This window comes from Hylobates moloch, unplaced genomic scaffold, assembly GCF_009828535.3.
Source record: "Hylobates moloch isolate HMO894 unplaced genomic scaffold, HMol_V3 SCAFFOLD_16, whole genome shotgun sequence".
Lineage (NCBI taxonomy): Eukaryota > Metazoa > Chordata > Mammalia > Primates > Hylobatidae > Hylobates > Hylobates moloch.
In genome coordinates, this window is record NW_026652291.1 from 57,239,228 (window position 1) to 57,383,406 (window position 144,179).

Here is a 144,179-nt window from a genome sequence, read left to right on the forward strand (position 1 = left end):
AGCTCATTGCAGCCACAACCTCCTGTACTCAAGTGATCTTCCTGCCTCAGCCTCCCAAGTAGGTGGAACTACAGGTGTGTGCCACCGTGCCTGGGTAATTTATTATTTATTTGTTGTAGAGATGGGGCTCACTATGTTACCCAAGCTGGTCTCAAACTCTTGGGCTCAGGAAATCCTCCCTCCTTGACCTCCCAAAGTGCTGGGATTATATGTGTGAGCCACCGTGCTTGGCCTTTTCTCTAGTTTTCTAAGGTGGAAGCTTAAAGCATTGATTCTAGATCTTTCTTCTTTTCTGATATATAAACTCAATGCTATAAATTTCTCTCTAAGCACTGCTTTTACTGCACCCCACAAATTTTGGTAAGTTGTATTTTTATTTATATTTAGTCCAAATGTTGAGGCTTCTTTTTTGACTGATGTGTTACTTGGAAGTGTGTTGTTTAATCTAAAAATATTTGGATTTTCTGTTACTGATTTCTTCTGTTACTGTTTCTACTTTAATTTCATTGCAGTCTGAGAACACATCTTGTTATGATTTCTATTCACTTAAGATATTTAATGTGTGTTTGATGACCCAGAATGTGGTCTACTTTGGTGAATGTCCCATGTGAGCTTGAGAGTAATGTATAGTCTGCTGTGGTTGTATAAAGTTATCTATAAATGTCCATATAAATCCAGTCGATTGACGGTGCTATTGAGTTCAATTATGCCCTTACTAATTTTATGCCTGCTAGATTTATTAGATTTGTTAATTACTGATAGAGGGATGCTGAAATCTCCAACTATAATGGTGGATTTGTTGATTTCTCCTAGGAGTTCTATCAATTTTCGCCTCGTATATTTTGAGGCTCTATTCAGCATAAACACATTAAGGATTGTTATGTCTTCTTGCATAATTGACCCTATTATTATTATGTAATTTCCTCTTAATCCTGATAATTTTCTTACTCTGAAGACATCTTTGTCTCAAATTAACATAGCTACTCTATCTTTCTTTAGATTAGTACTAGCATGGAGTATCTTTCTGTCTTTATATTTAAAGTAGGTTTCTTGTAGATAACATATAGTCGGGTCTTCTTTTTAATGCACCCTGAAAGTCTTTGTATTGGTGTATTTTGACCATTCACAATAAAAATAATGATTTATATAGTTGGATTAATATCTACCATATTTTGTATTTTAACTGCTTTGTATTTGTTGCCCTTGTTCATTTTTTTTTCTGTCTTCTACTATTTTTCTGCCTTTTGTGGCTTTAATTGAGCATTTAATATTACTCCATTGCAGTGTTGTGATCATAGCTCACTGTACCCTTGAATTCCTGGGCTCAAGTGATCCTCCTACCTCAGCAACCAAATTAGCTGGGACCATAGGCACACACCACCATGTTTGATTAATTTTTTAATTTTTAGTAGAGATAGGTCTGTCTATGTTGCCCAGACTGGTTACAAACTCCTGGGCTCAAGCAATCGTCCCTCCTCAGACTCCCAAGCTGGAATTACAGGCATGAGCCACCACACCCGGCCATGTCTTCTTGATTAACTGATCACTTTACAATGTTGAAATGCCATTCTTTGTGTCCAGTAAAAGTATTTAGCCTGAAACTACATTCTGTAATATTAACACACACACACACACACACACACACACACACACACACGTATTAAATTAGGGTTCCCAAGAAAATGAAAAAAATGGAAAGGGGGACAAAAACTTAAAAACTACTTACTGAAAAATTTCAAAATATGATGAAAATTATAAACTCACAGATCCAAGTAGCTTAATGAATCTCAAGTATGTGCATAGGCATGCACACACCCCTAGAAGAAAATTAATCAAAGGTACATCGTAATCAATTTGCTTAAGACCAGTAATAAGAGAAAAATCTTACATAACAGTCAGAGGAAAAATCACATTATGGGCAGGTACAGAGCAGCTTTTATTCCAGCACCGGTATATTCTCACCATTTTCTTTGGTGTTTACCCAAAGTTGTGGATATTGCAAGGTCTTTATACTCTGGCTGTGGGAGCATAAACCATTCTTACCCCCATGTGGGATCTGGGAATTGTTGAGTCTCCTGTTTTCCAGTGATTCTTTCCCTGGCCTTGGTAGTTGCCTTTCACACATAGGTCATTACTCAGTGAAAGACTCAAAGTGTCTCTCATCTGCAGATGTCAGAAGTTTTTTATTTGTGAAGCGCCCTTTTCTCCAGTATTCTGCTTCTTGACCTCCTCAAGCTCTAATCTTTGTCTTCTCAACTTAGCAAGAATGATGTGTCTGTTTGGGTTGCCTCTATATAGTTCAGGTTGGAAACTGCCTTTCAATTGAAAGCTGGGGAAATACTTCATAGGATTCACTCTTATTTTTTATCTCCTAGGGATCACAGTGCTTCGCTGCCTGTTGTCTAATTTCTAGAAGTCATTGTTTCACATATTTTGTTCATTTTACAGTTAACTAGGGTTAAGATAAATCCAGTTCCTGTTACTCCATCATGGCCAAAAGTGGAAGTTCTCCTTACATTTTTAACATACATATAAATTAACAGTTTCTATCAATGGCTATGGTTAATGTAACTCAGAATGAGATGAGAAAGAATCTCAGCTTTCAAGTCATTACTTTCTCTACTATCTTCAAATTTTTTATATAATCTGGGATTTTTATCTCCAAGTCATTGATTTTTATGGCCATCAGGTGACACTATAACTGTTATTCTTATGAAACTAGATGAAATATTTGAATAAAATGTTAGAAAATTGAATTCATCTATATTAAAACAATGTCTTAACAATTATTTACATTTACATATAAGTTCTATTTCTTTCTTTGCTCATAACTTTTTTGCATCTCACTGTTTTATGATTTTATTTTTTATTTTCAGGAGTTCAACCTTGAGTAATTCCTTTAGAATGCATCCATGGATCTTAATGAAGATATAAGTTCTAGAATATCCCCACACTGAGTGCCCTCAATGTAGACTCTCTTTTGACTGCTATTTATGCTGAAAATAGAATTGTAGGTACTATGGGCTGAACTGTGTCTTTACAAAATTTAATATGCTAAAGCCCCAATCACCGTACACCAGAATATGACTATAGGATAGCACCTTTAACATGGTGATTCAGTTAGAGGCTGTTAGGGTGTGCCATAATCCAATCTGACTAATACCCTTATAAGAAGAAAAAATCTGGACACAGAGAGACACCAGAGATGTATGCAAATAAAGGATGAACGTGTAAGGACAGAGAGAAGGTAGCCATCTGCAAGCCAAAGAGAGGTCTCAAAAGAAACCAGTAGCTTGATCTTGGACTTCTAACCTCTGGAATTGTAAGAAAATGAATTCCTGTTGTTAAAGCTACCCTGTTGTGGTATTTTATGATGGTAGCCCTAGAAAACCAATATACTAGACTCAAAATCATTTTCCCTCTTACTCCTGAAGATAACTGACATTGTTCTTGTTACATAGAGTTTTCATTGATGATGAAACTGATTTTTCTTATTTTATAGATAATTTTTTTCTTTTACATTTCAGGAAGTGTTTAAGCTTTTGTCTTTATTCTTGGACTTTGGAGACATCACCAAGGTGTATATAGTTGTGGGTATTTTTATGTTTAATACTGTTCACTGCATGGTCTCCCAAATTTCAGAAGTGTCTTTCTTTCGTTCAGACAACTTATTTATTCTTTCTTTATTTTATCTCCTCCATTTTTGTTATTTTCTGAAGTTCCTATTAGATGTATGTTGAGCATCCCAGATTTAACTTCCATGTCTCTTAATATTTCTCTCATATATTTCATCTCTTAGTTCTATATTCTAGAAGATTGTCTTCAGCCTAGCCTCTTATATACGGTCATGTGTCACTTAACAACAAGGATATGGTTTAAGAAATGCATCATCAGGTGATTTCATTATTGTGCAAACATAATGGAGTATACTTACACAAACTAAGGTGGTATAGTCTACTACACAGCTAGTCTATATGGTGTAGCCTATTACTTCTAGGCTATAAACCCATACAGCATGTTACTGTACTGAGTATTATAGGCAATTGTAACACAATGTTAAGTATTTGTGTGTATCTAAACATAGAAAAGCTACAGATAAAAAGTGGGGCCAGGCACAGTGGCTTACACCTGTAATCCCAGCACTTTGGGAGGCCAAGACAGGCGGATCAGCTGAGGTCAGGAGTTGGAGACCAGCCTGACCAACATGGAGAAATCCTGTCTCTACTAAAAATACAAAAATTAGCCAGGCGTGGTGGTGCATGCCTGTAATCCCAGCTACTAGAGGGGCGGAGGCAGGAGAATCGCTTGAACCCAGAGGCAGAGGTTGTGGCGAGCCGAGATCATGCCATTGCACTCCAGCCTAGGCAACAAGAGCAAAACTCCATCTCAAAAAAAAGCTTATTTAATTTTTTTCTTCAGTAATAAATTAGCCTTAGTTTATTATAACTTTTTCTTTATAAACTTTTTAATTTTTAAAACTTTTTTACTCTTGTAATAGCACTTAGCTTAAAACACACACTGTATATTTATACAAAAATGTTTTCTCTATGTCCTTATTCTATAAGCTTTTTTATTTAAAAATTTTTAATTTTATTTTACTTTTTAAGCTTGTTTGTTAAAAAACTAAGACACACACATTAGCCTAGACCCTCACAGGGTCAAGATTGTCGATATCACTATATCACTGTCTTTCACCTCCATATCTTGTCCCACTGGTAGGTTTTTTGTTTGTTTGTTTGTTTTGGGGTTTTTTTTTTTTTTTTTTTCGAGACGGAGTCTCGCTCTGTCACCCAGGCTGGAGTGCAGTGACGCGATCTCGGCTCACTGCAAGCTCCGCCTCCCGGGCACACCACTCTCCTGCCTCAGCCTCTCCGAGTAGCTGGGACTACAGGCGCCCGCCACCACGCCCGGCTAATTTTTTGTATTTTTAGTAGAGACGGGGTTTCACCGTGGTCTCGATCTCTTGACCTCGTGATCCGCCCGCCTCGGCCTCCCAAAGTGCTGGGATTACAAGCGTGAGCCACCGCGCCCGGCCTTGTTTTTGGGTTTTTTTTTTGAGATCGGGTTTTGCTCTTGTTGCCCAGGCTGGAGTGCAATGGCATGATCTCAGCTCACTGCAATCTCAGCCTCCCGAGTTCAAGCGATTCTCCTGCCTCAGCCTCCCGAGTAGCTGGGATTACAGGCATGCGCCATCAAGCCAGGCTAATTTTGTATTTTTAGTAGAGATGGGGTTTCTCCATGTTGCTCAGGCTGGTCTCGAATTCCTGACCTCAGGTGATCTGCCCGCCTTGGCCACCCAAAGTTCTGGGATTACAGGCGTTGAGCCACCATGCCCGGCCACCACTGGTAGGTCTTTGGGGGCAATAAGACGCATGGAACTGTTATCTCCTATGAGAACAATGATTTCTGAAATACCTCCTGAAGGACCTGACTGAGACTATTTTACAGTTAACATTTTAAAAATATATAAGTAGAAAAAGTACACTCTAAAATAAACAAAAAATATGGTATAGTAAATACTAGGCAATAGGAATTTTTCAACTCCATTATAATCTTATGGGACCACTGTTGTATATGCAGTTTGTCATTGATGGAAACATTGTTATGCAGGGCATGACTATGATTGATATGTGTGTATATGTTAATTTTGATGATATCATTATTAATTTAAATAACTCTTTGGTTCTTAGAAGTTCCTTTTTCATAACATCTATTCCTGGGTTGTTAATGTTTACATTATTTTATTAATATAAATTTGGAAATGTAAAGATTGTTTCCATCATTTAAGTATCTGTTTCCTCTAAGGTCACTCATTCTATTTATTCATTTTTATCCTTCTCATTAACACTATGGTTTACTCAAGGCCTGGTAATATTTACATGTCAATTCAAATAGATGAATTAAGGACTATGGAGCAGATTTCTCCTGTTTGTATTTTAGACTTGTGTTTGTTTCTCTCTTTTTACAACTCAATTCCCGCCAGGCACGGTGGCTCACGCTTGTAATCCCAGCACTTTGGGAGGCCAAGGCGAGCGGATCACGAGGTCAGCAGATTGAGACCATCCTGGCTAACACGGTGAAACCCCGTCTGTAGTAAAAACACAAAAAATTAGCTGGGCGTGTTAGCGGGCGCCTGTAGTCCCAGCTACTCGGGAGGCTGAGGCAGGAGAATGGCGTGAACCCCGGAGGCGGAGCTTGCAGTGAGCTGAGATCGCGCCACTGCACTCCAGTCTGGGCGACAGAGGGAGACTCAACCTCAAAACAAACAAACAAACAAACAAAAAAACCTTATTCTACACTGTGAATCTGTGTGTATGTGTGTTTCTATATTGCCTCCACTCCTTTTGAACCAGAAGGCAGGTTGTTGCTGAGAAAGTTACGTTCCTCTTGGAGTTGGTAGTTCATTATAGTTTTACATTTTCTGGCTCTGAGTAGCCCACATGGTATTTGACATTCTCCAGTGGCTGGCTGGTTAATTTTGTGGAACTAGAGTTTCCATATTCGGGGAAGTATTTCACACCTTTATTAATTTTTAGCTGGGAAAATCATATTCTAAAAATTTAGAGTTTTCTTGAAATAGATGCTTGATTTTCACTACATATTTCTGAGGCTTTTTATTATGAAACATTTCAAACATATTAAAAATAGAATAGTATAATGAATCACAGTTATAGCTGACATATAGCTCCATGAATTACCAGTTCATGGCCAAGAAAGTTTTATCTATAGTCCTCACTTTATTTTGAAGAAAACTCCAGATATCATTTCATTTTACTTTAGCTCATTTTTATTTACAAAGTGTCAATTAGATTTTTTGATACAATTTCCATTACAATAGGATTTTTACTAGTAAGGAAAATTGAAGCGAAAGAGATATCAAACAATGATTAAAGCAGACATGTAATTCAAGAATGTTGCAACTCATTCATTCAACAGATGTGTCATTCTAGTATTCTTCTTGGTTTATACATTTTTCTTTTGTTCTCTATTTTCTGACAGGGAAAGTTTTCCAGGGAAAAACAAGAAACAAGGTGCAGAACTGTGTGAGAAAGTCTGAAGTAAATAAATGAACATTTTGTTATTTCCTTGTTTATACACAAAAAACACTGGAAGGAGGCCAATGAACTAATTAAAATGGGTAATTGGGGAGGGGGATGGGGTGAATAGGAATGTGGGGGACTAGAACTTTTAAATTTATACATTTTTATTTTTGCACCATGTGAGTATGCTTTAACAATGAATATAATTTTTTCTTCTAACATGGTTTACTTTCATTAAAAAAAACTAGGAAATTCCTATGATCAAGTTAGTTTGAAAGTATTATAAGTGGCCGTTTGTGGTGGCTGATGCCTGTAATCCCAGCACTTTGGGAGGCCGAGGCGGGCGGATCACTTGAGGCCAGGAGTTGAGACCAGCCTGGTCAACATGGTGAAACCCTGTCTCTACTAAAACTCCAAAAACTAGCTGGGTGTGGTGGCAGACACCTATAATCCCAGCAACTCAGGAGGTTGAGGCAGGAGAATCACTTAAACCCGGAAGGCGGAGGTAGCAGTGAGCCAAAATCGTTCCATTGCCCTCTAGCCTGGGCGACAACAGAGCAAAAATGCTGTATCAAAAAAAAAAAAAAAGAAAAAGTATTATAAGCTAAATACCAAAGCCAATGTCAACTGGGCAAAAAGCGTTTTTTGTTTTCTTTTGTTTTGCTTTTGATACGGAATCTTACTCTGGAGTGTAGTGGCGCTATCTTGGCTCACTGCAACCTCCACCTTCCAGGCTCAAGCCATCCTCCCACCTCAGTCTCCCTAGTACTTGGGAACACAGATGGGCACCACCAGGCCCAGCTAATTTTTGTATTTTTAGTAGAGATGAGGTTTCGCCATATTGGCCAGGCTGGTCTCGAACTCCTGGCCTCTGGTGATCCACCTGCCTTGGCTTCCCAAAGTGCTGAGATTACAGGCCTGAGCCACTGCGCCCAGCCTATGTGTTTGTTTGTTTTAAACAAATTATCTGTCTTTGATCTCATCTATTTCTGCATTTTCCTTAGTCCTTAAGATTTGATTAAGGTTTAAAAACATGTGTGGCTTGGCTGGGCATGGTGGCTCATGCCTGTAATCCCAGCACTTTGGGAGGCTGAGGCGGGTGGATCACCTGAGATCAGGAGTTCAAGACCAGCCTGGCCAACATGGTGAAACCCCATCTCTACTAAAAATACAAAAATTAGCTGGGTGTGGTGGCTGGCGCCTGTAGTCCCAGCTACTCAGGAGGCTGAGGCAGGAGAATTGCTTGAACCCGGGAGGTGAAGGTTGCAGTGAACTGAGATCTCATCACTGCACTCCAGCCTGGGTGACAGAGCAAGACTCTGTCTCCGCCTCCTGAATAACTGGGAATAAAAGAAAGCGAGGCTTAAATGTGCTTTACTAGTTCTTAGACTTCATGGGTCTCTTTTTCAGACCCCTCCTTCCCTCAGCTTAACAAACAGGAGTTGCAGTTTCTAGTTTAGTTTTTTGTTGTTGTTTGGCTTAGCTCAACCAGTTTCTCCCAGTCTTTGCTCTCACTGCTTTAGAATCTAGTGATGGCACTTCTCATGCTTCATTCCCTTTAAATATTTTCTTTTTTCTAGAAAGGAGTATGTCTAGAGTAATTCAGCTAAACTACTTGCCAGGAGCCCTGTGCACTCCTCTCAGTTCAAAGCTTAATTGGTGCTCATCTGACAAGGGCAGCTGCTCCTCAAATCTGGGGTTCAGAGCAGCCTAGTTCACAAGCCATTTGTCAAGCACCTAGTATGTGCCAGGCACTGTGATTGGTGCTAGAAATACAGAGATGAAAATATTCCTGCCATAGAAATTGAGAGTCTAGCAGGGGATACAGACAGAAAAGCAACGTTATAATACAATGGATTAAATATTAAGATTGAGATAAACAGAACCTGCCATACCTCAGGTGGGAGAGTGAGTAGGGTGGTAGGACTAAGGATGGAGGGTAGGGGAAGCTGTCTCAGAAGACCAGATGTGCACTAGACTCAACTGAGTCTTAGGACATGAGTAGGAACAGTCAAGATTTTGGTCAGGGCCATAGAATGGACACAAATGGAAAAAATGTGATCAATGGCCCAGAATTCTGAATAATGCTTTGGGCATGTGGAACATATATATTACCACTAGGAGATAAGCAGCAAGACTGGGAGAAGCAGTAGAATTAGCTAGAGATGAAACTGGGAAATTTCCCGCACTTTGGGAGGCCAAGGCGGGCGGATCACAAGGTCAGGAGATCGAGACCACGGTGAAACCGCGTCTCTACTAAAAATACAAAAAATTAGCCGGGCTTGGTGGCGGGCGCCTGTAGTCCCAGCTACTCGGAGAGGCTGAGGCAGGAGAATGGCGTGAACCCGGGAGGCGGAGCTTGCAGTGAGCCAAGATTGCGCCACTGCACTCCAGCCTGGGCGACAGAGCGAGACTCCATCTCAAAAAAAAAAAAAAAAAAAAAGAAACTGAGAAATTTCCCTTATCTTATCAAGCCCATGGGGCTCCCATCATTTCCTAACCCCAAAGTCAGGGGAGGGATTCCCAATATCATTTTAAGTCATCAGGGAGAAAACACAGTGTCTGTGTTACTTGGGATATAGACATCTCCCCTGGGCGTCATGCAGGAGAAAGATGGATGATGGTCATAGCCTTCCATGGTTGATCAAGCTCCATCCTCTTCTTCATTCTCATCGTTAACGCTCCTAAATTTTTGCAGTGGCCTGATTTGATGTAGTTGACAGACAAATGCAGAAATATTCCCATTCACCCTTTCTTGAACAAAGGGTCAGCACTTTTTTTTTTTTTTTTTTTTTTTTTTTTACGGAGTCTAGGAAATTTCCATTGAATGGCAAATCTCCCCTGGGTCTTTTAGGAATTTTTTTTTTTTCTTTCTCTATGGTCTTACTTTCTCACCACCTGGTTAACCTCTCTCCAAAAAGCACTGCTGCTAGCTGGGCTCCTGATGTCCAGATTAATTCTGACGCCCAGATTAGTTCTCATCTGAAGATATCTCCACTAGAAACTAAAATGCACGAAGGATCCCACCCTTCAGTAGAGAGATTAGTTAGAAACCAGTGACTACAGCCTTCTCCCTCCCTGCCCTCAGGCTAATACCAGGAGTCAGGGAAGGTAGGGAACTAAAAGAAGAAAACTGAGGCTTTGTACAAAAGTTCTATTATCAAAAAAAAAGTGAAGACATGGCTTTAAGTGGAACATTTTTCCACAACTGGAGATGAAACAAACTACGTAAGTGGGCTAAGTCTTTTCAAAACTAGGAGGTAAATGGTGTAACCCCTCCATATGTACCTCTTGTTTTCTAGCCCCATGTTGTTTTTGTAGCAACATTTCTTGTGAGATAATTGTCTTTCACTTGTGAGATAATCGAGATAATTGTCTTTCACTTGAATTATGCCTGTGGAAATCTAAGACAGTGGTCACATTGCGGAAGGCATTCTTTCTACAGGGAGTGAAGGGTGGGTCCTGGTGGCTTACTCATGGCCATAAGAAAGGCAGCATGACACATCCTCCTTCGGATTAGAAAGCCCCCTTGTTCACAAGGCAGAATGACAACATGTGAGGAAATATATGACAACATGAGAGGAAACCCAGGAGAAGGAGATTATCAAATTTCTCCTTGTTGTCCCACGTGCTTCGCCCATCCTCCCCAACTCCAAGGATGCGAACCTATTGTCAGCCTTACAGTACAGGGTGTGGGAAGGACTCCCAGATAGAACAGGACCTTAAATCATAAAAAGGGGAAAAAATTTTTTTCAGGGTGACCCCCACCCTCATGGAGACAACAAGGACATTCAGGAGGAGGTAGGAGGAATCCCTTAAGATATAGCTTAGGTTCAGCTCAATGGTGGATTTTCACAGGGAGCAACAGAGTGCCAGACGGAGTCCCCTTTGGGGTGACCAGTCTCATCTGTTTATATTCCACCCCTTATGTTCTGTGCTGTAGCCCAAAGGTACTGTGTTCACACACTGCTCTTTTCCACTGAAGATGCCTCCTTCTGTCTATCAAATGCATACTCGTTTTCTAGTACTTATCTCAGGCATTGCCTTTCTCCAGAATACTGCCTGTCTCTCTGAGTTTCAGTCTGGTTCCTTTTCTGTTTCCCTTTGGTACGCTATACTTCCCTGCAACATTCCCCCTGTCACACATCTTAATTTTTCTGTCATTCTTAGTGGGCAGTGAGCTACATGAGGGTAGTGACAATGTCTTCTATCTCTGAATCTCCAAGTACAGCAGCATCTGGTACATAATAAATATGAAGCAAAAGTTGAATGACTTTACTGACAACAGGCAATTTCTATAGAAGCTGGAGGGAGGGGAGACTGAATGAATCCTCAGGGAGAAAGACCACAGAACTGCTTTATCCTAGAAAAAAAGCTCCAGATATTTTCCTGTCTGCACCTGCGGGACCCACAGGAGAGAAATTGTAAGTAAAGAGTCTAATGCTTGCTGAGAATAAAGACTGTTGGGGTGTGCTAGAGAACAATAGGGTTGGCCAGGGATGGTGGCTAACACCAGTAATCCTAGCACTTTGGGAGGCCGAGGAGAGGGAGATCACTTGAGGCCAGGAGTTCAAGACCAGCCAGGCCACCATGGCAAAAACCTGTCTCTACTAAAAATACAAAAATTACCCGGGTGTGGTGGCTTGTGCCCATAGTCCCAGCTGCTTAGGAGGCTGAGGCAGGAAAATCGCTTGAACTCAGGAGGTGGGGGTTGCAGTGAGCCAAGATCGTGCCACTGCATTCCAGCCTGGGCAACAGAGTGAGACTCCATCTCAACAACAACAATAAACGAGACCAATAGGGCTGACAGAGAACCAAGGGTCTTAAGATCAGTTCTTATGTTTTGCATGGCTAAAGGTGTAAGAATTAAAGAAAGAGGAAAGAAACATGAAAGGTGGCTTGCCAGTCAAGACAAGTTTATTTTAGAGAGAAAACAAACCCGAGAGGAACTTCTGGCCAAGTTAGGTCAGAGGCACACTCTCTTACAGACTAGGAGTTTTTAAGGATTCAGGGTGGGAGAGTTTATCAGAGGCTTGGACTGCTTGTGTGTCTCTTTGTTGTGCTTATCTGGGAGGGAGAGTTTTGTGTCTGTTCCCATAATCTTTCTGTAGTGGCAGGCATACTCCCGAGTCTGCTTTTAGCTTCCCTGTCTTAGTACACCTGAAGGGAAAGAAAGGTGCTTATTAAGGCCCACTGTTTTACTGGGGCCCATTGTACGAGGGTGAAGTTTGCCAGTTACCCAAAAGAATTTCCTCTCACCTCCCTCTGTGCCTGAGCTGTCTTATCTGTGTTTTACTGTCTGCTCTTTCTGGCTGCCTGTAGTTAGAAGAGAAGTGATTTCTTTGAAATGCATGAGGCTAGAAAGGGAGCTGGAACTTTTTTTTTTTTTTTTTTTTTGAGACAGAGTCTCGCTCTGTGGCCCAGGCTGGAGTGCAGTGGCGCAATCTCGGCTCACTGCAAGCTCCGCCTCCCGGGTTCACGCCATTCTCCTGCCTCAGCCTCTCCGAGTAGCTGGGACTACAGGCGCCCGCCACCACGCCCGGCTAAGTTTTTTGTATTTTTAGTAGAGACGGGGTTTCACCTTGGTCTCGATCTCCTGACCTCGTGATCCGCCCGCCTCGGCCTCCCAAAGTGCTGGGATTACAAGCGTGAGCCACCGCGCCCGGCCGGAGCTGGAACTTAAAGTGGCAGTGTTTGTCCAAGACGATGGTGCTCCTGCTCTGTGAAAAGGGAGTAAGGATTCTCCTGATACCTGAGGCATTTTTAAACAAGCTTTCTGGATATAATTGACTTGATTTTTCTAACTGGTGGCGGTCCTCAGAACTGGGAGGACTTGAATCAAAGAACAAGAACATAATTTTTTATTAATAGTTGTGGTCAGAAATTCATAATTTTGGCTCTGACAAACCTCTGACAGGGTTCCACCATGTTGGCCGGGCTTGTCTCAAACTCCTGGCCTCAAGTGATCCGCCCGCCTCGGTCTCCCAAAGAGCTGGGATTATAGGCATGAGCCACTGTGTCCTGCCAGAAAGAGTAATTTTATATAATTTCATTAGGTATACTAATGGCCTAGATTCCTGTGCCTCATTGTACAGTTGGACAGTTAAATACAAATTGATAATCTTCCAAGAGTAATGGCAAGCCACGCCTAGATTCTGGTGTCCTAACTTATAGCCAGGGGCTTTCTCTGCCATATAATTTTTAAGTTCAGTACTAGAAACTCTGAAATTCTTCGCACTGTTATATCATTTGCTCCTTACAACATTTCACAACTGAGGAGCACAGAGAGGGTAAGTAACCTTGCCAAGCTACTCAGCCAGTAAGTGGAGATGCGGGAATTTAAAACTAGGTAGTCTGACTCAAGTTCTGATCCCAGTTGAATGGTAATCATATTCTTCACAAAATCCTTTTTCAGATATTTTTGCCCAACTCAGATGCTCAGTGATATGGTTATTACAATAATGAGGTGTCATTATTTAAGATCTGAGAACAGGAGATGTGAAGATGGAGGAGATGGAGGCTCCTGGCACTTTCATACCTAAGTTTTGTTACCCTTTAGAGAAAATTCTCCAGTGCTAAAATCAATCAGATGATGACCTTAAGTGCTTCAGATCTTAACGGGACCTGTAATTGGATAAACTGGGGATGTGAGTCCCATACCATGATGAAGTAAGTTTCAGGACTGTAAGCAGAGGAGCTGCTCTTACCAGGATCATGTTTTTGTTGCTGGACAGGTGGAGAAGACAATGAGTGCTGGTGGGAACCACAGTAGGGATCCAACAGAGTTCGTCCTGGCAGCGTTCCCAAATCTCAACGGCGCAAGAGTGGAATTATTTTCTGTGTTTCTTCTTGTCTGTCTCCTGATTCTGACAGGCAATGTGTTGACTGTGGTGGTGGTAAGGGCTGATACTCGACTACAGACCCCCATGTACTTCTTTCTGGGTAACCTGTCCTGCCTAGAGATTCTGCTCACTTCTGTCATCATTCCAAAGATGCTGGGCAATTTCCTCTCAAGGCAGCACACTATTTCCTTTGCTGCATGTATCACCTAATTCTATTTCTACTTCTTTCTCGGGGCCTCCGAGTTCTTACCATTGGCTGTCATGTCTGTGGATCGCTACCTGGCCATCTGTCATCCTCTGCCCTACCCCTTGCTCATGAGTGGGGCTGTGTGCTTTCGTGTGGCCTTGGCCTGCTGGGTGGGAGACTCGTCCCTGTGCTTGGTCCCACAGTGGCTGTGGCCTTGCTTCCTTTCTGTAAGCAGGGCGCTGTGGTGCAGCACTTCTTCTGTGACAGTGGCCCACTGCTCCGCCTGGCACGCACCAACACCAAGAAGCTGGAGGAGACTGACTTTGTCCTGGCCTCCCTTGTCATTGCATCGTCCTTGCTGATCACTGCGGTGTCCTATGGCCTCATTATGCTGGCTGTCCTGAGCATCCCCTCTGCTTCAGGCCGTCAGAAGGACTTCTCTACCTGTACCTCCCACTTGATAGCGGTGACCCTCTTCTATGGAAGTGCCATTTTTCTCCATGTGCGGCCATAGCAGAGTGGTTCTGTGGACGCTAACTGGGCAGTGACAGTAATAACGACATTTGTGACACCACTGCTGAATCCATTCATCTATGCCTTACATAATGAGCAAGTCAAGGAAGCTTTGAAGGACATGTTTAGGAAGGTAGTGGCAGGCTTTTTAGGGAATCTTTTACTTGATAAATGTCTCAATGAGAAAGCAGTGAGGTGAAAGTGAAGAGACCAGTAACTAGTCTTTTTTTTTGAGAGAGAGAGAGAAAGTCTCACTCTGTCACCCAGGCTGGAGTGCAGTGGCGCAATCTCGACTCACTACAACCTCCACCTCCTGGGTTCAAGCAATTCTCCTGCCTCAGCCTCCTGAGTAGCTGGGATTACACGTGCCCACCACCACACCTGGCTAATTTTTGTATTTCTAGTAGAGATGGGCTTTCACTTGATGGCCAGGCTAGTCTCAAACTCCTGGCCTCAAGTGATCCACCCACCTCAGCCTCCCAAAGTGCTGGGATTACAGGTGTGAGCCACCACGCCTAGTCTTGTTATAATTTTTAAAAATCATATTTTAAAATCCAAACATTCTCATTATCATGCTCCTTTCCATCATCATTATGGATATCACCAAAAGACTGAATTCTGCGGCCGGGCGCGGTGGCTCACGCTTGTAATCCCAGCACTTTGGGAGGCCGAGGTGGGCGGATCACAAGGTCAGGAGATCGAGACCACGGTGAAACCCCGTCTCTACTAAAAATACAAAAAAATTGGCCGGGCCTGGTGGCGGGCGCCTGTAGTCCCAGCTACTCGGAGAGGCTGAGGCAGGAGAATGGCGTGAACCCGGGAGGCGGAGCTTGCAGTGAGCCGAGATCGCGCCACTGCACTCCAGCCTGGGTGACAGAGCGAGACTCCGTCTCAAAAAAAAAAAAAGAATTCTGGAATTACTAATGAATTCCCAGGTCATCAATCACCCTTCTTCTCTTTCAGGCAAAACTTCTTGATCCTAGATCATACCTAATAATAATAATAATAATACTTATTATTATTATTGATATATCGTGATCAATATCATTGCCACTTCCTAAGACCTTCCAACCTGTGAGTCTTAACCTATGGGTCCGTGGTCATGTAGGGAATCTAAGGATGGGTTTCGGAAAATGTATATGCCCAGTAGGTATCTAAATTTTATGTGCTTGAATATATATGCATTTGTCTGAGAAGAGGGACTGTAGCTTTAATTCAACATTTGAATCCATTTGTGCACTCTCCTCAAAAGCTAAAAACTGATTGAGAGTCTAAGTAGAGCCTTCCAACTGTTTATGCAAGTCAAGAATTTTAAGAAAAACTTCCTTATAGATATAAAATGAAATAAAAATAGATTATCTGTATATTTTTGTACACACTTGTTAGAAAAATTTACATTTACTGCTAGAAGAAAAAGAGGTGAAGCAAATTTAATAAAGGGACTTAATTCTCTGTGGTAATTCCAGGTGCCTTTGGTAAAGCAGATCAACGAGGGATTTCATGAGTAATAGCATTTACTGTATTCTTCTAGTGTGCACTTTATTACAATGATAAAAACATCTCCACTCGTTTTGTCATTGGATTATGTTTCATTCATTTGTTCATCTTTTTACGTTCTTGTACCTGTCGTGTTAAATCTTCTTTTGTTTTTAGTAAAATAAGGAGCTTTAATATTAAAGAGTTAAGAATGCCACATAGGCTGGACGTGGTGGCTCACGCCTGTAATCCTAGCACTTTGGAAGGCTGAGACAGGTGGATCACCTGAGTTCAGGAGTTCGTAGACCAGTCTGGCCAGCATGGTGAAACCCCGCCTCTACAAAAACACAAAAATTAGCCTGGTGTGGTGGCGGGTGCCTATAATCCCAGCTACCGAAAAGGGTAAGTTTATATAATTTCATTATATAAGGAGGCATTACATAAGGAGGCAAGAGAATCACTGAACCCAGGGGGCAGAGGTTGCAGTGAGCCAAGATCATGCCACTCCACTCCAGCCTGGGCAAAACTCCATCTAAAAAAACAAAAACAAAAACAAAAAAATGCCAAATATTTTTGTATCTACCAAGAACCAAACTTTGTAGTAAATTTTATCTAGTTTATTGGATGTTTGAAAAGGGATTCCTATTCATGGAAATCCCTTTGGAAACAAGTATTTATTTATTCATTCATTCATTCAGCAAAGGTCTGTGAAGAATCTTTGTTGAACACTGTGATATACGAATATATACTAAGGTGAACAAGAATAAATTGTTTCTAACCTCAAGCAGCTTGAACTTTAGAGGGGAGAGCTGAGGGACAGATAATAATTTACGGGAAAGTGGATGATAAGGAGATTTACAAAAGGACATTGGAGATCTTATAAAAACTGGTTTACTCTTCCTAGGGTATTTTCTTGTTAGAGAAATTTTCACAGAGGTCATCATTCATTAAACAGGATTTGTCACATTAGAGTGTGTTTGTGTACATAGGAACAATGTACCAAACACATAAATATCAAGGTATAGACAGCATACTAAACTCAAAATAGTGCCGCAAAACTGGCAAACTGAGTATTAGCATCAAAAGAGTTAGCCATAAGCTTCAGTGGGCATGGAAAATAGAAATGTTTTTATCTAGTTCTATTCATAAAGCATGCAAACACACTAGATAATTTTATTCTAAAATATTTCTGAGTACTAAAGGAATGGAAAGAATGATTCGAAGGTAAAAATAACTCTTCTGGAGTGATCTAGAGGTGTTGCCCAGAGAGGAGATGAAATATTGCTTTAAAAATTACCTAGTTTCATGAAACATAAAAATCTGATGTCTGTTCCAGCCACTGGCCAAGGAAAGGAATTCATGCAACAATTTACAGCATTTCTTGAAATAATTGCCCCATATTATGGCAATAAAGCACGTTAAACCATCCATTTTCAACATGTGTTTCATTGTGAAAAATACCTTTGGGCTCAATTTAATTCAATAAAATTTGTTGAATACTGTGTTCTAGGAAGTAAGTTGGTATGTTAGAGGTACAAATATTGGCCCCTGCCATCAGGGAATTCATAAACTTTTGGGGTAGATGTAATACATATGAATATATACATATATAATTTTTTTTCTGTTTTTGAGATGGAGTCTTGCTCTGTTGTCCAGGCTGGAAACCAATGGCGTGATCTCAGCTCACTGCAACCTCCGCCTCCCGGGTTCAAGTGATTCTCTTGCCTCAGCCTCCCGAGTAGCTGGGATTACAGGCAAGTCCCACCACACCCGGCTAATTTTGTATTTTTAGCAGAGACGGGGTTTCTCCTTGTTGGTCAGGCTGGTCTGGAACTCCCCACCTCAGGTGATCCGCTAGCCTCACCCTCCCCAAAGTGCTGGGATTACAAGCGTGAGCCACAGCGCCCGGCTTCGAATTTCTATAAAGGTACCATGACAAGCGTCTTTATTCAAACTATTATATGAAATAAATTTGCCTAAATTTTGGTGTGATGATATGTGTAGATTGAGTGCGCATGTGAGTGTGTGCATGAGTATAACAGTGATACAAACTTGCGTGTCCATGAAAGTTTGCGATTAAATAAAAGAATAAATAAAAATCTGTTTATTGATGTTTATTTCTAAGCTTTCCTTTCTAAGATCTTACCTTCATTGACATGAAATTTGTATTTTGTTTTTAAATATACAGTTAAGACAGAATATACTTAATTTAGAAGAAGTAGAAAATGCTTCTGTTTGCATCATCTCACATACAAAACTCTTAATAAGGCCAGGTGCAGTGGCTCATGCCTATAATCCCAGCACGTTGGGAAGCCAACAAGGGGGATTGCTTGAGCCTGGGAGTTCGAGGCTGCAGTCAGCCAAGATCGCATCACTGCACTCCAGTCTGGGCCAAAGGGTGAGACCTTGTCTCAAAAATTAAATAAATAAATAAAGCTCTTAATGACATCATTGATAATGACAAAGATGCTAAACTCAGCAAGCATATGTTACTCTTTATACTTATCTCAGCAGAGTTTGGCACAACTGATCTTGTCCTCTTATTTGAAGTAGTCAGTGTGTTCTTTGTTATTTATTTATTTTATTTCAATTGTTTTGGGGGAACAGTTGGTTTTTGGTTACATGAAGTTCTTTAGCGGTGATTTCTGAGATTTTGGTGCACCCATCACCCGAGCAGTGTATACTGTAGGCAATATGGAGTATTTTATCTTTTAGTGCCCTCCCACCATTTCCCCAAGTTCCCAAAGTCCATTATTTCCTCCTTACGCCTTTGCATCCTCATAGCTTAGCTCTCACTTGTAAGTGAGAACATACAATATTTGGTTTTTCATTCCTGAGTTACTTCACTTACAATAATGGTCTCCAACTCCAGCCAATGCCATTATTTTGTTCCTTTTTATGGCTGAGTAGTATTCCACGGTGTATATGTACCACTTTATTTTTGTTTTTTTGAGCTGGAGTCTCACTCTGACACCCAGGCAGGAGTGCAGTGGCATGTTCCTGGCTCACTGTAACCTCTGCCTTCTGGATTCAAGTGATTCTCCTGCCTCAGCCTCCCGAGTAGCTGGGATTACAGGCGTGCACCACCGTAGCCAGTTAGTAGAGACAGGGTTTCACCACGTTGGCCAGGCTCGTCTCGAACTCCTGGCCTCAAGTGATCCACCCACCTCCATCTCCCAAAGTGCTGGAATTACAGGCTTGAGCCACCACGCCCGGCCAATATAGCACATTTTCTTTATCCACTCATTAGCTGATGGACATTTATGTTGCTTCCATATTTTTGCAATTGCGAATTGTGCTGCTATAAATAAACGTGTATGCAAGTGTCTTTTTCATATAATGCCTTCTATTCCTTTAGGTAGATACTCTGTCGTGGGTTTGGTGGATTGAATGGTAGTTCTACTTTCAGTTCTTTAAGGAATCTCCATATTGTTTTCCATAGTGGTTGTACTAGTTTACATTCCCACCAGCAGTGTACAAAATGTTCCCTTTTTACCATATCCACCCCAACATCTATTATTTTTTTATTTTTTAATTATGGCCATTCTTGCAAGAGCAAGGTGGTATCTTATTGTGGTTTTAATTTGCATTTCCCTGATAATTAGTGATGTTGAGTATTTTTTCATGTTTATTGGCCAGTTGTATATCTCCTTTTGAGAAATGTCTATTCATGTCCTTTGCCCACTTTTTCATGGGATTATTTGCTTTTTTCTTGCTGATTTGTTTTATTTCCTTGTAGATTCTGGATATTTGAATCCTGCGTTGGATGCATAGTTCGTGAATATCTTCTCTCACTCTGTGGGTTATCTTTCACTCTGCCCATTATTTCTTTTGCTATGCAGAAGCTTTTTAGTTTAATTAGGTCTCACTTATTTATTTTTGTTTTTGCTTCATTTGCTTTTGGGTTCTTGGTAATGAATTATTTGCCTAAGTCAATGTTTAGAAGAGTTTTTCTGATGCTATCTCCTAGTATTTTGATGATTTCAAGTCTTTGATCTAAGTCTTTGATCCATCTTGAGTTGATTTTTGTATAAGGTGAGAGATGAGGATCCAATTTCATTCCTTTACATATGGCTTGCCAATTATCCCAGCACCATTTGTTGAATAGGGCGTCCTTTCCCCACTTTATGTTTTTGTATACTTTGTCAAAGATTAGTTGACTGTAAGCAGTTGGTTTTTTTCTGGGTTCTCTATTCTGTTACATTGGTCTACGTGTTTTGTTTTGTTTTGTTTTGTTTTACTGGTACCATGCTGTTTTGGTAACTGTAGCCTTGCAGTATAGTTTGAAGACAGGTAATGTGATGCCTCCAGATTTGTTCTTTACACTTAACCTTGCTTGGGGGCTATGCAGGCTCTTTTTTTTGGATTCATGTGAATTTTAGGATTTTTTTTCTAATTCTGTGAAGAATGACGATGGTATTTTTATGGGAATTGTATTGAATCTGTAGATTGCTTTTGGCAGTATGGTCATTTTCACAATATTGATTCTATCCATCCATGAGCATGGGATGTGTTTTCATTTGTTTTTGTCATCTATGATTTCTTTCAGCAGTGTTTTGTAATTTTCCTTGTAGAGATCTTTCACCTCCTTGGTTAAGTATATTGCTAACTATTTTATTTTTTATTTTTGAAGCTGTTATAAAAGGGATTGAGTTCTTGATTTGATTCTCGGCTCTGTCATTGTTGGTGTATAGCAGTGCTACTGACTGTGTACATTGTATTGTATCCTGAAACTTTCCTGAATTCAATTGATGACATCCAGTAACTTTTTGGATGAGTCTTAAGGGTTTTCTAGGTATTCGATCATATCATCAGCAAACAGTGACAGTTTGACTTCTTCTTTTCCAGTTTGGATGCCCTTTATTTTTTTCTCTTGTCTGATTGCTCTGGCTAGAACTTCCAGTACTATGTTGGATAGAAATGGTGAAAGTGGGCATGGCATCCTTGCCTTGTTCCAGGAGGAATGCCTTTAACTTTTCCCTGTTCAGTATGATGTTGGCTGTGGGTTTGTCATAGATGGCTTTTGTTACCTTGAGATATGTCCCTTCTATGCTGATTTTGCTGATGATTTTGATCATAAAGGGATACTGGATTTTGTCAAATGCTTTCTTCTGCATCTATTGAGATAATCATATGATTTTTATTTTCAATTCTGTTTATGTGATGTATCACAGACACTATATCCAACTTTCTGTTGGGCATATCCACTGGTAGTCATTCAGCAAAGACAAAGTACCAGGCTAGACATCTCACCTTTCCTACCTGCCAACCAACCTGGAAGTCAGGGCATGTTGACAGATTCTTCCTTTTCTCCTCCCTTCCTGTAATCATCACAAAACCCTTTATTTTCCTCTGGACACATAACTCTTCCAAGGGAAACCTCAGAAAGGACAAATATAATTGGGCTAGACAGAAATCCTGTTAAAGATTCCTTTCTTTTTCGAGATGGAGTTTTGCTCTTGTTGCCCAGGCTGGAGCGCAATAGCACAATCTTGGCTCACTGCAATCTTTGCCTCCTGGGTTCAAACAATTCTCCTGTCTCAGCCTCCCGAGTAACTGGGATTACAGGCGTGCGCCACCACGTATGGCTATTTTGTATTTTTAGTAGAGAGGGGGGTTTCACCATATTGGTCAGGCTGGTCTCGAACTCCTGACCTCGGGTGATCCACCCACCTGGGCCTCCCCAAAGTGCTGGGATTACAAGCATGAGCCACTGCGCCCGGCCTAAAGATTCCTTTCTAAACAAGCAGTTTAGAAAGACAAGCAACTTTGAAGCGCCCGTCATCCCAGCAGTTCATTTCGAGGACAACTTCTTCACTCCAGAATTGAACCACACTCAAGGATTATTGGTAGACGCCCAACAGTAGACCTGTTGATTTTTCAGGTGAGCCATCAAAGAGCACTAATGGGTCTGGTGGATTCTTGCCAGAAGTGAAAAAAACAACCATTCCTATGTTATACTGTGTTTTCGAAAATAACACCTGGAAATAATCCAATTGCGCTTCCTTGAACAAAATGAATGTCTGTGTCCTGAAAGCCCTCAAGTTTCCAGGGCTGCGACTTCGCATTCGAACGATGCAACAGCGCTTGCAACTGTGGGAAAGGCAGTCTCACTAGAACAACCAAGAGTGCAACTGTGCGCTGCGGAGCAGGCGCCAAGGCCAGGGCAGGGGCTAGACTCCATCCCGCGGCTGGATCACCGCGCAGTCAGGGTCTCAGAAAGCGGGTTCTATTGGGACATTGTGACCCTAACATGCCTTCAGGTAGCAATCTTTTCCATACGAAGTGACCTAGTGAAAAGTACACTAGTTTGTTCCACACAAAATACTGGGTAAGAACTGCCCGAACACTCTTCTCCTGACAAAAGATCCTGTCAGAGCCGCTCAGGTAGCCCGGATCTGTGATGAAGACTTTGGTCCTTCGTAGCGTCTTCGTTGTCTTTGATTCTTTCAGCAAAAGCAGCCGCAATTTGCTCAACAATCTCATCCCCCACAGGTCGAGGTTGAAGAGGGCTCGGTGACCAATCCGTAGCGGCGATTGCAGTATTTGTTAACTACTGACTTTAAAGAGAGAAAGATGAAACAGAAAGGGGCTCGTCCGGGATTTGAACCCGGGACCTCTCGCACCCAAAGCGAGAATCATACCACTAGACCAACGAGCCAGAACTGGATCGCTATTGTTCTCTAAGAGTGTTCATTCCTTTTTTTTTAGTTGTAGCACAACACTTGAACAGTTTTGATTCCTTTAGAATCCAGTGATTTTCTCCAGACCCCAGGAAAGTCAACCTGCGGACCGAGCCACAGCGTTCCGAAGGTAGAAACGTTCATTTCAGGATCCGGGCCGAGCTGTGTCGGTCAATGCACAGGAAGGGTCTGAGTACCCAAAGGGACTAGAGCCATCTAAGGTGGCCTGTGGTTGGAGGACCCAGGAAAAACAAGAGCGACCGATTTCACTCACCGAAAGATAAAGGTCACCGCAGGACTGGCAGGGGAAAAGGTCGAACCAACATTAACAAAGATGTTGAGCTCTAAAACCTTTCAGAGCTCAGACCTCTCGCCTACAGCACCCAGCACTCCACGTGGGTGCTTTGGCCATTCCTTTTCAGCTTTAGTTGATTACCTATGTATTATAGGTTTAGATTTAAGGCGTCTTTCAAGGGCGCGAAGGAGGTGCCGTCGGGGAAAAGTTGCTCTCTGCCCACACTCTCTTCTGTAGAGGCCCATTTCTCTACCACTCAAAAGGTGGTGGGTGGGTGGTGGGGGGGACGGTTGTGCTTACTCTGTAGCCTCTTCTGCTTGGGAACCGAAGCTCCCGGGCTCTTGCTCTAACCTCCCCAGGGCGCATCAGTGTCTGCCTTGGTCACATTGCTTGCCCCGCGCCAAGCTGGCTCCTGGCCAGTGGGAGCTGTCCAGTGAATGACTGAGCCTCCTGGTCAGGCTGACACCAAAGGAGAGAAAAGAAGAGAAACTCTTCCTCCGCAACCTTCCCATGCGACGACGCCACTTTTATTCTTTCTGGACTTCAAGTTGGCGCTTAGAAAAGCCTGGAGGCCCAAAGAGAAGGAGCTGGCGCCCGGACTCCGAGATGCTAGGAACAGGAGTGTTAAAAGACCAAGGAAAGGGCTCGACCCCTTCTAGCCACCTCCGCTTCAGGTAACTTAGAGGAATCTGTGACCGAGCCTGACTCCGCTGAAAGGCTGCGGGAGATCTGGAAGCCTTCGCGCCCTCACTGTGTCCACCCCCAAACTCTGAAGGCCCGAGGGGTACGTCCTGTGCTTGAAGACAGCCTCCTCCCTTTTAAAAACAACCCAATCTCAGACTAAGAGAGTTGGACTAAGGATCCAAGCGGGTTGGGGAGAATGTCTCTGATCACTATTGCATTCTCTTCTGTAATGAAACGCACCCTGACCCTGATGTTGCTCGACACTTGGGACTCGTCAAGCCTGAAGCTGGGAGCACGTACCGTGGAGCATGCGTTGTTAAGATAACAATATATATTAAATGTCTTTTATGGTTTGTTTGTTCGTTTTTGATGAGCGAGCAAGCTGAAAACTCATCTCTTTTAAAGAACGTCAGTCAATTGTCTATCGAAACACATACTTTTAATTTTTGTAATAAAAACAGAGCCACTTTCAAACGATAATAATTCAACTATCTCCAAAGAAGCAAATAATCCAGAATTTAAAAGTTGGAATAAATAATCACTACTTTTTATTAAATAATTTTGTTATTCCCCATTTTACCCTTACAGTGACTTGAATTGCAGTCCGGGCCTGGTCAAGAAAATGTTTATTTCTTATACGTAAGAGGCACGTCCTTCAAAAATTCCTTTTAATTTATTTCTTAAACTTTATTTAGACTTAAATACTATTTACCTAGGATTTTAGCTGCATAATAGATTGATTGTTAAACATGAGCCTTTCGCGGAGGCTCCATAGCTCAGGGGTTAGAGCACTGGTCTTGTAAACCAGGGGTCGCGAGTTCAAATCTCGCTGGGGCCTTGGCAGGAAAAATGCGTTTTTCCCCAAGCAAAAGAGGAGGAGCTTTTTAGCATTTTTCAATGCTGAAACAAACTAGTGAAGAAGGAAGCATTTTATGATCTTTCCGTGAAAGCCAGATCCTGGATTTGAGACGAAAAAGTACAGCGTCGGGATCCTATGAACGATACTGGGAAAATAGGTGTTGGTACGCTGTAGTAAGCGAGGAAGAAACTAGACTGTTCACGTCTCTGGGAGAAAAATGCTGGACTTGGTCCATACCTCTGTGTTTGTGGGGAAGAGATCTAATCTAATCTGCTGATAGCCATGACCCCCGGAGTCCTGCGCACTTCTCCACTTGTAGCCTGCTTGGTGGTCCCTTCCTGAGCTCCTGGGGCGAAAACTGGCTCGCAGATTACTCTGAGGGCAGCCTAGTTCAGAAGCTATGCAGATTCACCCCAAGCCAGTGGCTTCTGCTGTTTCCATTCTCACTACCTGCGACTCAGATCTCACTTCTTACTGCCTCAAGGCTGCTCCCGGGACTCAGTTAACTATAGACCTGGCTCTCTGGAAACTTCTTGAACAGTAATCTGAGCCCAAATACAAAGAAATCAGGAGTCTCACCAGCCGCTACTCAATGCACAAAAATCTACACTAACAGCCGTCATCGACAGTTTCCGATAGCTCACCTGGTAAAGCGGAAGGCTGCAAGAATTTGCAACTATGGCCCTCCTTAAGGTCGCCGGTTCGATTCTGCCTGTGTTTTCATGCTTCAGTCTACTCAGCCAACAGAAGGTTTTATTAATGTATCCTCCTAACCCAAAGACTGTGAAGCACTAATTTGAATTCTATTTTCAGGCAACAAAAGAACATTTTGCTGACCATGAACCTTAATTTTATGCGTCCTCTGTGATTCTGCAGTAGATGTGATTCTGTTTACTCACAAGGTGTGAATTAATGACGTTCTTTTTAGATTTGAATCCATTTCCTAATCTGTAAGACTAGTTAACATTGAGTGGATAATGGGTAACATCCCTCAACCTCACCCCCAAACCCTACACGTTTTCATTTCCGTGAATAATTCATACTAGACAATTCAGGGTTTAAGGAGAAATACTTTAGAAAGGCCTGCCCCTCCAAAGGATCTAAACAAACGATACTGAGAATAAGCAAAATGTCAAGTATGCATATGGAAAATGTTCCTTCCTTAATAAGAAATCAAACTGGAAACTATTTATTAATATGTAATACTGATAAGAACATTCTTGTAGAATGTCATGGCTTTCTGGAGGACAGTTGGGCATTATAAATCAAGAACTCTAAAAAGACGTTGTATTTTATCAAGCATTCTATTTCTACTTTTAGAAATTTATTATTCAAAAATGAAAAATGATATATGCCAAAACCTGTTTATCTGTGGGTGACTGATATTCTTTATACTTTTATGTATTTTTCAAAATGTGCCACTTGTATACATTACATAAAAAAACAGTTTTTTACTTTATAAAATAAAGTTTAAAAATACCCAGTGTCATTACGGTAGACAATTTTTGCAGTTTCTTACAAAACCGAATACATGTTTCTCATACAATAAGCAATCACACTCTTAGGTACTTACCCAAATGAGTTGAACATATGTCCACACAGTACCCTTCACATTAATGTTTATAGCAGATTTATGTATAATTTTTTTTTTTTTTTTTTTTTTTTGAGACGGAGTCTCGCTCTGTCGCCCTGGCTGGAGTGCAGTGGCGCAATCTCGGCTCACTGCAAGCTCCGCCTCCAGGGTTCACGCCATTCTCCTGCCTCAGCCTCTCCGAGTAGCTGGGACTACAGGCGCCCACCACCACGCCCGGCTAATTTTTTGTATTTTTAGTAGAGACGGGGTTTCACCGTGGTCTCGATCTCCTGACCTCGTGATCCGCCAGCCTCGGCCTCCCAAAGTGCTGGGATTACAAGCGTGAGCCACCGCGCCCGGCAGATTTATGTATAATTGCCAAAACTTGGAAGCAACAAAGATATTCTTTAACAGGGGAATAGAGAAACTCTGCTATATCCAGACAATGGAGAATATTAATCAGCCCTTAGAAGATACATCATCAAGACATAAAAAGACATGGAAGTAAATTTAAAGGCATATTACTAAGTAAAAGAAGCCAATCTGAAATGCCCATATACTGTATGATTTCAACTATATGACATTCTGGAAAAGGCAAAACAATGTAGACAGTAAAAGCATCAGTGGTTTCCAGGAGTTAGGTGAGAGGGATGAACATGTGGACCACAGAAGACTTTTAGGGCAGTGGAACTACTTTGTGTGGTGTTACAATAGTGTATATATGTCATGATTATGATGCATTTGTTCAAACTCATAGAACGTACAGCACCAAGAGTGAATCTGGATTTAAACTACAGACTTTGTTTAATAATGGTGTATTAATGTTAGTTGTAACAAATGTACCATACTGGTGCAGGATGTCCTTGATGAGGGAGGCTGTGGGGACAGAGAGCAGAAAGTTAGAACTCTCAGTACTTTCCACCCAATTTTGCTGTAAACTTAAAACTGCTCTTGGATGTAACATCTATTAACTTTTTAAAAACTTGGTAGCTTAAGTAATTCACAGTTTAGTTGAAGTAACAGAATAGATAATGCTGTGTTGATATATTGATACTGCCATAAACGTTTACAAAACGATATAGGACCACATTTAAGACAATGAAAAGGAGTGATCAGAATGGTGAGGAGAAACTAACTGAAGAGAGCTTCCTGAAGTTGAATTTTGAGCTAGAATTTGACAGAAATATTGACGCATGCTTAAGTGAGTTAAGGGAGCTTTCCAATACGTGTGTGGAGACAGAAGTGTTGGGGGAAATGCCAGTCAGGGTGCTGGAGAGGAGTAGGGGTAGGCGATGTGGCAGGGGTGGTAGAGTAGAGCTGGAGGAGCGGTTGGTACTGAGGAACAAGAGGAGGGGACAGAAGGAAGGATAGGGGTTCAGGATCATTTTGGTGGTGCAGAGGTGATGCAGGCAGAAAAAAGGCAGGGATAGTGAGTGGCATGAGTGAGGGGAGATAGAAACAAGTCGGCATCCTTCCATCAACAGGAGAGGGAATTAACTGAAACTAAGGGACAGTGAAAAAGAGTAAAACAATATAAACAAAAACGTTCCGAGGTGGTGCTCTTGAGAGTCTGGGGAATGCTAGTGTCCTTGGTGGGTGTAGAGAATGCTGGAATGTGGAAAATGCTGGCCTGACTGGGCAGGAGGAGTGGGAGAAGAAATGGAGGAAGTTTCAGTTCACTTTGTTTCAATGGAAATGATGGCCTGTATGCAGCTGAAAACACCGAGCTAGGTTGATCAGGTTTCTGGGAGTCACTAGAGGGAGATGAACAGAAAAACAAAAATTAACCCAGTCTCAAGATAATGCACAGAATTACATTTCAGGAAGAAGGGAAAACAAACCGTCAGCCTGAAATAATCAAAAGGGTAAGACTCTAATTTAAAGAGAGTTTACTCAAGCCAAAACTGTGAGGATGGGCCACCTGGAAAAACCAACTCTAAAGGAATAGGGTCAGCATTCCGAAGTAGGAAAGTTGAGGTTTCATTTGTATAGGCAGAGACGGAGGAGTTTTTAGCAGGATTACAACATCATTCATTATTCATACACTATTCATACAAGGTTGGCACATAGTTACAGCCATTTGATTGGTTATAGGCAGTGTTTCTTTTTGGCAAGGGCGCATTTAACATTTTTTGCAGGGGGCGTAATAATCATGGGTTTTCTGTTATCTGGTCTAAGCAAACAAAGCAGGACAAGGGAAATTCATCTATAACGAGGGTCATTAATTAAGAAGACTGTAGGTTTTTGTTCTTGATGTCGTTTAATTCTCTCTGGTACACACAGAACAAGAAAAATAAGAAAGTGAGTTAATCTATAATCTGAGAACAGAAGTTGTAACCACATGTGACTCACTCAGATCGCAGTCACATCTCTCTGAAGGCTTAGAGCATTGTGGCGGTGGGTGGGGGAGTTCCAACAACTTTTAAATTTGATTTATTTTAATAAAACAGAATTGGAAGACAGAACAATTGCCTTGTGGAAAAAGGAAGAACAATGATATGGAAATTATGCAAACAGGGAATTTTATAAAAGTGCCAGGAAGGTCCAATTTATCCACAGATATGGAGATATTTTCCCCCCACTAGGCACGGGGAGTAAAACATGCCGTCTCTCTCGATTTCTGAGAGAAACAACAAAAGGCTTCTTTTGTGAAGATCTTGGGGGCCCAAGATATTTCTTGGTGATAGGTGGGTGAAAAGGAAGGGAACTGGTCTGGAGGAGTCATCAAAGTGAAATGGATGTTATGGGAGTGCCCGAAAGAGGATTTTGAATGAGGAGGGAGGAAGATATGAAAAGGAGGGCAGAGTCAAAAGGTGGCATGAGGCTGGGCGCCCAGGAGTTCGAGATCAGCCTGGGCAACATAGAGAGACCATTATCAGCTCCCCCGACCCTCCCCACTCCCGCCCAGCCCCTCGGCTCTACCAAAACAAACAAACAAGCAAACAAAGAGCCGGGCGTGGGCGTGATAGTGCAGAAGTGTGATCCTAGCTCCTTGGGAGACAGGCGGGAGGATTGCTTGAGCCCGGGAGATGGAGGCTGCAATGAGTAGTGATCGCACCACTGCACTCCAGCCTGGGTGGCATGACACTTGGTTCTTGCACAGAGAAGCAGTTCTCTGCTCAGTTTCTTTCATTCATTCCTCATGTCATGGCAGTGAAATCTCTCCCCGAGGAAGCTGTCCGGCCAAATCCATGAGCACTTCTGTAGGTGACGGGCTGTAGTGGCTGAAAAACGCAGTAAGACAACCATTCTGAGAAGATACCACTAAAGAGGCCCTGAGTGTATCCCCTCTAATTTTCCACAGTGGGTCAGTTTCTACGCGAGTATTGTAGCTGGGTAGTTCAGAAACCTGAACAGTCGCCACCACCGTAACCTGATTCACTGGGAAGGGGCAGGAGGGTGACTAAATCCACAACATTTACAGACGCCCCCTGGGCCCAATGAATGGAGTTAGTCAAGAATCGGCTTAGAACTGTTTTTGAATCACAAACTCAAAATAACTGTTTACTTGTCTTCTCCCCATTCCCCATGAGGTAACGATGCCTGAATGAGAGCATGAACCTCGCTGAGTTTATTTTTTAGACGGAGTCTTACTGTGTCGCCAGGGCTAGGGTGCAGTGGCGCGATCTGGGTTCACTGCAACCTCCGCCTGCCGGGTTCAAGCGATTCCCCTGCCTCAGCCTTCCGAGTAGCTGGGACTACAGGTCCGTCCGCACCACCACGCCCGGCTTTGGTATTTTTTTTTTTTTTTTTTACTAGGGAACGGGGTTTCACCATTTTGGTCAGGATGGTCTCGATCTCATGACCTCTTGATCCACCCGCATGGGTCTCCCAAAGTGCTGGGATTACAGGCGTGAGCCACTGCTCCCGGCCGCTGAGTTTTTGCTTTCTGCATCCATCCGTCCGTCCGTCCGTCCGTCCGTCCATCCGTCCATCCATCCATCCATCATGTTCAATTACAAAAGTAACGTGATTAGAACCAAAACAGGGTCTGGGCAGGATATTTCGCGAGCACAGAGCTGCAACTCCTAAAGCAGTGCCGGCCACGGGCTGATGGGACCAATGGGAAAGTTTCTGCAAAAACTTCCTGACCACCTTATGCTTAAACTAGGTAATGACAATGATTCAATGTGAGCGTGTATTTCAGAAGAGAACTGAGCTTTCCTGATTGCGGGAACCCAAATGGTGCAGCGCAAAAACTGGGATCCAGAGAGTCAGTACAAGTAAGGTAGGAAACCGCGGGCGAGGAGGCCTCCCTGCCTAACTGAAAGATTCCCTCATTGGAAATTAGGCTTTTAATTAAGAACGCAGGATTCAGAAGAACTGATGCTGTGTAATCCGGGAGAGTCCCGGGGAAGGAAGATTTAATTATCTTACTAGTTAGAATGTGTTAGTACTTCAGAATCCTTCCTGTACTAAAACGTACCACTGGCAGTGGTGGGATTCGAACCCACGTCCCCGAAGAGACTGGAGCCTAAATCCAGCGCCTTAGACCGCTCGGCCACACTACCACACACGCCTTAAGGCTTTGTAATTACTTTCTTCATTCTCTCAGCATTTTGCCCCAGCGTACAAGCGCAAAATTCTGAATTTTCTTCGAGGAAGCAGGGCTCCGGCTAGCATTTTCATTCATCCTTAGGGATCTAAGCAAACCCAAGGAGAGGAGGAATTACTGAATTCTCACTCGCCCTGGGAAGTGGGCTAGCAGGTAATCGAAGATTATTAGCGTCAATGTCTTTGGAAGACCTTTATCTTTTCTTTAACCTAGGCAATAAAACACGGAAATTTAAAAAATCCTACTGCTGATTTGCAAGTTATTTGAGAAGACTAAAGAATAAGAACTCCTTGCTGTTGGATCGTGGTTCTGTGGGTACAAATATTGCTTAGAGTGCCATGGGGTCGAAGTTCAGGTCACTTATTAGGCGCCCTTTCGTTTACAGACCTGTAAGCCTGTCACCACGTTCAAAGGAAACTCGATGGTCGCTCCCTCCTGCAGTTTGAGCATGGCGAGGTTGGGTGTAATTGCCGGGTTTCTTGTTGAGGAAAAAGGCCGCTCTGCACGCTCGGGTAGACCGACGCCCACGCCCACGGTGGTAGCACGGCTCCCCAGAGGGAGGTCACATTCCAAGGGCATCCCCAGCGCAGAAAGCGTGGTTCCCTGGAGCACTGGTGCTGCTCATTCTTTTTTTTTTCCTTTCCTTTTCTTTCTTTCTTTCTCTTCTTTCTTTCTTTCTTTCTTTCTTTCTGTCTTTCTTTCTTTCTTTTTCTTTCTTTCTCTCCTTCCTTCCTTCCCTCTTTCCTTTCTCTCTCTCTCTCTCTCTGTCTGTCTCTCTCTCCCTCCCTTTCGGCAGTATGGCTATTTTCATGATATTGATTCTTCCTATCCATGAACATGGACTGTTTTCTCGTTTGTTTGTGTCCTTTCTGATTTCCTTGAACAGTGGTTTGTAGTTCTCTTTGAAGAGGTCCTTCACTTCCCTTGTTAGTTATATTGCTAGGTATTTTATTCCCTTTGAAGCAATTGTGAATGGGAGTTCATTCCTAATTTGGCTCTCTACTTGCCTGCTGTTTTTTTGTTTTGTTTTGTTTTGTTTTTTTGACGGTGTCTCTGTCGCCCAGGCTGGATAGGCGACACCCGTGGCAGTGGTACCATCTCGACTCACTGCAACCTCCACCTCCAGGGTTCAAGCGATTCTCCTGCCTCAGCCTCCTGAATAGCTGGGAATACAGGCGTCCGCCACCACGCCCGCCCGGCTAATTTTTTTGTATTTTTAGTAGATATGGGTTTTCACCATATTGGCCAGGCTGGTCTCGAACTGCTGACCTCAGGTGATCCACCCGGCTCAGCCCCACAAAGTGCTGGGATTACAGGCGTGAGCCGCCCCACCCGGCAGCTTGTCAGCTTTCTTAAGCTTTTGAGCTGAGATGAGGCGGTTTTCTAGATACAGGATCATGTCATCTACAAACAGGAAGAGTTTGACTTCCTCTCTTCCTATTTGAATGCCCTGTATTTCTTTCTCTTGCTTTATTGCCCTGGCCAGAATTTCCAATACTATGTTAATAGGTGTGGTGAGAGAGGGCATCCGTGTTTCGTGCCGGTTTTCAAGGGGAATGCTTCCAGCTTTTGCCCATTCAGTATGATTTTGGTTGTGGGTTTGTCACACATGGCTTTTATTATTTTGAGGTATGTTCCTTTAAAACTTAGATTATTGAGGGTTTTTAACATGAAGGGATGTTGAATTTTACAGAAAGCCTTTTCTGCATCTATTGAGACAGTCATGTGTTGTACCATTTCTTTCTAACGGAGCAGAGGGAAAGCTAGAAAACAGTTTCAGAGGTGATACTTGGGGTCTCCCGCACCCAAAGCGGGAACCACTGACCTGCGAACAACCCCACTCGACGCAAAGCCCTAGATTATGTATTATTTATATTCTTTGTTGCTGTTCCCATTTGGCTGTTTTCTTGGTGTGTGGATCCAGAAATTCTCCTGGGAGTCTAATTAAAGTTGCCTAATTTTAAGTGCTCCCTCTGTCCTCCACCTCAATCACTCAAAAAACCACAACCCTTTCTCGCCTCTCCTGGCCCTAGGCCTCTGAGGTCTCTCCCCAAGCCCTGGTGGCCCAACGGGTCAGGTTGAGGGCGAATAGAGAGGAAAAAAGCGTTCTTCCCTGGGCCTTCGCGGAGGCAAAGGTCCTTCGAGTTCACGGTCACCGCTGCCAGGAGTTGGGGGAGGCGAGCAGAAAGCAAGTTCTTAAAAAGCAGCTTTAAAATAGGGCTCAGGGAGCACCGGATAAACATAGAACCCAGGCAGGGAAGCGGGGGCGGCATAGGAAAGGGCAGGGACGTTCGGAGGTCGGAGGCAGGCTCTCCTCCCGCGCCCCCACCCACTCTAGTCCGGGCTCCCCGCAGTGCCTCCCAAACTCACCCCGTGTTACATCCCCCTCTTCACGCCTCGTCGCCCTCTGGCGCCAGCACCCTCCTCCGCAACCTCCAGCTCACGGGCAATCTAAGCTCACTGGGTACCCACTGTTCGCCCTGACCAGGTCTCTTTCTTCCTAGAAGGAGGAGGTCAGCACCCAAGGCCAGCAGGCAGCATCTCGTAGGTTTTGAATCCAGCAGGATGGTCAAAGATATGGCCTCCTACGCATCACTTAAGACGGAGAGATTAAAATACCCCTCGCCAGCCCCTTTGGCTGAATGTATGACTACTAAGAAATTTCACATTGTGTTTTCAAGCTTTGGAGGAAGCCTTAGGAAAAAAAGGAGTGCGAGCTTACTGCCTCCATCAGTACACGCAAGTCTTTGCCAGGGTCAGAAGTGGAAAGACTAATGTTTTTTTAAGCTAGAGAGAATCCTAGGAATCCTGTGCCACCATCTCAGTGTGCAGGCTGGGGAAGCATCAGCTTGAAAGAAAAAAAAAAAAGATCCTGGGGCTCTTTACGACTTGAAAGAGCTGTGCAGGGTGAATGGGAGGGGAGAGAACAAATATTTAAAATATCTGTTGAACTATTATGCCTAGTGTTGAGCCAACAAGAGACTTAGGGCCCAGGAATGGGTCTCATATTGAAACTTTTGATGAGATCTCCAGATGAGATTTTACAGTCACATTTATGTCTCTTCGTGTTTCAGTGCTAGCCTGATAAACATACCTGTTACAGTTTGAATATGGTTAATTTGTCCCCACTAGAACTCATGTCGAAATTTGATTTCCAATGTGTCAGTGTTGGGAGATGGGCCCTAGTGGGAGGTGTTTGGATCACAGCAGTAAATTCGTTATGAATGTCTTGGTGCCCTTCTCTCTGTAGTGTGTGAGTTCTGGCTCTGGTGAGATTGGATTACTTCATTTGGGAATGGATTAGTTCCCTGGGAGAGTGGGTTGTTACACAGCCAAGATGCCCCTTCTTTTTTTTCTCTCTTTGTATGTGTCTGCTTCCCCTTTGACCTTCTCTGCCTTGTTTTGACCTAGTATAGTGGCCCTCACCAGAAGCCTGGCTGATGCTGGTAACATGCTTCTCCTACTTCCCAGGCTGCAGAACTGTGAGCTAAATAAACCTTTTTCTTTCTAAATTACTCAGCCTCAGGTGTTCTATTATAGCAACACAGAACAAACAAAGACAATACTCATTTGGCCAGGTGTGGTGGCTCACACCTGTAATCCCAGCGTTTTGGGAGACTGAGGCAGGCAGATTACTTGAGGTCAGGAGTTCGAGACCAGCCTGGACAACATGGCGAAACCCTGTCTCTACTAAAAATACAAAAATTAGCCGGGCATGGTGGCACGTGCCTGTAATCCCAGCTACTCAGGAGGCTGAGGCAGGAGAATCTCTTGAACCCAGGAGTCAGAGGTTGCAGTGAGCCGAGATCACACCACTGCACTCCAGCCTGGGCAACAGAGATTCCGTCTCAAAAAAAAAAACAAAAACAAACAAACAAACAAACAAAAAAAACCGCATAATACTCATTTAAATAACCCATAGTTTCTCTACGTGTTGACTTTTTTTTTTTTAAATATGAAGATTCTCATATGATGGAAGTGACCTGAGCCCATTTTGATCTGTTTTAGTGCCAGATCAGGCAATAAAAGGAAGCAGTCAACAGGAAAGAACCTAGTCATCACAGCAGAGCCCTCTTTGATCCTGGAACGCTGCAGGTTCAAATTCCTCAAACTGACAGGCGTCAGAGCACTTTCTTATTAAGAAAGTACCACACTCTCCTGTTCCTGGCTGAAGTTCCTTTGCTAACAAGTGGGCATGGCTTCTCCTATTCAATTTCCTATTCAGTGTTGCTGGAGTACCTATTTCCTGCCTTGTGCTCACAGGATCCTTCAGTAGGGAGGGAGGAAACTTGGCCTGTTCCTTTCAAGGAGTGGATCACATGTTGGATTGCACAGCTCAAACAGTAAGTGCCCTGAGACCCATAAGCCAGGTGTCTTGGCTTTCCTAGTAGAATGCCAAATTTGCTGCATACTTGATTGCCCAGTATCTAAAGCAAATGGATAACCACCCTTTTGGAAAGATGCCTGATACAAATACATGCAATGTGTTCGTCTGGCTGGCACATGTCTATTCCTTCAGTCTTCAGCACAGAATGCTGATATTCTAGGCTCTGGCATTCTGTAATATTGTCGGAGAGTTTAACCTTGAATTTCTTGCTATCCATACCTTGTTAATCGTCCAGATGATGAAAATTTATAGATGAGCAAGAGATTTACTTTAAGGCCTTAATATGCAAAGTGTGATTGGGGGCCAGCAGCATCAGCATCTTCTGGTAGCAGATTAGAAATGCAGAATCTCAGGCCTACTGAATCAGAATCTTAACAAACTCCCCAAAAGTTAGAGTATGCATTAAATTTTGAGAAATACTCTATGTACCAACTTCTGTATCAAATGTTCTATGCTCATTTAGAGTATCTGAAAGTTCCCACTAGAATCTTTCTGGATCAGTCTGCAGCAGAAGACATGCACTACATTGCAGTGTAAAGCTCTGTTCCTAGCTCCAATAGAGAGCCATGCCCCTGGCTGGGGGCGGTGGCTCATGCCGTAATCCCAGCACTTTGGGAGGCCGAGGCGGGCAGATCACGAGGTCAGGAGTTCGAGATCAGCCTAACCAAAGTGGTGAAACCCCGTCTGTACTAAAAATACAAAAATTAGCCGGGTGTGGTGGTGTGCACCTGTAATCTCAGCTACTTGGGAGGCTGAGGCGGGAGCATTGCTTGAACTCGGGAGGCGGAGGTTGTGGTGAGCTGAGATCGTGCCATTGCACTCCAGCCTGGGCAATAAGAGCGAAACTATGTCGCAAAAAAAAAAAAAAAAAAAAAAAACTGAGATCGTGCCATTGCACTCCAGCCTGGGCAGTAAAAACGAAACTATGTCGCAAAAAAAAAAAAAAAAAAAAAAAAAAGCCATCCCCCTATCGGCCTGAGGACCCCTCTATGTGCTAAAAAATCTTGCTCAAAATTAAATGCTATATTTAAATTAAATAATATTTTTGATGACTGCATCAGATAGTCAATGCTTTCAGCATTTATTGAGCGCCACTTACTCTGATGTGGTTTCATATGGTTATCACATTGACCATCACAGTAAAGCAAAGTACTGTGATGTACTTAGTTTTCTAGGCCGGGTGCAGTGGCTCATGCCTGTAATCCCAGCGCTTTGGGAGGCTGAGGAGGGTGAATCATGAGGTCAGGAGTTCGAGACCAGCCTGACCAACATGGTGAAACCCATCTCTATTAAAAAAACAAAAAAAATTAGCCAGGTGTGGTGGCACACACCTGTAATCCCAGCTACTCAGGAGGCTGAGGCAGGAGAATAGCTTGAACCCGGGAGGTGGAGCTTGCAGTGAGCTGAGATCATGCCACTGCACTTCAGCCTGGGCAACAGAGCAAGACTGTCTCAAAAAAAAAAAAAAAAGTTTTCTAAAGTAAATGCTCAAAGTAAAAAGAGGGAAGGGAAATTTCCTTGTATTCAGCAGGGAGATTTAAGCCCCTTATTTCTAGTTTGTATTTGTCTTTACACTTTTCACTGAACTTCATTGGAGAGATGGGACAAAAAGGATTTCATGGAGTAATCCAGTGAACTCAATCACCTCTGCAAGCTTCAGGTGAAAAGAAATGCAATCTTTGAACTATGGTATGATCAACAGGAATGGAAAGGGGAAGGATATGAGGCATTTTTTATTCTTTGCTTGTGTTCATCCTTCTGGTATCATTGTCCTCCTTCACCTGCTCAGTCCCCACAAATATTGTAATAGTCTTGGTGCTTTGGGTTTAAAAAGATCACGTCTGATGTACAATTTAATTTCTTCTTTGATTTCCCTCTACTGCTTTGCCTAGTCCCTGTCTTTAATTCCATAGTGTACCGAGTGCTCAAAACACGATCAGCTTGTCGGTGAACACACAGGAGTGTTTATAATGGGTTTAAACATTTGAGGCAAGCTGGTGGGGTGCATCTGCCAGGAAGCCTTTGGGACTTGGAAATAGAATCTTGCCCACTTCACATCCACCAAATAAATCTGTGCTCATCATTTGATCAGGTTTGGGGAGGAGCAGAAGACAAACAAGATTATTATCCTTGCTCATTGGGAACTTGAATTTGAATAAAAGAAAATATCTTCTCCACCTTTTACAATATATACAATACAAACCTAGAAGAATGAACAAACACACAGAGACATACACACTACAGTTAGATGGCAATACAAGTGGTAACTGATAATCACCAGAGTGAGTGTAGCCTCAGTTTCCAGAAGGTAAGATGTCTTTGGAAATCTGAAGAAAACTTTGAGAAAGTACAAATCGAGGCAAGTACATGTGTGTATGTGTGCGTGTGTGTGTGTGTGTGTGTGTGGCTAAAGCTTTGCAAAGTCACGTTCCTTGATGTCTGAGATAAACAATCTATGTATCTTGGAAACCAGTATGCCTGTCCATAGGTGTTCGTGGATGTTGTTACAGTGAATAACTGGTTGAGTCCTGGTAATTGTTCCTGACCTTTAAAAATATTCTATAGCCAATGAAGCTGAAAATTACAAAGTCTTCCCCAAAGGATGACATAATAGTTTCCTTTTCTGCACAGAAGCTCCTTGAAATAGTGCACTGTCATGTAAATAAGTATCACTCATTAGACTTCATTCTTCCTGCTTGGTTTACTAGAAATTCAGTCCTACCTAGACCCTAGACAATCTATCCTGGAAAATTAGTAGTAGGGTTAGTAGTAGGGTTCTTGACAAAAATATTTAAGCTGAATCTAATCATGAGGAAATAAGTAAATATTGAACTGCATCTTATCTGAGGAAATAATCACATTCAGAACATGAGACTTCCTATAAGACAACTGCCATGAGAAAAGAAAGTCTAAGAGGAGAGGAATTTTCTAGATTAAAGGAGACCAAAGAGATGTTACAACTAAATGCAGTGAGAAATATTGTTAGAATTTACATTATTTTAATAGGGAGTGGGTAAGTGGGGAAATCTGAATATGGACTGTATATCTATTAGCATATAAGGAATTATAAATTTTCTTGGGTGTGATATGGTGCTAATATTCTGCTCTTGGATAGTATATGTAAACAGGGGGATGCGGAGGTAAGAAGGATGCAAATGTTCCTAATAATGGGTGTTCTAGTTAAAGCGTATACAGTTTTTTTGTTTTTGTTTTTGTTTTTTTTTTTTGAGACGGAGTCTCTCTCTTTCACCCAGGCTGGAGTGCAGTGGCGCGATCTCAGCTCACTGCAGGCTCCGCCGCCCGGGGTTCCGCCATTCTCCTGCCTCAGCCTCCCGCGTAGCTGGGACTACAGGCGCCTGCCACCTCGCCCGGCTGATTTTTTGTATTTTTAGTAGAGACGGGGTTTCACCGTGTTAGCCAGGATGGTCTCGATCTCCTGACCTCGTGATCCGCCCGCCTTGGCCTCCCAAAGTGCTGGGATTACAGGCGTGAGCCACCGCGCCCGGCCAGCGTATACAGTTTTTATGGTACCTTTTTTTTAACTTTTCCCTAGGGTATTACTATACAAACAGACAGTGGCCAGAACATATATAAAAATAGACCTCTGACCAGTAGTAACCTACAACAGCCAGTGCAGGAAGTCAACCCACAGTGACCAGCACAGGAAGCCAGCCCATTATCTCTCTTTTTTTTTGAGACAGATTTTCACTCTTGTTGCCCAGGCTGGAGTGCAATGGCGCTATCTTGGCTCACCGCCTATCACTGGCTATCTCTGCCTCCCGGGTTGAAGCGATTCTCTTGCCTCAGCCTCCCGAGTAGCTGGGATTCCAGGCATGCACCACCACGCCGAGCCAATTTTGTATTTTTAGTAGAGACGGGGTTTCTCCATTTTGGTCACGCTGGTCTCGAACTCCCGACCCTCAGGTGATCCACCTGCCTCGGCCTCCCAGAGTGCTGGGATTACAGGTGTGAACCACAGCGCCCGGCCAGTCCATTGTCTTTAAGCCGGACTTTTAGGAAGTCAGACCACTATCTCTACTCTAAGCAACGAGCCCAGGAAGCCAGACAATAACCTCTGTAAAAACCAGACCCAATGGCTAGGAATTTATGAATAGTTAACACCTTTCCTATTATTTGTTTCTGTTTCCAAGTTAGCATCAACCAGAGAAAGCCAAATACGTATCCCTAACATAGGATGCCCCGCTTCTAGTTAGCCTGCCCACTGCGTCCCCATGCCACAGTCTCCAGTCAGGGCACACTTGAAGGCTTCCCTTTGTCCACTATGAAGTTTTCCCACTCCTCTGCTTGCCTTTGAGCCTCTGCCAAATCACAAGTGACGCTCTTTTGGGTCCCCACTTCCAAGATGGCAAAGAAAAGAAATAACAATGGTCATGCCAAAAAGGGCCACAGCCACGTGCAGCCTATTTGCTACATGGACTATGCCCTATGCCACCCAAAGCCAAGACTGTTAAGAAGTTCATCATTCAAAACGTAGTAGACACTGCACCTGTCAGGACATTTCTGAAGCTAGGATCTTTGAGGCCTGTGGGCTTCCCAAGTTGCTCGTGAAATTCTGTTACTGTGGGAGTTGTGTCATTCACAGCAAGGTAGACAGGAATTAATCTTGTGAAGCTTGCAAGGACCGAATACCCTCACCCTGACCTATGGGTGCTGCCACATGACCCCTACCAAAGCCCATATAAGAAGGTGAGTCCTTAAGGACTAAAGAAAAACTCTCTCTAGAGAAAAATAATATGAGAATTATATTTTTTAAAAATCACAAGTAAAGGCTGCTAACTCCTTTGCTATAGAAAGCTCTGAATAGCCTTTGCTTGTTCTCATTAACTGGTGTTCATTTATTTCCACATTAGGATTAAAGTTTTTCCGAATGAAAAGTTGAGGGGAAATGGAAAAAATACAGACAAACAACAAAAAAAGCAATTAAAAATATTGCCAAGATTACAACTAGGGGTCAAGTTGCTCAGCAGAGGAAGTGCTCAGGATGGGCCAGAACACACTGGAGCACAACCAGGTTTGCGGATGCTAAGTCTAATAAACTAGTAGAAGGGGGTCTTGGAGTTTCCTAGAGTCAGACTGGCCAACTCGAGTGAATCGTGGAGTAAGGGGCTGGAAGAATGAGAATATAACATAAGGTCCTGGGACAACCTTTGATGGTAGGAGGTAGGCTGAATGTGGATAGGGTCAATTGGTCAAAGGTTTATTTGCACTGATAGAGGAGTGAGAACTCTCTCCGCAAAGCCAGGCTCTGTCTAGGAGAAACCAGAAACATCAGATCCATGGTTGTTGCCCTGGCTTCTCTCCTTGGAATACTTCTTTGAATATTTTAAATTATTATTATTATTATTATTATTATTATTATTATTTGACTGAGTCTGGCTCTGTCGCCCAGGCTGGAGTGCAGTGGCGCGATCTTGGCTCACTGCAACCTCCGCCTCCAGGGTTCAAGCAATTCTCCCTCCTCAACCTCCCCAGTAGCTGGGACTACAGGCGCGTGCCACCATGCGCTAATTTTTTGTATTTTTAGTACAGATGGGTTTTCACCGTGTTAGTCAGGATAGTCTCAATCTCCTGACCTCGTGATCCGCCCGTCTCAGCCTCCCAAATTTAAGTTATTCTTAAATGTATAACAGTCTATGGTTAGAAGAGAAGAGATCAATTCATGTAGGGAATAGAAGAGAGCTTGCCAAATTGTGACAGGGTGAGAATGAGGGGACAGATTCTAAGAGAAGGTGAGGAGCCATGAATACCATCGGAGAAAGATAAGCAAAGAGAGGAGGAGAAACAGCAAAGAGGAAGAAGGCCGTTTGAGAGACAGTTTGCACTGCTTAGTAATTTTGCCTATGGCCAGGCCAGTCTCTCTGAAAATAATAATGATGAAGATAATAATGATGAAGATAATACTAACAATGATGATAATAATAAACACCTATTTCCAAAACAGGGACGTTGAGACCTGGCAAAGTTAAATAACCGATTTAGGTTTTTTTCTTTTTTTTTTTTTTTAAGACGGAGTCTCGCTCTGTCACCCAGGCTGGAGTGCAGTGGCGCGATCTCGGCTCACTGCAAGCTCCGCCTCCCGGGTTCACGCCATTCTTCTGCCTCAGCCGCCCGAGTAGCTGGGACTACAGGCACCCGCCACCACGCCCGGCTAATTTTTTGTATTTTTTAGTAGAGACGGGGGTTTCACCATGTTAGCCAGGATGGCCTGGATCTCCTGACCTCGTGATCCGCCCGCCTCGGCCTCCCGAAGTGCTGGGATTACAGGCGTGAGCCACCGCGCCCGGCCCCAATTTAGGTTTTTTCTAACCACTGCACTACATACTCTATGTCTATACATGCCAACAATCACACATCAACTATGACCAAAAGTTTATTTTAATTTGACTTTTCTGCTCTAGAAAAAAGGTAGGCCTACTTGTGTTCCCCGATGTTAAAAAAAAAAAAAAAAAAGGTAGGCAACCTGCCATTTCCTTAAGCTATGAGTTGTGTCTTTAGGCCCAAAGAGAACATGTTAGAGGTTTTCTCCAGTGAAGTGTCTTGTGTAGGCACATAGAGTATAGAGACTCAATTTTTAATTCAATCAGTTAAAAGGAAGCCTTGTAGTTCTCTTGGGAGCAGGAGACTGAGGGTTAAACACCCAGGAGTAGTAGAAGGAACAGCCCTTGTCAGGCTACAAAAGATATGTATTCATCTCACCTTAGGACAACATTGTGAGGCCTCTTCCTGACTCATCCCTAATCCAAGAAAATCTGCCACATATGCCTTACTTTGCCTATCTAAATAGAGCACTTTTCTTCCTTGAAAATGTGTAAGGTCAACAGCATCATGTTTTACGTTTAAATAATGAAAACTAAAGGAGACGATGAATCATAATAACCTTACAGATTTCTTACAAATTTTGTGATCTTGGACATGAAAGCACTAAAAAATTGTGAGTATAAGAGCAGAGCTGTGGTCAGAGGGTCTAAATCTTACTAAGCAGAGTCGCGTCACTTCTTGGGGTTCCATGAATCAGTGCTTATTTTCCAGTGTTCTCATCTACGGCTTATTTGTCGTAAGAAAGGGGTACGAGATCTTTCTTAGTTAAATAATTGTTTAGTTTCTGTTCACCAGCTTATATAAACAAGGTTTCTAAAAATTAAAAACAATCTTTTCTAAAAAGTCGTATTATTTTCGTACCAACTGTGTAAATCTGTGTATGTCTTCAGGGAAGGATTAAACTCTTCTTCCTCAACACCCCTTTTCCCTGTTTGCTTCTACCTCTGGACCTTGGAAGAGTGAGGGATTAACTCCAGAAAGGCAAGTTTAGAGGTTTAGGGATCTGGATTGAGAAAGGAAAAAGCCGTGGAAAATCTCTTCTCACCTCCGTCCCTGGATTTTACCACCATATTAAGGGGAAGGCGTGCACTACAATTTCCTTGTCCATCAGACGCCCTCCATAGACGCCTCATATTTCGGGAGGTGTGTGTGTAGGGGGTCGCCCTTGTACCCAAAGATCTGAAATTCTTACATCAACACCATTTCCATGCACCACAGAGGCACAGTAGGCAACGTCTCAAGAGAGTATCAGGGTGAGGAACGGGAAGACAGCCTGGTAGTTGCTCTGCTCAAAGCAGAATCTTTTCGAGGGATTTACAGAGCACGAAAATGTTTTCATTTTGTAGGAGAATATCCTGGAATTTTACTCAAGCTAACATCCTATTCAGTAGCTGGAATGCTAGAAGCATAATACCAATCTATAAGATTAAAGGTAGAGAAACACGGTCCCAACGAGGGCTCCATAGCTCAGGGGTTAGAGCACTGGTCTTGTAAACCAGGGGTCGCGAGTTCAATTCTCGCTGGGGCCTGCGTTCTCTTTTTTCTTTCCTGCCCAAGGGATTTCCACATCAGAAGGTAAGCGGGGTCGGACAACGCGGCAGCAGCGTGGCTGTCGCTTGGCACATCTGCATGTCTTCGGCAGTCATTTAGGCTAGGCGGGTTCACGCCTGCTACAGAAGCTGCCAGTCTCAATGACTCTTGGGGCGTGTGGTTTACCGCTGCTGTGCAAATAAGTACGCATTCTTGCCGATAGAAGGCACCCAAGAACCTAGTTCATCAGAAAATGCCTAATGATGTGAATGAGCCTTAGGGCAAACCTTAAGCAATTTCGCGCCGCGGCTCGTTGGTCTAGGGGTATGATTCTCGCTTAGGGTGCGAGAGGTCCCGGGTTCAAATCCCGGACGAGCCCTTGCCCTTTTCAACTCAGCAAGGTATGTCTTGTTGAAAACTTCACCACTGCACTGTGATATCCCTATATACTGTTCTTTGAAAAACTGCAGCCATTAACTCCCCAGGGATGTGAAGAAGCAAAGCAGAGAAAACTCCAGGTTATGCTTTTTATTCTCTCTGACAAACTGTAACACATCTTTCTCTCCCTGCCTACCTCTAGCAATCCTGTCAAGTCAAATAAAACAGTCTATGCAAAGTTGCTCGGAAATTTTAGCCCTCGGTAAACAAAAGGAGCTGCTTTCTTTCCTGGGTGTGAATTGGGAGCTGACACATACTAACATTGTCACCACGTGTAACTGTATGATGTGTTATCTTTTAAAAAGGGGTTTACATGTTATTACATAATATTGCCTTTTCTTCTCCTTTTCCTTTCTTTCCTTTTTCCCCACCCTTTCTGGTGTTTGTTTGTTTTGTACTGTGAGGTAGGCAACGAATTCTGTTAACTCCAGCGGAGCAATAGAGTGATGAGGGAAAGTGTATCTCTAAAGGCAAATTTTGAAATGTTAACTTTAAAAATAATGTTTTGTGGATCCTTAGCAACTTTCTTTATTGTGTGAATAACTATTACAGAATAAAACGATTCCATTAGAAGTGAACTATATCCCTTCCTGGCAACAGATGGACTAACTTACCCACATCAACACTCATCATCTCTGTCTTCTGTCTTGTTTCAAGGCCCATCTTTCACTTCTCATATTTAAGGGCAGCTCCTTCAGTTTCACATCAGATGAATTTCCCATTTCCTCTCCTTTAGGTAAGGACTTGGTTTCTGAAATCAACATTACCTCCGCACCTCCACCCCCAAGCCCCTAACACCACACACACCAGCTATTTCCCCCAGTGTGACAATCATTTCCATTAGCATACAAACACCAAACAGCTGCAGTATCACCAATCCTTAAAAAAAATTCCTTCTTAACCACTCTTTCCAATTCTCTTTCTTCTGCATAGATAAAAAAACTTCTTAAAAGTTATGCATTGTGTATCTCAACTTCCTCCCCTCATGCTCTGTCCTCAACCAATTATGATCAAGCCTTTTTTCTCCACCACGCCACTTGAAATGGCTTTTGTCAAGGTTACCAATGACTTTGATGTTTCCAGATCTAAAAGTGACTTTTCAGTCTTCGTCCTACTTCATTTCTCATCTCAGGAGGCTACTTTTCAGTCTCTTTTGATGGCTCCTCCTTTCCTGACCTCTCAATATTTGAGTGTTATCTTGCTCTCCCCTTGCCCGTTTTTTTATCTCTCTATACTTATCAAGTCATGAGGCTTAACATAGCATCGTATACTGATGATTCCCATTCATAAGCCTTGACCTAGGTTTGTAGATATACTCATATGCTTGCCCCAGCATGTGAACGAGTTAGAGGCATCTCAGAATTAATTTGTCTCAAATGATACCCTTGATTTCCTGCCACTCTTCTTCCGATTGCTCTCCAACCACCACCCATATCCCAGGAAATAGATCCATCATTTATCCACTTTCTCCAACATCACATCCAATCCACTGTTCTATCTTCGTCTATTTCCCAACACACTCATTATCACCCTAGTCTAAACTCTCCTTCATCTCTTACAAATCCCATGAAAGCCTTCTAACTCATTTTCCTACTTTTTCTCTGCTCCCTATTCTAGAGAACAGCCAGAGTTACCCTATTACAATGTAGCCCAAACAATGCTCTCCTCCACTTAAAAGCAGCTAATAACTTCTCACATTTAGAACAGAATCTGTGATCGAGCCCTTCTGTGTTCTGGTGGTGTCTGTCCCTCTGATCGCAGCTGCTTACCCCCTCCTCCTCCTTCTCACTCACTTTCTTCTAGCTATACTGGCCCTCCCACTGTTCCTCAAATCCATGTGCCTTGTTTCTTGTTCCGGACTTTTCATGTACTGTTTCCTTTGCCTAGAACATCTCACTTCCTCAAATATTTGTATCCCTCTCTCTCACTCCTTCTGTGCTCAAATGTTACCTCTTTAGAGAAAACTTCCTTGACCACTCTTTCCAAAATAGCCTCCAATTGCCATTACACCCTACACTAATTTATGGCTGTTCACAGCATTTATCACTACTTAATATTATTATATGCAGTTCTTTCCTTCTTTTTTTCTGTTTCTCCTACTAGGATATAAGCTCCAGGGAGGCAGATCTTTCGTTGTGCTCGATTTTGTACCCTCAGCACTTAGCAATGTGTACTATATGTAGTTGGCAATTAATAATGAATAGATGAATGGGTGGACGAATATTACCACACTTTCAGGCACACCTGCTGGTCTCCAGAGGCCACAATTAAATGGCAATTTATTTCCAGTTTCTGTAGAGTCAGATTGGAATCTTCCCAGGGATAATAGCCATGGCTATGGAATTATGTTACAAATGGATACCTAAATTGATCTTTCTTGTCTCTGCAGACTATATGCTAAGCACCTTACACGTATTCACTAATTTTCATAAAGAGGTATATATTATCTCCATTGTACAAATGAGGAAATAGAGGCACACAAAAGGTAAGCAGCTTGCCCAAGTCACACAGTAATGTGAGAATTGCGACCCCTTGCATTCTAACAGCCCAGCCCACGGTCCCTTCACCATCCTTCCCACATCACTGCACTACCTTCCTTATGCCGCATTTGTTTTTTACTCGATGATGTTTTACAATGTTTCAAGACCGTTTTTATTGTAATTGTAGGATTTATTTTTCCAGTGTAGACTGTGAGTTTCCCTTGTGGGCAGGCATTATTTTATTCATCTTTCTGTACTCCTCAACAACTAGAACAGTGCAAATTACGCTCGTCTACTTAAAGGCAAAGAGCTCAAAATACGCTCGTCCACTTAAAGGCAAAGCAAAGGCTACACATGAATTATATTAATGTCCTAGCGCTTTCCCTTCTTTGGGAAACCATGGATTCAAAAGCATCTTTATGATCTTGAGAGGATTTTACTGGCTTTATGAAGTACTTCACATTATGAAAGACTCACAAATACGAGACGTTCCAAAATAGCGCACAGCTACATTCTTCACCAACTGGAGATACGAGATGGGGTGCTAGAGAAAGGTAAAGAGACTGTGTTAACGTGGTAGCACCAGCACAGTAATTGGAATACACGGATGGTTTCCCCAAGAAAAGCAAAGCACGTGGCAGCGGTGGGATTCGAACCCACGCCCCCGAAGAGACTGGAGCCTTAATCCAGCGCCTTAGACCGCTCGGCCACGCTACCTGCTGGCTGGTTGTCGGGAACATATTCTCTACCCTTTCCTCTTTTACCCTCCCCCACCTGCCAACTTCATGATCCTGTATTTGTAGCTTTACCGGATTTTTTCTTTCTGGTTTGTTTAGCTCTCCTTCATCTTTTAAGCCGCACTATTTGAAATTGGTGGAAAGAGTTATAATACATGTTTTGAAAAACGTCCCGAGAGAGGGAGGGCAACCTTGTCAGGTCTAACGGTTTGGAGCGCCAGCCCCGTGCCAGGCAAGGCGGGTCACCGGACAGCGTCGGGGCCCTCTTCTGCCTCGGGGTCTCTTCACAGAGGGCGCCCTGCGGCGACAGTTTTCGCCGGCCGCCGGCACGGCGGTCGGTACCTGTTAAGGACGAGATGCCTTCCGACCACCGGATAACTCGGGAGGGTCCCTGATTTGCCTGCTCCCTGTCCTACAGCATCTTTGGCTCACTCGGAAGTGAAAACATGCAGCTAAATTATTCCCACTGACGCCTGAACATTTTTCCTAAAAGGGATCTGCAGTCACAAGGCGCCGCCTTCCGGAATTTAGGTGAGAAAACCTGCAGTGGTTTACTTTATCCACTAGGTGTCACCCATGCCCATAGTTATAAAAGAAGACAGTGACCAACTGTAGACGTGGCTGAAACTTTCCTTACTAAAGTTCAGTAACCCAACCAGAGTCCATAGCTGGCTCGTTGGTCTAGGGGTATGATTCTCGCTTAGGGTGCGAGAGGTCCCGGGTTCAAATCCCGGACGAGCCCTGTTTTTCCTTTCTCTCCTTGTCAGCTGGCCCCCATAAAGTCACAGATTTTTCTGTCAGTGGACATCCCAATAAAACCACAGGTTTATTCACGTTAAACACCATCGCACAAAGTAAGCACCATGTGAAGTTAGTATGTGAGTACCATCTAATGCTCCATTATTTCAAATATATGTATTTCATCTTTAGGCAAAAATGCTCTTTGTCATGGTATTACATTATGAGGATAAATACCAGGTGCTACCACATATCATGTACATTTCTTTTACATAATCATTATTTTAAATCAACCAGCTTTTCACTTTTGCAGTTCTTTGTTATTATCCAGGAATTGTTCATTCAGGACAGGCATATTTTAATAGTTTCACATAACCCTCACTTTGTAAGCACAGAGGCCAGCAGATGTGGTGAAGTTCTTGTCACAAATAAAGCCTAGGCTCCGTCATTCAAGCCTGAGCTCACTGAACCCTTCTGTGTGTGCGTGGGGGTGGGGAACTCGGTGGTGTAGCCCCTTGGGAATGAACTTCTCAACAGGGATTTGCAATCGTATCTGCATATTAGAGTCACCTGTGAAGCTTTTTAACCATCCACTGCTGGGTCCAACCCCAGAACAATCACACTGCAATCTCTGATGGGACCCTAGGAATGATTTTCTTTCTTTCTTTCTCTTTTTTTTTCTTTTCTTTTCTTTTCTTTCTTTTTCTTCATTTCTTTCTCTCTCTCTTTCTCTTTCTCTCTTTCTCTTTTTTTGATGGAGTTTCGCTCTTGTTGCCCAGGCTGGAGTGCAGTGGTGCAATCTGGGCTCACTGCAACCTCCACCTCCTGGGTTCAAGAGATTCTCCTGCCTCAGCCTCCCAAGTAGCAGGGATTATAGGCCTGCACCACCACACCTGGCTAATATTTTGTATTTTTAGTAAAGACAGGATTTCACCATTCTGGCCAGGCTGGTCTCGAACTCCTGACCTCAGGTGATCCACCCGCCTTGGTCTCCCAAAGTGCTGGGATTACAGTCATGAGTCACCGTGCCCAGCCTGGGAGTGGTTATTTTTCAGAAAAAAAGCTCCCAAGATGTAACTGGAATTGCCCTGGGAGCTACATATGCTACCAACTTCCTCTACAAGACACAGCGGGAGACCATGCAGGGCGGGGTAACTCTATAAGAACCCTGTGTCTTACTCTGCGTTCCTCAGAATCACCCCCTACTGGCCAGTACTTGATCTTCCCTAGTTAAGTGTTCTTTTGGGTACAACCGTGTGCCACATTATTTTGCCTCTGCAATCCTCCTTACTTTCCCAAGCCACAGAAATGGACTGTGCTATGGGATGGTTGCCTACTGAGGTTTGTGCAAACATAACATGTGTTTCCCTCATCGAGGGAAAAGACAGCCTAGTCGTTCACCCTGCTTATCTGAGAAGAGTATGTGGCTGCGTGTGTTGGGGGGAGGGAGGCTTTCACTTTCTACGCAATGGCTAGACCCTCAGAACACCCTCTTCATCTCTGTTCTCCCGCTACCAGTGGGGTATTCAGTGTTTACATCCTATAGTTCAGCCAGATGTGTCCTGACTCATCTGATGAACAAGAACTAGAAATCACAGATATTTTTCACTTCATTCCTAGCTACACTGTTGAGTATTTAACTTCTGATACTTCTTCAGATATTTAGAAGAACTATGAAACAAATAATCTTGGAATTATCCTTTATTCCTCTCTCTTACAACTCATGTTCAATCCCTTAACAAATGATGTTGGCTCTATCATCAGAATATTTCCAGAATTCAAACATTTCTCACCACCTCCACCACCATTGCTGTAGTCGAAGCCATCACCATTTCTCATCTGCCCTATTGCAGCAGCCCTTTAGCATGTCTCTCTGTTTCGTCCTTGTGCCCTTAAATCTATTTTCCACAAAGTGGTCAGAATGATCCTGTCAAATCCTAGGAGCTTGTCGTTTCTCTGCTTACAACCCTCTGTGCATCTCTGTCATGCTCAGGGTTAGGTTCCAGCCCCAGCTGAGGGCTGAGGGGAGTGGGTGGACGTGGGGCAGGGAGCTGGAAGAACACTCAAGAGACAGCAGGTAAATGAGACATGGCTTTATTCAGCAGCCCCTTCACAGGGTCAGTGTTACATTTATACACTACACAAATGATAGTGACTGAGAGCCAGGTGGGGAGCTTCTTTATGTTGTGCCTACATGGCTATGATTATATAAGATATGGGACTGTGCACTTGCGCCCCAATCCCACTGAGTCATCTAGGCTGTTTACCTTGGCCTATGCCTGCTTGGCTGCACACAGCCATGTTCCTTACACTCCACCCGCTAGGCGGAGGGAATCCTCTTGGTGGGGACCCATGCACATATGGCAGCACCCTGGACCCACAGGCCACAGCAACAACACAGAGAGCAACAACATACCACTAATATTCCTGCTATGCTACCTATGATTATGAGAGCCCAATGTAGGCCAGAGCCCAAAGACGCCCACCATCTCTGCAGGGGGTCATCAGTAAGGTGCTCAATCACCTTAACCTCCTATGACACCCCTTGTAAAGCTGCCATTATATTCCAGTGGTTGTCAGGGATAAATGTGCAACACTGTGTCCCCACAAGGGCACAGGTGCCACCTTGGGCAGCTGCGACTATGTCTAAGGCCATCCGGTTTTGCAGCACCAGCTTCCTGATCTGATCAACGTCATCAGTTAACAAAAGGAGGGCAACTCGGGCCCGAGCTGTGTGGTCTGCAAAGGCTGCAACCTGCTTTTCTACAGTAATGATGCCTGCTCCAGGGATAGTCATTGCTAAGGGATAGAACCACTAGGGGGCCTGCTGCACTGGCAAAAAGCAGGAACACAGTGGCTCCCAGTTATGCGGTGACTGGGCAATGTGGGAAGCACAGTGGCAGGCACATAGAGCCAACCCCAGGTACAATGTCCAGTCCAGTTGGCTGGGAGATATGGCCATCCTGTGTCCCCACAGACCCATAAACTCCCAGGGGGCACAAAGTCCATGGGGGCCTGGCCTTGGTAAGGCCGCTGTTCCACCACACCCTTGGTGTGGTGACACATGTTATGTTTGCACAAACCTCAGTAGGCAACCATCGCACAGTGACTTTACCCCAGTGCTGCCCTATACATTGTGATACCTGCAGTGGGGGCACCACGTGTCCTCCCATTAGCCAGTCCCATCCATCATGGACACTATGAGTCAGCCAAGGGGCAGGTTTGCCATGGGTTTTGTGATGCCTCCTATCCAAAGCCTGCCCTGTGGCATCCAACCCATTGTCCATGGGACCCCAAACTTCTAGCCATTCCCAGTTCTTCACAGAAGCAAGATACACGTTCCAGGGCAAACTGTCCGCAGCTGCTGCTGGAAGGTGGAGCAGATCCAACAGTTGGAGACATTGGTCACCTCAGCATAGGTGTGGGCCCAGTCCACAATGCTGTTGGAGCATGTCAACTTACAGCCAGAACAACAAAGCAGGCGCAGGTATTAACGGGTAAATCACGTCCCTCAGGCAAAATACAGGCTAACTTTTCTTTTCTTTTTTTGTTTTTTTGAGACAGAGTCTCACTCTGTTGCTGAGCCTGGAGTGCGGTGGCACGAGCTTGGCTCAGTGCAACCTCTGACTCCTGGGTTCAAGCAATTCTCCTGCCTCAGCCTCCCGAGTAGCTAGGATTACAGACATGTGCCACCACACCTGGCTAATTTTTTGTATTTTTAGTAGAGATGGAGTTTCAGCATGTTGGTCAAGCTGGTCTCGAACTCCTAACCTCAGCTGATCCACACGCCTCAGCCTCCCAAAGTGCTGGGATTACAGGCATGAGCTACCGCGCCCAGCCAATACAGGCTAACTTTTCATCTCTGGATAACAATGCAGCGGCCAAGGCTCCTGCCCTGGGTGATGATAGCACACCTTCTCAGCTCCCCATGGTTCTATTGGGTCTTGTACCCAAGCCAAAGTCACAGGGGAGCTCAAAATAGGCCACACAGACAGTACATATATAGGAGGGTCCCTTCCGTGGCCATTCCGCTACGAATGGTCAATCGTGGAGGCCACACATTAAATACCCAAGGAGTCACATGTAAGTCATACTGCAGATGCTCCCTCCAGGGGGCTACAATAGCTAACCATCTGCAATGGGGGGCTTGGTGGGTCCATGGCCAACACCAGGTTTTCTGTTCCCCTGCCTTCGGGGCGTTGGGGCAGGCAACAATAGATTACCATCTGTCCCCATACCTGGTCAGAGGAGGTCATCCTTGGTGTGTATCTGTAGCTGGATGGGGATGGTGGCCCAGGATAACAGTGTCTCCACCAGGGCTGGGCCACCTTTCCGTGGTCGCTCATTCAAAATTTTAACACAAAATTTTAACTGATGGTAGGGCAGATGCCCTTAGCCAGATGGCAAATTGCACTGGCCCCTGATCAATTACTTGTAAGTAATTGGTCCAACCTGGACGTGGATGTCTGTGCTGCCCTAGTCCAGGGAGTTGTTACCCATGAATGTACCCACCCTGCTATTGGGTAAGTCGTTCCCCACAGCGACTGCAGCCCATCCCGTCAAGCTCTCACAGGCCTGAAGAGCAGCATATACAGCAGCTAAATTCTTCTCTATCAATGAATACCGGAGCTCAGCTCCCTTCCACAGCTGGGACCAAAAACCTATTGGCGTTCTAAAGGGCTCCATGCGCTGCCATAGGCCCCAGCTGAAACCATCTGTGGTCATGTGTACACCAGGTTCAAATGGGCGCCCCTGATCAATTACTTGTAAGTAATTGGTCCAGCCTGGAACTCCAGCCCCGCAAAGATGCGGGAGCAACATGCAACTGTAACCCGTTCTTCGGGAGTCTGTTATATTGCTCAATCATGCCAGTGGCTTGTGGGTTATAAGAAACATGAAACCCCCATTGTATGTCCATCTGCTGTGCCCACTGTTGTCCCTGCTGTCCAGTGAAATGTGTTCTATCATTTTTAACAGCCAGCGGATGGCCGTATAAGGCACATAAGTGTTGCAGGGCTCGAATGGTGTGTTGCTGGTCGGCCGCCCTGCAAGGGTAGGCAAACAACAAGCCAGTGGCTGTGTCTATAGCCATATGTGTAGCCCTGTGATTTTGGCAGTGGCCCAGTGGAATCTATTTCCCATCTGGTTAAGGGCATCTGCCCTACTGTCACTTGCTGTGTTACACTGGGCAGCTGCCTCCGTTTGGGGTATGCCTGAGCACACGCTGGGCACTTCCAGCAGGACTCCAAAATGTCCTGTGAAGGCAAAGACAGACTCCAGTGCCTACTGACCTGTTTCATCAGTTTACCCCCTGCATGTCCCAGTTTCCTATGTAGCCACAAGGCTACATCTTGTGTAGGTGCTGACTCTCACCATCAGACCCTGGCTAAGGCATCTGCCTCATCATTACCGGAGGTGGCCAAAGACACATGACCTGACACATGATAGACAGTTACATCTTTCTGATGACCTATTTCCCAGAGGTCTTGCCACGTCGTTTGGCCCCAAATTGGCCGATGGCCTACAGGCCAATTCTGTAACTTCCAGGTAGTCAGCCACAAAGTTAAACCTCGATAGACTGCTCAGCTATTGGTGCAAAGTACTATAGGTGACTCCTTCTTAGTTATCACCGTCCACACCACTCTAAGTTCAGCCCATTGGCTGCTTTGTCCGCACCCGTTATCAAACCATATGGTGTCGGTGCTAGGCTGGACTGCTACAGCAGCCCAGGCAGCAGTAGCACCCCGGCTGGACCCATCTGCATACCATGCCCCATCAGGAATGGGAGGGCGCTCTTCTTTAAATGGTGATGGCTCAAGGTCTGGGGTGCCTCAGGTCCCATAGCCTTATCTTGCGTTAGGACTTCAGGCCCTAAGACCTCTTGTAACTCTGCTGCTAATAGACTTGTACTCAGCATACTCTGCTGTTCTAAGTAGGCACCCCACTTTGCTAATGTGGATGTCTGTGCTGCCCCAGTCTGGGGGGTTGTTACCCATGAATGCACCCACCCTGCTATTGGGTAAGTCATCTGCACAGCGACTGCAACCCTTCCTGTCAAGTTCTCATAGGCCTGAACAGCAGCATATACAGCAGCTAAATCCTTCTCTATCGGCGAACACCGGAGCTCAGCTCCCTTCCACAGCTGGGACCAAAAACCTATTGGCGTTCTAAAGGGCTCCGTGCGCTGCTGTAGGCCCCAGCCGAAACCATCTGTGGTTACAAGTACATCAAGTTCAAATGGGTGCCCCTGATCAATTACTTGTAAGTCCAGTGCTTGCTGAATGGCCTGCTTGGCAGCCAGAAAGCCTGTTTCAGCTTCACCATCCCAATCCCAGGTAGCCTCCTTTTCTGTTAACTGGTACAACAGTTTTATCATTTGAGTCAAACGGGGCACGAATACCCGCCAGTACCCCAAGAGGCCCACAACAGTCTGCAGTTGTCTCACCGTGGTGGGTCAGGGGCATGCCTGGATTTCATCAATGATGGCCTCCGGTATGGCATTTGTCTTACCTGATCAAGAAACTCCCAAGCATTTGGCAGACAATCCAGGCCCCTGGACCTTGGATTCGTTGACATACCAACCGCATGCTGCCAACTCTTGCCACGAGAGGGGCATTGCTGCTTCTTAATCTGCAAGAGAATCAGAGGTTAACATGATACCATAATGAAACAGGCAAACCCCTTTTGGACATTTCCAGGCATCTAAGTCCATGGCAACAAGACCGTGACAAATGGTGGGGCTATGCGCATAGCCCTGTGGCAGCACAGTAGAAGTCCATTGTCACCCTTCCCATGTGAAGACAAACTATTTTTGACTCTCTGGAGCAATGTCGATGGAGAAGAATCCATTAGCCAAGTCCACTACAAAGTGGTACTGTCCCAGTTCCGCTGTCAGGTGGTCCCTCAAATCCATGGTACAGCTGCATGCAGAGGGGGTGTCACCTTATTCAGCTCCTGGTAATCCACTCTCATCCTCCAAGTCCCATCAGGCTTTCTGACTGGACATACCAGAGAACTGTAGGGGATATGTATGTCACACACTATTTGCACCTCCTCTAACTTCTTAATCGTCTCAGTTATCTCTGTATGCCCCTCTGACAAATGGTATTGACGAATGGAGGTAACCTGTCCAGGTTGTGGCAGAACTTGGGGCTGGTGACATGTATATGCCCAAGCGGTACCAGCTTTACTACACGAACCTGGAGTCTGAATTCTCTGGCTGTGGTGTGTAAGTCCAGACCATGCAAAATGTTCACCCCCAGAATATATTCAGGTTTAGGAGAAACATACACAGCGTACAGGCTGGAAGCCAAGCGGCCAATGCCAAGATGCAGAGACACAGGTTTCACTTTCACTGACTGGCCCCCATAACCATCAATGAATGCAGCTTTTCCCGGAAACTTATCTGCGTTCCCATAAACAAGACTGCAGTCTGCACCAGTATCTACCAGTGCTAGGACCTGCTGTACATTGGTGGGGGACTAGTGGATTGCCAGTTCCACGAGGCCTCCAGTCTTCCGGCCACCCCACCAAGCCAAGCACCTCGGCCAGTTCCCTAATCAAACAGGAAGGGCCGGTCTCTTCACCCGTCTGCAAATAGTCCTTGAGCTGTCGTGTCCCCGCGGGCTGGGTTGAGCAACAGTATTTTGCCCCCTCGGGTATTTTCCGGAATTGCTGCTGGGGGGACAATTCCTCCACAGAGCCAACAGCATTCCACTGGGCTTCCTGTCAGTTTCCTCCCGAGCAACCCCGGCTGCAAGTAAATCATCCACATCTGCATGTGGGTCGCAACCCTTTTTATTTCGTGGGGTGGTTACCTGTGAAGGGGGCACCTTCCCCTTCTTTATGGCGCGGATTCCCCAATCCCACTGATGGCCTTCTGCCTCCTCAAGGGCTGCCATAGCAGTAGTCACTTCATGTATGCGGCGCCCCAGGTATGGGGTACGAACAGCAGCTAGAGAGCCAAAAGCACTCGGAGGCTGCCAGCCGGCACAAGATCCCTCACGTGGGAGATAAAATGTTCATCATCTGGCCTCTAGGGATTCAGATCCAACATAGCCTGCCGCATGCCCATCTCCAGGAGCACCTGTACCAAATCAGCATATGATTGCCATTGACTCACAATTTCTGGTATCTCTCCAGCATCATTCCTACCAGTCCATACGGCTGCCATCAGCCACTCGATTAACATGTGGTCACCTTGCCCTTGTGCCAACCGTCGGCACAGCTGCAGCCACTGATGAAGGGAGGGGTGAGTTATGATAGAAGCCAGCTTCTCCATCTCGGAGGCAGAGCAAGAAACGCTGTCAGCCCCCGCATCCCCACAATGGGGTAGCCAGGCAGGGAGGGGCTCCCCTGGGTGCTCCCTGCATTGCTTACCTAACCCACAACTCAGTGGGAGGAGAAGCACTATAAGAGGTGTATTCCACCACTGTGGGGGGCCTCTGGGCTCTCCCCTAGAGTCCCATCAGCTGCTCACGTTCTACCTTCTGATGGATCACAGGACGAGCCCGCAGCAGACGAGCCTCCTCCTCAGGATCAGACCAAGCGGGAGTGTCCGGCCTGGAGGACGGGCTCAAGGTCATGCCAACAGCTGTTTCCACCTCCTGCTCCAGGCTGTTTATCTGAGCCTCTAAGCGCCCTGCTTGCACCTGGAGGTCCTTTACCCCAGGTTTTGCTCCAAGCTGTGCATTTGGGCCCACCAGGAACCCAACTTATGCCTGAAGGTCCTTTAGCTGTGCCATGTCCCACAGGGACTGAGCGTATACTTCACATAGTGCAGTCCGAAATGCCCATCCAACTCTGCTGGTGAAGGTGCACCCCTTCTTGGTGCTGTGAGCTTCCAGTTGCTTCAGTGCCTTCTTCACACTCGCAGGAGACCTGTCCACTGCCTCCCATGTTTCCGCGGGGGCCCATCCAAGCAGCGCCTCTGCCACCGGGTACCACAGCTCATGCTGCAGCCACATAGTCCGGTTCTCTCACTATGGAGTGTTCCTTACTCCACTCACCTTCCCCATTCTACCTGGTGAACCTATGCATCCTTCCTTTCCTTAGACACGCCTTCCCAGAAAACCCAGGATAAGTGAAGTAGTCTGTTTCGCTTGCATAAAACCCCATAATTTCCCTTGTGGTCCTTATCACTAACATAATAAATTTATTATATTTCTTAGCTTTAAAAAATTGTCTGACTGTTTCATGAGGACAGAGACAACATCTGTCTGCTTTCCTGTAGAAATCTCTGTTCTAAGCACAGTGCCTGGAATACAATAAATGTTCAACAACTATTTGCTCAATAAATATTGAGTAAATGAAATAATGTATTTTCATGGCCTAAAAGAGCTATATTTTGCTCTTTATAATATCAGAGAGCTTTTCTTTATAAAGCTCATTCATCTTTTAGTGGAACCAACAACAACAACAACAACAACAACAAACCTGAAGTTGGGCTGGGCCTGGTGGCTCACGCCTGTAATCCCAGCACTTTTGGGAGGCTGAGACAGGCGGATCACTTGAGGTCAGGAGTCTGAGACTAGCCTGGCCAACATGGTGAAACCTTGTCTCTACTGAAAATACAAAAATTAGCCAGGCAGGTGGTGCAAGCTTGAAATCCCAACTACTTGGGAGGCTGAGGAGGGAAGATCGCTTGATCTGAGGAGACAGAGGTTGCAGTGAGCTGAGATCGCACCACTGCACTCCAGCCTGGGCAATAAAGAAAGACTCCATCTCCAAAAAACAACAAACAAACAAAAACCTTGAGTTGGAGGAAAGGCCAAAGGGTTGAGGGAGCTAAAAAGAGGAGTGTATGGCAGGAATATGAAGATGGAGAGAGAGTGGCTTGAGGAGAGGCCATCTATGCAAGGCCTGGTAGGCAGAGGTGAGGACTGTGGTCACTATCTTAAGACTAATGAAAAGCCATTGACACATTTTAGACGGAGAAAGTGGATATCACAGGCACATAACTGGATTTGTGTTTAAAAAAGATTACTGTCAGGCCGGGCACGGTGGCTCACGCTTGTAATCCCAGCACTTTGGTAGGCCGAGGCGGGCGGATCACGAGGTCAGGAGATCGAGACCACGGTGAAACCCCGTCTCTACCAAAAATACAAAAAAATTAGCCGGGCGTGGTGGCGGGTGCCTGTAGTCCCAGCTACTCAGAGAGGCTGAGGCAGGAGAATGGCGTGAACCCGGGAGGCGGAGCTTGCAGTGAGCCGAGATTGCGCCACTGCACTCCAGCCCGGGCAACAGAGCGAGACTCTGTCTCAAAAAAAAAATAATAATAAAAATAAAAAAGATTACTGTGGTGCAGTAGGGTTGACAAGGTGTGAAATGAAGGATTTGTGCGGTACCCTCGTAAGCCCCTAGGCACTGTTCCAAACCCCCTCCTACCACCTCACTTGTCCCCTCATCCAGGTGGAGTAGACAGACTGGGGCCTGTACGTGTCCAGAACAAGCTGCCGGAAGCGTGGCTGAGCCCCTGGGAGCCACGTTTCAACTTTCTAATACACAAGCATAGAGCCCTGCTTCAGAAAATGGTATAGTCTGAGGTGCTTTTTCACCTCTAAAACTGTGAGTTGTTTTCACCTCCTCCATCCCACCAATGCTGCCAACTCCCGGCCACTTTCAAAGGAGGCCAGTGAGACCCATGGAATGAAGCTCAGGGTCACAGAGCTAGTTAGTGGCAGGGCCAGTGTCAAGCCAGGAATCCAACTTTCACAACTCTCGGCTCACTGCTCATTCTGCTCTAGTTAGGTGGTTATGAAAAGGGAGTTTCTGGGTGTTTTTTGTTTTGTTTTGTTCCAGCCTGTTGCCCACGCTGGAGTGCAATAGTACAATCTTGGCTCACTGCAACCTCCATCTCCCAGGTACAAGTGATTCTCCTGCCTCAGCCTCCTGAGTAGCTGGGACTACAGGCGTGCGGCACCACACCCGGCTGATTTTTTGTATTTTTAGTAGAGGTGGGGTTTCGCCGTGGGAGTTTCTGTTTTTACCACATCTGGGTTCTTTAGGGCCTTCGTGATTATTTGGGGTCAGGGACAATTATGTTATTTCAAGCCTGGGAGTGCTATGAAAGATATGAATGTCCGGGAGGTGCCATAGGGGAAGGCTGGCTAATGGTCCTTCCTCAAGGAGAATTCAAAGGGAACTGTTGAGGGCCGAGCCTGGACACACACAGGAGAAGCCAGATAAGCTATGATCAAAGCATTCTCAGAAGTGGAAAACTAAAGGCACCGGCCTACCCAGAAGCTGTTAGAAAGGCACACTTAGGTAACTTTCCCATAGCCTGGTCTTCCTTGGGCTATTGCCTGGTGGCGATCATTTCAGAGACGCGAGGAAAGTTATAAAGCAAGAAATGACTTGTTTTTCCGCAAAGGGAGAACAGGACCTCCCATGTGCATAGCACAGGGCTTAACTGCAGGGCTGAGATTGATGGCTTTGTCAGAACACGTCCTGCCCACGATCAGGAGCAGCTTGTTCTGGACACTTACAGGCCCCAGTCTGTCTACGCCACCTGGACGAGGGGACAGGTGAGGTGGTAGGAGGGGGTTTGGAACAGTGCCCAGGGGCTTATGAGGGTACCGCACAAATCCTTCATTTCACACCTCGTCAAGAAAACAGCTCTGCAATTGCCAAAAGTAGACAACGAACCCTCCAGAGCAGGGGTGTCTCGTGCCTTTTTTCCCCAGTAGTAAGTGTTCTCGATTTAGGAAGGTGTCCCTTCGACCGAATGCCAATTCCTAGGCAAGTTCACAGAACTGCTCCACCACACTCCTGAGTCAGAGCTCCCACTTCAGGGTCTGGTACCCAGGCTCCAGCTCCCCGGCTGCTACTGCTCCCCTGTGCTCCAGGCTTGGGGGCAGAGACCACCTCCTATTCCCTCAGGGTGGGGGAAAATAAAACTTGTAGCCAGGGCATTGTCATCTTAAGAGAACAGCCTGGAGTTCATTTTAATTTTGCTCAGAACTTTAGTTTGTAAAAGCAGGGCGAGATCTTATAAATAATCAAATGCTTCCTTTATTCTTATTTATTACCCCCATTTCAGAGAGGAAGCAACGCAGACCCTGCGCAGCGACATGACTTTCCCCTGATTACACAGCTACTTACTGGCAGAAGAGGGGAAAGATCTGACATCTTTCACCCATTCATCCACTCCACAAACATTTTTTGATCTCTTCAGAAATACCAGGCACTGTGCTGGAGAGAACGAGAACATTCCTCTTGCCCTCCAGAGGCTTGCACCATGTCAGGAGAAGGCCAGATAAATCGCCCGTAGCACCACATAGGAAGTTATGTGCTGGAACCACACAGAAAAGCTTCTTGTAGACACTCAAGGAAGAGAGGGGGGTGGTTAGTTTAAGAAAGGGTTTCTGGAGGGGTTGGTGAAGTCCCATGGCTTTGCATTGCTCTTAGAAATATTTATTTATTTATTTATTTATTTTATTTATTTATTTTTATTATTATACTTTAGGTTTTAGGGTACATGTGCACAATGTGCAGGTTTGTTACATATGTATCCATGTGCCATGTTGATTTCCTGCACCCATTAACTCGTCATTTAGCATTAGGTATATCTCCTAATGCTGTCCCTCCCCCCTCCCCCAACCCCGCTCTTAGAAATATTTCTCGACACATGAACTTGCATTGGGTGACTAAGAGTGTGTGTGAACCAGCCTTGATTTCCTCATGAGCAAGGCCTACTTCCACTGTTGGAAAGAAACTCAGGATATCATCTGACTCTTTTCATCACCAGAGTAGGAGGTGAAAATGGTTCGGGGGCCTCCTTAATGAAAATAAACAGAAAAGGAAAGAAGTTGGGTCCCAGTTCAGAGGCACTTTCAACCTTTTCATCTTAAGAGCGGTGCTCAAAGGTAGCTTCTGGGTGATAGAGAAGTAGGAAAAGGCCAGAAAATTGTGGAGTTAGGGGAGCACGTTTTGCTTTAAATGACCTTCCTGCATCCAAGGTCTTCCCACCTCCTTCACTGCCAGTCACACTCCTGGGCCATGCTGCCATTTTGTAGATTTCAAAATTATTCAAAGAGTAGGTTTTAAATGTTCTCACTATTAAAAAAGGATCTGCACTATTAAAAAAGTAATGGATATGTTAATTTGCTTGATATAATCATCCCACAATGTACTATATATATCAAAACTTCACATTGAACCTCATAAATATATACAATTATTATTTGTCAATTAAAAATAAAAATCTAAATTTAAAAAAAGTCTGACTAGATAACCTGGTAGGTATCCACTCCATAATATAGTTGAATTAGTTCTTAATATTTTCTTAAAGTGTTTTATGGTTTTAGAAAAGTATATATGAATAATTCTGAGTTTCTGAATGATAATGTGAACAGAATCTGAAGTGCTCACCTTGAACTGTTGCCAAGAAGAAATCACCTTCTAACTTCTTTTTTTTTTTTTTTTTTTTTTTGAGGCGGAGTCTCGCTCGGTCGCCCAGGCTAGAGTGCAGTGGCGCAATCTCGGCTCACTGCAAGCTCCGCCTCCCGGGTTCACGCCATTCTCCTGCCTCAGCCTCTCCGAGTAGCTGGGACTACAGGCGCCCGCCACCACGCCCGGCTAATTTTTTGTATTTTTAGTAGAGACGGGGTTTCACCCTGGTCTCGATCTCCTGACCTCGTGATCCGCCCGCCTCGGCCTCCCAAAGTGCTGGGATTACAAGCGTGAGCCACCGCGCCTGGCCCACCTCCTAACTTCTTTAAGTCACTGGATTACTGAAGATGTCTTTGTTTTTTTGTTTTCTTTTTGTTCTAGCTTTTTTGAGATGGAGCCTCACTCTGCTGCCCAGGCTGCAGTGCAATGGCATGATCTTGGCTCACTGCAACCTCAGCCTCCTGGGTTCAAGCGATTCTCCTGCCTTGGCCTCCGGAGTAGCTGGGATTACAGGCACACACCCCATGCCTGGCTAATTTTTGTATTTTTAATAGAGACAGGGTTTCACTGTGTTGGCCAGGCTGGTCTCCAACTCCTGACCTCAAGTGATCCGCCCGCCTCCACCTCCCAAAGTGCTGTGATTACAGGCGTGAGCCACCGCGCCTGGCCTGATGATGTCTTTGTTACAGCAGCTTATCCTTACCCTGTGCACGCTTCCCAAAAGCTTCCAGCTGTGCATCCTTTCCTTCTCACTGGCCCCACATTAATGGGATTACCTTGATTGACTCAGGGCCCAGCAGATTCACACCCAGATCCCCAGCAGGTTCCCTTGAAGCTCATGGTTATGTGGAGAACTGGTAGATTCTCAAACAATATTAGCACTTGGTTAGAAAGGCAGAAAGAGAAAACCTATAATGGCTAGGACTACTCTGATCATCCTATTTAAATTTGCACAACACCAGCTGGGTGCAGTGGCTCACGCCTGAAATCCCAGCACTTTGGGAGGCCAAGATGGGTGACTTGCTTGAGTCCGAGAGTTCCAGACCAGCCTGGGCAACATAGCTAAACCCCATCTCTATAAAAATACAAAAATTAGCCAGGCGTAGTTGTGCATACCTGTGATCCCGGCTACTTGGGAGGCTGAGGCATGAGAATCGCTTGAGCCTGGGAGGCTGAGGTTGCAGTGAGCCGAGATTGTGCCACTGCACTCCAGCCTGGGCAACAGAGCGAGACTCTGTCTCAAAAAAAAAAAAAAAAAAGTGCACAGCACTTATTATCCTCTAAAACACCGAAGTATTGATTATGTTTATTTTTCATTGTCTATCTCCTTCCACCAGATGTAAATTCCATGAGAGTAGGAATTTAATTATTTAAAAATACTTATTTGCAAATATACACAAAAGTAGAAAGAATAGAATAATAGGTCCTATTATACTTACCCTCCTAAAAGCAACAATTATAAAAAATTCCCCACATTGATTTTTTCTCTCTCTTCCCGTTTTCCTCCTTCCTTTTTCTTTCTTCCTTTCTTTTTTCTTTATTTCTTGGAAGAAAATACTTGACATCATGATATTTCACACTTAGACCTATTGAATATTATCTCCAAAAAATAAAGACATTTTCTACATAATTATAATTATTATATCTTACAAAAGTAAAATTATGTTCTTAACATAATCTAATGCCCAGTCCATATGCACATTCAAGTAAGATTCAAAATTTGAATATTCTTTTAATCTGTAACAGTTTATCCCTCTTTGTTTTTGTGTGATAGACTTTGTGAAGAAACTGGTAGAATGTCACATAATCTGGATCTGTCTTATTGCTTCCTTGTAGTATTATATAACTTACACCTCTTTTCCCTAAATTTCCTATAATCTGGAAGTTAAATCTAAGGCTTAATAAACGAATCTGCTCAATTCTTTGGCAATATTACTGGGTAAACAGTGCCGTGCACATGCTACAGTACTTTATTAGGAGGCACATCATAACTCACCTTCTACTTCTGTTTGGGTGATGGCAGCCAGATCTTCTATTGCAAAGTTCCCCATAGCCTCTCTTTTTGTAGTTAGTTTGGTTTTTTGTTTTTGTTTGTTTTTTGTTTTGTTTTGTTTTTGAGACGGAGTCTCACTCTGTCGCCCAGGCTGGAGTGCAGTGGCGCGATCTCCGCTCACTGCAAGCTCCGCCTCCCGGGTTCACGCCATTCTCCTGCCTCAGCCTCTCTGAGTAGCTGGGACTACAGGCGCCCGCCACCACGCCTGGCTAATTTTTTGTGTTTTTAATAAAGATGGGGTTTCACCGTGTTAGCCAGGATGGTCTCGATCTCCTGACCTCATGATCCTCCCGCCTTGGCCTCCCAAAGTGCTGGGATTACAGGCGTGAGCCACTGCACCACGGCCTTATATAGCCTCTCTTTTAATAATTTTACCATCCAACAAATGCTTTTTGCCTGTCTTAGTAATTTCATTAATGATTATAAAATGGGAATTTCCTAATTTTATTCTTTTCATATTTATTAGTTGTCATTGTTCTCTAAAGAAGAGCTTTACCACAGCACATGGAAGCGATTTGGTTGCCCAGGAATATACTTCCTGAAGGAATGGCAGAATAAATGTACAATTCTTATATTTTAATTACCAATTTTCATACTGAGGTACTGATTCAGAGTCAGTAGTGGGGAGAGGGACATTTGTCTTTTCACTGGTGTGTCCCAAGGGCCTAGAAGACTGCCTGGCACAGGTAGTGTTTAATAAATATATGTTGAATTAAATAATATGTGAATGATAAAAGGCCCTTACAATAGGTGACAAAAATCCTTTATATAGTAGGTGTTTGAAAAAAGTCACGTCTTACTACAACAAAGGGTCGAGATTCTGGATCTGAACTCTGTATTCTAGGTGTTTTTACCAGAGAAGTGAATGAGAATGTTTGTCCCTTAGTTAATGCTGTTGGCCAGTACAGGTGCCACAGAATAAAGAAGGAATAAGAACAATATGCGGTCCAGATTCCCCTGGAAATCTGGGGAGGAAGAGGGAACTTTATAATGGCATGAGTTGAAATTCTCCCCAAGGAAAATTAATTCTAAGCCAAAAGACTCAGAATTAGTTTTATCTATTTATTTATTTTTATTTTTTTTATTTTTGGTGGGGAATGGAATCTCACTCTGTCACCCAGGCTGGAGTGCAGTGGCACAATCTAGCCTCACTGCAGCCTCTACCTCCTGGGTTCACATGATCCTCCCACCTCAGCCTCCCAAGTAGCTGGGACTACAGGCGTGCACCACCACACCCCACTAATTTTTGTGTTTTTATAGAGACGGGGTTTCACCATGTTGCCCAGGCTGGTCTCAAAGTCCTGCCTTCAATTGATCTGCCTGCCTCGGCCTCCCAAAGTACTGGGATTACAGGCATTAGCTACTGCGCCCATTCTGAGTTAGTTTTAATTTGATATAGAAGCAATACTGTGGCATTTTGTTAGATTCTACGCCCAGGAGTGGGATTAAAAGGCCTCAGGTCAAACCCTTAATCTTACCAAACATTTCCAGAGTACTTTCTAGCATTGCCACATCAATTTTTATGCCCAACAATGTTTTTACCAGCACTTGATATTATCTGTTTTTCTAATTCTTGATAATCATTTTTGATAATCTGATGGTTATAAACTATTTCTTTGTTATTTTAGCTTTCATTTCTTTGATTACTATTGAAGTGGAGCATTGCTCATTACCCATTGGCTTTATCTTCTGAAATTGGCTTTTCTCTGACAAGTTTTTTCCCCCTGGGGTTTCCTGTCTTTTTAGGGCTGACATGAAGGAGTTTCTTATATGTAGATGCTAATCTACATATAAATGTAAAACCACAAAGGTGGTTTTAGGCATTACAAATATTTTCTTCCAGGCTGCCACACTAGTTAACATTTGGGCTCGGTCTCAACTCCTTTTGCAGTGTAATACTCTAGGGATAGGTTTAGTTGCCTCCTTTGGGGAAAATCTTTGTAACAGGGATTACTTCTCTGCCTGTACACTTAGTAAAGTATCTGTCCTTCAGCTACTTGGAAGTTCTGGCAGGAAATAATGAACATGTTACAGTACATAGATACAATTCTCTGTATACATTGGAAATGTCTCTGCAAGATGTACCAAATCAAATTTTGTTAATTGAAAATCGTGTCAAAAATTAAGCATGCACTTATATCTTTGTGGCATTGGGTAACACATATCCAAAACCGGATAGCTTGAATTCTGAAAGGACACCCAGAATGGACATTTTTGGAAAGTAAATATATTCTCCTGGTTGCTCATTTTCACAATCTGAAATTTTGCTTTCGTTTTTGTATAGAAAGAGAAGCATTCTTTGAAGGCTTCTCCAGGATTCTGTTTTTCCTAGATAATTTTTTACCCTGCGATCATTTTCTTCCTGCCAATTAGAAAGACACAGAGGAGATTTTGTACCTGTCGCTCCAAAAGACAAATGACTTCAGGGCATGAAATAGTAAAACTAAGTCCATTTGCCCATTCCTATATCAACTAACTGGGAAATGATAGCAACAAAAAGAATTCTCTGGTCTCAATACTTTGAACCACTGTGTTTTTACTAAGCCCTTATTCACTAATCTCCCATGTAGGTTTCCCACATATACCATTGTTCAGTGGTTCCCCTTATAAGTTTTGCTATATATTAGAATCACTTGGGGATCTTTTAGGAATCCCCAACCCAGATCACACACAATATCAATAAAAGCAGAATGTATCAAGGTGGAAGCCAATATTTTTTTAAATCTCCCATTGATTCCAACGTTCAGCAGTTTGGGAACTGTCTCCGTACTCCTCAGAAGCCCAGGGCTTTATCAAGATGAACGTTACTACCAGGGAATTGTTTTTGTCCTGTGCTGGACACCACGTGGAAATGAAACTTGCTAAAACTGGAATTCGAGTGTTTGGCACTGACAGGATGGGACTCTTGCTTTCCTTCTCACTTCCCATCTCCACCTTAACCTTTCTGCAACTCATTTATTTGTCAATGAAATGAAAAATTTCATATATTTGTCATAAGGACTGATTGAAAATTTAGAAAGGAGACAGTACTGTGGCTGGTACACATTGGCCTTCACTAAATGATCTGAAAAGTCCTCACTTGTTTAATGAGGACACATTCAGGACCTGCCTTACTCGACTCTCCTGCTGAAGGTAACTTCTCTTCCTCCCCAGCGGTGCCCAAGCACACCCTGTGCAGGTCCCGCCCTTCTGCTCTTTCTACTTTGACCCTCCCCACATTCAACAGGCTCTCTATCAGTTATCATCAGGGAACAGCAAGACACAAGCGATTTTCTCAAATTCATGATCAAAAGTCTATGTTACCTGTGACAGCAACCAGAAAAATGACAGGTGAGAGAAGCTAGCACAGAGCCAAGCAGGATTGACAGAGGGAGGGACTTAGAAGGAATTGGGAAGAATAGACGAGTAGATGGTACTAAAATCATGTGCAATTGGGTGGAGTTAAGGTTGAGAAAATTACGGGAAAGAAGGTTATTCAGCAATATGAATAACCTTGACCACCTTCTATATGTCTAGCTCTGGGTTGAGCACTTTGAAGGATTTGAGAAATAGGAGATGTGGTCAAAGATGCTGTCAAAGAACTTGTAGAAACAAAACAAACACAACAGGAATAATTTAGAGAGCAGCTCAATACCAAACTCTGAGTGCTGACATGGTCAGAAACGACTTTCTTGGGGAACTATGCCTCCAGCTGGATCTTGCAAGGTCAGTGTGATCTTAATTAGTGGAGAGAAGGAAATAAAATATTCCAAGGATGGGGGAGCAGCCAGGGGTTGGAGCAGGAGGAATCGGACTGTCCTTTGCTACTTTCTATCTTCCCTTACTCAACAGCAGTTAAAGCCAAAGATGTGAAGTTACTCTTACCTCTGATGATAATAATGGTGATAATTTTCTTGGTGCTTCTGTTCTGGGAAAATGAGGTGAATGATGAAGTAGTGATGTCAACCTTAGAACACTTGCATGTGGACTACCCTCAGAATGACGTTCCCGTTCCTGCAAGGTACTGCAACCACATGATCATACAAAGAGTTATCAGGGAACCTGACCACACTTGTAAAAAGGAGCATGTCTTCATCCATGAGAGGCCTCGAAAAATCAATGGTATTTGCATTTCTCCCAAGAAGGTTGCTTGCCAAAACCTTTCAGCCATTTTCTGCTTTCAGAGTGAGACAAAGTTCAAAATGACAGTCTGTCAGCTCATCGAAGGCACAAGATACCCTGCCTGCAGGTACCACTATTTCCCCACAGAGGGGTTTGTTCTTGTCACTTGTGATGACTTGAGGCCAGATAGTTTCCTTGGCTATATTAAGTAACTCAAGATCAGCTCCAGAGTCTGAGATTTCTTCTCTCAATGGCATTGGAGCTGGCTGTGCCTGAGGCAGACCTGAACCGTGGACATGGGGCAATGCCTTGAGTGGAAGGGGAAGCCACTGGTAATTAATTTATCCTTCCTGTATTGCTGAGTTGGGATTGTTTTATTCTGCTTCAATAAAATAATCTTTACTGAATTAAACCATAAATTCTACATGTGTTTCAATTTTTTGTCCCTTATCTCTGGGTCCTTTGATGAGAAACAGGACTGAGATTAAGATGAAGTGAATGAGCCACCCACTTGAGGTGCAAAACTTAAGAGGGCACCAAAAGACCAAAAACCTAGTAACCTAGATGAATATATTTGATTTCAGTGTTTCCTTTTTCTTTTTTTGAGGCGGAGTTTTGCTCTTGTTACCCAGGCTGGGGTGCAATGGCGTGATCTCGGCTCACTGCAATCTCTGCTTCCCAGGTTCAAGTGATTCTCCTGCCTCAGCCTCCCAAGTAGCTGGGATTACAGATATGTGCCACTGTGCCTGGCTGATTTTTGTATTTTTAGTAGAGATGAGGTTTCTCCATGTTGGTCAGGCTGGTCTCAAACTCCTGACCTCAGGTGATCCGCCCACCTCAGCCTCTCTAAGTGCTGGGATTACAGGCATGAGCCACTGTGCCCGGTCTTGATTTCAGTATTTTTAAAAAATCAAAATTAATGCAAAAATCTTGGATGCTCACCGGGTGCAGTGGCTCACGCCTGTAATCCCAGCACTTTGGGAGGCCAAAGCAGGTGGATCACGAGGTCAGGAGATCAAGACCATCCTGGCTAACACGGTGAAACCCTGTCTCTACTAAAAATACAAAAAAATAGCCGGGTGTGGTGGCGGGTGCCTGTAGTCCCAGCTACTCGGAGAGGCTGAGGCAGGAGAATGGTGTGAACCCGGGAGGCGGAGCTTGCAGTGAGCCGATATCGCGCCACTGCACTCCAGCCTGGGCGACAGAGCGAGACTCCGTCTCAAAAAAAAAAAAAAAAAATCTTGGATGCTCAAAATATCTATCACAAAATTTTGAAGATCCAATCTGACAGGCTAGGATTAGAGTAAGATGAGTTATATGAGTAACATGTAGTGCAGGGCCAGATCCTGGTATTTAAAATTTTAACATTTGTTCATCAGGGATTATTTTGCATTAAATTTATTTTCTGGCCAGGCCTGGTGGCTCACGCCTGTAATCCCAGCACTTTGGGAGGCTGAGGCAGGTGGATCACTTGAGGTCAGGAGTTTGAGATCAGCCTGGCCAACATGGTGAAACCTCGTGTCCATTAAAAATACAAAAGTTAGTTGGGTGTGGTGGTGCATACCTGTAATCCCAGCTACTTGGGAAGCTGACACAGGAGGAGCGCTTGAACCTGGGAGGTGGAGGTTGCAGTGAGCCGAGATCATGCCATTGCACTCCAGCCTGGGCAACAGAGCAAGATTCTGTCTCAAAAATAAATAAATAAATAAATATTTTCTAAAATTGTTGCATTAAAATATTATTTATCTTGATTATTGAGTTTTGTGGCACTCTCTTAAATTTTAGTCTTAGAGTGAGTGTCTCATTAACCTCAGCCTAATCCTAGCCCTGCTTCTAGCTGTAGAAGCAACAGAGGTCACCTCTTAGGGTCTTTTTTAAAGGTAGCATATACAACTCAAGCAGCATCTGTTCCTGTTCAGCAGCTCCCTTTGTGTCTTGAAATAAAGAAAGGAGCCTGACTGGTCTGAAACCGTTTCCTTTAAAGACTTTAGAGAGACACAGATAAGGATTTCCCAGGGAGGGATTGAGACTCTCAGAGCTCAGTGACTTCCTCTTCGTGTCTCCAGAAGGAACAGAGAGGACTTTGAGCCGGACTACTAACTCTTTTCTCTTTTTAATTCTTACAATTGGACTTACTGCTTAGTTTCCCCACATTCAGCTATGGGCGTAGTATCCTTACAGCTAGAAGGAGAAGGAAGAGAAAGAGAGGCTTCTAATTCTGGGGATTTCATGAAGTCATCTTCTTCTCTATTCATTAGTTTCCTTGTCTGTAAAGTGAGGATCTTGAATTAGATAATCTTTCAAGTTCTTTCCAAGTCTATTAGTCTATAATTCTATCTCTTAAGTAGTACAGAAAATGGCTCTATTATAGCCATTGTTGGAGGGGAGAATTTGTATTGTGAGGTAGTAGGAAATAGGGGCAATCGGCAAATAAAGGCCAGATTATGTTGTCACTAATTCTGAGCTATGGCATTTCAATCCTGTATGTGAGAGCTAGAGACTCATACAGTGACCTAGAGCAGGCATGGGTGGGTCACAGGCTTTGGAGAGCACTCTCTGTCCTGATCTTTTCAGTTGAGAGACTTCAGCTGTTCATTGCTCATTTGGACTTAGTTCAAGGTCATGTCAAAGAAGAAGGTGCACTTATGCTAGTTGTTAGCTCTGTCTTTTGTAACCATCAAGTTCCATGTGATTGATTAGATTTAGGAGGGGGAGTTGGGGGATAATCGTAAGTGAAGGACAGTTTGCAACCTTGTGAGTAGGCAACGCTTACTCATCTTATGGCTTCTTCCATCTTAGGTGGCCATTTTTCAGCTGAGTTTTATTTTCTAGTTCTCTGTGGTAATTCTGTTGTCATTGTTGTCTCCATAGAATTTTGGGTGTCACCAGGTAAACAGAGCCCTCAGCATCTGAATAGAAACTGAACAGGAACAGGTAGGTGGCCCTTAGCATATGATTTGTTGGGCCTTGGTAGCATCATTTTCTGGGCAAAACTTTGAAGTGAATGAAATGCATCCTTTAGGTTCCTACATCTGTTTTCTGAATTCTGATTCCTTTTCCTATCCCTCTCCCTAGGTTTTGTTGACTTTTCTTTCCTTTTCAGTGCTTTTTCTCCCCTTCCTCACCCAACCTCCTCTTTTCTAATTAAAAATATCTTGCAGATAAAAGTATAACTGAGATGAACCAATAGGATCTATCCTCAGAGTGATTTCATTCAATAGGGATCAACATCAAATTCAAATGAATTGTGACATTTTAGACATTTGTAGTTTGGGTGTGTGTGTATCTATATCTATCTATCTGTGTCTAAATATGTATATACATATATATTGCACAGATATATAGAATCAGAGTCTCACTCTGTTGCCCAGGATGGAGTGCAGCAGTGTGATCATAGCTCACTGCAGTCTCAGACTTTTGGGCTCAAGAAATCCTCTCCCCTCAGCCTCCCGAGTGGCTGGGACTATAGGCATGTGCCACCACAACTGACTTTTTGTTGTTGTTGTTGTTGTAGAGATGGATTCTCACTATGTTGCCTGGGCTGGTCTTGAACTTCTGGCCTCAAGTGATCCTCCTGCATTGGCCTCCCAAAGCAATGAGACCACAGGCATGAGTGACTGTGCCCGGCCAGGTATATTTTTTTAATGGGCACCTCTTAGCAGTTTCAAATAAAACCTAGGCAGCTCTGAATGCTGCTCACTTGAAATACATGTCTCAGTAAGACTGGAAATTTCTAGGCTGGGCGCGGTGGCTCACGCTTGTAATCCCAGCACTTTGGGAGGCCGAGGCGGGTGGATTACGAGGTCAGGAGATCGAGACCACGGTGAAACCCCGTCTCTACTAAAAATACAAAAAATTACCCGGGCGTGGTGGCGGGCGCCTGTAGTCCCAGCTACTCGGAGAGGCTGAGGCAGGAGAATGGCGTGAACCCGGGAGGCGGAGCTTGCAGTGAGCCGAGATTGCGCCACTGCACTCTAGCCTGGGCGACACAGCGAGACTCTGTCTCAAAAAAAAAAAAAAAAAAAAAAAGACTGGAAATTTCTGCCCTGCTCTTCTTCTGTTTATCTTTCTCCTCCTCGTCTTTCTGTTTCTCTATTATCACCTCACTACTGATGTCAATGGTATAGGATATAGAAGTTTAGGAAACAAAATGAATTCCCTATAAATCCCTCATCCTTTCTCCCTTCAAAATGCATCAGGTCTTTGGTCAAGACATCCTTGGGCACACACCTGGACACATATACTTAATTCTTTAATAATCTATCAATAATCCATCAACTCAATTAAGGCTTATGTATTCTTGGTGCTAAGATTTTTTCCTCTAGTTTCTCACACAGACATTTTAAATTCAAATATAATTTTTTAAAAGTTCATACATAATAACATCAAATGAGTGGTATAAGAAGGGAATGATAAGAAGTTCAGAAAAGTTGGAAATGGATTTAGTGGACTTAAGCGGTGATGAAATGTGTAAAATAAAGAATGAGATCTGAACTGGGCTTTGAAGGATTTCAAGAGGTGGGAAAGTATAGCCATTCAAGAAAGAAGCTAAGTGGGAGAGATGGCATAGGGTATATTTAAAAAAAAAGAGAGTCACACTGATTGACTAGGGCAGGTTTGTGTAGCAAAATAATGGGAGATAAATCTTGATAGGCAGATTGAGATTAGAGCAAGTGGAGCATTGGCTCCTGGGCTCAGGGGATCAGACTGTGAGCAAACAGGAATGTTTCAAAAATTCTGAGTGTCATTGCAAGTTATGTTTTTAGAAAAGTAGTGTATAGAAGAAATTGGAGGGTCAAGAAGGGCTGATTAGGAGGGAAGTAAGGGTAATAATGTAGGAGATCAATGTAGAAGGCATGGAGGCTTTAGAGGTGGAAGATAAAAAAGAGGAAAATAGAATCATTCTAAAGAGAGAGAAATAATTATTAACTTAAATAACCATTCTTTAGGGATTTTCCAAGATTGACCTCAAGTAAAGGATTTTATATACTAGTAAAGTCATGTTATGTTGTTAACAAAGTGTTGAGAAATTAGTGTGTGTGTAGTAATCACATACACTAAATAAAACCCAGGCAGCTATGAATGCTCCCCACTTGAATTACATGTTTCAGAAAGACTGAGAATTTCTGCTCTGCTCTTCTTCCTGTTTTCTTAACATCTACTCTTTAGCACTATAGTAAACTCTTGATTATTTATACTAACTGGAGGAGTGAAGAACCCCAAATTGTGGATAATTCCATTAAAATTTATAACTGATTCTGGAGTGCAGATTCTTTATTAATCTATGTTCATTATTTGATTCTGTATGAATAAAAGTATAATCAGAAACTGTGTTTCAGGCTCAAGGAATTTTTAGCCTAACAAGAGGGAGAAAAGATGAACATGAATTGACTAACTAGAAAAATGAAAAAGATCATATAAAATGAAGTGCAACTTAATCTGTGCTGTAGGGTTTCAGAAAACAAAAAAGTCATGCTGGGTTTTGGTATAAATAGACAGAAAAGATTTCACAGAATAAGAAGCAACGGTGCTGCCCAGGTCATTGGGATTCCGACTGCCAAATGGACACTTTGTGCAGCTTCCTTGGTTCCACAGGGTCTCCTGCGTCAATCTCATACAGCCCTATCTACCCCTCTGTTGCCCCTCCTTCCCTCAGTTAGACACAACAGCAGAAACTCCCAGGAAACAAACACAATTTCCCTTCTAGCTCTGCAATGAAGTGGACTCTTTCTCTACAGGATCGACTTGCTGAAGGAACTGGTAAAGACAGAAATCTTATGACTGAGAATGGGTGGGAAAAGAAATGAGAGATGGGGAAATGGCAATGTGTGTTTTATTTTGTTTTCAAGTGGCTACCATGTGCCAGGTTCTATATGAGGCTATAGGAGATACAGTAATAGTGAGGGATGTGTTGAGTGAGAATTGTGACCCACCATGGAGATTATACACCCCACCAATGATATTATAGACCAAGGGAAAAGGATAAGAAACAAATACTTGGTTGTAGATCTTTATATCACCTTACGTAATTCTCACAATTTTTTTCAGATGGGGAAACTGGGGTTAAATAAAGTTGAATAAATTATAAGCAGAAAAGCAGGGACTTGAACATGAGTCTTCAGTCTCCACAGCTGATTGCGTTTCTATTACATCATAGTTCCATTCACAGATATAAAAATTTTAACCTATATGTAGGGGTCACTCCCAGGAATAACTGTCAGGAGGAAGAAAGAACTACCTCTTTAATCTTCTTCTTATTTTATCTTTCATTTATTGTCTTTACTGCAGAAGAGATTACACTACATCTGAGATGGAGACCTTTCCTCTGCTGCTGCTCAGCCTGGGGCTGGTTCTTGCAGAAGCATCAGAAAGCACAATGAAGATAATTAAAGAAGAATTTACAGAGGAAGAGATGCAATATGACATGGCAAAAAGTGGCCAAGAGAAACAGACCATTGAGATATTAATGAACCCAGTCCCGTTAGTTAAAAATACCAGCCTCAGCATGTCCAAGGATGATATGTCTTCCTCATTACTGACATTCAGAAGGTTACATTATAATGACCCCAAGGGAAACAGTTCAGGTAATGATAAAGAGTGTTGCACAGTCTGGAGAAAAGTTTCAGAAGCAAACGGATCGTGCAAGTGGAGCAATAACTTCATCCGTGGCTCCACGGAAGTGATGCGCAGGGTCCACAAGGCCCCCAGCTGCAAGTTTGTACAGAATCCTGGCATAAGCTGCTGTGAGAGCCCAAAACTGGAAAATACAGTGTGCCAGCTCACTACAGGCAAACAATTCCCCAGGTGCCAATACCACAGTGTTACCTCATTAGAGAAGATATTGACAGTGCTGACAGGTCATTCTCTGATGAGCTGGTTAGTTTGTGGCTCTAAGTTGTAAATCCCACAGAGCTTTAGGACTAGGGTCTTACTAAAGAAGGACCTCTTCATGTTCATTCTTGTTTAAACCTTTCCTTAATATCTACTCTTTAGCACTATAGTAAACTCTTGATTATTTATTCTAACTGGAGGAGTGAAAAATCCAAAATTGTGGATAATTCAATTAAAATTTATAACTGATACTGTCATGCAGATTCTTCTCTCTCTCTCTCTCTGTGTGTGCGTGGGGGGAGGGTGGGGGGGGGAAACAAACTGAATTTCATCCTAGCTCAGCTATAAAGCCAAGAAACAGAGTCCACCTAACTAGGCAGAATTAAGGAAACAAGGACTAAAGCCAATATGGACAAAGAAAAGCTAATTGTACTGCCAATGATACTATTCAGAAAAATAGTGAATGAGTGTGACATGTATTATCACTACTCTCTTCAAAGGGTATGTGCTCACACTTGTGTGAATTGATGTATGCACCTAACAAAGAGTCTGCCTGTCCTTCAGGAAATGCCAGAGGAAAAAGATTCTTTGGCTTAGCTGATGCTCTCAGTGTCAATAGCTCCAGCCCTATGCAATCTCCATTCTTCCACCCTCATCTCTATTTCACAGGTTGCTGTAAAGAGAAGAAAATTCTTATTGTAATCTTTATTCAAGCAAAGTCTTGATACCCTGGGGCTGTGGGAGAGAAATGGCAAGCCATGGAAGAATAGAGGAGCCAGAAAGATGGGAATAGAAAGTCTGTGCTAAGTACGAGGCAGGACTGGTCTTCAACCTTGATGTCTTATGATACTGTAGTTAATTTTGTTCACTACCAGCTATTTATTTGCAAGCGTTCATGGATCAACATTCTGCATAAGGTGTGGGCAGTTATCTTCTTCATCGATGTGTGGCCATATGCTTCTCTTCCTCTCCTTAAATCCTCCCTCCATCCTGAGACCACTCTTTCTTAATGTTCTAATTTTAAATAAATGCATGTAAATGTATGTAAATTATGTCACGGTAACACCTTTCTTGTACATAGTTCTCTATATGTCATTTTCCCCAAGCTTTATCATATTTGGTGCAGAATTCTCAATACACTGGAACTGTAAAACATTTACGATCAACCAATTTGCAGCATTACAGCAACATTTTTGTACCTTTTAGCTGGCTTTCCCTTGTCAGTGTAGTTGTTGTGTTGTTTAAATAATCGATGTGGGTTTGGCCAAACAGGTATGTAATTAGGACTCAGTTTGCACTCAGCAGTCAAAGGACAGAGTAATAAAGCAAAATGCTCGGGTCTCAAAGGTCTCTTCTCTGTAGGAGGAGGACACTGGACCCAGAAAGGAAGATGTGCTTACCGAGTTCCATACTAGGGATATTTCCACATAGCGAGTCTGATGCTACCACCCTCTCACCAAAAAGAAGGGTGGACTCCATCCACAGTAGAGCAGTCTAAACAGTCTCCTCTTGTTCAAATTTAGTTCAGATTTGAATAACTTCTTTCCTACAGTAGATTTCCAGCTCTGGCTGAGAGGCATGTCAGCCTCAGAGCCTAGCTATTTAAACTCTGGGAGAGTTTTCTGTAATGTGTAAGAAAAAGTAAATGCTGCCTACTTCAACTTGAGTACTCATATCGTCCCTCACCAGAAGAGAAAACAAAGACCCAGAATAGCTGGTTCTTTTTGGGCCAGGAGCAGCCTTTAAAGAGGCTTAATTAAGACCAAACCCTTCCACTTCTTTGAAGGAAGCGGGAGTTCTGGGTTCCAGTCCTTTGGTGCCCTGATGTACCAGGATCTGGGCCATCATCATACCATGAGGCCTGAAGGAGGTGGAATGTGGAGTGCGTGGGGAGTCAGTGCACCTGAGGGTCAGCGCCTCTCATCCTTGCAGCGTGTCACACTTTCGACATCATGTGCATCCTCAGATCCCTCATGAGTATGATGGGCATGAGTTTTCAGATTTTAAAGTACTCAGTTTTTATAACATCCCTTTTCTGCTCCCAAACCGCAGAGAGCTCCTTTTCTTCTTGTAGCTTCACACCTGTTTCTCAGGCTGACTTTCCAGGCCCCCAGTGCTGCATTCTCATCTGACCTATCCTGTCTCCAGTACCTGCCCTATCTCTGCTGTTCTAAGTCTACAGAGCTTGTGTGTCCTTGTCTTCACTCCTATGCTAGTTTATCTCCATGTGCTTCCTTTTCCCTTTCTCAGGTTGTCATCTCAGTCCACTCAACTGCACAAACTCCACCTGACTAGATATAGTTCAACAAATGTTTCTCGCACATGTTAGAAAAATAACTGAGAAGTGGGCCGGACGCAGTGGCCCACACCTATCCCAGTACGTTGGGAGGTCAAGGCAGGTGGATCACTTGAAGCCAGGGGTTTGAGGCCAGCCTGGTCAATGTGGTGAAATCCGGTCTCTACTAAAAAAAAAAAAAAAAAAAAAAATCACAAAGCTTAGCCAGATGTGGTGGTGCACACTGTAATCCCAGCTATTCAGGGGGCTGAGGTGGGAGGATCACCTGAACCTGGGAGGCGGAGGTTACAGTGAGCCAAGATCACACCACTGCACTCCACTCTGGGCGATAGAGCGAGACTCTGTCTCAAAAAAAAAAAAAAAAGAAAAAAAGAAAGAAATGAAAAATAACTGAGAAGGGAATATGTGTTATATCCCTTAGCTGAAAGCAAACATTAGAGGACATAAGATGGGATGATAAAGAGATGGACCCAATTTAAAAAGGGCCATAGAAGGGAGAGTCAGGTAGGAGAAGGAAGCTGAGGATGGACAGAGGATGGAAGGATACAGAGGTTTGTGAAAGACACCAACAGGGGTTGTTTAGCCCAAAAGGAGTACCCTTCTTGTCTCTAACCATTCCCTCTGTTTTCCCAAAATAAATATCTCTTAAGCAACAAGTATGAAGAAACTAGTCCCTGGCCTCAAGTACCCAAGATGGTACTGAAGGAAGGAGTGCCTTTGCCAGGTCACCGATAAGTCTTCCTATGTTCTATGGGCGGGGTCACCATGCCTTCCAAGAGAGTCATTTCCCCTCATTGAGATTCAGTTTTCTTATCTACACAAGGAGGAAACTGGATTAGGTCTGGGTTCTCAGGCTTAGATGTGCACCAGGATCACCATGGCAAAGTTTTCAGGTTGCCCACCCAAATCAACCCACCTTGCTCCCAAGGCAAAGGGATGCAGTGAGGCACAGGAGGCCCAGCCAGACTGACTTTCCCAGTCTCTGTGAGCAGAAGTAATTCATGCTACTTCCAAGTCCAGGTCTTACAACATCCGACTGGCCTCCTCTGTGATTTTTTTCTTCTCAACAGCTAGAACGCCAAAATGGACATAAGTGTGCCCCAACTTTAATCATGCAGATAATGGTAATGTCCTAGAAATGGCCTGAACAGTAAAATGGAAGGAGGCCACATCCCTGAATAATTGTTAAGCACAGTTATTTTGCTAGCCTGGACTGTTCGTTTTGGGACTGTTATGTGAGATTAAAATATTTATATATTTTTACCCACCATACTCTGATATTTCATTCCATGAGCTTAGCCTTACCCTAACAAATTCAACAGCTTTTGGAGCTATTATAAATACAAATCCCTGGGCCCTAATCCCAGAAATTTGGGTTCTATGGATCAAAGATAGGACTATAGCATGTGGGTCTTTTAAAAGTGCATTAGGTTTGTTGATGTGCTGCAAAGTTTGAACACTACTGGATTAGATGAACTAAAGTTTTCTTTTTAATCATAGGAAGTTCTAGTCCTGATGAAGGAATAAAGGTTGCTGCCTATGTATTCAGAGCTTTTGAAGACAACACTGAGGCAAAATAATTCAATTTAACTCAAAGAGCTTCTACCTCCTACACAGTCTCCCAGAACTAGCAAGGCAGTCCTTTTATACTGAAAGTCCTTCACTATAGGATACATCTGTGAGCAAACGCAAAGTCACTGTAAGAGGAACTCATGTTTCCAAAACAGTGACAAGTTAAAAGAGGTGTCACACGCATGAAATGCCTCCTTTTCACTCCAGCAACCAGTGAACTGGCTGGTTTGGGATAACATGGCTGTTTTAAATCCTTAATCCTTCAGGTTTCAAAGTATGCTAAACCTTATTCGAAATCATATACAATAATCATTACAAAGATGTTTAACGGTAATAATAATAAACAATGGAGCTTTTATGGTATGCTAGGCACTAGTTTATTTACGTTTTATTCTTAGAAGAATGCCCAGGAGGCAAATACTATTATTATTCCCCCTTTAGTGATGAAGAAACAGAAGCACAAAGACTTTAGGCAATGTACAAGGTCACGTGTATAATAGGTGGTCCCCCAGGAGCAAACGAGGATAGTCTGATTCTGTAGGCCACACTTTTTGCCACTCATCTTTATTTGAAGGAAAAAAGCAAACTTGCTTATAACCACACAGAAAGATAAAGGTAGAATGCTCCTGAAAAAAATTCTACCTCACAGGATTGTTTTGAGGATTAAATGGCAAACCATTATGATTAATTTAATTATGATTAGATAAGGACTCTGTGCTAAGTAGGTAATTGAAAAAAATTCAATATATCAAAAGGATTGATATCTTTAATATATAAAGAGGTCATCAGTTTAATAAGAAAAAGATGTAAACGTAATATAAATTAAATCAAGAGGCTATCATAGTTTGCCTACCCAATCCACACAAGATTAAAAATATAATGTAGTGGGGGCATAGGTACAGGAAGGGGATGTTCTCATGCAGTCCTCCCAGGAAAGCAAATTGATGCATTTGCTGTCTTTGCTGTCTTTGAGCTAAGCCCCATTTGAGCTAAGCAATGTGAGCTAAGCCCCATTCTAGTTTCCAGGCCCTCTGCACATTTGGCTGCTTTGCCTCCTTGTTGACACTCCCCTCTCCTCTTAATCCTTCTTTAGGTAAGAGACTTGCCTCAGTCAACTCTGGCCGAAGTGGTCTTTCAGGTGGCGTCCTCACTGGAGGCTTGAACAGGCCCTGAGGTTTGTCTCACATAGGGTCAAAGGGCATGGTCACAAGAGCTGGCCGAGCTTCTGGGATCTGCTGCTCTGCGTGTGTTCCCATCATCCTCCCCAGCTCAGGCTGTTCCAGGAACCCCATGTTCTCTGTGAGAATGTGGGCTGAGCTGTCTGACCTGTCATAATAAATGCCCCTTCAGAGATCTCTCCTGGGTACAGGAAACAGATGCCTGTTAGAAGAGGAATATGAGGTGGGAGGCAGGGTTGGGAAGATAAACCCTTGACCCTGCCCACACAAAGTGTGATCACTTCCCTCTTCTTTATACCTTTCACCTTCTTCTTTCTTTCATTTTTTTGAGACAGGATCTCACTTTGCCACCCAGGTTGGGGTGCAGTGGCGTGAACACAGCTCATTGCAGGCTCGACCCCGTGCTCCAGTGATCCTCCCACCTCAGCCCTTCAAGTAGCTGGGACCACAGGTGTGCACCACCACATCCAGCTAATGTTACCTTTCCCCCTTTATCCGTTTATATCCCTTCCTCATCCAACTTCCATGCTGTCTTCTCTTGACTAGATTGTGCCCTCAATACACATCTCTCTTTTGCACACTGCCATGACTTTTGTATTCTATTTTCCTTTTAGGCTTTGCACTGTTCAATTTTATGTGTTCTTTTCTGTGTGTCTTGCATTCACACTCACTGTTTGGGTATAAAGTGACAAGTTGGACAGATTTCTGGAGCCAGGCCAATTATAAGACTTTCATTTAAAGGCCGATATTCAATGTGTCTTGGTTTCAGCCCCTGTGGGCGCAGTCCACACACTAATGCAGGGCTTGTGGAACATGGGGGCCTACTTTGTTTTGCTGAGCGACCTCACCCACACAATTGCCCTCTCTGATTCCCCTTTCCCTCTGGTAGTTCTCTAGTCCTGATCCCCTTCTGAGTGGTATCCCCACTGTGCCCCAGCTCTGGAAAGTCTCCTGCTGGGAGGGACTTTACTCACATGCAAGCCATGTAAATTGTTTACCATTTACAATTCTACCAGCAATCTGGAAGAAATTCAGTTCCTCAACATTCTTACCAATACTTATTAAAGTTAGTCATTTTAATCTTAGCCATTCTGATAGGTGTCTATTGGTATCACGTTGTGATTTTAAGTTGCATTTCCCTAAAAACTAATGATATTTGAGCATGTTTTTAAATGTGTTTGCCATTCAGACATCTTCTTCTTTGAAATGTCTGTTAAAATATTTTGCCTATTTTTAAATCGCATTATTTGTATTTTTATTGTTGAGTTTTCTGGATAATAGTCTTTCATCACAGATATATGCTTTGCAGCTAATATAGATGTGCAGTATTTACCAGTTTTCAATATTGCTTTAACAGCATCCCACAAGTTTTGCTGTGCTGTTTTTGTTTTCATTCAGATCAAAATATTTTCTAACTTCCCTTTTGGTTTCTTGTTTGATCTATGTTTTTGCAGAAAATATGGTATATCCTGGTGGATGTTCCATGTGCACTTGAAAAGAATGGGTGCTCTGCTATCATTGTGTGTTCTTTAAGTGTCAGGGGAGGTTGATTGATAATGTTGTTCAAGTCTTCAATACTCTTGCTGATTTTCTGCCTTCCTGATTTACCAGTTATGGATAATAGATATTGAAAACTCAGGCTACAATTATGGATTTGTCCATTTCCCCTTTCAGTTCTTTCCATGTTTGCTTCAGGTAATTTGAAGCCATGTTTTCAGTGGCTTGAGCGTTTAGAATTGTTCTGTCCTGTTGATTAATGGATCCCGTTATCCTTTGAAAATGAATCTATTGGGCCTGGGTAATAGTCTTCCTTCTGAAATCTATATAGTCTAATATTGATATAGCTACTCCAGCTTTCTTCTGACCAGCATCAGCACGGTGTATGTTTTCATATCCTTTTACTGTTAATTTCTTTGTGTCTTCATATAATGTACATTTCTTGTAGATAGTGTACAGTTGAGTCTTCTTTTTTTAAATCCAGTCTGTATCTGGCTTTTAATTGGTGTGTTTAGACCATTTACGTTTAATGAGATGATCGATATGGTTAGTTTGAGTTTAATGTCTTGCTGTTTTTGTGTTTATCCCATCTATTCTTTGTTCTGTTTTTTGATGTATTTCTGGCCTTCATTTGGACATATCAAGTATTTTTTATGGTTTCATTTTATCTTCTTGGTTGGCTTTTTAGCTATACCTCTTTGTTTTGTTACTTCAGGGTTGCATTAGGATTTATAGTACACCTCTGTAACTTACCACAGCCTACTTTCAACTGATATTATTATTTATTTTATTTATTTATTTTTTTTATGAGATGGAGTTTTGCTCTTGTTGCTCAGGCTGGAGTGCAATGGCGTGCTCTTGGCTCACTGCAACCTCCACCTCCTGGGTTCAAGGAGGTGGGTTCAAGGACCCTCCTGTCTCAGGGTCCTGAGTAGCGGAGATTCTAATTTTTGTATTTTTAGTAGAAATGGGGTTTCACCATATTGGCCAGGCTGGTCTCAAACTCCTGACCTCAGGTGATCCACCTGACTCTGCCTCCCAAAGTGCTGGGATTACAGGCCTGAGCCACCGCACCCGGCCGCCAGCTGATATACTACTTCTGTAGCATAAGAACCTTACAATAATATACTTCTATTTCTCTCCTTTCAGATTTTGTGCTGATATTGTCATGCATTTTACTTTTATATATGGTGTAAACCACATTATACCATACATAATAATTGCTTTTTTTTTTTTATACCTGAGATGGAGTCTTGCTCCGTCACCCAGGCTGGAGTGCGGTGGTGCAATCTCGGCTCACTGCAACCTCTGCCTCTCAGGTTCAAGTGATTCTCCTGCCTCAGCCTCCCGAGTAGCTGGGATTACAGGCGCCCACCACCATGCCCAGCTAATTTTTGTATTTTTAGTAGAGATAGGTTTTCACTATGTTGGCCAGGCTGGTCTCAAACTCCTGACCTCAGGTGATCCACCCACCTCAGCGTCTCAAAGTGCTGGGATTACAGGCGTGAGCCACCGCACTTGACCAATAACTGCTATTTTTAAGTCAATTATATTTTAAATAAATTTAAATAATGAGAAAAATCATACATAGTTACCATTTATAACATTCCTTATTCCCTTGTATAGATGCAGATTTCCATTTTCTTCCTGCCTGTATAAATTTTTAACATATGTCTTGCAGTGTGGATTTGCTGGTGATAAATTCTTTGTTTTGAGTTTATTTTGCCTGAGTTTTTGAAAGATATTTTTGCAAAGTGTAGAATTTGCAGGAATTTCATTTTTCATACTTTCAGAACTTTAATGATGCTTTTGCACTGTATTCTTTCTTATGTTATTTCAGATGAAAAATCTAATGTCAAGTTTATCTTTGTTTCTCTGATCATAACATATCTTCTTCTTCTTTTTTTTTTTTTTTTCCTTAGACAGAGTTTCACTACTCTTGTCGCCCAGGCTGGAGTGCAATGGTACAATCTCGGCTCACCGCAACCTCTGCCTCCTGGATTCAAGCGATTCTCCTGTCTCAGCCTCCCAAGTAGCTGGGACTACAGGCGTGCGTCACCAGGCCCAGCTAATTTTTGTATTTTTAGTAGAGATGGGGTTTCACCATCTTGGCCAGGCTGGTCTCGAACTCCTGACCTCATGATCCACCCGCCTCGGCCTCCCAAAGTGCTAGGATTACAGGCGTGAGCCACCGCGCCTAGCCTTCTTTTTTTTTGAGACAGAGTCTTGCTCTGTTGCCCAGGCTGGAGTGCAGTGGCACGATCTCAGCTCACTACAACCTCCGCCTCCTGGGCTCAAGCCATTTGTCCACCTCAGCCTCCAGAGTAGCTGGGACTACAGGCATGCTCCACTATGCCCTGCTAATTTTTATATTTTTAGTATAGATGAGGTTTCACCATGTTGGCCAGGCTGGTCTCAAACTCCTGACCTCAAGTGATTCACTTGCCTGGGCCTTCCAAAGTGCTGGGGTTACAGGTATGAACCACCGTGCCTGGCGCTGACTATAACATGTCTTTTTTTGTAAGATTGCTTCTAAGGTTTTCCTTATCATTGTTTTCTCCACCTCTCACTTGGAGCATGATATACCTTGATGTTTTGTTCTTGGGGCTTGCTGAGATTTTTGTATCTGTGAATGTATACTTTTCATCAAGTTTTGAAAGCTTTTGGCCATTATATCTTCAAAACATTTTAATTTCCCCCGTTCTCCCGTTTAGAGACTGCAGGGCTACTTGCATTTATTGTATACTATTTTTTTCTTATGCAATTTCTAATCTGCCATTAATCGCAACCAGTGTATTTTTTTTTAATTTCACATATTGTAGTTTTTATTTCTAAAAGTTTGAATTTTTTTTTTTAATCATCTAAAACTCAACCCTTTCTTTTGCTTATGTAGAATTTAGTTGTGGTAACTGTTTCTCTGTTAATTCTGAAATTTGTAATTGCTCTCGTTCGGTTTCCATTGACTGATCGTTCTCCTCATAAAGGTTTGTGTTTTCCTGCTCTTTTACATGCTTGGTAATCCTTGATTGGATTTCAGATGTTTTGAATTCTACATTGTTGGCTTACCTTGTAGGAATATTTGTATATTCCTATAAATCTTCTTGAGCATTGTTCAAGGATACGTTTAAGCTATTTGGAACCACTTTGATCCTTTTGGATATTTTATGATTTGTTAGACAGCTCTGAAGAAGCACTTAGCCTGGAGTTAATGATCAACCACTACTACCCAGATTAAGGGTGGGTCTGCCTGTCCCAGCCCACTGACTCAAATGTTAATCTCCTTTGGCAACATCCTCACAGACACACCCAGGATCAATTATTTACATCATCCAATCAAGTTGACACTCAGTATCGACCATCACAGGAGCCCTGTGTAGATCTCTAAGGTCGTGTCTCCATGCAGCTTTCTCATTTCACATCTTCTATCCTAAAGGCTCAAGTTTCTTTGGCCTCTCAGTTTCATGTCCTGAACTCAGGTAGTCTGAAGACTCTAAGTTTACTCTTCCTTTGCTTTTGCCTAAAATCTCTATAGACAGTAAGCTGAGTGATTGTAGGGCTCACCTTGTTTGGTTCCTCTCTCTCAATGATGAGTGTGTTTCGTGGCCTCAAATTCAGTGTCTTGAAAATAAGTTTTAATGCTTTTTGTTAGTTTTTTATAGTTTTGGGTGGGGAAGTAAATCAGGTCCGTGTTATCCATCTTGGTTGGAAGATGTTCCCAGTCTTTTTTTTTTCCTTTCTTTTTAAATTAATACATAATAATTGTATCTACTTATGAGATACACTGGAAACTTCGATACATGCATACAATGTGTAATATCAAATTAGGGTAACTAGGATATCCACTACCTCAAACATTTATCATTTCTTTGTGTTGGGAACATTCCAAGTCTTTTCTTCTAGCTATTTTGAAATGTACAATAAATTATTGGTAACTATAGTCACCTTACTATGCTACTGAATGCTAGAAATTATTCCTTCTACTTAACTGTATTTTTCTACCCATTAACTAGCCTTTCTTACCCCTCATTTTCCATCCTTTCCTAATCTCTGGTAACCATCATTCTACTTTCTACGTCCATAGGATCAACTTTTTGAGCTCTTGGATATGAATGAAATGTACAATATTTGTCTTTCTGTGACTGACTTATTTCACTTCACATAATGACCTCCAGTTCCATCCATGTTGCTGCAAATGACAGTTCATTTTTTTATGGCTGAATAACATTCCATCGTTTATATATTACATTGTCTTTATTTGTTAATCCATTGATGGGCACTTAGGTCAATTCTATAACTGGGCTATTGTAAATAGTGTTGCAATAAACATATGCATGCAGATACCACTTTGATATATTGATTTCCTTTCTTTTGGGTACATACCCAGCAGTGGGATTGCTGGATCATATGTTAGTTTTATTTTTAGTTTTTTAAGGCATCTCCATACTGTTCTCTATAGTGGTTATACTAATTTACATTCCCACCAGTAGTGTATGAACATTCCCTTTTCTCCACATCCTCACCAGAATCTGCTATATATTTTTCTTTTTGATAATAGTCATATTAACTGGGGAGAGATAATATCTCATTTGAGGACTAAGCTCTGATTTTTTTTAATCTTACCCAAATTCCTATCTAAGGGGTCTAGGGAGTCATATCCTACAAACCATAAATTCTCATCAGATGAGTTTTATTTAACCCTATATATCGTGACTTACTTTCCAATCTGACTCTGGCATAACATTACGAGACAAGGAAGAAAACAAAAATATTTTACCCCAAAACGTGTGTTAGTCAAGGTTCCCTAGAGGGACATAACTAATAGGATTGATGTATATATATAAAGGGGAATTTATTAAGTATTAACTTACATGATCACAAGATCCCACAATAGGCTATCTGCAAGCTTGAGCAGCAAGGAAAGCCAGTGGGAGTCTCAAAACTGAAGAGCTTGGAGTCTGATGTTTGAGGGCAGGAAGCATCCAGCACAGGAGAAAGATGTAGACTGGGAGCCTAGGCCAGTCTCGCCTTGTCACATTTTTCTGCCTGCTGATTAGATTGTGCCCACCAGATGAAGGGTGGGTCTGCCCCCCGCCAAAAGTCAATTTCCTTCGACAACACCCTCACAGACACACCCAGGATCAATACTTTGCATCCTTCAATCCAATCAAGTTGACACTCAGTATCAACCATCACAAGTTCACCCCTTGTCAACTTGAATCCATACACATCTCCTGAGAACACACATAATCTTCAAATAAAGACAATAATAAGGTTATAATTATGCTAACATAATACAACTATCCTTCGTACAACCGGAAACGCACCAATCCCCAACCCAAATACTGTTACATAAAGTTAACAATACTTACATGCTGATATGAAGTCAATAAATCTTAGGTCACATGATAAAGGAAAAGGAAATAAAATGAAGATATTTTCTTAGTACAAGTGTATACATGCACAAACATGCATTTAACAAAAGAAGGAGGAAATATTCATGGCAGTTACAGTCTTTGTTTCTGCAGCTGGTCACGTGGTCGTAGCTGGTATTGATGACCTTCTACTACCCATTCTGTATTCCCTTTGCCTTCAGCAAGCACCTCAGCAGGTCGTGGTTTTTTTTCCCTGGCAGAGTGACCCAAACCATCATTCCTGAGGGGTCTGGGCCATTTGTCCTGCCTGAATTGGGCTGTTGTGGTTTTCCATTGACCTTAATCACAGGGCATGGTAATACTAAGAGACTCCCTAATGGATCTCCTGTATTCCATGCATACTCTTCCTTACCTCCGTTGTGGAGTAGTAGACTGATTTCATCTTGATAGCGTGGTCAATCACCCCAGCCAACACTGTAACTCCCTTCTTAGCCTTCATAGACTTAAAGGTAGGAGGAGCCCAAAGTGTCCAGGTGTCAATCTTAACTTCCAGTTTAATGGAATTGTTGTTGTGTCTCCTGGTGACAGTGTTCCTCCCTCCCTCTGAAACTAAGACCTCTAGGCCAACGGAATGTAATGTCACAGGAACAGGAAGCAAAAATTTTGCTAGTGAATCACTAGGGGTGATGGTAAATGGTGCCACTTCCACTTCCACCCATTGATTCCTGGACCTGTGAATCCTGGCTATGGGAGAAACAGTACCATATATTGGAAACTGATTCAAAGCATACACAGCCTTCTGGAGAACTTTGCCCCAGCCCTGCAAAGTATTGTCACCTAGTTGGCATTGTAATTGTGACTTCAAAAGGACATTCCACCATTCTATCAATCAAGATGCTTAAGGATAATAGGGAACATGGTAAGACCAGTGAAATCCATGAGCATAAGCCCACTGCCACATTGCTTTAGCCATAAAGTGACTGCCTTGGTCAGAGGCAATGCTGTGTGGAATACCATGACAGTGAATAAGGCATTCTGTGAGTCCACAGATGGCAGTCTTGGCAGAAGCATTGCATGCAGGATAGGCAAATCCACATCAGGAGTAAGTGTCTATCCCAGTGAGGACAAACCTTTGCCCTTTCCATGATGGAAGAGGTTCAATATAATCAACCTGCCACCAGGTGGCTGGCTGATCACCCCGAGGAATGGTGCCATATCGAGGGTTCAGTGTTGGTCTCTGCTGCTAGCAAATTGGGCACTCAGCAGTGACCGTAGCCAGGTGAACCTTGGTGAGTGGATGTCTATGTTGCTGAGCCCATGCATAACCTCCATCCCTGCCACCATGGCCACTTTGTTCATAGGCCCATTGGGCAATGACAGGGGTGGCTGGGGAAAGAGGCTAAGTGGTGTCCACAGTGGGTCATCTTATTCACTTGATTATTAAAGTCCTCCTCTTCTAAGGCCACTCATTGGTGAGCACTCCCATAGGATGCAAATATCTTCATAGCTTTTGATCACTCAAAGAGGTCCATCCACGTACATCTTCCCCAAATTTCTTTGTCACCAATTTTCCAATCATGCTTCTTCCAAGTCCCTGACCAATCCAGCCGAACCACTGGCTACAGCCCATGAATTAATATATAATCACACATCTGGCCATTTCTCCTTCCATGCAAAGTGCATGACCAGGTGCGCTGCTTGAAGTTCTGCCCGCTGGGAAGATTTCCCTTCACCGCTGTCCTTCAGGGACATCCTAGAAAGGGGCTGTAGTGCTGCAGTTGTCCACTTCCAAGTGGTGCCAGCATATCATGTAGAGCCATCTGTGAACTAGGCCCTAATCTTCTCTTCCTCTGTCAACTGATGATAGGGAACCCCCCATGAGGCCACTGGTGCAGGCTGAGGGAGAGAAGGCAGGGTGGCAGGAGTGGAGACCATGGGCATTTGAGCCACTTCCTCATGTAACTTACATGTGCCTTCAGGACCTTCTTGAGCCTGATCACTTGATGATGCAATGCTGCTGTGCACGACCCACTTTATGGCTAGATGGTCAGAAAACACCTAGTTCATGATAGGTAGTTCAGGTCGCATGGTGAGTTGATGACCCATAGTCAAACTTTCAGTTTCCACCAAAGCCCAGTAACAGGCCAAGAGCTGTCTCTCAAAAGAAGAGTAGTTATCTGCAGAAAATGGCAGGGCCTTGCTCCAAAATCCTAGAGGCCTCCACTGTGATTCACATATGCAGGCCTGTCAAAGGTTCCAAACAGCATCCCTATCTACCACTGACACCTCAAGCACCATTAGATCTGCTGGGTCATATGGCCCAAGTGGCAGAGCAGCTTGCACAGCAGCCTGGACGTGTTGCAGGGCCTTCTCCTGTTCTGCTCGAAACTGGCAGCCTTTCGGGTCACTCAACAAATGGGATGGAGTAACACACCCAAATGAGGAATGTGCTGCTTCCAAAATCCAAATAGGCCCACTAGGCATTGTGCTTCTTTCTTGGTTGTAGGAGGGGGCCAAATGAAACAACTTATCCTTCACCTTAAAAGGACTGTCTTGACAGGCCACACACCACTGGACCCCTAGAAATTTTACTGAGGTAGAAGTTCCCTGAATTTTAGTCAGATTTATTTCCCATCCTCTGGCATGCAAATGTCTCACAAATAAGTCCAGTGCATTTGCTACTTCTTGCTCACTGGATCCAATCAGCATAATGTCATCAATGTAACGGACCAGCAGTGTGATATCGTGCAGAAGCGAAAAGCGATCAAGGTCTCTTCGAATAAGATTATGATACAAAGCCAGAGAGTTGATATACCCCTGAGGTAGGATAGTAAAGGTATACTGCTGGCCTTGCCAGCTGAAGGCAAATTGCTTCTGTGGGGTCTTATGGACAGGAATGGAGAAAAAGGCATTTATCAAGTCAGTGGCTGCATACCAGCTATCGGGAGATGTGTTAATTTGCTCAAGCAATAAAACTACATCTGGTACAGCAGCTGCAATTGGACTCACCACTTGGTTAAGCTTATGATAATCCACTGTCATTCTTCAAGATCCATCTGTCTTCTGCACAGGCCAAATGAGAGAGTTGAATTGGGATGTGGTGGGAATCCTCACCCCTGCATCCTTCCATTACTTGAAGGTGGCACTAATCTCTGTAATCACTCCAGGAATATGATATTGTTGTTGATTTACTATTTTTCTAGGTACAGGCAGCTCTAACGGCTTCCATTTGGCCTTTCCAACCATAATAGTCCCCACCCTACCAGTCAGGGAGCCAATGTGGTGTTCTCCCAGCTGCTAAGTATGTCTGTGCCAATTACACATTTTGGCACTAAGGAAATGACCATAGGATGAGTCTGGGGACCCATTATAAGTGGGACCTGAGCTAAAACTCCATTAATTACCTGACCTCCATAAGCCCCTACTTTAACTGAAGTACCACAATGACGTTTTGGGTCTCCTGGAATCAACATCAGCTCAGACCCAGTGTCCAGTAGTCCCCAAAATGCCTTATCATTTCCCTTCCCAATATACAGTTACACTGGTAGAAGGCTGGAGGTCTCCTTGGGGAAGGATAGGAGAAAGATTCACTGCATAAATTGTCCGTAATGTAATGAAATCCTCCCTCAAAAGGACCGAGCTTCCCCTTCATTCAAGGGGTTCTGGGTCTGTAAACGGGCTCAAGTCTGGAAATTTATTGAGGGGCTGTGACTTTCTGTTTTTATTATTCAAATTAGTCTTTTGTCCATTTGACCTAGAAGTTTTCTCCTTATATAAATTAAGTAGGAATGAAATTCCTATCAATTTCACCTCTAGGAACACTGTGATTAATTAGCCAATGCCAGAGCTCTACATGAGTCAGATTATTCTTATTGCTGTTTGTCTCTGCTGTCCATTATGGTAGCTACACCCACCCTGCCTCTGACGGTTGAGTGACGCCACTTGGCCTCTGCCACCTCAGGATCCAATCATTTCTACTGTATTTAAATTTTGTAGTTGAGTGACTGTGGTTCCCACTGTCAGACCTGACATACAGAGAAGAGCAAGTACAGGGCTCTTCAAAGATGCAGATGCTGCCATTACAAATCTATTTTGAAAGGCATTGGTCAAGGGTATATCTTCTGGACCCTCCAAGCTGGGATGAGTAGGTCTAAAGTGACGAATCCACTCCACCATCCCAATCTCCCTAAGCCTTTGGATCCCTTGCTCTACATTAAACCAAGGGAGATCAGGCATTTCCAGCTCACTTGCAGTGGGCCGTCTTTTAATCTGTATTTCAGCTAACCAAATAAACTATTTGAACCCTTTTTAATTCCCTGAGCTGCAATGTTAAATGCACAGTCTCTACTTAGTGGGCTCAAATCAATAAATTCAGCCTGATCCAGCTGTGTTCCTTCCACCATTATCCCATACCATTAATATCCATTCCCATTCCCTCCAGATTGCTGTTTATATAAATTAGAGAACTCAAGCAGTTCTTTTCAAGCGTAGCATACCTCCTCATGGGTCACACTCTCAACCTCACCACTAGGGGCCCACTGGGACTTTAGTCTAGTTATAGGTCTAGAAGCAAATAGGAGTGTTAGGGGTGGCTCCTGAGGAGAATCAACATTATTTTGACTGGCAACTGCCTCATGGGGGGCCATCAGTGTTGCCTCAGACAGCACAGGGTTTATCTCCTCAGACAAATGTGGAAAGTCTGATGGCAGCATGGGTTGGGGAGGGGATGTTACCACTACTGGGGATGGGAAAGCTGTATCTTCTGGCAAAAATGGTTCCTCAGAGTTTACAAACTCAGTGTCCCCAGCTTCATCAGGGTCCTCCCACACATCCCCATTCCAAGTTGCAGGGTCCCATTCCAGCCAATGCCCTCGCTTTAACAGTAGACACCTGGTAAGGCTGTGCATGCCCCTTTTGTGGCAGTTCAGCCACTCACATGATTAAAGTCTGTGTCTGTTTTTTCACAATTTCACCTCTTTTTCTACAGGAGATAAGACTCTAACTCAAAGCAATCTTAGTAGATTTGAGGCTCAGTATCTGCTTCTGAAGCTGAGAGACAGAATCCTTGAGTTTGTAATTTTCTTTCACCACTTTGTTTACTGAGCTTAGGAGCAACTAACAGCTTCATCATGTTCCTTGGCTCTCCACATACAGCCAAAGATATTATGTATAGAGTCACTAAACTCCTTGCCTCTTATGAGCGGTGAATCAGGGGTGTCGAGGGCATTTATTTTGCATAAGTCTCTAAACAGTTAATGCCAAGGACTATCAGTGTTTTCCATACTATTAGAAGTGCAGTTCTTAGCATTTTGGGGTCTAATCATATTAAGCAGCTAACTCCAGAAACCCCAAAACCAATAAAAGAATTCCATCCTTAATATTCTCTTCCTCTAGAACCACTCCCAGTACCAAAATCTGTATTAGTCAGGGTTCCCTAGAGGGACAGAACGAATAGGATAGATGTTTATATATAAAGGGGAGTTTATTAAGTATTAACTCACATGATCACAAGGTCCCACAATAGGTTGTCTGCAAGCTTGAGCAGCAAGGAGAGCCAGTCTGAGTCTCAAAACTGAAGAACTTGGAGTCTGATGTTCAAGGGCAGGAAGCATCCAGCACAGGAGAAAGATGTAGGCTGGGAGCCTAGGCCAGTCTCGTCTTTTCATGTTTTTCTGCCTGCTTTATATTCACTGGCAGCTGATTAGATGGTGCCCACCCAAAGGTGTGATATACCAGTGCACTTGTTGATTCTCTTATTTACTCACAAGGATAATATTTTTCGTCCAGTTTTCCCATCCTGATACCATTCTCAGTTCAATCATGGGTGTAAAGGTTTGAGATATAAATATTGCCTCAAAATGTTTGTGAAAATTTAATTTAAAGCTGGTTAAAACCTATATTTTTCTGCTGGATTTAACTAAGAGATACCCTGGGATTTATTCACAAAGGTTAGTCTAATTCTGAGGATTGAAGTTTTATAATCTGTCTTTTCTCAACCACTCAAACTAAGGCACAGATTTTCCTGGTGCTGAGGAAAAATGAGTTTACTGATATAAACATGTGGGAGTCTGGAAAATTATCACTTAATATTTAAGAACATGCCCAATCCAGATCTTAAAACTTGACTTCTTCAATGACATTTTGTTGTTTTTTTGAGTTTGTAAAATTGACAATTTTAAAGATTAGAATAAAAAATTAACCAGAAATATATCATTCAGAAATAACAACTTATTATTATTACATTTTTTCTTTTCTCTCCTGTGTAATCTATATTTCTGTTAATTGGGAACATGCTGTAGATGTAGTGTTTTGATTTTTCCCCAGCTAAACAGCAAAGCACATTTATTACTTTTGGATTTGGTCTCCATTCCTTTTTTGTGTAATAGGGAACAGCCCTTCTGTCTACAATTGGAATTCTGTTGGGTTTTAATTGTGCAGTTTTGCCTTTGCTTCTAAAAGAGGACATGTGTTTCAGGTAGCCAATCAGAGTGCCCCACATCCCTGGATTTATTCAGAAGCACGGCCAATCAGAAAAGTTATTTTCCATGTTGGGTGAAGGTGGCAGAGAATGGCACTTCCTACTGTGACCCTAAATATAAGGCTACAAAGGGGGACAGTGATTAACTCTGTCATTACATGGAGAGGCCCATATGAGAATAAAGTTAGTGTACAAAGGAGAGTAGAGTGGGAGAGAGTAAAAACAAGAGTCTAGTCAAGAATTTGATTTCTTTCTCCTGCCCTACCTCTTGGACTTCCAACTTCTATGAGTCAACATAGTGCCTCTTGCATTTAAGGTAATTTGTTTGGAATTTTTCTCACTGTCAACCAGAGAGTCCTACTACTATAATATTATATCACAAAATATTTCGTATCTCTGAAGTTTTTAATTCTTTTCTTTTTTTCTATTCTCCTTGTTTCTCAGATGATCTAAAATTTTATTGATTAATATATTTGTAAATTTTGAAAAATAGCCCATTCTAAGGATATACAATTCTATGAATATAAAATACTGTCTCAATAAATATTAGCTCTTATAATAATAATTATTGTTGCAATGTGTATTGTCATTTCTATAAATACATCAGACTCATTTTAACCTTTCCCTTTCCACATTTTTGGATATTAAAATTTCAAGTTTTTTCCCTTTTAAGTAAAATTTGCTGTTTGTCTTTCAATATAAATTATTGCAACTTAGAATTCTAGCTATTGAAATGCTAGAGGAAAGTATCAGCTATTCTTTTTATTGTATTTCTCAAATTTTTCAAAAAAATTATAACAATTTCTTTCTGCAGAAACATCTCATCACACTCTCATCAGCACTGAGTTTGTAAGTTATTATAATTATTGCCAATTTAAAAGATTTAATTTAGTTTTTCCTTTTGTGATTGAGGCTATATAATTATCATATGATCATGATTTATTGATGCTTTATTATATAAGGTGTTCAAACAAATCTTTTAAAAATTAATTTAATTTAAATCAGTCTTAAATTTAAATTTTAATCTTAAACTTAAATTTAAAAAATTAAAATACCACTTAATAATCCTTCTGAAATATATTGGTTCACCTACAAGCCCATAACTCATTCCAATCTTTTCTTTCTACTATAAATTTCTTATGTGTGTGGTTAAATATAAAGTTCTGGTCTGGGGCTCAGAACTTGCATTTTAGGAGGAGAGACTAGATAGACAATCCCTCCAAGGCCTTTCTCAGTCTGCAATTCTAAGTTGCAATAAAGCTTCCAAGCAAGTTTAAAAGCAGGGAAGAAAAGCAGGGACTTGAACAGGTATTTGTGCACCCATGTTCATAGCAACACGATTCACAATAGCCAAAAGGAGGAAGCAATTCATCCCATTCTTCTTCCAAGAACGTTTGCTGAAAAGGCCAAACATTTTCCCTACTGTTTTAGGATGTTTTCTTTTTCACAAGTTCATTTTAATGCATATTAATAAATTCCTTCTTCAACTTTAGTGAGCTAAGAAACACCTTTAAATTTGTTTAAAATTCAAATTTCTGGATTCATCCACAGAAATTTCAATTAGTGAGAACTGAGGAAAAACCAAGAAGCCTACATTCCACAGGTAGGCCAGGCGTTTCTGCTGTGTGAGATTACCAGGCAAAAACTTCAGAAACACTGAGTGATCATGTTTCAACACTATTTATTCTGTGTTCTCCCTCCCTCCCTCCCTCCCTTCCTCACTGCTTCCCTGTCTCTCTCTCTGTGTCTTTTTCTCCTCTGTCTCTCTCTCCTCTGTCTCTTTTTCTTCCATTTACTGTTAATCCCCATTTCTACCACCTGCCCCAGGCACCCTATAATCTACTTTCTGTTTGTCTCCGTAGTGAACATTTGAATAAGAAGAGGAATGAGTGTAGATTGCTTTATGAGATATCAAAATGTTTTATAAAATGATAATAAGTACAGGCACACTGGAGTGCACCTGTAGTCCCAGCTACTTGATAGGCCGTGGGAGGATTCCTTGAACCCAGGAGTTCTGAGTCAGCCGAGGCAACATTGTGAGACCGTGACTCTTAAAAAAAAAACAGTAGAATGATAATAAGTAAAACAGCATATTGTTGGCATATCAAAACACAATAAAGTGTTCAGAAACAGAATTATTAAATATAGAAAGTACCTTTTAAAATTAGGGATGAGACAATAGATTTTTTCCCAAATAATTGATGATGAGATTATGTATAAACCGTGTGAAAAGAGACCACACTAACTTCTTACTATCTATTAAAATAAATTCCAGATGGTTGAAAGGTTTCTAGAAATCTGTAAGAGTAACAAAATACAGTATTTAAAAAATTCACATACTTTGAGACGAGAAAGGATTTTGAGAAGAATGAAACCAAAAGTTGAATTCATAAATCAAGAATTAAGAAGGTTGCAGATTTAAAAAACAAAAGATTATTCTGGACAGGCCCTGTGCGTGTTCTCGGGAAGTGGAAAGGGCAGGGCCACAGCTGCCTGAATTCTGCTTTTCACACGTGTACTGTCCATGTTCTCTCCAGATCAAGATGTTGCACGGGCTCCACGTTCTCGTGAGAATATGTTCTGAGCCCTCTGGCCTGTCACCATGGGATCACTCTTCTGAAAAGACTTCCTGGAGGACACTGATGAGAGTGTGAAAGCAGGGATCGGAGGAAAAGCAGAGAGGGGAGGGACAGTGTGGCACATGGCCACCCCAGAGTGCCCATTCTCACATCATCATTTTAGGCAACTTTTTCTTTTCTTTCCCATTCTCTGCACTCCTATGCTCAACTTTCTTGTCTCCACTTTCTGATGTGTCCCCCAGCACCCACCTTTCTTTAATTCCATCATTCTCTAACCTTTCTACACACACATATACAAACTTAGTATCCAGCCTAGAACAGGAGGCTGTCCATCTCCACCACTGATAGATCAAGGTCTCCAGGTAATGACTGTTAGAGAATCACTCAGGTTGCCACCAAGTAGGACTTCTTTTACAAAGAGCCTGGTAAGGTAAGAAAACTCAGGAGATTGCTTCTGCAATAAAACAATTGGTTCTTCATGGAGTGTGGACCAATTTGTCAAAGCACTCTAGGGGCTCAAATTCAGTTTTAGTACTGGCCATTTCAGTAGTCATTGTGTTTGACAGCCTAGAGAGAGAGATACAGTCTAGCCTAAAGAAGGGAAACCAGACTGATAGAGGCCATAGAATAGCAGCTAAGAACAGATGTGTGGAAATTAGACAAAAATAGGCTTGAACCAGGAGTCTGCCAGATCTAATGTGAGATTTTAAGCAACTTCCCTTCACAGAGAGATGTTAATAACTTTACACTTCTTTTTGCAACTTTCATTGTTATAATAACAGCAATACTAAAACTAATATATTTATTATAGGGTTGTTTGGATGATGGTGATAATGTACTTAAATTGCTTAGTCTAGTGCTTGGCACTTAACTCCTCATTATGCTAGCTATTACTGTGTATCATTGTTTTTACTGTAGGGTGACTTCAAGAATGTGTTTACCCCAGCTGCTCAAACTTGAACCTTCCTTGACCCCTTCCCCAAGGGCATCTACGGTCAGATAAGAGCAAGAGGAGAAAGAAAGACATGGCTAAGGAATTTTTCTTATCAAAGTGGAATGTTTGAAGGGGAGGGTGGCTCTTTTCAGAGCAAGTTCTCAACTCCTGGAAAGGGAAAAGAGGCATTTGTTTCAGACGGAAGGGGAAGGAGCGTGTGAGCCTCCTCTCTGCCTCCCTCCCTTTCTGCCCACTGCTGTCTTGATTTCGTTTCTCCTTCCCTCTCTCCTTAATCTCTCTCTGGCTCCACTTCTTCCTTGTTTCCTTTTCTTCCTCCTTGTTTCCTTTTCTTCCTCCTTGTTTCCTTTTCTTCCTCCTTGTTTCCTTTTCTTCCTCCTTGTTTCCTTTTCTTCCTCCTTACCTTGATTTCTCTCCCTTTCTCATTCTCCTTCCTTTCACCTTTTCTTCTCTTACCACAGCTCTAGACTGACTGTAGGCCTAGTAAGGTCATTTTTGTGAATAATTTAGAAGTATTCAGATCAATTATGAGTTGGCAATTTAAAAATGGTCCAAAATCTTAGAGCCCAGAACAGCAATATGTGGCATAACTGTGCCCCGCACAGGAAACTGAAGCAAGCACATTATCACAGTAGAACATATCTCCTTATCTCTTTTAGTGTCTACAGGAAAAATGATGAGAACTCTGATCACCACACACCCACTGCCCCTGCTTCTATTGCTGCAGCAGCTGCTGCAGCCAGTGCAGTTTCAAGAGGTGGATACAGATTTTGATTTCCCAGAAGATAAAAAAGAAGAATTTGAAGAGTATTTGGAACAATTTTTTAGTACAGGGCCCACCAGACCACCTACCAAAGAAAAAGTCAAAAGACGTGTCCTTATTGAACCTGGAATGCCATTAGATCATATAGACTACTGTAATAGTGAAATCATGAGAAAAAATGTTTACTACAAACACCGTTGTGTGGCAGAACATTACTTCCTTCTTATGCAATATGACGAGCTCCAAAACATCTGTTACAACAGATTTGTGCCGTGTAAGAATGGAATTAGGAAATGTAACAGGAGCAAAGGTCTTGTAGAAGGAGTGTATTGTAATTTAACAGAAGCATTTGAAATACCAGCGTGTAAATACGAATCATTTTATAGGAAGGGCTATGTCCTTATCACTTGTGCATGGCAAAATGAACTACAAAAACTGATTCCTCATACTATAAATGACCTCGTGGAGCCAACTGAACACAGAAGTTTCCTCGGTGAGGATGGTGTCTTTGTCATACCGCCCTAGCAGAGTGTTCTCTGAGAGCTTAGGGTGGAAGGAATATTTCTCTCCATACTGATCCTTATCGATGGAAGTTGAGAATGGTAATTTGGCTTCCATTCACTTTAATCACCCACCTTCCTTTCTTCCTTTCCCAACACCTCACAAAACACCTTAGGCTAGGTTCACAGACAGTGCTCTGAGATGTGGTCTCATGCAGGTCCCATAAGTTAGCATGCCTTGAATGTGTTCTGGATACAGATGCCTGCAGTGGAAGGATGACCAGCACCAAGAGGAAAAGAAAATGGTTGCCTGAAGTGTGCTCCAAAGACACATCCATGTGATTCTCTAGTTCAGCAGAAAGAATAAAAAGTGCTTCAATCTAGTGCAGTGGCTCTGGTATGGTGATCTGGGGTTTCTCAGTTTGGAACTTTCTTCCTTGTGACACAATTTGGCACCAACGGAACTCGAATCCCTTTCAGACATTTATGCAATACATCTTTCCAGGGCTATGTGTGTGGCTATTTCACTTGTCTTATTCTTTCTTACAGGGCAATACACAGATCCAGATGTGGGCAGCTCAGGATAAAGCCTTTCTATATTTAGGAAAGCAAACTCCCCAAAGGACATTTCAGTCGTCCAATGTTATTTGTGTGAGTTCCCACATCTTTAATTTAGCTTAGATGTTTGTGTTTACAAAATTACAAACAACTTCTCACTTTTGGGCATAGTCACAATTATCTACAATTATTTTCCTCACTTTCTAGTAGATGTGGCTGCCCCTGAGAATACATCACCTCAGAGAGAGGCTGGAGGATCAGTCTGATGAAAGAAACCTCTCTGTCCAGTTTAAGTAACAATTATCTCCTTTTCTTCAAACTTCTTTTTTTTTTTTGAAATGGAGTTTTGCTCTCGTTGCCCAGGCTGGAGTACAATGGCGCGATCTTGGCTCACTGCAACTCTGCCTCCCAGGTTCAAGCGATTCTCCTGCCTCAGCCTCCCTAGTAGCTGGGATTACAGGCATGAGCCATCATGCCAGGCTAATTTTGTATTTTTAGTAGAGATGGGGTTTCTCCATGTTAGTCAGGCTGGTCTCGAACTCTCGACTTCAGGTGATATGCCTGCCTCGGCCTCCCAAAGTGCTGGGATTACAGGCATGAGCTACCACACCCGGACTTCTTCAAACTTCTTAACATCTTGTTATTATTATTGCTTAAAACTTTCTGAAACTGGGGTAAAGAGTAGTGATGGGGGATGGTAGGGAGGCGTCCATTGCTCTTTGCATGCTTTACCCCAGTCCAGTCTGTTAGTCTCCTCCCATTCCTTACCCCTGTCTTTGTACTCAGAGCTGAGCTCCTAATTTATCAATAGATTGATGTAAGTAAGGGTCGAGAACCAAGGACTGCTAGACTCCATTATAGTGTCTAAGGGAGGAACACAGGAAATCAAGCTTCTAGGCACTTGTGATGGTTGATTTTATGTGTCAACTTGACTGGATTAAGGGATGCTCAGATACCTGGTAAAACATTGTTTTCTAAGTGTAAGTGTGAGAGTGTTTCTGGAAAAGGTTAGCATTTAATCCATAGACTGAGTAAAGATCTCCCTCACCCATGCAGGTGGGCATCGTCCAATCTGTTAAGGGCCTAAATGGAACAAAAAGGCAGAGCAAGGGCAAATGGACTCTGCTTGAACTGAGACATCCATCTTCTCCTGCCCTTGGACATCAGTGCTTCTGGTTCTTGGGCCTTTATATTCAGACTAGAACTTATGACACTGGCTCTCCAGATTCTTCAACCTTTGGGTTTGGAGTGGAACTCCATCACCAGCTTCCCAGCTTGCAGATGGCAAATTGTGGGGCTTCTCAGCCTCAATAATTGTGTGGGCCAATTCCACATGATAAATCTCTTTCCATGTATCAATATATGCTCTATTGGTTCTTTTTCTCTGGAGAACCGTGACTAATACTGCACCAACCTTCATTTGGAGGCACATGGCTTTTCATTGAAATGTCTGAGTGAATAAGGTACCATCCAACTTTAGAAATCTCCACGACACCTTCTAAAACCCAACCTTTTGTACATGAGCTGAAGAAATTCCGCACATGGGCTAGCCTCGCTATGTTCTACAGATCATCTGTCTGGGTCATATTCATCTCATTGATCTTGGAGGTTATACAACATAAAATATAAAATATATTTATAAGAATATGGCCAGGCACAGTGGCTCACGCCTGTAATTCCAGCACTTTGGGAGGCTGAGGCGGGCAGATCACCTGAGCTCAGGAGTTCGAGACCAGCCTGGCCAAAATGGCGAAACCCTGTCTCTACTAAAAATACAAAAATTAGCCAGGCGTGGTGGCCCGTGCCTGTAATCCCAGCTACTCAGGAGGCTGAGACAGGAGAATCACTTGAACTCAGGAGGTGGAGGTTGCAGTGAGCCGAGATCGCGACACTGCACTCCAGTCTGGGCGGCAGAGAGAGACTCCATCTCAAAAAAAAAAAAAAAAAAAAGAAAAGAAAAAAAGAAAGAGTATGGTATAGTACAATAACTAAGACATGAAACAATCACAATGAACTTTTCTCTCTCCAGAATAGAAAATCTGATCCAAATGCCTTTTAGAATTAGAATCATAGAAATAGAATAAGGCTCATTTGCACAGATTTCCCCCGTAGTCTGATATTGCACAAGAAACCAAGATCCTGGCCCCTATCCACCAGATTCCTTATGATAAGTCCAAGCTGTAATTTCAGCTTCACTGATTATAGTATTTCAAATAGTTATTGTCCAACATATATTAACACTCTATCCTCAATAATATCGAACTTCATTATTAAAATGAACATCGTACACAACTTTGCCTCACATAAGAATTTATTATTTATACTAGCGTTCCTTGAGATGATACCCCATTAATTATTTCAATTGTAGTAAAATATGCATGACATAAACTGACCATTTTCATCATGTTAAGTGTGCAGCTCAGTAGCACTAGGTATATTCACATTGTTGTGCAACCATCACCATGATCCATCTCCAGAACTTTTTTCATCTTGTAAAACTAAAACTCTCTACTCATTTAGATAATAATTCCTCTTTCAACCTTTCCACCAGTTTCTGGCAACCACCATTCCCCTTTCTGTCTCTATGAATTTGACTGCTCCGGATACCTCATATAAGTAGACTCATACAGCATTTGTCCTTTTGTGACTTGCTTATTTTACTTGGCCTGATGTCTCCAAGTTTTACTCATGTGTCATAATTTTCTTCTTTTTGAAGGCTCAATAATATTCCATTGTATGTATATAACACATTTTGTTTATCTGTTCATCCATTGAGGAAGCTTGGGTTGTTTTCACCATTCGGCTACTGTAAATGATGTTGCTATGAACACTGACAAACAAATATCGGTTTGAGTCCTTGCCTTCCATTTTTTTTTTTGGTGTATATATGCGTAAGTGGAATTGCTGGATCGTATGGTAATTCTTTTTTTTTTTTTTTTTTTTAAGAAACTACTTACTGTTTTACACAGTGGCTGAACCATTTTACATTCCAATCAGCAGTGCACTAGGGTTCCAGTTTCTCAAAAGCCTCATCAATACTTCTTTTTTTAATATATAATAGCAATTTCAATGGATATGAAGTGGCGATGCAACACTAATTTTAAATTATACTTACTCTGTGAAAGAATGTAGGCAAAGCATTCCCAAGAGTAAGAAAAACTATAAACACAGCATTTTGTTTCCTAACCAGAATAAACCCAATTGGTATTCTCTTTGAAAATTTCTGATGTATATGACGTTATTGAATAAGCAAATGGGAGAAAAGTCTAGTCCAGTGAACAGACAGCACAGTTGCTCCCATCCCCTTGTGTTAATGGAAGCTGCGAGACAAAGTAGTAAATGCCATTTTTGCTCATTTCTGCTTGCCAGCATAGTTTCACAAAGCCCCTCGCTCTATGACAACCTGCAGCTCTTTGAGAAGAATGTTTGAAGATACCACAGAATAGAGTGCACGGTCCCCATGCTCCATCTCTGTTTACCTGACTCACTATATTCCTAAAGATAAATTACACCAGCCCTTGCGTTTTCTTACTCATACAATAAGGCCTGACCAGGTTAGTGATTATACTTCTGTAATCTATAACCAGGTGTACTCTTACACCCAAATCTTGATGTGATTCTGCTTTAATGTAACTTCTGAGAAACTTTGATGTGAGTTTGCATATACTGAATCTTTACCACCTGTAAATTGTCAACTAAAGTACTGCATGGGAGCCATCTAATAGAACCCCTCTAAAGGGCTGCTCCTGGGCTATAGGCCTCCCAGCCTGTAGACCTCAGTAAGACTTCTGAATAAAATTAACTTTAATTATTTAAAAGTTGGATCTTTTTTTCTTTAGTTGACAGGATTCTCCAGGGGAACAGAATCAATAGGATAGATATATGTAAGGGAATTTTTTAGGGAGAATTGGCTCACATGATTAAAAGCGAAGTCCCACAATAGGCCGACAGGCCATATGCTAGAGAATGATAGAAGCGGGTAGCAAGCAAGGCTGTTAGAGAAGCCGGTCTGAGGCTGAAGGCCTCAGAGCTGCCACAGGGTGGAGAGGTTGTGGGGAGCAAGCAGCCAATTGAATGGTGCCTGCCCACATTGAGGGCTGGTCTTCCTCTCTCAGTCTCACCTGCCAATCTCCTCTGGAAACACCCCCACAGACACCCCCAGAAACAATGCTTCACCAGCCATCTAGGCATCCTTCAACCCAATCAAGCTGACACCTAATTTAACCATTCACACCTTTCTATTCTAGCATGATATTCTTAGATGACATTAGAAAAAGAATAAAACCAAAGCTACTAACTATCCCTGTGCTGCTCCTTGAAAATCGATGATGCTAAATTGAACCCTATTCATTTGCCCCGTAATATTTTGGTACAAAGTTGAATTAATATTCCTGATAAATTCGGAGCCAATAACTTTTATTCATATATATACATATATATATGTATATATGTAGCAGTCACAATACCTCACACAGTATCTTCTCTATAACATAAAATTTTTGAAGTATTTTTATATACCCTTGGACTGCTCATCATTACCTCTTGTGTCACAAGTAAGGGGATCATATTCTCTGTCCACTGTTTCCTATTTTTCCTGTCACACAACAAATAAGGATTAAAAAATGAAATCACATATTTTATCCAAATCTTTCTTTTCTTTCTCTAAGATGGATCTTTCTCACATGTCTCTGACATAAGATCATGACATCTGTGAACTGTCATATTTTTAGAAACACAAGGAAGCAATGGCTCATCCCTTCCTCATCATATTTGATGCATTCATTGCATAATTCGCATTGAACACAAGAAGAAATATTCCACCCAAGTTTCCATAGTTGAAAGATTACAAGAGCTAGTCATCAATATCAAGTTCTTCTTGAAAGATCAAAGGAGATACCTGCAGCAACCTGGAGCCTTTGGAGCATGCCTTGAATCCTATCAAACTGAAGATAAATTAGTCTTTAACCAAGTGAGATTTTGAATTCAGGGGCATTTCCCATAAGATAGAATGATGACACTTACATGTTTTCCAACTACTACATTATAACTTCAAGTGAACAAGAACATTCGCAGTGATGGCTATATATACAAATGTGCTGCCTTACTTAATTCAAAATAATCAAATATTTGACATTATTCCATTGTCAAAGATTTTCTTCCTTATCTTTTTAAAATATGTTCATTACAAGTGGGTACCAGCAACTCACCACTTCAATATGTACCCTAGTGTAATAATGCCCGAGTAATTCCATATTGAAATACATAATATTTCAGGCATTCTCTCATTCTTTTCTATCCTCAATGCCTAATGCCTGCCACTTAAAATTCAATAAGTATTTTTAAATGAACAAATACATTACATATAATACAGAATTTTCAATTATATAAACATTTTGAGGAACTAATTTTTTACCCATATTCCACAGCATGCACTGTGTTCATTGTTCAGGTGAGAGAGCAACAAAGAGAAGAGCAGCACAGTTTTGGATTTTCCATATTGGTCTAGGAACCTGTGCAGCAAACGTCAAAATAGATAGTGGGCTTCTAAGGAGGAGGGAACATTAAGAATATGAAAGGGAGGAATTTCAGGAGAAAATGAGAGTAAGAGAATGAGGGATTTTACCTTGCTTGAGAGGCAGGATGGAAGATGACCAAGGGTTGGACATGAAAAGACCTCTAAGGAGATGTTTATGACAGGAAGAAGAGTAAGGTCAGTAAAGGGGCACTGCTAGTACATGGGAACTAAGGCAATAGTGAGTGTTACCCAGTGTCTGCACTTTCATACCTCCTGCCCCTTTCTGTACGGAGAATGTGGAGGTCACAGGGGAGGGCAGAGGGAGAAAGAAAGTCCTAGGCCTGTGTTCCAATAGTGCACATGCCCACTTGTTAATTTTTGGTGGGGCATTGAAGACTTAATAGTTGCCATAATCTATTCCAACTTAAGATATAGGTTGCATCTTCAGAAAAATGGACACTGAAAGCTTATTAGTGACTCATTTGTTGAAATTTTGACCCCAGCATTTGGAGAAGGTCCTAGTGAAAGAAGTTCAACAAGTAAGTGAAGATCTGAGACTACTGGTCCTGTAGCTTGTAGTAATTAAGATGTAGAAAAAATTAATGCAACAACGATTCCAAAATACAGTAGTTCAAACAAATAGGAGTTTATTTATCAGCAGGGCCCAGTGGCTCACACCTGTAATCCCAGCACTTTGGGAGGCCGAGGCGGGTGGATCACCTGAGGTCAGGAGTTCGAGACCAGCCTGGCCAACATGGTGACATCCCGTCTCTACTAAAAATACAAACAGTAGCTGGGCATGGTGGTTTGTGCCTGTAGTCCCAGCTAGTCGGGAGGCTGAGGCAGGAGAATCACTTGAAACTGGGTGGCAGAAGTTGTAAGTGAGCCAAGATCATGCCACTGCACTCCAGCCTGGGCAACTCTGTCTCAAAAAGAAATTTATTTCTTCCTTACGTAACAATCCAGGGAAAGGCAGTCTATCATGATGGGAAGCTGGCTTTTCTCCATGTGATCATTGAGGAACTGGGGTTTATCAAGGTTGTGATTCTACCATTTCCCAGTTCTAAGGTAGGTCTTGGTCTGGTTGGTTGAAGCCAGCTCATCACACATCTATCTGCCTTTCAGTGCATGGGAATAAGAAAAAGTAAAGTAGAGGGAAACCAGATTTCTCTAAAGAAGACATAGCTAAGAATTTGCTCACATTTTTTCAGCTCACGTCAACCTGGCCAGATCATAGTTACATGGACATGTTTAAGGCAGGGAGTTTGGGAAATGCAGTCTGGTTCTAGAAGGAAAAATATGTACCCTGGGAAACAATTACCAGTCTGTCAAACATTTCATCTTACCTAATAAAATGATTTTTCTTTTCTTTTTTTTTTTTTTTTACATGAAGTTTTGCTCTTGTTGCCCAGGCTGGACTGCAATGACCCAATCTTGGCTCATTTCAACCTCCACCTCCTGGGTTCAAGTGATTCTCCTGCCTCAGCCTTCCAAATAGTTGGGATTATGGGCACGTGCCACCACCATGCCTGGCTAATGTTTTGTATTTATTGGAGACGAGGTTTCACCACGTTGGTCAGGCTGGTCTCAAACTCCTGACCTCAGGTGATCCACCCACCTTGGCCTCCCAAAGTGTTGGGATTACAGGCGTGAGCCACAGCACCTGTCCGAAATTTTTTTTCTTATTGTTGTTGTTAACCAGCTTTAAACATCTGCCTAGACCCACTCTAGACCTCTGTAGGAATTCTGGGAACGCACTCACTGCTCTACTGCCTTCCAGTCTGTGCATCTCTGTGTAAGGCTGCTAGTAAGAGTCTTGGTTACTTTTGCAAGGTCTTATCTCAGTCAACTGCAACAGAAGTACGGAATCCATTGCCAACAATTTCTGCCTAGAGTGACTGCTGAAACCTAACTGCAAAGATTTGGTTCACTGGTTCTCAACTCCGCCTAATTAACCAGAGTCTCCTGTAAAACTTTTAACAAAAATGCCAAAGCTCAGGCCCACTCCTGGAGATTTAATTCACTATGTGTGGGTAAGACCTAGCCATCTGTATTTTTTTAATGTGTCACAGGCAATTAAAAGTTCAGCCAGAGCTTTGGATCATTGGTTAGTGTCATGCCAGAAGTCTAATACTAAAACAAGCCATCAAGAAGATATTATATCCAATATAAGAACTTTCCTTTACTAAAGATGTATGCATCAGGCTATCACAGATGAAAGACAATAGCTATTAACATTCTACATCTAGCTAGCTCTCCTTGCTATGGTTGAAATTAAGCGACCTATTACAAATAACCAAAGAGGCCGGGCACGGTGGCTCACACCTGTAATCCCAGCACTTTGGGAGTCCATGGCTGGCAGATCACCTGAGGTCAGGGGTTCGAGACCAGCCTGGCCAACATGGTGAATTCCTGTCTCTATTAAAAATATAAAACTTAGCTGGGTGTGGTGGCGGGCACCTGTAGTCCCAGCTACTCAGGAGGCTGAGGCAGGAGAATCACTTGAACTCAGGAGGCAGAGGTTGCAGTGAGCCAAGATCATGCCACTGCACTCCAGCCCAGGCACTAAGAGCGAGACTCCATCTCAAAACAAAAGCAAAACAACAACAACGACAAAAATAACCAAGGAATGAGAGTCTTTATGGCAGTCTTGTTCTCCCTATAAATTCATAGACCTGCATTATGATTTGATATATGAATGGTACATAGCAAAATGTCAGAATTTTCTTGACTATGGGTGTGTTAATAAAAATCAAGTTTCTGAAAAGCGAAGCTCAAAACAGAAACTCAATTGTGGTGCTCTTACCTTAATAATTCTAGCCAGCCTTTCCTAGGGATATTTTTGTCAAATCTCTAACGTGACTACAATAATCCTCATACAGAAAGATCTCAAAATTTTCCTTCTACTACAAATTGTGGAGGAAAAAAATTGCAATGTCTTTACTTTGTTGATAACTAATCTGACATTCTGTTGAGATACCACTGTTAAGAAGGCCGAAAAACAAATGAACTACATATTCAGTACAGTTCCAACTAAAGATCATTCAATACATTAAACAGCCTCTTAGAAAACAGTTTCTCATTGAGATTAATTAATATGTCCAAACTCTCAAAAACTCCTCCCTCCCAAACCTCCCTTCTTATATGGAAAGAAAGTATATGGGGAGGGAAATATGTATGTTTCTACATTGTAGCAGTAGAGATTCATGGCACTCTGGTGTTCTGCCCCCTCCTTCCCTTTGTTTGCAGAGCTGTAGCCTCTGTCTGCAGTGTGCCTGGTGTGGTTGATGTAATATGTTATCTGGACTTTATCAGCTTGTTTGGGGCCCAGTAGCATTCCCTGGCTGACTCGGCCTTACCCTGGCTCCCCTTGACTGCAGATTCATAGGTGACATGACTGCATCTGGAAGTCCAGTTCAGCCTCCGCTGTGCAGGGTTACCTTGGAGAGGTTACCTGGTTACCTGCCTCTCCACTCATCATCTAGGCTACATGGAGGCTGAATGCATTTCAAGAAGCCTGAGCATCCCCTCTGACTGTCCGATGTGCCTCATCTTTTATTCTGATGAGGGTGTATGTAACCTAAGGACTCTTTCCTCAATGTCATCTCCAGTTTATCTAATGAAACTTTTCATTCTCCAAGACTAAGCCTCACCAGACGAAATTGAGAGATGTATGCCTAATGGTTTTGCTCTCATATTCTCCTTCTATTCTCATTACTATCATCCCTCTGGTTTTGGCTGGAAATAGGGCAAAGCTTTCTTTTGCTTGTCCTTGTCAAATTCTTTTACTTGCAAGTAACAGTAAGCCACATGGCCTAGCTATCCTAAGCTTTTCTACGAACTTAATTGACAAATTAGATTTTTTTTTTCTGTTTCTTTAGAGGTGAGGGTCTCACCATGTTGCCCAAGTTAGTCTCAAACTCCTGGGCTCAAGTGATCTGCCCTCCTTGTAATCCCTCTCAAAATGCTGGGATTACAGGCATGAACCACCGTGCCTGGCCCGATTTTTTCCTGACGGAAACTAATCTCAGGACTAGGGAAGGAAAAATGTGAGATGAGCCTACAGTATCTTGTAATTCTGGAAAATACAGAAATATTCTAAAAAGGATAAGGACCTGAAGGAGCACTTAATGACCAAAGCTGGAACAATTTCAGCACCAAAATAAATTTTAAAATACCATCACATTGGAGATTAAGTGTAAATAAATACATTTAAAAAACACTGTCGAATGTAAACTCAGAATAGAATAAACATTCATGAAGTCTACACTGCTATGAGTTTTAACTCAGAATAAAATAAATATCCAAGCTGGACATGATAGCATGTCCCTGAAGTCCCTGCTACTCAGGAGGCTGAGGTAGGAGGATCCTTGAGCCCAGGAGCCTAGAAATCTAAAAAGTTGAACTTATGGAAGTGCAGAGTAGACTTCAACAAACTAGGCTTAGAAGGAACACACCTCAAAATAATAAAAGCCATAAATGATAGCCAACATCATACTGAACAGGGAAAAGCTGAAAGCATTTTACCTAAGAACTGGAACAAGACAAGGATATTCACTTTCACCATTTCTATTCAACATAGTACTGGAAGTCTTAGCCAGAGCAAGCAGACAAGAGAAAGATAAAGGAAATTCAACTTGGAAAAGAGGAGATTGAACTATCTCTATTTCCAATAATATGATCTTATACCTTGATATGATCTTATACCTAGAAAACCCTAAAGACTCTTCCAAAAGACTCCTAGATCTGATGAATGAATTCAGTAACTTCTCAGGTAACAAAATCAATACACACAAATTAGTTGCACTGTTATACCAACAATGACCAAGATGAGAATCAAATCAAGAATTCAATCCCTTTTACAATAGCTACACAAAATAAAATGCCTAGGGATGTACTTAACCAACGATGTACAAGGAGAACTACAAAACACTGCTGAAAGAAATTGTAGATGTCACAAACAAATGGAAATACATCCCATGCTCACGGATTGGATGAATCAATATTGTAAAATGACCATACTGCCCAAAGCAATCTATAGATTCAATGCAATTCCTATCAAAATATCAACCTCATTTTTCACAGAATTAGAAAAACAATTCTAAAATTCACATGGAACAAAAAAAAAGACCCTGAATAGCTAAAGCAATCCTAAGCAAAAAGAACAAATCTGGAGTAATCACACGACCTGACTTCAAATTATACTACAAAACAACATGGTACTGGTATAAAAGTAGATACATAGACTAATGAAACACACTAGAGAACACAGAAATAAAGCCAAATACTTACAAACAACTCATCTTTGATAAAGCAAACCAAAACATAAATTAGGGAAAGGACACTCTATTCAATAAATGGTGCTGGGAAAATTGGATAACTACATGTAAAAGAATGAAACTGGATCCTTATCTCTCACCTTATACAAAAATCAACTCAAGATGGATCAAAGACAAATCTAAGACTTAAAATCACAAAAATTCAAGGAGATAATCTAGGAAAAACTCTTCTAGACATTGCCTTAGGCAAAGAATTCATGATTAAGACCCCAAAAGCAAATGCAACCAAAATGAAAATAAATAAGTGGGACCTAATTACAACTAAAAATCTTCTGCATAGCAAAAGAAATAATCATCAGAGTATAACAGACAGAGTAAACAAACAAGCCTACAGAATGGGAGAAAATATTTGCAAATAATACATCTAATAAAGGACTTATATCCAGAATCTGCAAGGAACTCAAACAAATCAGCAAGAAAAAAAGTCTTAATAAAAAGCGGGCAAAGGACATGAATAGACATTTCTGAGAAGAGGATATACAAATGGACAACAAACATATTAAAAAATGCTTGATACCACTAATTATTAGGGAAATACAAGTTAACACAACAATGAAATACTACCTTACCTCATCTAGACTGGCCATTATCAAAAAGTCAAAAAACAACAGATGTTGGCATGGATATGGTGAAAAGGAATGCTCATACTCAGGGGGTGGGAATGTAAATTAGTACAACCTCTATGGAAAATAGTGTGGAGGTTTCTCAAGAACTAAAAGTAGATCTACCATTTGATTCAGATATCCCACTACTGGGTGACCCAAAGGAAAAGAAGTCACTATATCAAAAAGGCATCTGCACATGTGTGTTTATCACAGCACAATTCACAATTGCAAAGATATAGAATCAGCCTAAGTGCCCATCACCCGATGCGTGGATAAAGAAAATGTGGTACATGTATATACCATAGGACACTACTCAGTCATAAAAAATAACAAAATAATGTCTTCTGCAGCAACATGGATGGAACTGGAGGCCATTATTTCAAGTGAAGTAACTCAAGAATCAAAAACCAGATACTGCCCGTTCTCACTTATAAATGGGAACTACGCTGTGGGTACACAAAGGCATACAGAGTGGCTTGATGGACACTGCAGACTCAGAGGAGGGGACAGCAGAGAGGGTGAGGGATGGAGAGGATGAGGGACACAAAACTACCTATTGGATACAATGTGCACTACTTAGGTGATGGGTGCACTAAAATTCTAGACTTCATCACTATACAATTTGCTCCTGTAACCAAAACCACTTGTACCCCTAAAGCTATTAAAAAAAAAAGGAGAGAGTAGAAAATGGTCACCAGAGGCTGGGAAGGTGAGGAGATGTTGGTCACAGGGTACAAAATTTTAATTAGACAGGAGCAATTAGTTCAAGAGATCTACTGTATAACATGGTGACTATAGTTTATAACAATGTATTGGCCGGTGCGGTGGCTCATGCCTGTAATCCCAGCACTTTGGGAGGCTGAGGTAGGCAGATCACCTGAGGTCAGGAGTTCAAGACCAGCCTGGCCAACATGGCGAAACCCCATCTCTACTAAAAAATACAAAAATTAGTGGGCGTGGTGGCGGGTGCCTGTAATCCCAGCTACTCCAGAGGCTGAAGCAGGGAGAATTGCTTGAACCCAGGAGGCAGAAGTTGCAGTGAGCCGAGATCATGCCACTGCACTCCAGCCTGGGTGACAGAGTGAGACTGTGTCTCAAAAATAATAATAATAATAATAATAATAATAATAACAACAATGTATTTTATTCTTGAAGATCGCTAAAAGTGGATTTTGTATGTTCTTATCACAAAAACCATGTTAATTATCTCAATTTAGCCACTCCACAATACATACATATTTCAAAACATATTGTATGTGATAAACATGTATAATTTTTGTCAATTTAAAATAAATAATTTTTAAAAAAGAATTTGAGAATGGCCATATACATTTAAGATAAGCAGACTTCAAAGCAAGGAAAGTTATCAGGAAAGAAGAGGGTTGTTACATGTTAAAGACATCAGAATTCTCCAAGGAGTCATAATTGTAATTATAGAGCATCAAAATGTGTAAGGTAAAAAGTGATAGATCTGCAAAGAGAAATAGATGAATCCACTATTATAGTTGGAGACTTCAGCACTGCTCTATCATAAATGAACAGCAGGTAGAAAATCAGTAAGACATAGTTAAACTCAACAGCACCATCTCTGGCACTACTCAAACACATGTTCATTCATTTATTTAACAACTATGTATTTTGTATCTATGCATGCCAGTTGCTTTGCCAGCATTGGGCACACAAAGTAAAATGTGGGTACTTGGCTCAAGGTTAAGTTGTTCCTAAAACCAGAGTTCAAAAAGATTAAGGTATACAGGGCTAAGTGGTGAGGGAGTGTTTGGAAGGGTTCCAGTTACATGAGAAGAACTGATGAAGAGGAAGGATTCTGCATGACAGAAAAGATGAATAGTGAGGCAGAGGAGCAAGAATGGTGTTTCACATCCATCCACCTCCTCACCCCACACACCACATGCACACTAACAACATGCACCTTGCCTTTTTGACCAGTGTTGAATACTACGGAGGGAGGAGCTTTAAGTAGAATGTGGTGGAGTTATTTTTATGAAAGATGCTGAGAGACAGAGAAACAAACAATACTACTTGGGTGCTCAGGGGATAAAAGGCAGTACTGAGTGATAAAGGCATAGTCTATCCACTTAACTCCCATCCCCAAAACCACCTAATTCTAAGACCTTCATCTAAATAGTTTCAGCACTGTTGGATGAAAGTACATCTTGGCACAGATGCTATTGTTTTCATGGAGCCATGATGTCGACCAGGCTCCCACAGGTATCTTCCTTCCTAAAGGGCACCATCAAGACTGAAGCAGAAGAAAAAGAGATCAAAGACACCATCTGATACACCTGACCTACTTGTCTGGAAGCATTTTGAGGGCTCCCCTGGAGAACCCTAGATATGACAGAGATGAGACAGGTGAGATTTTAAGGAGACCTGTAAGGGATGGAGTAGACATTACCCACTGTCTCTCAGTGTCTGCAACTCTTTTCTTCTTTTGTGGGTTGTAACAGAAACCTCCAATTTACCTGAGCACATAGCCATCCAAAATAAAAAGAGAGTCTGGGACATATCTGTGAAGGGAAAGAGTTGAGTGAAAGCTCTGGGAAGTGTCCTTGAAGGGAAGGAGAATGCCATATTTGCTTTTTCTTTCCTTTTTCCTTGGAATGGACATGTTGTCTGAAGCTAGAGTAGCCATCTTGGATCCTGATGGGGAAGCCACATGCTGAGTTTAGCAGAGCAACAAGATAGAGCCTGAATGTCTGGCACCATGGAACGCCATAACAGACCTAAACTGACTATCCCTGGACTTCAGAAAACAAAGTGTAAAGGCTGGCCATGGTGGCTCACTCATGTAATCCCAGCATTTGGGGCAGCTGAGGCAGAATTGTTTGAGGCCTGGAGTATGGGACTAGCCTGGGCATGAGACCTCATCTCTACAAAAAAATTTTTAAATTAGCCAGGTGTGGTGGCACACACTTGTAGTCCCAGCTGTCCAGGAGGTTGAGGCAGGAGGATCCCTTGTGCCCAGGAGTTTGAGGCTGAAGTGAGCTACGATCTCATACTACTGCACTTCAGCCTGGTGACGGAGTGAGACTCCATCTCTAAAAAATAAAATAAAAAGAAATGAGAGAAATAAACACTTGTTTTGTTAAGCCACTGCTACCGGAAGTTTCTGTCACTGCCAAACCAATTCTAATTAAAACATACAGGAATTAGAGAGATGGTAATAAACTCGTGAGATATAGGTTGTTACTATTAAAGTGGTCCCATCAGTAACTCCAGACTGGTGGGGCCTGAAAAGATTTAGTTATCCAAGTTTGGGCCTGGCGTGAATTTCTAGCACTACATATAATGAGATAATCATAAAAACAGAGGCATAACAGCTGAGGCTACATTAGAGAAATTGTGAACCTCCTCTTCTAACTATTGTCCAGTCTACATTCTTTACCTCAAATGTTCTGGCCTGGGAGGAGAACAACAACAAAAAAATTAAATTTTATGGATTAAAGAAACAACTCTTTTTTTTTTTTTTTGAGATGGAGCCTCACTCTGTCACCCAGGCTGGAGTACAGTGGCGCGATCTCGGCTCACTGCAAACTCTGCCTCCCAGGTTCATGCCCTTCTCCTGCCTCAGCCTCCCGAGTAGCTGGGACTACAGGCGCCCGTCACCACGCCCAGCTAATTTTTTGTAGTTTTAGTAGAGAACGGGGTTTCACCGTGTTAACCAGGATGGTCTTGATCTCCTGACCCTGTGATCCACCCACCTTAGCCTCCCAAAGTGCTGGGATTATAGGCGTGAGCCACCATGCCTGGCCTAAGGAAACAACTCTTAAGTTGAGAATTACTGTTTGGGATGCCCTTATTTATGACTTATTTATGACCCAGGAGGACTGCAGAAATAATTTATGCTCAGATTATTATGCTCAGATTATAATTTATGCCACAGATTATTCTTCTTAGTCCTGAAACTCTTGCAAGCGTAAGTGAGGCCCTTTAATCAGCCCTCTGCCTCTCTAAGCCCCAAGCTAAGACCCAAACCGAGATTCCTAGTGCTTGGTGTCCTCAGTATCCATCATGATTTATGAACACAGGTCACAAGAAAGCTTTGTGAGATACACAAAATGCAGTCAGATATCTGCTGAATTTGTGAACTGAACAATAAAATTTGCACATTAATTTAAAAGCCTAAGGAAGAACTATGTGTCTTGTGTTTTTAAATTTTAACCAATGTGAATTCCAGTCGCTAAAACCAAAATAAACTTCTGAATAGGCTTTCCGAGAAAACTGTTTTGAGTGCTCCAGAAAACTCACATCAGCTCTTCTGTTTTGCATCTTCTGTTCTGCAATAGCCTGAGAACATCAGCATGTCCTCAATCACTGCTCAGTGCTTAGTTTAAAGAAAAATCCCCAGGATCCTAGGCCTGGAGCCTGCCCCAGGCCTTCTGTTTTTGGCTCAGGTCCAAGAAGGATACACTGATGGCTATGGACCTTACTGATGGACTCAAGGGATCCCCTGGGGCACAGCTTGGGCATGTTCAAAGGACAGAGTTGATCAGTTAAAAGAATTATGTAAGAGATATGGAACATTGTGATATGTGCAGTCCATCACACATTGACCTCATTCTCCTCACAGTAAGAACACAAATTATGAAAGTAACATGTCCAGGCTTCAACAGCTTGTAAGTATAAAATAAGGCTACACCTTCATTTAAAAAACACTTAAAGACTTCAAATGTCCATATCCCCAGATAGGAATGTACTTTTCCTTTAACATCCTTGGGTAACTTATAAATTTCCTGGGGGTGCTACCTTCATGCATCCTCACAGGTCTTTTGAGTTCTTCCTGCTGCGCTCCTTGTCCAGGGGTCATGTCCATAACTGTCCTGTCAGAGGATATCTTGAGCCTGTTCCCACAGGAGCTGCTGCTTCTGGCATCACCCATCGCATCTGTTTCAGGTGATAGGTCCCTGCTGCTTCCCCTGGACTTTTATATCTCAAGAAAATTACAGCTAGAGAAGAGGAATAAGCTCTAGTGTTCTATATGATGGTAGGATGGCTATAGTTAATACACCATACAGTTTCAAATAGCTATTAAAAAGTCAAAAAAATAACAGGTGCTGAGGAGGTTGCAGAGAAAAGGAGAACACTTACACGCTGTTGATGGAAGTGTAAATTCGTTCAACCATTGTGAAAAGCAGCGTGGTGATTCCTCAAAGAGCTAAAAAGAGAACTGCCATTCAACCCAGCAATCCCATTGCTGAGTATTTACTCAGATGAATATAAATCATTCTACCATAAAAACACATGCAGCTGGGCACAGTGGTTCACGTCTATAATCCCAGCACTTTGGAAGGTCAAGGTGGGCAGATCACTTGAGGTCTGGAGTTCAAGACTAGCCTTGCCAACATGGTCAAACCCCGTCTCTACTAAAATTACAAAGATTAGCTGGCATGGTGGCACGCACCTGTAGTCCCAGCTACTTGGAAGGATGAGGTGGGAGAATCACTTGAACCCGGGAGGCGGAGGTTGCAGCAAACCGAGATCACACCACTGCATTCCAGCCCTGGCGATAGAGCAAAGATGCCGTCCAAAAAAAAAATACATGCACACAAAATATTCATTACAGCATTATTCACAATAGCAAAGACATGGAATCAACCTAAATACCCATCAATAACACATTGGATAAAGAAAATGTGGTACATATACTCCATGGAATACTAAGCTGTCATAAAAAAGAATGAGCTAGGCCCTGTGCAGTGGCTTACGCCTGTAATCCCAGCACTTTGGGAGGCAGAGGTGGGTGGATCACGAGGTCAGGAGATCAAGACCATCCTGGCTAACATGGTGAAACCCCATCTCTACTAAAAATACAAAAAATTAGCCGGGCGCCTGTTGTCCCAGCTACTCGGGAGGCTGAGCCAGAAGAATGGCGTGAACCCGGGAGGCGGAGCTTGCAGTGAGCCCAGATCGCACCACTGCACTCCAGCCTGGGCGACAGAGCGAGACTCCATCTCAAAAAAAAAAAAAAAAAGAATGAGATCATGTCTTTTGTGGGTACATGGATGGAGCTGGAGGCCATTATCCATTGCAAATTAACACAGGAACAGAAAGCCAAATACTGCATGTTCTCACTTATAAGTGGGAACTAAGTGATGATAACTCATGGACACAAAGAAGGGAACAACAGACACTGGGGCCTACTTGAGAGTGGAGGGTAGGAGAAGGGAGAGGAGTAGAAAAAAAATAACTATTGGGTACTATGCTTAGTACCTGGGTGACAAAACAATCTATACAACAACCCCCATGACATAAGTTTACCTATATAACAAACCTGCACATGTAGCCTGAACCTAAAATAAGTTAAAAATAAATAAATAAATGAATAAATTCTAACAAGAATAGACTATGTCTTTCCCTTAATTATTCAGAACAGAGCTGAGATCAAATAGAAAATTCTTTGAAATTAAATTTCAATAAAATTGGAACTTAAAAGCATTCAAACAGTACTTAAATATGCTGAAGGTAACATCTTTTTATAAGCCTGTTTGTTTGCCTTTGGAAATATTTCCTAAGGATAGAGCCCTAGAAACAAACTTCATGGGTTACGTGAGTATTTGATTAGTGATAGTCACCAAAATGTACATGTATGTTCTGTGTACTTTTCTATAACTGCATTATACTTCAGTTTCAATATGTTTAAAATTGTTCTGGAATCAGCCGGGGATGGTGGCTTATGCCTCTAATCCCAGAACTTTGGGAGGCCGAGGCGGGCGGATCACGAGGTCAGGAGTTTGAGACCAATCTGACCAAGATGGTGAAACCCCGTCTCTACTAAAAATACAAAAATTAGCCGGGCTTGGTGGTGCGCGCCTGTAATCCCAGCTACTCGGGAGGCTGAGTCAGGAGAATTGCTTGAACCCGGGAGGCAAAGGTTGCACTGGGCCGAGATCGTGCCACTGCACTCCAGCCTGGGCGACAGAGCAAGATTCCACCAAAAAAAAAAAAAAATTGTTCTGGAATCAGCAAATCTGCATTTTAAAACTTGATGCATATTGACAATTTTTTTCCAAAAACCTGTATCAAAACATAGTCTACTAGAATCTCTGAATCCTTCTAACATTATCAGATATATCATATTCCATTCTAGTAGATATAAAATTATATTTGTCTGGTTATTAATGAGGTTAAACATCTCATATGTTTACTAGCAATTTATTTTCTTTTGTGATTTTCCTATTCATATCTTTTGCATGTCTTTATATATTTATTGACTTCAGGAGCACTTATACAACAAAAATCAATTCTTCTAGTAGATGCTGCAAATATTTACCTTATTCAGATGCTTCTTTTACAAATTTGTGATATTTTTGTCACCTAGAAGTCTTAAAATTTATATAATAAATTATGAACAATGGTTTGCAATATCCCTTAACATTACGTTTTCCAACCTTTTCTGTATGTACTTTTATAATGTTTTTAAAATTCTTTAAGTTTTGAATATTTAATTCAGATGAGATATTTTTTAGTACTTGATGTGAGGTAAAAATCCAACACTACTGATCTTTAAAGTATAGCCCAATATGTCACCATTAGTTTGAAATTCTACCATTGCAGTTTCCGGCATGGCGGAATAAGTTGTTTCATATCAACTTCTTGTTAAAATAATGAAGAGCTGAACACAAATATTTTTTAATCTTTCTGAAGGCATGAGAGAGTACCAAGGTAGTGATGAATTGTGTAACCACCATTCAGGAGCGGAGAGGCTGAGCCTGGTATTTGGGGTCACTTTCCCCCACTTCAAGTCAATGTCAATTTCAAAAGTGGCAAATGAGAAGCTGACAAGAGCTTTAATAAGAACCATAGGGCTGAGGAAACAAAAATTAAAGTTTAAGACACAAGAATGAGGAGACGTCTGAGAGTGTCCCAGGCTTTTAAAAAGAATGCTGAGAGCTGTATCTTAGGAGTGAGAAGGAGCCAGAAAGAGACCTACCATCACCGAGAATAAATCCAGCCCTGTTGCATGTAGAATTCTGATGAATAAATTCAATTAGGTTTGCTAATGGTCCAAGCTCTCCTTCCTGAAAAAAGCAAAAGAAAAATATCACGGAGAGGCCGGGAGCCGTGGCACACACCTGTAATCCTAGTACTTTGGGAGGCCAAGGCAGGTGGATCACCTGAGGTCAGTAATTCGAGATCAGCCTGGCCACATGGTGAAACCTCGTCTCTACAAAAAATACAAAAATTAGCTGGGCATGGTAGCGCGTGCCTGTAATCCCAGCTACTCGGGAAGAGAATCACTTGAACCCACGAGGTGGAGGTTGCCGTGAGCTGAGATCGGGCCACTATACTCCAGCCTGGACAACAGTGAGTGGTATTGGTGGTGGTGGGGGGGTGGGGGTAGAAACTTCATGGAGTTTCAGGGCCTCAAATATCTTTACAATTTTATATATGCCACACTCAACATACAATGAAAAATAATCAAAGATACAAGAAGATAAGTCATGATGAAAGCCAAGAACAAGAGACAGTGAAAACAATTGATGTCCACATAATCCAGAAAACAATTATTAGACAGGAATTTTTAAATGACTATGTTGAAATACATGAAAGACCAATGCAGTAGTCTAGTCCTGCTCCTACAAGATGACCTACAAAATGCCCACTCCTGTTATATGTGCCCGCATCATCTCCTCCCCTTGAGTGCAGCAAGACTTGTGAATATGATGGGATAGTTACTTCGTGATTACGTTATGGTTTATGGAACAGTTGAATTTAAGAAAGGGATATTATCCTTGGTGGGCCTGACCTAATTAGGTGGACTGGCTGCTGAAAATAAATAATTTGAAGTGTGGGAGGGATTTGATGTGAGGAGATCCTCCATTGCTGGCTTTAAAGATGGAGGGGACAACACGGCAGGGAACAGCTGATGGCCTCAAGTTGCTGAGAGTGACCCCTGGCCAACAGCCAACTAAAAGACAAGGACCTCAGCCTTACAACCAAAAAGGCTGGATTTTGCCAACAACCCGCATGAGCGTGGAAGCAAATTCTTCCCCACAGCCTCCAGATAAGAATGCAACTCAGCTGTTAGATACCAGGCAGAGAACCCAGTTGAGCTGCACCCAAAATTCAGACCCACAGAACCGTGGGATAATAAATATGTGTTGTTTTAAGCCAATAAGTTTGTGGTAATTTGTTATGTGGTAACAAAATAGCTAATGTAACAAGATTGAGAATTTTGGCAGGCAATAAGAAACAATGCCAAAGAAACAGATGGAATGCCAGAACTGAAAACTACAACTGAAATAGAAAGCTCAATGCATGGATTTAAAAACAGATAGACTGGCCAGGCACGGTGGCTCACGCCTGTAATCCCAGCACTTTGGGAGGCCGAGGCGGGTGGATCACGAGGTCAGGAGATCGAGACCATCCTAGCTAACACGGTGAAACCCCGCCTCTACTGAAATACAAAAAATTAGCCGGGCATGGTGGCGGGCGCCTGTAGTCCCAGCTACTCAGGAGGCTGAGGCAGGAGAATGACATGAACCCAGGAGGCAGAGCTTGCAGTGAGCAGAGATTGTGCCACTGCACTCCAGCCTGGAAGACAGTGAGACTCCGTCTCAAAAAAAAAAAAAAGCAGATAGACACAACTTTAAAAAAAAGAGAGATCTGGAAAATTGATTAGAATAAAACAACCAGTAATTAAAAAAAAAAAAAGCATGAAAAATACTGAGAAAAGAAGTGTAGGTCGGGTGCGGTGGCTCATGCCTGTAGTCCCGGCACTTTGGGAGGCCGAAGCGGGTGGATCACAAGGTCAGGAGATCAAGACCATCCTGGCTAACACAGTGAAACCCCGTCTCTACTAAAAATACAAAAAATTAGCCTGGCATGGTGGCGGGTGCCTGTAGTCCCAGCTACCCGGGAGGCTGAGGCAGGAGAATGGCGTGAACCCGGGAGGTGGAGCTTGCAGTGAGCAGAGATCACACCACTGCACTCCAGCCTGGGCGACAGAGCAAGACTCCGTCTCAAAAAAAAAAAAAAAAAGAAGTCTAAGTGACATATGGGGCATATCCAACATACATGGACTTGAGGTCTCAGAGAAAAGAGAAGAGTGAATAGGAAAGAAGCAATCTATGAAAAGTTGGCTGAAAAAAGGCCAGAATATTTCTAAACTGTAGAAACATCTTAAGCCATAGTTTCAAAAAAGGCTAAAAACCACACAGAAAGAAAACCACATTTAACAACATCATAGGAAAACTAATAAAAACCAAAGAGATAAATCTTTAAAACAGCCAGAGGGAAAAAAGTATGGAGGGGAAGGCGTATTACTTTTCAAGGAACAACATTTGCACAACTTCTTCAATAAATGTAAGAAATAAGAAATATACAATTGTTGTAAAAGATATCAATTACTAAAATAGACACAGGCAGAAACAGAAAATCTGAATAGGTATATATCTACTACATAAATTCATAATTTAAAACTTACCAACAAGAAAAAGTTAGATCCAGATAGCACTACTAGTGAATTTTTTTAAACATTTAAGAGATAAATAAAACCAACTCAACACAAAATCTCTCATAAAATAGAAATGGGAATACTTCCCAACTCATTTTACAAAGGCAGGATATCCTGATACCAAAACCTGACAAACACATTTTTAAAAAAGAAAATTATATGCAAGTAGCCCTCATGAACACAGATGCAAAACTTCTTAATAAAATATTGGCAAATAAAATCTAGCAATATATTATTGGAATAATACAGCATAACCAAATATAGTTCACCCAAGAGGCCAGACAGGTGGCTCATGCCTATAATTCCAAAACTTTGGGGAGCCTATGTGGGAGGATCACTTGAGCTTGGGAGTTTGAGAGCAGCCTATAGGCCACATAGCAAGGCTCCATCTCTACAACAAATTTAAAAAAATAAAAATTAGCCAGGCCTAGTGGTGCACACCTATAGTCCTAGCTACTTGGGAAGCTGAGGTAGGAGATCACTTGAGCCCAGGAGTTCAAGGTTACAGTCAGCTATGCTCATTCCACTGCACTCCAGCCTAGGCAATAGAGTGAGACCCTGCCTTTTAAAAGAAAAAAGAGAATTCGTTCAAGAATGCAAGGTTGGTTTAACATATAAAAATCAATCAATATAGTCCACTTTATTAACAGAATAAAAGTGAAAAACCATATGACCATTTCAAATGATACAGAAAAAGTCCTTTGCTAAAGAAAGTAGAATAGTGATTGCCAGGGGCTGGGGAAAGGGGGAAATGGAGTTACTATTTAATGGTTATAGAGTTTTAGTTTTATAAGATGACAAAAGTTATGGAGATAGATGGTGGTGATAGTTACACATGATAAATCTATCTAATACTGGCTGGGCGTGGTGGCTCACACCTGTAATTCCAGCACTTTGGGAGGCCAAGGCAGGTGGCTCACCTGAGGTCAGGAGTTTGAGACCAGCCTGACCGACATGGTGAAACCCCATCTCTACTAAAAATACAAAAAAAAAAATTAGCCAATGGTGGTGGAGTGCTCCTGTAATCCCAGGCTGAGGCAGGAAAATTGCTTGAACCCAGGAGGTGGAGATTGCAGTGAGCCAAGATCTTGCCGTTGCGCTCCAGCCTGGGCAACAAGAGCAAAACACAATATCAAAAAAAAAAATTGTTAAGATGGTAAATGTTATGTTTATATGACCACAATTTTTAAAAATTGAAAAAAGAACACATTTGTCAAAATGAACACCCATTTATTCTACAAACGATTATCAAGCTGGGAATGAAAGGGAACTTTCTCAATCTGATAAAGGACATCTACAAAAAACCTACAACTAATGCTCTTTTAAGATTGAAATCAAGGTAAAGACATTTACTTTCATCACCTGTATTCAACCTTGTATTATAGATCTAGCTAGTACATTATAGCATTTTAAAAAACATATAATTCAGAAAATAATTATTTTACAGATGACACATAATTATTTATGTAGAAAATCCTCAGAAATTCATCCAAAGAGGAAGACTAATATAAGTAATAAGTGAATTACCTTAATAGTCATGAAATGGCTGTTAGCTGTAACCAAGACAACATGAGTCTTTGAGTCTAGCTACATAAAAATATTTTCATAGCCCTATCCCTTAGTTAGAAGGGAACTTTTTCTGCAAAAGTTCTTTTTAAGTGTTTTCTACATTTCATTGCCCCAAATTGGCTCATGAATTCTTATCCTTAAACCAATTACTGACTATTGTGAGGGATTGTCATGATTGGTTTAGATCAATAAGCAGAGAATGAAAACTGAGAAGTCAGTCAGCAGGCTTTCTACTTCTTTTTATTTTATATCTCTTCCTCATCAAGAATTCAAAGATCTTAGGGCTAAAAAGGAGTCAAAGAATCTCATTATAGGAATAATTATCATCTATTGAATACTTTATAGCCATTGTTTAGTAGTGCTGAGGTCTGAATGTTGGTGTTGCCCCAAAATTTATATGTCAAAACCTAATACCCAATGTAATAGTATTAAGAGGTGGGGCCTTTAGGAGATAAGTAGTTCATGAGGGCTTTCCCTCATGAATGCATCAGTGCCCTTATAAAGGAATCTTAAAGGAAACTGTTTGCCCCTTCCCCACGTGAGGATACAGCTAGATGGCACCATCTTTGAAGCAGAGAGTGAGCATTCAACAGACACCAAGTCTGCCGGCACCTTGATATTGAACTTCCCAGCCTCCAGAACTGTAAGCAATGAATTTCTGTTGTTTATAAATTACACAGTCTACTTTGTTATAGCAGCCAGAATAGACTAAGACAGATAGTTTTCTTTCACTATATCATCTAATTTTTAAAGACATTATTACTCCCATTTTACAACAAACTGCTGTCAGAGGAGTGAAGTAACTTACTAAAGGTTACACCATAATAATGGCAGAGTTGGAATGAAATATATATGTCTAATTCTACAGCACACTCTTTTTAGTCCATGATCCAAAATCCAAACCATAGAAATTGGTACCACTTAATCACTTCAGAATTCTCACTAACAAATTTTAGATGCATTTTGAGAAATAATAAAATAAAAGTAATCCAGAAATTGACCATACTTACATATTTCCCTTACTTATTTTTTCTTTTTCACACATTATAGCTTCTTCTTCTTAGTCCTCCAAGCTCAGTCATCACCTCTCTTGCCCTCCCTCTATCCCCACACACTTAAGTTAGTTCTCTTTTCTTGATTTCAGATATTTTCCTTTTTTCCCTCAGATTTGTAGAAACCCGAATGATGAGGTAAAAATATTACTATCCTAAATAACTGACAATAGCTTTTCTTAGGAAGTAAAGTAACTCTTTTTGGGAAAATAACATCATACACTGCTCATCTAGCAGGTAAGACGTTAAGGCCGTACATGTCACAGGAAGTTACATAATAAATATGTGCCTTAAATATAGCAAAAATCAAGGAAAGGAATTTGTTTTGTTCTAAAGAAAAGGGGACAAAACAGAGGGACTGTGTGTGTGCATATAAAAAATCACAAGCCAGCAAGAAAGTGTAAGGTTGAGAACTGTACAAGATGAAGGGCCAGTGAACTGAAGATGGTGTGGCCAATTACATTTTAAGAAAAGAGATGTAATCTGGCTAAAATAAAAAGTTTTCTCAACACAAAAACATAAACCCTCATTTACTCTTTAACTTCCAAATCTACTCCTGAAGACTTTACCTGAGTTGGGGTGTGTGTAGCAGAAGGGGACAGGTATAAATAAGAGTTAAGAAAGGAGCTGGGTCGGCCGGGCGCGGTGGCCCACGCTTGTAATCCCAGCACTTTGGGAGGCCGAGGCGGGCGGATCATGAGGTCAGGAGATCGAGACCACGGTGAAACCCCGTCTCTACTAAAAATACAAAAAATTAGCCGGGCGTGGTGGCGGGCGCCTGTAGTCCCAGCTACTCGGAGAGGCTGAGGCAGGAGAATGGCGTGAACCCGGGAGGCGCAGCTTGCAGTGAGCCGAGATCGCGCGACAGAGCGAGACTCCGTCTCAAAAAAAAAAAAAAAAGGAGCTGGGTTTCAGGAATGGGGTCAACATGGGACCTCACATGCAAAAAGAGTATCCGAAAAGCAGAGCGGATCACAAGGATAAAAGCCTCACCAGAAATCTGCAGAGATATTAAAGAAGGGAGTTGGAGTTCTTCCATGTTACAGTTCCAATCATGGCGCCATCTGGTGGTACATCTCACACACATTGTAGATACTGGAGGTTTTATCATCATCATCATTTAAGACAGGGTCTCGCTCTGCCATCCAGGCTGGAGTGCAGTGGCACAATCATAGTTCACTGCAGCCTCAACTTCCTGAGCTCAAGTGATCCTCCCGCGTCAGCCTCGCAAGTAGCTGGTACCACAGGCATGAACTACCATGCCGACTCATTTCTTTCTTTCCCCTTCCTTCCTTCCTTCCTTCCTTTTTCTTTCTTTCTCTTTCTTCTTTCTTTCTTTCTTTCTTTCTTTCTTTCTTTCTTTCTTTCTTTCTTTCTTTCTTTCTTTCTTTCTTTTTCTGTCTTCCTTTCTTTCTCTTTCTCTTTCCCTCCCTCCTCCCTCTTTCTTTCTTTCTTTCTTCTTCTTCCTTTCTTCCTTTCTTCCTTTCTCTCTTTCTCTTTCTTTCTTTCTTTCTTCTTTTTTTTTTTTTTTCTTGTAGAGACAGAATCTCCCTATGTTGCCCAGGTTGGTCTCAAACTCCTGGGCTCAAGAGATCCACTCGCTTTCACCTCCCAAAGTTCTGGGATTACAGGTGTGAGGCACTGCACTGGCCACTTTTAATATTTTTCAGAAATCGATTCATAAAAGAGAAAAGACTGGAGCTACCATAAATTCAGCACCTACCATGTGCTTAGAATTGTATGTGTGTATATAATTTTAACAACATCGAGTTATCTTTATTTTATAGAGAAATTTATTCGTCAAAGTCTACAAAATTGGTTTTATTTGTTTGCAAGGTCCATTCTCCACACATACTCAACTGTCTCCATAATTCTGTGAAGACTAATTTAAAAACATAAAGTGAAAGAAACATCACAAAGCAGAGAATAGAGGATAAAGCCTTAATAATCTCTAGTTAGTATATTCTGAGTTATTTGGGGAGCTATTGTTTTCAAAACGAACAAACAAAAACTTGTAAAAGGAAACCAAAAAAGAACAAACACTTGGAAAATAAATATATAAAATATCAGGAGTGGAAGAATTAGCATTAGGTTCAAAAGATAAAGAAATGACTTCCAACAGAGAAAAACAGAAGAAAAGATAATACAGTAGAGCAATCCAAGAGATTCAATATTTGACTAATACAGTTCCAGGAAGAGAGGAGAGAGGGAAACAGAAATTGGAAATTTACTGAAGTAAATTTCCCATACCCAAAAATTTGAGTTTCCAAATTAACCCCACCCCCATCCCCAGTGCAGGATACAATGACTCGTACCTAAGCATGTCACTGTGATAACTGAGAACAGAGGCATAAAAAGATCCTGTAAGCTTTCTAGGAAAATGAAAGCATCAATTTCAAAGATTCAAAATGGCATCAGGCTTCTCAACAATAGAACTGGATGATAGATGACTCTGAAGCAACGCATTTTCACAATTCTGTGGAGGAATTGTAATTCTATAATTCCACACTCTGGCAAATTATTAATCAAATCAGAGAATAGAATAAATACATTTTCAGAAGAACACACAAAATGTACCTCCCAAGCACACTTTCTTATGAATGTACTTCGGGATATGCTCCAAAAAATCAGGAATAAACAGAGAAGAGTAGACCAAGGAAAAGGAAACATGGGGTCTGGGTAACACTGATTACAGGACTGCAGCTGCAGAGCAGATTTATTGAGGCAGAGGCTCAAGGACAAAAATCTCTAGGAAAAAGGCAAGTAGCTAATAGGAAACACAACTTGACTGAGAAGATGGATGGGTTTGAGGATATACAGCTTGCACAAAGTGTAAGAAAATTAAAAGGTAACAATAGGCCAGGCACGGTGGCTCATGCCTGTAATCCCAGCACTTTGGGATGCTAAGGTGGGCAGATCACGAGGTCAAGAGATTGAGCCCAAATTGGCCAACATGGTGACACCCTGTCTCTACTAAAAATACAAAAATTAGCTGGGCACGGTGGCGTGCGCTTGTAGTCCCAGCTACTTGTGGGGCCGAGGCAGGAGAATTGCTTGAACCTGGGAAGCAGAGATTGCAGTGAGCCAAGATCACACCACTGCCCTCCAGCCTGGCAACAGAGCGAGACTCCGTCTCAAAAAAAAAAAAAAAAAGTTAGCAATAAACTCCAGGAAACACATAATGCTATTTTAAGCTGTATGGTGTTATTGGACTTCCAGAAAACATTGTTTGGATATTTCGAATAATGTAGGCAGTTTTCTGCCTGCTTCCTGACAAGTGACGAGACTTGTGGTCTGGTTCTTGGACTTCCCTAGCAGCATGGCCCCCAAATGCCCGTCTCCACTCCCACCCCAAAAGAAGAAATCAAGGCTACCTCCTGCTCTGAGACTGGAGGAGACATCAGTCTCTGTAGGCTTGCCGAAGAAGGGAGAAAAAGAACAGCAAGAAGCAATTGAACATATTGATGAAGTACAAAAAGAAACAGACTTAATGAATAAGCCAGTGAGGAGATTTTGAAAGCAGAACAGAAATAATACAAATTCCTTCAACCATTTTTTTAGAAGAGGTCAGAATTGATTGCCAAGATCCCAAATTTTCGGGCAACGACATTTGTCAACCATCTCCAAGTGTCTACACTGCTTGGGGAGGAGGAGGAAGAGGCACTGCATTATTTGATCAGAGTTGAAATGACAGAATTTGAAAATATTAAATCAGGTTATAGAATAGATTTTTATTTTGATGAAAATCCTTACTTTGAAAACAAAGTTCTCTCCAAAGAATTTCACCTGAATGAGAGTGGTGATCCATCTGCAAATTCCACTGAAATCAAATGGAAGTTTAGAAAAAATATGATGAAACATCAAAGTCAGATGCAGAGTAAAGCCAGCAGGAAGAGGCAGCATGAGGCACCAGAGAGCTTCTCTACCTGGTTGACCGACCATTCTGATGAAGGTGCTGATGAGTTAGGAGAGGTCATCAAAGGTGAAATTTGGCCAAACCCATTATAGTACTACTGGGTTCCCAATATGGATGATGGAGAAGGAGAAGAAGATGAGGAGGAGGAAGAATTAGAAAGTATTGATGAAGAAGATGAGGATGAAGGTGAAGAAGATGACAATGGTGATGAAGGGGAGGAAGGAGAGGAGGATGAAGGAGAAGATAACTAATAGAACACTGATGGATTCCAACCTTCCTTTTAAAGAAATTTTCTCGGAGGAGCCAAGATGGCTGAATAGGAACAGCTCCGGTCTACAGCTCCCAGCGTGAGCGATGCAGAAGACGGGTGATTTCCACATTTCCAACTGAGGTACGAGGTTCATCTCACTGGGGAGTGCCAGACAGTAGGTGCAGGACAGTGGGTGCAGCGCACTGTGAGCTAGCTGAAGCAGGGTGAGGCATCGCCTCACTCGGGAAGCGCAAGGGGTCAGGGAATTCCCTTTCCTAGTCAAAGAAGGGGGTGACAGACGACACCTGGAAAATTGGGTCACTCCCACCCTAATACTGCGCTTTTCCAATGGGCTTAAAAAATGGCACACCAGGAGATTATATCCCGCACCTGGCTCGGAGGGTCCTACACCCACGGAGTCTCACTCATTGCTAGCACAGCAGTCCGAGATCAAACTGCAAGGCCGCAGTGAGGCTGGGGGAGGGGCACCGGCCATTGCCGAGTTATTTGTTTGATTAGGTAAACAAAGTGGCCGGGAAGCTCGAACTGGGTGGAGCCCACCACAGCTCAAGGAGGCCTGCCTGCCTCTGTAGGCTCCACCTCTGGGGGCAGGGCAGAGACAAACAAAAAGATAGCAGTAACCTCTGCAGACTTAAATGTCCCTCTCTGACAGCTTTGAAGAGAGTAGTGGTTCTCCCAGCATGCAGCTTGAGATCCGAAAACGGGCAGACTGCCTCCTCAAGTGGGTCCCTGACCCCCGAGTAGCCTAACTGGGAGGCATCCCCAGTAGGGGCAGACTGACACCTCACATGGCCAGGTATTCCTCTGAGACAAAACTTCCAGAGGAACGATCAGGCAGCAGCATTTGCAGTTCACCAAAATCCGCTGTTCTGCAACCACTGCTGCTGAAACCCAGGCAAACGGGGTCCGGAGTGGACCTCTAGCAAACTCCAACAGACCTGCAGCTGAGGGTCCTGTCTGTTAGAAGGAAAACTAACAAACAGAAAGGACATCCACACCAAAACCCCATCTGAACGTCACCATCATCAAAGACCAAAGGTAGATAAAACCACAAAGATGGGGAAAAAACAGAGCAGAAAAACTGGAAACTCTAAAAATCAGAGTGCCTCTCCTACTCCAAAGGAAGGCAGCTCCTCACCAGCAATGGAACAAAGCTGGATGGAGAATGACTTTGATGAGTTGAGAGAAGAAGGCTTCAGATAATCAAACTACTCCGAGCTACAGGAGGAAATTCGAACCAATGGCAAAGAAGTTAAAAGCTAAAAGTTAAAAGTTAGAAGTTAAAAGTTAATTTAAAAAATTAGACGAATGGATAACTAGAATAATCAATGCAGAGAAGTCCTTAAAGGACCTGATGGAGCTGAAAGCCAAGGCACGAGAGCTACGTGATGAATGCAGAAACCTCAGGAGCCGATGCGATCAACTGGAAGAAAGGGTATCAGTGATGGAAGACGAAATGAATGAAATAAAGCGAGAAGAGAAGTTTAGAGAAAAAAGAATAAAAAGAAATGAACAAAGCCTCCAAGAAATATGGGACTATGTGAAAAGACCAAATCTACATCTGATTGGTGTACCTGAAAGTGACGGGGAGAATGGAACCAAGTTGGAAAACACTCTGCAGGATATTATCCAGGACAACTTCCCCAGTCTAGCAAGGCAGGCCAACATTCAGATTTGGGAAATACAGAGAACACCACAAAGATACTCCTCAAGAGGAGCAACTCCAAGACATATAATTGTCAGATTCACCAAAGTTGAAATGAAGGAAAAAATGTTAAGGGCAGCCAGAGAGAAAGGTCGGGTTACCCACAAAGGGAAGCCCATCAGACTAACAGCTGATCTCTTGGCAGAAACTCTACAAGCCAGAAGAGAGTGGGGGCCAATATTCAACATTCTTAAAGAAAAGAATTTTCAACCCAGAATTTCATATCCAGCCAAACTAAGCTTCATAAGTGAAGGAGAAATAAAATACTTCACAGACAAGCAAATGCTGAGCGATTTTGTCACCACCAGGCCTGCCCTAAAAGAGCTCCTGAAGGAAGCACTAAACATGGAAAGGAAAAATCAGTCCCAGCCACTGCAAAAACATGCCAAATTGTAAAGACCATCAAGGCTAGGAAGAAACTGCATCAACTAATGAGCAAAATAATCAGCTAACATCATAATGACAGGATCAAATTCACACATAACAATTTTTTTTTTTTTTTTTTTTGAGACGGAGTCTCGCTCTGTCGCCCAGGCTGGAGTGCAGTGGCGCGCTCTCGGCTCACTGCAAGCTCCGCCTCCCGGGTTCACGCCATTCTCCTGTCTCAGCCTCTCCGAGTAGCTGGGACTACAGGCGCCCGCCACTACGCCCGGCTAATTTTTTTTTGTATTTTTAGTAGAGACGGGGTTTCACCGTGGTCTCGATCTCCTGACCTCGTGATCCGCCCGCCTCGGCCTCCCAAAGTGCTGGGATTACAAGCGTGAGCCACCGCGCCCGGCCACACATAACAATATTAACTTTAAATGTAAATGGGCTAAATGCTCCAATTAAAGGACACAGACTGGCAAATTAGAAAAAGAGTCAAGACCCATCAGTGTGCTGTATTCAGGAAACCCATCTCACATGCAGGGACACACATACGCTCAAAATAAAGGGATGGAGGAAGATCTACCAAGCAAATGGAAAACAAAAAAAGGCAGGGGTTGCAGGGGTTGCAATCCTAGTCTCTGATAAAACAGACTTTAAACCAACAAATATCAAAAGAGACAAAGAAGGCCATTACATAATGGTAAAGGGATCAATTCAACAACAAGAACTAACTATCCTAAATATAAATGCACCCAATACAGGAGGACCCAGATTCATAAACCAAGTCCTGAGTGACCTACAAAGAGACTTAGACTCCCACACGATAAAAAATGGGAGACTTTAACACCCCACTGTCAACATTAGACAGATCAATGAGACAGAAAGTTAACAAGGACACCCAGGAATTGAACTCAGCTCTGCACCAAGCGGACCTAATAGACATCTACAGAACTCTCTACCCCAAATCAACAGAATATACATTCTTTTCAGCACCACACCACACCTATTCCAAAATTGACCACATACTTGGAAGTAAAGCACTCCTCAGCAAATGTAAAAGAACAGAAATTATAACAAACTGTCTCTCAGACCACAGTGCAATCAAACTAGAACTCAGGATTTTAAAACTCACTCAAAACCGCTCAACTACATGGAAACTGAACAACCTGCTCCTGGATGACTACTGGGTAAATAATGAAATGAAGTTGGAAATAAAGATGTTCTTTGAAACCAACGAGAACAAAGACACAACATACCAGAATCTCTGGGACACATTCAAAGCAGTGTGTAGAGGGAAATTTATAGCACTAAATGCCCACAAGAGAAAGCAGGAAAGATCTAAAATTGACACCCTAACATCACAATTAAAAGAACTAGAAAAGCAAGAGCAAACACATTCAAAAGCTAGCAGAAGGCTAGAAATAACTAAGATCAGAGCAGAACTGAAGGAAACAGAGACACAAAAAACCCTTCGAAAAATTAATGAATCCAGGAGCTGGTTTTTTGAAAAGATCAACAAAATTGATAGACCGCTAGCAAGACAAATAAAGAAGAAAAGAGAGAAGAATCAAATAGACACAATAAAAAATGATAAAGGGGATATCACCACTGATCCCACAGAAATACAAACTACCATCAGATAATACTATAAACACCTCTACGCAAATAAACTAGAAAATCTAGAAGAAATGGATAAATTCCTCGACACATACATCCTCCCAAGACTAAACCAAGAAGAAGTTGAATCTGAATAGACCAATAACAGGCTCTGAAATTGAGGCAATAATCAATAGCTTACCAACCAAAAAAAGTCCAGGACCAGATGGATTCACAGCCAAATTCCACCAGAGGTACAAAGAGGAGCTAGTACTATTCCTTCTGAAACTGTTCCAATCAATAGAAAAAGAGGGAATCCTCCCTAACACATTTTATGAGGCCAGCATCATACTAATACCAAAGCCTGGCAGAAAGACAACCAAAAAAGAGAATTTTAGACTAATATCCTTGATGAACATCGATACAAAAATCCTCAATAAAATACTGGCAAACTGAATCCAGCAGCACATCAAAAAGCTTATCCACCATGATCAAGTGGGCTTCATCCCTGGGATGCAAGGCTGGTTCAACATATACAAATCAATAAATGTAATCCAACATATAAACAGAACCAAAGACAAAAACCACATGATTATCTCAATAGATGCAGAAAAGGCCTTTGACAAAATTCAACAACCCTTCATGCTAAAAACTCTCACTAAATTAGGTATTGATGGGACGTATCTCAAAATAATAAGAGCTATCTATGACAAACCTACAGCCAATATCATACCAAATGGGCAAAAACTGGAAGCATTCCCTTTGAAAACGGGCACAAGACAGGGATGCCCTCCCTCACCACTCCTATTCAACATAGTGTTGGAAGTTCTGGCCAGGGCAATCAGGCAGGAGAAGGAAATAAAGGGCATTCCATTAGGAAAAGAGGAAGTCAAATTGTCCCTGTTTGCAGATGACATGATTGTATATCTAGAAAACCCCATCGTCTCAGCCCAGAATCTCCTCAAGCTGATAAGCAACTTCAGCAAAGTCTCAGGATACAAAATCAATGTACAAAAATCACAAGCATTCTTGTACACCAATCACAGACAAACAGAGAGCCAAATCATGAGTGAACTCCCATTCACAATTGCTTCAAAGAGAATAAAATACCTAGGAATCCAACTTACAAGGGATGTGAAGGACCTCTTCAAGAAGAACTACAAACCACTGCTCAATGAAATAAAAGAGGATACAAACAAATGGAAGAACGTTCCATGCTCATGGGTAGGAAGAATCAATATCGTGAAAATGGCCATACTGCCCAAGGTAATTTATAGATTCAATGCCATCTCCATCAAGCTACCAATGACTTTCTTCACCGAATTGGAAAAAACTACTTTAAAGTTCATATGGAACCAAAAAAGAGCCTGCATCGCAAAGTCAATCCTAAGCCGAAAGAACAAAGCTAGAGGCATCATGCTACCTGACTTCAAACTATACTACAAGGCTACAGTAACCAAAACATCATGGTACTGGTACCAAAACAGAGATATAGACCAATGGAACAGAACAGAGCTCTCAGAAATAATGCTGCAACTATCTGATCTTTGACAAACCTCACAAAAACAAGCAATGGGGAAAGGATTCCTTATTTAATAAATGGTGCTGGGAAAACTGGCTAGCCATATGTAGAAAGCTGAAACTGGATCCCTTCTTTACACCTTATACAAAAATTAATTCAAGATGGATTAAAGATTTACATGTTAGACCCAAAACCATAAAAACCCTAGAAGAAAACATAGGCAATACCATTCAGGACATAGGCATGGGCATGGACTTCAGGTCTAAAACACCAAAAGCAATGGCAACAAAAGCCAAAATTGATGAATGGGATCTAATTAAACTAAAGAGCTTCTGCACAGCAAAAGAAACCACCATCAGAGTGAATAGGCAACCTATAGAATGGGAGAAAATTTTCGCAACCTACTCATCTGACAAAGGGCTAATATCCAGAATCTACAATGAACTCAAACAAATTTACAAGAATAAAACAAACAACCCCATCAAAAAGTGGGCAAAGGATATGAACAGACACTTCTCAAAAGAAGACATTTATGCAGCCAACAGACACATGAAAAAATGTTCATCATCACTGGCCATCAGAGAAATGCAAATCAAAACCACAATGAGATACCATCTCATACCAGTTAGAATGGCAATCATTAAAAAGTCAGGAAACAACAGGTGCTGGAGAGGATGTGGAGAAATAGGAACACTTTTACACTGTTGGTGGGACTGTAAACTAGTTCAACCATTGTGGAAGTCAGTGTGGCGATTCCTCAGGGATCTAGAACTAGAAATACCATTTGACTCAGCCATCCCATTACTGGGTATATACCCAAAGGACTATAAATCATGCTGCTATAAAGACACATGCACACGTATGTTTATTGTGGCACTGTTCACAATAGCAAAGACTTGGAACCAACCTAAATGTCCAACAACGATAGACTGGATTAAGAAAATGTGGCACATATACACCATGGAATACTATGCAGCCATAAAAAATGATGAGTTCATGTCCTTTGTAGGGACATGGATGAAACTGGAAACCATCATTCTCAGCAAACTATCGCCAAGGACAGAAAACCAAACACCGCATGTTCTCACTCATAGGTGGGAATTGAACAATGAGAACACATGGACACAGGAAGGGGAACATCACATACTGGGGACTGTTGTGGGGTGGGGGAAGAGAGAGGGACAGCATTAGGAGATATACCTAATGCTAAATGACGAGTTAATGGGTGCAGGAAATCAACATGGCACATGGATACATATATAACAAACCTGCACGTTTTGCACATGTACCCTAAAACTTAAAGTATAATAATAATAAAATTTAAAAAATACATTAATTAATTTAAATCTAAACATATGAAAAAAAAGAAATTTTCTCCTGTTCCTGGGAGCAAGTTGCAGTCTTTCCCCCGCCCCACCCTCCTTCTTGTGCTCAGTAACCCTCTTCTCGTGGTCCCTTTTGTCTACACCATGGTTTTCAACTTATTTGGGGGGAAATACCTTGAGCAGAATACAGTGGGAAAAGAGCCTCTATCCTCTTTCTATTCTTAATTCATTTTTATCCCTTCCTGTCTGAGCAAAAACTGTATGGAATCAACACCACTGAGCTCTGTGGGAAAAAAAAAAAAAAAACTGCTCCCTTTGCTCTGCTGGAAGCTGGAGGGTGCGAGGGCCCTGGGTGGCAGTGCAGAGAATTCTAGCTTCTTTCCTACTTTCTCTATATATTGAGCTCAGAGAGTACACTGTGTCTGTATGTGAATATAGGCAGTTAGCATTTACCAACATGTATCTGTCTACTGTCTTTTGTTTAAAAAAAGAAAAGAAAACACTTCTAAAAAAATGGGGTTTTGGAAGGTCAGCAAAGGGTGGCTTCGACATGCTTGGCCGGGTTCAGTGGGCATTTTGACAACATGGCTTCTCCTTGGGGTGTTTGTGATGTTTGACAGATAACCTTGCAGTTTAAGATGACACTTTAAAAATAAATTCTCTCCTAATGATGACCTGAGCCCTGCCACTCAATGGGAGAATCAGCAGAACTTGTAGGATAGTATTTGGAATTGACATTCTCGGTTGTAATTTTGTTCCTGTTTATTTTTAAATTTTCTTTTAGTTTCACTGGAAAGAAAAGGTGATGCTCAGTTTTAAACGTTAGAAGTGTACAATGTGCTTTGTTACAATAAAACTAAATGTGTACACAAAAAAATTAAAAACTAAAAATAAAATAATATAGGCCAGGCACAGTGGCTCACATCTGTAATCCCAGCACTTTGGGAGGCTGAGCGGGAAGTATTGCTTGAGCACAGGAGTTTGACCATTGTGGGCAACATGGTGAAACCATGTCTCTACAAAAAAATACAAAAAAGAGCCTGGAGTGGTGGCACATGCCTATAGTCCCAGCTGCTTGGGAGGATGAGGTGAGAGGATCTCTTGAGCTGGGGAGGTAGAAGTTGCAGTGAGCTGAGATCTCACTACTGTACTCCAGCCTGGATGACAGAGTGACACCCTGTCTCAAAAATAAATAAAATCAATAAAGAATATAAATATTTTGTATCAATTTTCTGCTTTTACAGTCAATGAACTTAAGTCTTAATTTTGGTTACAGAATTAAATATTAATATTTAACAATCAAGACAACATAAAAGTAAAGTACAGTTGACTGAAGCTGGGACACAGATGAAAAGAGAGTGAAGGAAAAGAAGGATGCTAATATTCTTATTTTACAAAATAGGAACTCAAAATACCCAGTGCCTATCTGAAAAAGATACTAAAATGATTAGCATAGTATTAAGTTAGAAAAGTAAACAAGAGAACTGAAATATAGCTATATTAGGAAGAGAAGAGGGGAGGGAGGTGGAGTTGAGCTAAACCTTAATATGTTGTAAAGTCAATAGACCTTTGATGGATTAGTGAGTAGAGGACACCTTCCCTAGAGATACTGAGGAAAGAGGTAGCAGTAGTGCCTCTTAGGACTTGGACGGGAGTCAAAGAGTGGTGGGGGGAGACAAATTCCAACAGAGGGAATTTGAGAGAAAACAGCCTGCAAATTATTTATTTATTGATTTATTTGAGATGGAGTCTTGCTCTGTCACCCAAGCTGGAGTGCAGTGGCACGATCTCGGCTCACTGCAACCTCTGCCTCCCGGGTTCAATTAATTCTCCTGCCTCAGCTCCCGAGTAGCTGAGATTACAGGTGCCCACCACCACGCCCAGGTAGTTTTTGTATTTTTAGTAGAGACGGGGTGTCACCATGTTGGCCAGGCTGGTCTCGAACTCTTGACCTCGTGATACACCCGCCTCAGCCTCCCAAAGTGCTGGATTATAGGCATGAGCTACCATGCCCAACCCAAATTACTTACGGTTGGAAATCACCTTAATGTTCAAAAGAGGGAATACTTAAATAAATCACATTACATTAATAGAATAAAATATATCTAGTAAAACTTTTTAATGACTACTCAACAATATGGAAAATTCTATTATATAATAGAATTTTCAAAAGATATAAGTCCTCTTTCCCTAACCTTCCCTTTCTAAACAATTTAGTCCTAAAGCCGCCAGGTGGGGCAGAACAAGGTCACAGACATTGATGAGGAGGGGCCATCTGGCACGGGAATAAGAAGTCAGAACCCAAGAGAGATGAAGAGGTATCCCGGGTGGGGGATGTCTGAGGGGGCTGAGAGGGGAACCCAGCCTGCAGAGTCACAGCCTGAGCAAGTGGAGGAGCTGTCCACTCAGAGGGGTTGCCTAGTGTGAGATATCCAGGCCCAAATGGCGGACACCCATGTAGAGGGGCAGCCCTGGCACAGTGTCAGAGCCAGAGTGGGTAAAGGGCATCCATATGGGAGGGGGGACGGCGGCAGCAAGGTGAGATTGGTTACATGCATGAAGATGGATGCAATAAGCAACTATATTAAAGAATATGGGAGAAGAAATTTATAAATCAAAAAGTTATAAATAAAATTAAGATATAAATATGGGAAGAGAAAACAATATGAGCTTGTGGGGTTGGATTTGAGTTGAGGTATTGGTATAAATTTATGGTTTTCAGTATAGTTACATAAAGAAAATACATGTGAGTACTTACATGTTACATAAAGAAAATACATGTGCTGCACTTAGGCCCTTGAATCGAGTTCTCCTGCAGGTGCTGCAGATTTCGGTGTATCCTGGGGTGGGAGGCTCCAGCTCTGCCTGTGGCTGCTGTCCTCTCGAAGCTAACAGATACCTACCTACAGGTAGTATTGTGAAATTAAAAGAATTTCAGCACAAGAAGGTGGCTGTTGCATGTAATCTTTCCTAAAGAAACCTATTTTAGGAATTTGGAAGAGAAACTGACAAGCTCATCTTGAAGAGGGAGTTGATAACCTTACTTCATTTCTGTGGGTCCCGGGACCATGCGGAGCTGGCTAAAGATGTCATTTATAGGTACCATGCAGAGAACAGAAATATGACTTTGGGGGAGTATAGGTTTGGACCACTTTTCATGAGTCTGGGTTATGGGTTGGATCTTGAGGGGCTCATGAAAGACCAGCATTTATGAGATTCCTTCTCAGACTCCACATCATTCAATATTTTGATGGATATGTTATTTATCAAAGGCAAATATAAAAGTGCTTTGGAAGTATTGATAGAGATGAAAAATCAAGGTGTGAAATTCACTAAAGATCCTATATTCTTACTTTTGCAGTTTGCAACAAACTGAATAGCCCTGAGTCTTTCAAAATCTGTTCTACATTAGGAGAAGCCCTACTCAAAGGAGAGGTTCTCTCCAGGAGAGCATCCCGTTTCTTTGTGGCATTAGCTCTGAATCAGAACCAAGTGGCAAAAGCTATGTCCATTTTTTTCTCAAACCATGAATCCAGAAAGCATAGCCTGCACTAATTTAACTATTATAATCCATATCCAGTCAAATATGTTGGAAACCCTGATAGAGATACTAAAAAAATGCTGCAGAAGGAAATTTATTAAAATTTGTGAAAAGACATGAATTCTCAGAGGAAGTTCTGGCAAAGGTGAAGGAAAAGTGAAGGATATGCCTGCCCTTGTGACCAGATTTAATGAGATCTATGGAAAACTGCACATCAGTGGCCAGGTCATCACTTGTACTTTGGGTAGTCTGCTCTGCCACACCCCCAGGGACAGGAAATCCCATATGTTGCTATTAAACAAAAGGATGATGAGCCGTTAGACCTTCCAGCCACTCAACCAGTCCTTTTCGGCTGAGTAATAATCCTCATTTCAGTCGACTTGTGGATCTGAAGGGCCTGCTTCTAGTGAGTTATTGCCTTCCCTAAGAAGCAGGCATTGCACTTCAGTAGACGCTGTGCTGACACTTAGCCTCCTCTTGAAATTCCCAAGTTCACTGAATAGTGGCATGTTGATCTCTGAGAAGTTATATTGCACTACTGTGAAGGTCTACATGCAAGCATGATACCCTCAGAAAGGAGCTTCCCTTGTACACTGCTGAGGATCCTTGAAGGAACATGGTCAGTCTCCAGTCCAGCTTCCAGCACCAGAATGGAACCCAGCAAGCACCACAGGAATGAATTTCACTACAAGTGTGGTCACTCTGATTTTCAAGGGAGTAGTTACTTGTAAATTACATCCTTGCTGAATTCAAGAGGTCTGAAACCCTATTCTATCATGTTAGAAAATAGCCCAGGATTTCCTCACTGCTCTGCCATCATATATTTCTATGACTTGAGTCATTTTTCCATACACAAAACAATAATGCCTATGCGTATTTGCATATAGATTTGAAATCTTCATGCAAGGTTCAGTAGGATCAGATTTTCTCAAAAATAAGAGAAATAAAAAAGATTCGTAAGCAAAAAATAAAAAAGAAAGAAAGAAAAGTAAAAAGAGAAAATACATGCAAATACATGTGAGTGTGAGTGTGATTGGTTATTTGCCATATTCCCAACTATATCCACTGAGACAGCCTTAGAGCTCTCTCACCCCAACAGCAATGAGCACCTACCTAGCACCCAGATCCAGGTTTCAAATTACTGTTCATCACTAAACACAACCAGGTCGTCTTAGAAAAATGACTGGTTCCAGGGGAAGGAAAATATAAAATGAGCTTGGACCATCTTGTAGTTTCTAAAAGCAAGGAACTGCCTAAATAATGATGGGGAGGCTGGGCATGGTGGTTCACGCCTGTAACCTCAGAACTCTGGGAGGCCGAGGCAGGAGGACCCCTTGAGCCCAGGAGTTCAGAGACCAGCCTGTGCAACATAGTGGGACACTATCTCTACAAAAAACAAAAAAGAAAGAAAGAACGAAAGAAAGAAAGAAGAAAGAGAAAAGAAGAAAGGAAGAAAGGAAGGAAGGAAGGAAGAATGAAAGAAAGAAAGAGAAGAAAGAAAGAAAGGAAGAAAGAAAAAGAAAGAAGAAAAAGAAAGAAAGAAAAAGAAAGAAAGAAAGAAAGAAAAAGAGAGAAAGAAAGAAAGAAAGAAAGAAAAGAAAGAAAGAAAGAAAGATTAGCTGGGCATGGTCATGCCCACCTGTAGTCTCAGCTACTCAGGAGGATGAGGTAGGAGCATTGCTTGAGCCCAGGAATTTGAAAGCAGTCAGCCGTGATCACACCCCCGCACTCCAGCCTAGACAACAGAGCAAAGAAAAGAAGAAGAGAGAAAGAAGAAGAAAAAGAGGAGGAGGAGGAGGAAGAAGAAGAGGAGGAGGAGGAGAAGGAAGAAGAAGAAGAAGAGGAGGAGGAGGAGGAGAAAGAATAGGGATACATCAAAAACACACAGAAGCCCTATTAAAACAGCTTCCACTGGCTAATCTGGGACAAATTATAACTCATTGAATAAAACAAGAAACCATGAATCCATACTGACATAAATAAATGAATGCATTTAAAATATGGTCAGGATTTAAATACCTACACAGTTTTTCTTCCTCCTCCTCCTCCTCCTCCTCCTCTCCTCCTCCTCCTCCTCCTCCTCCTCCTCCTCCTCCTTCTTCTTCTTCTTCTTCTTCTTCTTCTTCTTCCTCTTCTTCCTCTTCTTCTTTTCTCCTCCTCCTCCTCCTTCTCCTCCTTCCCCTTCTTCTCCTTCTCCTTCTTCCCCTTCCCCTTCCCCTTCTCCCTCCTCCCTCCTCCTCCTCCTCCTTCTCCTTCTCCTCCTTCTTCTTTTTGACATGGAGTCTTGCTCTGTCACCCAGATTGGAATGCAGTGAGGCAATCTCAACTCACAGCAACCTCAGCCTCCCAAGTTCAAGTGATTCTCCTGCCTTAGCATCTTGAGTAGCTGCAACTACAGGCACCTGCCATCACACCCAGCTAATATTTATAATTTTAGTAGAGACGAGGTTTTGCCATGTTGGCCAGACTGGTCTCGAACTCCTGATCTCAGGTGATCTGCACCCTCCCCCAACCCCCCAGCCTCCCAAAGTGCTGGGATTATAGGCCTGAGCCAACCGGACCCAGCTGAAATACTTACATAGTTTCAAAATGCACCCACTACAAAATACTTAGTAGTTACAAAGAAAAAAATAATAACTTCAGTAGAGAAGGCTGGCAGATTTCATTTTAATCAGGTGAACAAAGTAAACATCATCAATAATGGCTTAAATTGAAATTGAATTGAAACTTAGAGGATGCAGTGGGAAGAACATGCACCATTTTTGTGACATCTCTGCCAAAGACGGAGAATCTAAATCTAATCAGGACAAACCCACATGGAGAAACATTCTACAAAATAACTGGACTGGAATCTTCAAAAGAGTCAAAGTCTAAGGAAGCCTGCGGACTTGTATATTAACCAACGAGAATAAAGAGACATGACTACTAAATGAAACACATGATTCTGATTGGATCTTTTTGCTCTAAAGAACATTATTGAGACAAATGGTAAAATTTGAGTAGAGTCTGAGTTAGATGGTAGCATAATGTGAATGTTAACGTTAATGTCCTGATTTTGATAGCTGTATATGAGAATATCCTTGTTACAAGAAAGGCACACCAAAGTATTCAGGAATGGAGGTGCATTCATTAACTTACTCTCAAATGGTTCTGGAAAAAAAAAGAGTTATTTGTGTTGTACTTGCAATTTTTCTGTGAGATTGATGTTATTTCAAACATTTGAAATTACAGTTCAAAATTATAAGGCAACCCTGTAAATAATATTTGATTCTAATTTTTTTAACATATACATGTTTGTATGTATATTTGCACATAAAAAGCTAAAAGTATATCCACCTAAATATTAAAGGTGATTAATCTTAAATAGTGTGACTACATTTGACCATGACTTTCTCCTTTTTCGTCTGTATTTTCCTAGTTTTTTACAATGAATTGTATTGCTATTTTTATTCATTAAATCACTAAGAAAAACATTAGAAAATACAAATAAATTTGAAACTAATGAATCAATTAAAATTGCCCTAAATCTCATCACTGAAAGTTAACCACTGATGATATTTTGACATCTATCCTTCCAGGATTTTTTACATGCACATATATATATATATATATGTGCATGTATAAGAAAGTTAAATATATATTAGAAAAAAATATATATAAAATGTTATTTACAAAGGTAGGCATGTGTTTTCACAAAATGAAATAATAATAAACACACCATAAATTTTTTTCACTGAATTCATCTACATTCTTTCATGTCAATAAATTTAGGCCTTTATTATCCCTTTAGGGACTGAATACTATTTCATTGTTAAACTACTATTTATTTAAATAATCCCTGATGTTGGACACTTAGATTTTTTTACTTTTACCATTATAAATCATGCTATGATGGACATTCTTATTCATACAACTTTATGCATTTGACAAATTGATTCCTTAGGATAAATTATGAAAAGTAAAATCCTGGGGTCAAAGATTTAAGAAAAATATATTAGGCACTTTTGCTGCATATTATCAAATTGCCCTCTAGAAAGTGTGTGTATCAGCGTATATTCTTACCAGCCTGGTACCCTAACCCATGACAACATTAAATAGTATCTTTTTTCTATGTGAGGAACTTAAAATAATCAGAATAAACAGTAATCTTTAATATTTCTGGAGATAACTAGATAAGCAAATACATTTCATAAGCTTATAAAAATCCTAAAAATGATAAATATTCTATGTTTTTTAACTAAGTTAGTAGGGCAATTATTAGCCTGGGGGTGGGGAAGGGGAGAGGAAGTAAAATAATTCTTTAGTTACTAGATAAAGAAAAAATGATATGAATGGAGAGATGGAGAAAACACTACAATGAGCCATTCCAGACCAGAAAATCTTGCATTTCATAACAATATTATCCATTGCTGTGAAACAAATTACTCTAAAACTTAGTAGTTAAAGCAACAAATATGTACCCTGTTGCAGTTTCTAAAGGTCAAGAATTTAGAAGAAGGTTAACTGATAGGTTCTGGTTCAGGGTCTCTCACAAGCTTGCAGTAAAAATGTCAGCTAGGGCTGCAGTCATCTGAAGGTTTGACTGGGGTTGGAGGAGTGGCTTGCAAGATGGCTCACCCACACGGCCTTTGGGAGGAGGTCTTCATTCCTTCCTGGTGTTGGCAGGAGACCTCAATTCCCACATGGGTCTCTCCATTGTGCTGCTTGAGCGTTCTTATGATATGGCACCTAGCTTACCCCCAGAGCGAGTGATACGAGCTCAAGAGCAGGGAGGAAGCCAAATCCTTTTTTGGACCTATTTCAGAAGAGGCATGCCATCACTTTGATCACATTCTGTTCGCTGGAAGTGAATCCATTTCTAGCAGATTCTCTCACTGAGTTCAGTCACACTAAGGAGAGAGAGATTAAGCTCACCTTTTGGAGGGAAGAGCATTAGTGACTGTGTGGACACATTTTAAGGCTACCATAATAGTTAAAAAACATGAAGCTCTTATCAAGAGCTTCTATAGTCTCAGATATTGATGACAGATGGCCACCTAACCACAGATCAAGAAAGGTCAGGTGCAGTGGCTCACCCTTATAATCCCAGCACTTTGGGAGGCCAAGGCAACAGGATCACTTGAGGCCAGGAGTTTAAGGCCAGTCTGGGCAATATAGAAAGCCCCCCATCTCTAAAAATATTTTTGTTTTCTTGAAACTGAGTTTTGCTCTTGTCGCCCAGGCTGGAAGGCAGTGGTGCGATCTCGGCTCACTTCAGCCTCCGCCTCCGGGGTTCAAGCAATTCTCCTGCCTCAGCCTCCCAAGTAGCTGGGATTACAGGCATGTGCCACCACGCCTGGTCAATTTTCTTGTATTTTTAGTAGAGACGGGGTTTCACCATGTTGGCCAGGCTGATCTTGAACTCCTGACCTCAGGTGATCCTCCTGCCTTGGCCTTCCAAAGTGCTGGGATTACAGGCATGAGCCACTATGCCCAGCCTAAAACATTTTTTACATTTAAATTTAGAAAAATAAAGTTGGAAACCTATTGTAATGGAAACATCACTGATTCAGGGGCCAGAATATTGGATCAGGGAAGATCAAGTCATGGCCGGGCACAGTGACACTGTAATCCCAGCACTTTGGGAGGCCGAGGCAGGCAGATCATCTGAGGTCAGGAGTTTGAGAACAGTTTAGGCAACATGGTGAAACCCCATCTCTATTGAAAATGCAAAAATTAGCCTGACGTGGTGGCAGGTGCCTGTAATCCCAGCTACTCAGGAGGCTGAGGCATGAGAATCGCTTGAACCTGGGAGGCAGAGCTTGCAACGAGCCGAGATTGTGCCACTGCACTCCAGCCTGGGCAACAGAGCAAGACTATCTCAAAAAAAAAAAGACATATTAGTCAATGTATGAGAATAGGCTATGCAAAAAAAAAAAAAACAATATGTGAGTTCAACTAGATATATACACATTGAACACCTACAATGCGTAAGGCATTGTGTTAGTTCTACTGGGTATAACCAGAGAGGTTACTTACCTAAGATAAGCTAGTAAATGTTAGAACTACAATTTTAATGCAGTTCTGGAACTTTCAATCAAAGTTACTTACCTAAGATAAGCTAGTAAATGTTAGAAGTACAATTTCAATGAAAGTTCTGGAATTTTCAATTGAAGTTCCAGATTCCATGTGTTTAACCATTATGCTACACTGACATTCTAGAGTCTACCCTGCCCACCTGCCTGAAGTGATCTCCAGCTTGGGCCCCTGACCTTCAGCTCTTGGAGGGCTTCAAGAAAAATGAATTCCCTATTCCTTCCTCAAAACATGTTCTCGAGGGGCCAGGCGCGGTGGCTCACGCCTGTAATCCCAGCACTTTGGGAGGCCAAGGCAGGTGGATCACAAGGTCAGGAGATCGAGACCATCCTGGCTAACATGGTGAAACTCTGTCTCTACTAAAAATACAAAAAATTAGCCTGGCATGGTGGTGGGCGCTTGTAGTCCCAGCTACTCGGGAGGCTGAGGCAGGAGAATGGTGTGAACCCGGGAGGTGCAGCTTGCAGTGAACCGAGATCGCACCACTGCACTCCAGCCTGGGCGACAGAGCAAGACTCCATCTCAAAAAAAAAAAAAAGAATATGTTCTTGAGTTAGTGATTTATCGAGGGAGTGCTCTTAGGAGAAACCTGTATGTAAAAAGCTAAACAAAGAAGTGATTTTAGCTAAAGGCTAGTCTCAAGCCTGACCCCATGGGGAGCTCTAAAACATGACTGATGCCATAAGATTGAGGCAAGAGGTCTAAGTTCTTCCACATCCATATCAGCCACTTACTGGCTATGGGCTACCCCTGGGGAAGAACATAACCTCTTAGACATTGTCAACAAGGCGGCCCCCATAGGCTGGAGGCTATGCTCTGGAGAAGAGTGCACCTGTGAATTCTTGACAGGGAACACTCAGCAGCTGCAGGATGGCTGCACCTCCCTGGTAAGGGAGGTCTATATGTATCAACTGTTCTCAAACTTACAAATATATCATTTTAACCCCAGTCTTCTAATACAGTTGCTTGCTGTATGTTTGGTCCTTAGCTAGACCAGATTTCCAGAGCAGTGCCCAGGGCTGGCTCTAATCACATCACCTTCCTTCTTCCTATCACAATTATCCCCTCTGGATCTCATTTGTGGATATGTTGCAAAGCCTGTTTCTTTTGTTTTGTTTTGTTTTGTTTTGTTTTGTTTTGTTTTGTTTTAATGACTGTATACCCAGTAAGTAGGTAGCACAGTGCCAAACGCATGCAAAAGCATTCATAGAATAAGGCCTATTTTGCTTTTTTCTTTTCTTGTCACCTTATAAATGTGCCGAAGATCCCACTTTTTGAAGTTAATAATTTTACATCCTTGTGTATAGGGGTATGCAATAGGTTTATAAGGATATAATTCCAAACACTAACCTCATGCTAGTGCTGAAGAGCTGACAGTTCAAACACTGGGGCATCCTGGTACCTGCTGAAATCCTATTTCCATAGGTAATGGAAGTCTCAATATGAGACTCACATTTCCCTCATTGCCTCTGTTGCTTAGCCTTAATATTACCATTTTCCTCTTCCCCTTACCTTTCCCCTAAATCCAAACTTTACTGGGTTTCTGAATTATAATTCTTATAAAGAATCAGCCCAGCCGCTCCTGGAAGTGACGCCTCTGGGATGTGAATCGCTTTCTGAAAGCAAACTGGAGCCCAGTGTGACAATGTGAAGAGGAGAGAAAGGCAGGTCTATGCATAGGATACAGGGAATGGAGGCAGGAACATCAACAAATTCCACGCTAAATCAAAGCATTGCTGAAAATGACAGCAACTCTGTGCCCTGGAGTTCCTTTTGACCCCACCAGCAATGAATCTCTGCTGGATAACGTAACTTCATTTCATG

The 144,179-nt window shown here is 42.3% G+C and overlaps 4 protein-coding genes, 1 long non-coding RNA gene, 7 other non-coding genes and 3 pseudogenes across 18 annotated transcripts; 10 read left to right on the plus strand and 5 right to left on the minus strand.

Annotated features, from left to right (window-relative positions):
• The first annotated feature begins 13,786 nt into the window (after positions 1-13,786).
• Positions 13,787-14,781, plus strand: LOC116484584 (olfactory receptor 6S1). The gene is given in 2 exon segments (XM_032179416.1): positions 13,787-14,243; positions 14,246-14,781. Coding segments are annotated over 2 exon segments (993 nt in total).
• Positions 14,782-22,647: 7,866 nt separating this feature from the next.
• On the minus strand, positions 22,648-22,719 carry TRNAP-UGG (transfer RNA proline (anticodon UGG)). The gene has a single exon. It is a non-coding gene; the product is annotated as a tRNA-Pro (tRNA).
• Positions 22,720-24,485: 1,766 nt separating this feature from the next.
• TRNAT-UGU (transfer RNA threonine (anticodon UGU)) lies at positions 24,486-24,558 on the plus strand. The gene has a single exon. It is a non-coding gene; the product is annotated as a tRNA-Thr (tRNA).
• Positions 24,559-30,581: 6,023 nt separating this feature from the next.
• TRNAL-UAG (transfer RNA leucine (anticodon UAG)) lies at positions 30,582-30,663 on the minus strand. The gene has a single exon. It is a non-coding gene; the product is annotated as a tRNA-Leu (tRNA).
• Positions 30,664-42,889: 12,226 nt separating this feature from the next.
• On the plus strand, positions 42,890-42,962 carry TRNAT-UGU (transfer RNA threonine (anticodon UGU)). Its single transcript has one exon. It is a non-coding gene; the product is annotated as a tRNA-Thr (tRNA).
• Positions 42,963-43,270: 308 nt separating this feature from the next.
• On the plus strand, positions 43,271-43,342 carry TRNAP-AGG (transfer RNA proline (anticodon AGG)). Its single transcript has one exon. It is a non-coding gene; the product is annotated as a tRNA-Pro (tRNA).
• Positions 43,343-46,516: 3,174 nt separating this feature from the next.
• TRNAL-AAG (transfer RNA leucine (anticodon AAG)) lies at positions 46,517-46,598 on the minus strand. The gene has a single exon. It is a non-coding gene; the product is annotated as a tRNA-Leu (tRNA).
• A 260-nt stretch (positions 46,599-46,858) lies between these two features.
• RNASE11 (ribonuclease A family member 11 (inactive)) lies at positions 46,859-73,990 on the plus strand. 5 transcript variants are annotated; one of them, XM_058429612.1, is made up of 3 exons: positions 46,859-47,149; positions 69,774-69,836; positions 73,191-73,990. In XM_058429612.1, exon 3 carries the CDS (start codon positions 73,213-73,215, stop codon positions 73,801-73,803), a length of 591 nt encoding a protein of 196 aa, XP_058285595.1. In that variant the 5' UTR covers positions 46,859-47,149; positions 69,774-69,836; positions 73,191-73,212; the 3' UTR covers positions 73,804-73,990. The 5 variants fall into 5 exon arrangements, with proteins under 5 accessions (XP_058285595.1, XP_058285592.1, XP_058285593.1 ...); XM_058429610.1 differs by lacking the exon at positions 46,859-47,149 and adding an exon at positions 69,398-69,539; XM_058429611.1 differs by lacking the exon at positions 46,859-47,149 and adding an exon at positions 69,398-69,521.
• Positions 47,289-47,360, plus strand: TRNAP-AGG (transfer RNA proline (anticodon AGG)). Its single transcript has one exon. It is a non-coding gene; the product is annotated as a tRNA-Pro (tRNA).
• On the minus strand, positions 62,188-69,192 carry LOC131381511 (uncharacterized). Of its 3 annotated transcripts, none has more exons than XR_009210307.1 (4): positions 69,039-69,192; positions 68,467-68,584; positions 66,666-66,804; positions 62,188-62,291 (listed from the first exon to the last, which is right to left on the minus strand). It is a non-coding gene; the product is annotated as an uncharacterized LOC131381511 (long non-coding RNA). The 3 variants fall into 3 exon arrangements; XR_009210305.1 differs by having other exon boundaries at positions 62,216-62,305; XR_009210306.1 differs by lacking the exon at positions 68,467-68,584 and having other exon boundaries at positions 62,216-62,305.
• Positions 66,017-67,321, plus strand: RNASE12 (ribonuclease A family member 12 (inactive)). Its single transcript, XM_032179420.2, has 2 exons — positions 66,017-66,131; positions 66,633-67,321. Exons 1-2 carry the CDS (start codon positions 66,098-66,100, stop codon positions 67,112-67,114), a joined length of 516 nt encoding a protein of 171 aa, XP_032035311.2. The 5' UTR covers positions 66,017-66,097; the 3' UTR covers positions 67,115-67,321.
• An 11,790-nt stretch (positions 73,991-85,780) lies between the features above and the next one.
• On the minus strand, positions 85,781-90,152 carry LOC131381446 (uncharacterized; annotated as a pseudogene).
• Positions 90,153-92,271: 2,119 nt separating this feature from the next.
• On the plus strand, positions 92,272-97,303 carry RNASE9 (ribonuclease A family member 9 (inactive)). The gene is made up of 2 exons (XM_032179427.2): positions 92,272-92,442; positions 96,317-97,303. The coding sequence occupies exon 2, from the start codon at positions 96,331-96,333 to the stop codon at positions 96,943-96,945; it is 615 nt and encodes a 204-aa protein (XP_032035318.1). The 5' UTR covers positions 92,272-92,442; positions 96,317-96,330; the 3' UTR covers positions 96,946-97,303.
• Positions 97,304-125,354: 28,051 nt separating this feature from the next.
• LOC116484588 (protein SET-like) lies at positions 125,355-126,202 on the plus strand (annotated as a pseudogene).
• Positions 126,203-135,181: 8,979 nt separating this feature from the next.
• Positions 135,182-136,640, plus strand: LOC116484691 (pentatricopeptide repeat-containing protein 2, mitochondrial-like; annotated as a pseudogene).
• The last annotated feature ends 7,539 nt before the right edge of the window (positions 136,641-144,179 follow it).

Coding starts and splice junctions, on each gene's coding strand:
- RNASE12 (XM_032179420.2), top strand. CDS start 66,098: ATGTTACCTGTGACAGCAACCAGAAAAATGACAG. Junction 66,132..66,632: donor AGCAACCAGAAAAATGACAG/GTGAGAGAAGCT, acceptor CTTACTCAACAG/CAGTTAAAGCCAAAGATGTG.
- RNASE11 (XM_058429612.1), top strand. CDS start 73,213: ATGGAGACCTTTCCTCTGCTGCTGCTCAGCCTGGGGCTGGTTCTTGCA.
- RNASE9 (XM_032179427.2), top strand. CDS start 96,331: ATGATGAGAACTCTGATCACCACACACCCACTGCCCCTGCTTCTATTG.